We start from the raw sequence: 144,179 nt of genomic DNA on the forward strand, positions 1-144,179 counted from the left end.
TAGGCGATTTCAAGCGACAATAGAAAAAAGATCGCCGCGTGTGTTTTTACACTGGCGATTTTGCGCGATTCCCCATAGACGCCAGCGCCAAAGTTTCGCCAGCGATTGCGGATTAAAAGTCGCCGCGAAAAGTCGCCGCGAGTCAAATCGCCGCGCTATCGCTTAGTGTGGCCTTACCCTAAGTGTTCTTCACTTTAATGATAAGATTTGAGACTTAACTAACTCAATCTTAATTTCCTTTTCATCTCACTTGGGAGTAGTCAATACCCTGCTCTTCCTATGTCAGTTTTGACACTAACTATACACAGAACACAATAATTAAGCTCACAGCAAACCAGTAGAAAACCCTCTAATGTAAGAGGGACACAGAAGGAGCATGTGAGCCCTGAATTCAAACAAAAAGTGATGGGAGCTTATTACACAGCCAAGTGGAAATAAATCTCATCTAATGCACAGGTTCCTCTAAACTTGAGGTCATATTAATAGTGTGCACTCATTACAGATAAATAGTAGTGCTGCTTCACACAGTCACCAAGATACAATCATGAGCCATTGTAATGAAGATTCTGTGCACAAAATGGAAGAAGTGTAGTCGGCCTTTTAGAAATCTGTAACCATGAGAGCTGTGAGACTTTTTCCTCTATTCAGGCCATGATTTGTCCCCAAACAAGAGGAAAATATCACATTGCCTAATAATGAATGGAGAGTTTTTATCCAGGAAGGGAAGAAAGCAGTTTGCTTAAAAAACAACCAACGCCTGGTTTCACATGACATCCCTCTGGACTGGTTGTGACTGAGCCAATGATAATAGTGGGGGGGGGGGGGGGGTCAGCCAATATAATACAAAGGGGAAAAGAAATAGAAATACACCGCCAGTCAGGTATCACTCTATGGGACAAAAGCCGGTGCCATTTTTTTTAAACCCCCAAGTAATTTTTGAGAATTAGGGGTACGTTTCTAATTCTGCATTGAAAAAATTGAACCTGAAGAAGCACAAGGATTTCATAGGGGCACATTTACTAAGGGTCGAAGTGAATTCAAAGTGAATTTTTGGGTAATTCGACCATCGAATAGGCCAAATTCGACTTCGATTCAAAGTGAAAATGCTTCCACAATTCGACCATTCGAAAATCGAAGTACTGTCTCTTTAAAAAACTTCGACACTTCGCCACCTTAAACCTGCCGAATTGCTATGTTAGCCTATGGGGACCTACTAGAACCTATAGCCAGTATTTGGCTAAGTTTTGAGAAGTTGAAGGATTTTTTTGTAAAATCATACGATCGCACAATTAAATAGTTCGAATCAAAGTTCGATCGAAGTCCAATCTTAAAAATTCCACCCATCAAAAGGTGGCTTAAATGTACCTAATTTCAGGAAGTTTAACATAGACTCATTGCTACATTACGTTATGGAATGGATATATGGGGCGGTCTAGATATACTAATACAGAAATTAAACTTTGGCATCCTTCATTTGGTCATATTTTATCGATTCTTCATAAAAAGTGGTGCGATATTCCCAGTTATTTCAAAAGCAATCCAATTTTCAGGGATTCTATTTATGTTTGGAGATTTATTTTTAAGAGTCATGGCATGGACCATTGTATTACACCTTTTACTCCACTTCAAAATTGAAATAATTTTGTATAGCCATTGCCTTCTTCGTTACTTGGGTCTAAGAATAGTATTCTAACTTTTTTAAGAGATGTATTGGATCTGGATAAAGGGAAAGCTTTTTTTCTTGGGAAGAGTTATAAAATAAATGTAACCTTTCTGACAAGGAGAGGGTTTTACAGTATATTTTCAAATTAAAGAACATTTGAGGTGATATTTCAATGCTAGCTCATTAGTTCTTGCGGGTCATGATTTGATTAAATTGATTAATAAGCGTAGTAATCTTTCCTTTTGTAAAGTTTTCTTCTAAAATGGATGATCCTTTACAGCTTTCTGCTAGATGCTGGTCGATATTCGATTACATCAGTTCAGCTTCTTAAGTCTCTTAAAGGAGAAGGAAAGTCGTCTTGCACTTGGGGGCGCCAATTGTTAGGCACCCCCAAGTGATTGTATTGACTTACCTGAAACCCCGGGAAATTTTAAGAAAGAAGAAGACGGATGAGGATCTCTCTGTGGTGCTCACTGGAATAACTCCGGGCTGGTGCAGTTTTCTACTGATAGGAGCACCGGCCCGGGGGTTTCAGGTTAGTCAATACAATCACTTGCGGGTGCCTAACATTTGGCAGCCCCCAAGTGCAAAAATACTTTCCTTCTCCTTTACAATGAGTTACAGTATTAGGTTTGGAGCTGAGAATTGGAGACTACAACATTAAAAGTTAATCCATAAGAGCAGTGTCGGACTGGCCCGGTGGGACACTGGGAAAAAAACGGTGTGCCCTGACCCTCGTGGGCCCCCGCCAGGCCAGACCCCCTCTCCCAATATTAAAATTTTGGGAAAAAGAAAGGTTTTGTCAATGCGCATCGCTGCTCGCACATGCACACCGAGCAACGCCGCTCGCGCATGCACATGGCTTTCATGCATGCACACCAAGCGGCACAGTCACGTCGAGCTCGGTGCATCGCAGTAGGGGGGGCGGGGGCCCTGGACCAGCAGTCCTGGGGGACCCCAGGCCCCCCAGTCCGATCCTGCATAAGGGTTATGGTTCCTGTTATAAAAGAGTTGATAATCTTAATAAGAGCTCTTATTGCCCAAAATGTGAGGCTGAGAATGTGGACATGTTTCATTATTTTTGGTCCTGCCCTTTAATCTCTCAATTATGGGAGAAATAGGAAAGGTTCCTCTCTCTTAGGTTAGAGAGGGAAATCAAATTATATCCAACGTTTGCTTTATTAGATTTTATTGAGGGTGATAGTTTTTTTGACAACCCAACCTTGAAATTAGAGAAGGAGGTATTGAATTTAGTACACCTTTTCAGGAGTGCCATGAGGAAACATATATCTCTGTATTGGATACGGAAGGAAATTCCTACCTTAAAGGAGGTTCTTTTTTCTCTAAGCCAGTAATGCTTGCAAGAAGCTTTTAGATATAATTTTTAAGAAAGAAAAATCCTCTTATTCTTTTTATTGTCTATGGTCCAGATATCTGGATTTATTTGATAAACCAAAGAAAGAATTGCTGACTAAATTGGGATTGATAAAGTCATCTGAATAAGGGAATTGAATAGTCGAAATATTTCCTGGAAATGATCTAATTATTTCTCATTTAATGTTCAAAGTGCTTAATGTTTTTTATTTCGTTCAAGTAGTTTATATGTTTATTTAATATATCTTTGCTCTAATGTAGTTTTTATTTTGTTCAGATTTATTTTTATGATCTTTTGTTTTACTTTATTGCTCTCGGTTTGTCCATAAAAGCTCATCATTTGTTATTGTATCTTTGTGCTTCTACATTCACATTTTTTGGCATTTTGTTTATAGTTACATAGTTAAATTGGGTTGAAAAAAGACAAAGTCCATCAGGTTCAACCCCTCCAAATGAAAACCCAGCATCCATACACACACCCCTCCCTACTTTTTATTAAATTCTATATACCCAAACCTATACTAACTATAGAGCTTAGTACAGCTTCATTATTGAAAAATTGTATGAAAAATAATAAACACGTTGTAAAAAGAGACAGTATAAAATGAAATTTCTCTGAATTGCATTTTTTGTCCTCTATATTGTAGTTTAAAGCATCACAAGCCTATATATTTTCACAAATAAACTATTATGTATTAATAACAGATATGTGATCCGTTTTCCATTTTATCCAAATAATCCAAAGTTTTAAAAATGATTTCCTTTTTCTCTGTAATAATAAAACAGTAGCTTGTACTTGATCCAAACTAAGATATAATTAATCCTTATTGGAAGCAAAACCAGCCTATTGGGTTTATTTAATGTTTACATGATTTTCTAGTAGACTTAAAGGGATACTGTCATGGGAAAACATTTTTTTTTCCATTATGAACCAGTTAATAGTGCTACTCCAGCAGAATTCTGCACTGAATCCATTTCTCAAAAGAGCAAACGCTTTAGCAAAGTCTAAGGGGCATATTTATCAAAGGATGAACTCTAAGGGGCCAATTCATTAACTTCGAGTGAAGGAATAGAAGAAAAAAAACTTCGAATTTCGAAGTGTTTTTTTGGCTACTTCGACCATCGAATGGGCTACTTCGACCTTCGACTACGACTTCGAATTGAAGGATTCGAACTAAAAATCGCTTGACTATTCGACCATTCGATAGTCGAAGTACTGTCTCTTTAAAAAAAACTTTGACCCCCTAGTTCGCCACCTAAAAGCTACCAAACCCAATGTTAGCCTATGGGGAAGGTCCCCATAGGCTTGGCTACGTTTTTTGGTCGAAGGATACGATTGAACGATTATTCCTTCGATCGTTCGATCGAAGTATTTGCGTAAAATCCTTCGACTTCGATATTCGAAGGATTTTCATTGCCAGTCGAATATCGAGGGTTAATTAACCCTCGATATTCGACCCTTGATGAATTTGCCCCTAAGTAAATCACATCCACTGCCATCCCAGAATCAAGGTCCCTGCTTACCTTCTCTGGCAAGATCCTGTTCTGGGTTTCTGCCTAGTGTTTCTTTTTACGCAATTTATAGTTCTGATTTATCTCCAGGAGATGTGTATTTTTCTCTGAAGAAGAAGACTAGAAATATCACTAAGTCACACTTTTCTTGGTGCAGATTGTGCCCTTATGGTCTTGGTTATATAACATAACCTTTATATCCCCGGTTGTGTTTCTCTGAGCAGAGTTGAACGAAGGATACAGGCGTGTGCGGAGTATAAATTGTACTACAATCTAGATCATAGTGGGGGGTTCAGAAAGCTATTCCCAGCGCTGTATATCTTTAGACCATGCAACAGAGCAACCTGTTTTTAAATATTACTGATCTGTTGGGCCCCGCAGCATAAAATAGAGGCCACGAGCAAAGGGATTTCTGTAAAAGGCGAAGTGACTTCTTGTGCATCAAAAACAACTCTAGAGAGAGTCGCACCATGGAAATCACCTCCCTTAATAACCAAATTACTTGATGTTTTCAATCTCTTTTCCTGCATTGATGTTAGAACCGGACTGTGTAAAAAATTCATGCATTTTTCTATAAATAAATTCAGATTTAGCAGCTGTGCCTGGTTTCAGATATAAAAGTGAAAAGCTGCTTATTTTTAAATCATTTATAGCCAGTGTCAAACTGGGGGCCCAGGCCAATCAGGGCTGCCACATCAGAGCCCCCCTCCCCCCCTCAGTTGTTGAGACCTCCACTTGCATCTTTGCATGTACCTTGTTCTTTTACGTTTTGTGATTGGGGAAGTAGTAAGGGAGAACAGACAGACCCAAATTTGCTCAAGGGTAACTAAACCACAAATAGGTTTCAGATATATAAACCCATTGACCTCATAGTGGACATTAATTAGCATCAGAATTTAATAATCAGCATCAGCTTTAATGACAGACAAACCTAATTTTCTGCTTGATGATGTGTGACAACCACTAAGCTTAGCTTCTCACCAGCCGTCCCAGAGCCAACTGAGCATGTGCGTGTCACTGACACTCCTAACAAAATTCAAGATGAGAAACTCCTGTGACAACTTTGAAGGTCTGGATCATTATTACTATAGAGACACTGATACTTCAGACTTACTCAATATATAAAATATGGCATTTCTAGCCATATTAATTTTTAGGGTTTTGTTCTCCTTTAACACACCCCTTCCTTATAGTCACCCTCTTTTAGTTCAGCAAGAATCTAGTCAATGTCAAATCTTAACTTTATTTACTTATTGAGCAATAAGAGATTCCCCCCCCCCTCTTGTTGCACGCAGGTTTCAAAGCACCCAAAGTTACCTCTTGATCCAGAAACATGGAACTCAGAGACACGCGCGAAGATTCGGGTAGATGTAGTCGCCCAGCGACAAATTGCCTCTTCTTCGGACTACTAATCTTCTTGCAAAGCCTTCCCGACAGCTAGAATCTCAATCGATGGCACTCAGATTGCTTAGTTTTCCGAAGTCGCCCAAAGTTTCCTCGCTTTTCGGGGTGATTAGTCGCCAAAGAAGAGGCGATTTATCGATGGGCGACTAAATCTCCCTGAATCTCGTGTGTCTCTGTCCTTAAAGGAGAAGGAAAGCTACAGAGGCATTTTATTGCCAATAGATTAGCTGCAATAGTGAAAGCTAGAATTCTATATTTATTCTGTAGAATGATTTACCATACCTGAGTAAAAAGCTCTAGAAGCTCTCTGTTTGTTTAGGATAGCAGCTGCAGTATTAGTTTGGTGTGCCATCACTTCTGGCCCAGTTTCTCCCTGCTTGCTTATAGCTCTGAGCTCAGATTACAGCAGAGAAGGGCGGGGGAAGAGGAGCAAACTGAGCATGCTCAAGCCCCGGGGAAGGAGTTTTAAGATGAAGGCAGGAAGTCTGATACTGAAGCCCATGTTTACACAATAGAAGGAAAGAAATGCTGTGTTTCTTTTGAGAGAGGACTCAGAGCAGCAATACTTTGAGGGTTTACTGGTGTATTTAGGTGGACCTTTCTGATAAAGCTTACTTAGTTTTAACCTTTCCTTCTCCTTTAAACATTCTGACATAATTGTCCGCATATGGAGTGTTTTGCAAGTGCTGATCTCAATGCTTATTTTTGGTTGCTTTGTTGCTTGCAGAAGAGGAGATTTACGCTGGGCTACAAAACTCCATGTGTATCCTTGCCCTAAGGCTACATTCAAACGCCCACAGGGCACCAGTCACACATGCTCAATAAATGTACATTAAAGGGGTAATTTACTAAAACTCAAATTTTTCTGGTCAAGGTTTTAAAGGGAAAAACTCTAATTTTCAAAGGAAAAAAACCTAGAATTTATTATACCCTGAAGCTGCTAAAATGAATCCGAAAACACATCTCAAAACTGTTGACATCATGCAGAAGTCCCTTTTACAATTTAAATATGTAGTGATCTGAACTGGGTTTTGTACGATAATCCAAAAAAATTTTTGGAGTCTTTTCCCGCACTGAATTGTTCAAGTTATTTTATTGATAAATAAGTTAAAATCATGGATGGGAGTTGAGTGGAGGTTTTTTTCCCCCCATAAAATAGTGAGATAAATTTGAGTTTTAGTAAATAACCCCCCTTAATGTACAAAGAATGGACAAATCGCATTCAGTAAAATACAGGTAAGTGAAATAGGCTGTCATTTCCCCATACTATTCCAGTTAAGAGCCTTGTTTCATTGGAGTTGTATATACCTTAGCTGAGTAAGCAGCATGTCAGCTCCCACTTATATTAAAATATAAATTCACATTATGTTTCACCTCAGTGGCCGACGCCATATTGGATTTGATCTTTGCAGACAAAAGTTTCCAGGTGGTCTTAAAGAGATTGTTTGCCTACACTTTTTTCAGTTCAGTTGATTCACCAGATTAAGGGGCACATTTACTAAGGGTCGAAGTGAATTTTCGAATTTCAAAAACTTCGAATTTTGAAGTAATTTTTGGATACTTCGACCATCGAATAGGCCAAATTCGACTTCGATTCAAAGTGAAAAATTTTGACTTTGAAGTACGGTCTCTATAAAAAAGTTCGACTTCGACACTTCGCCATCTTAAACCTGCCGAATTGCTGTTTAGCCTATGGTGGACCTCCTAGAACCAGTCTTGAGCGTTTGGGCAAGTTTTGAGAAATCGAAGGATTTTTAGTCGTTCGATTCGAAGGATTTCATCGTAGGATTGCATGATTTTAAAAATCCTTCGACTTCGAATGTCGAACTACCCTATTCATTGGTCGAATTTCGAAGTTTTTTGCACTTCGAATTCGACCCTTAGTAAATGTGCCCCTAAGGGTAAGGGCACACCTGGCGATTCTCCCCAAACGCCTTCCCTCTCCCGGCTCCTGTCTGCTTGCAATAATTATGAGTGCCAAGACTGAAGGAAACATGATTCAAATTATTTATACAATGTAATTAAAGTTAATCTTGCTTGACTAACATGATAAAATAGAATTTGGAATATTTTAATCCTTGTGATTAATACAGTAAATTTTGTATCTCAAAGTAAAACAGACTCCTGTGCTTATATCCTTTCAGTACTTGAAGAAAAACACATTTCCCTGATTTTACATCATTTTTTCCCGGTTCCCTGAAATATATGTAAAATGGGAGTTCTACTGTAATTGAAAAATGTCTTTGTTTCTGGTAAACAATCTGAAAACATTTAAACCGAAAAAAAAAGTGTTTGGAGCGTGAACAACCCCTGTAGTGAAGAATTCAGTCTTGCTTGTTATCTCTAAAGCTTTTAATATGTTACTCCTTTCCTTTATGTTGCAGATATCAAAACAGAATTGTAATTTTTCAAGGGAAAGGTAAAGTAATTGGTTACAGTTTCTTTTTAGAAGAGGGTAAATTCGTTTCCAAGCCTTTTTACTATGATAAATCGGTTTTAACTGTTTGTTTAAAGGATCGTTTGGACTTTGCACTTATAATTAGATTTTTGAATGAACTTGGATTATTGGACTTTGTTCTTACCTGTGGATTTGGAACACATTTGGACTTTATTGGTGGACTGAAAAAATGATGGATTCTCTACTGCTTAGGAGTTCGTTTAAATTGTATAATTAACCATGATGTCATCACCTTGCGTATAAATTTGCATGTCTGACGAAGGGATGTGCCCCCAAAATGTTCCATTTCAATAAACATGCAGGGGTTATCCCCGCTTGCATTGAGTCCTGTTTGCTGGTTATTTTTTGTTCCGAGGGCATATCGGGCCATTTAAAACCTACAGCTGCAAAAAAAACTCCTTTACGTAAATGTATTACAGGGGATATATTGCAGTGTGGCCTGGGAATACAGAGACCATGTTGTACTGGGTCTTGTGATTTCTGGCAGGATTCTAAACTTTATTTTTAATCATGCTCATTGACATTGCTACAGGCTAACACAGATAAGAAATAAATGGAAATAGAATGAAATGCCACAGAGACCAGGCAGGTTTGCGACAGCAATTCCATTCACCAATAGAATCCGTATTCAGCACAAAGCAGGCACGTTATTGTTTGATATAAATAGCTGCTGCTCACTGATATTTAAAGGAGCAGAAATAATGGGCAGTGGAAACCATTAACTAATGGGCTGCAAATGTGTTCCCAGTATATTAACTCTCTACCCAACTGAATCACTGTAACCGGTTTAACATTCAAGAGATTAGGCTCAAGAGTTTTATAACAAGAGCTCTCTCTAATTAAATGATTACCATAAAGACATGCCATTTGCTGTATGAGAGTGCTGCCATCTAGGGCAAATAAGAGTTACCTTCATTGGCAAAATAATTATGCTTTCCAGTTTGGGAACCTGTATTTAACTTCAACTGGCTGTATGAGCTTTATACAGGTATGATATGCTGACTATGATTATATGCTGTCCTGTTGACATTATTAATACACGTGCAATTTTAACATTTCATTTCCCCCAAAGTCTTCCTGGGAGCCCCAGAAAAGTGTTCTCGGAGTAGCCCAAACATTGGGGAAAATGACCATTTTGCACAAATAGGTATTGTAATTGCACATGCATTAATGGACAAGTAAACCTATAAAATAAATGAATGTACAACGGAGAATTCAATTCCTTTGCAATGTACATATATTATTTTAATGTAAAGATATTAAGGCCTACATGTAAGGGGAGGTTCACCTTTAAAATAAGAATTTAGAATGTGATAGAATCTAAGCAACTTTTCATTTGGACTTCATTATTTCTTTTTTTATAGTTTTTCAATGATTTTACTTCATCTGACACTTTCCAGCTTTCAAATGGGGGTCACTGACCTCATCTAAAACAAATGCTCTGTAAAGCTAAACATGTATTGTTACTTCTACATTTTATTACTCATATTTCTATTCAGGTCCTCTCCTATTCATATTCCAGTCTCTTATTCATATCAATGCATGGTTGCTAGGGGAATTTGGGCCCAAACAACCAGATTTCTGAAATTACAAACTGGAGAGCTGCTGAATAAAAAGCTAAATAACTCAAAAACCACAGATAATAAAAAATGAAACCCGATTGCAAATTGTCTCAGAATATCACTCTCTACATCATACTACAAGTTAATCTAGAAGTGAACAACCCTCTTTCTTCTGACTATTATTTCACAGCCAGGAACTGACCCACAGGGCGCTCTGTTGTAAAATGAATTCATATTAAAGAACAGGAACACAAAAAAGTTTCTTTTACAGTAATTTAAATATAATGTACTATTGCTATGCACTGGTAAACAGATAGGGGGTTATTTACTAAACTCCGAATGCCCAAATCTGAAAATCCGGCATCTCAGATCTGCCAAGGTTGCATATAAGTCAATGGGAGAAGTCCCAAAGAATTTTTGATCTGCGCTGAGTTTCATGCAATAACCTGAAGATTTCAGCAAAAATCTGAAAAAAAAAGTTATTGAGAAAAAGAGTTTTGTTGTGGAAAATTAGAAAAATTTGTACGATTCCTATTTGTCATGTTTTTTTTCAGGGTTTTTCCCGAAAAACAAAATTTTTTGGAAAAGTGTATTAATAAATAAGGCAAAAAAAAACCCATGCGGATTTGGCCAGAGTTTTCTTATATTGAGATAAATTCAAACTTTGATATATAACCACCTATGTGTTTAATTTAGAAAGACTACTAAAGTCTATATAAATAGGTTACTGGGAACCATGGGGGCAGCCATTCAAGCTAAAAAAAGGAGAAAAGGCACAGGATACTTATGAGATAACCGATAAGCTCTGTAGTAAAATACAGTGGGATTCTACAGAGTGCATCTGTTATCTGCTATTTAACCTGTGCTTTGAATGGCTGCCCCATGGCAACACAGCAGCTTGTTTATATAAACTATAGTAGTCTTTCTAAAGCAACCCCACCAATTGTACTAGTGCAGTGAAACAGTACATTATATTTTAATTACTCTAAAACAATCACATTTTTTGGTGTTATTGTTCCTTTATCAATACATGTATCCCTTAGTATACTGGAATTAAAAATAAATTATCAATATAAATTGCAAAACTGCTTAGAAGTGCACTCTCATCAATTTTACATTCACTTATTTTAAAGATTTACTTATCCTTTAATAATGGCCACGCTGAAGTCCAGTTACACCCCTGCAATACTCAACTGTAAAGATCTGTTTCAAGGGTAGGAAAGAGATTTAGTTATTGTCCCATTTCTTTTGCCTGCTGAATGGACAACCAATATGACAGATATTGGGGAAAAGAAATCTTGTTACCAATCAAACAACAGATCACTGACAGTCGCAGAGTAGCATCTCCTTGTACATTGTCACCAGTGTTATTGACGTTTGTGAATAACTAAGCAGGGAACAGTGTAGATAGTTGTAAGGCAATTGGTATAATGGGATTGATAGTTCTTCTCTGTTGTTTTCCTGCACTTCCTAAAGCTGGCCATAGACGCAAAGATCTGATCGTACGAAAAAAAAAAACTAAATTTTTCTAGATTTATTATACCCCAAACCTGGAAATAGCTCAAATCTGAAAATACACCATCTAAAACCTATTGAGGTCATGTAGGAATCAATAGCAGAGGCCCCTTGAACCATTTGGAGATGTGAATAGCCTTCACGATGTTCGAGTTTTTTTTGGTGGGTTTCGCTCGAAAACGTATTCAACTCGAACTCGCTGATTCAAGTTTTTTACGTTCGAGTTATTAAAATAGAAACTATTCGAGTTGTGAGTTGATTCCAGGTTTAAAAAAGCTCACATAGCGCTAAAATTTCACCAAAAAAACCCCCTAAATAAACCCAATAGGATTGTTTTGCCACAAATATGGATTCATGCAGAATAGTTAGGATCAAGTACAAGGAACTGTTTTAATAATTAAATAATAGAAAAAGGGCAATCATTTTTTAAAAAAAGAATTAATTAGACTCTATGGGAGACGTCCTTCCCATAATTCTGAGCTTTCTGAAAAACGAGTTTCCAGTTAAGGAATCCCAAACATGTACTGCTTATAAGTACTTTATATACGTCACAAGTTATTCATGGGTTGCAGAAGATTATATATGTATGTATGTAGATAAAAAAAATCACAGAAGAACAAATTTAGCAAAATTTCTTGATAAAATTGTATTTTGACATTTGTACACTTTGTTACAAAACTGTAAAGTACTAAATTCCTTTTTAATCATAATTTGGTCAAAAAAATACATCCATGTGCATTTTCTAGACAGTTACAATTTTTTGTGTTAGAAATATTCATTGATTATCCCAGTAACACTCAACATAAGACTTGCTTTAAGATAAATATATTAGTAAATAAATATTCTGAGAACATTTCCATAAATGTAAAGAGCACACATAAAACACATGACGTACACAGAATTGTAGTTGTTTTTAGCTTTTTACAAACAGCTTTAGAAAAAAAAAACAATGCTGATAGCTGAAGAGATATTTTCATTGAAAAACATTACATTTTTTACAGCTCAAAAAAGTGTTTTCCCAAAATCCTTTAGCATAATCTTTAAGTGCTACACAATATCTGTTAAAGCTGCAGTACCAAACGTAAAAAATGTATTAAAAATGTTCAGATTGGATTTCAATAATTAGTTATTGTTCCCTCTGCATAACCCCCACCCCCATTTTTAAAATAAAATTTGAATTCCCCCCCCCCACAAGAACAGCCATGCAGAATAATGAAAACACAGTGGGAGTCATTTATCAACACTGGGCAAATTTGCCCATGGGCAGTAACCCATGGCAACCAATCAGATTCCTGCATTCATTGTTCTACTTGCAGCTGGTTTCAAAAAGCTAACCGCTGATTGGTTGCTATAGGTAACTGCCCATGGGAAAATTTACCCAGTGTTGATAAATGAGCCCCAGTGTGTTGCAATGTAATATTATCCTTACACCGAGTATATTCATATTATTTAAAGATGGGAAAGAACCTTGTTTTTATACCATTATAAAAAAAAATAGATGTAACACATGAACCATTTTAGCAGTTGAGGGTGATTTTGAATTAGGTCCTAATGCAACAAGATACAAAGTGTCCCTTTTTTGAAAACACAGAAGGCACTTGTAGGTGATTATGGTGCCAGAGATAATATCCTATTTAACTGGTTGGGAATCCTTATACGGGGGGGGGAAAGGACTAGTAAATAAATGTTAAAAATGAATGATAACCACCACAACTAAATTTAGAATTCAGAGGGGAACTCGCACTACCTATTGTAAAATATAAGGATATTACAAGTCACCGAGGAGTTCCATGACCATATAAAAGCACAGGTCTTTTAACTCCGAGGTTACTTCTAATTTTCTCATATTTTTCAACAAGGGGTACTTTATTTATTATAATACACATGTTTTTGTAAATCATGTGACAAACATGACATCATTACTCACCATTTATAACTGATGACATCACTAGTCATCAGTTATCCAATTATAAGGATATCATTTACAGGATATTCATGGCTTTTGTGTATTATATATATATATATATATATATATATATATATATATATATATATATATATATATATATATATATATATATATATATATATAAAATAAAGTACCCCCTCTTGTAAAATATAAGGATATTATAAATTGCCGAGGAGTTTCATGACCATATAAAAACACGAGGGCAAAGGTCGAGTGTTTTTATACAGGTCATGGAACTCCGAGATTACTTCTAATATCCTTATATTTTGCAACTGGGGGTACTTTATTTACTATAATACACAAGTTTCAGTGAGTCATGTGACAGAAATGACATCAGAACTCACCGTTCATAACTGATGACCTCAGAACTCACCGTTTATAAGGATATCATTTACAAGATATTCATGTCTTTTGTGTATTATATAAATATATTGGAGGGCACATTTACAGTTTGGTGATTCAAGGGAAAAAACGTGAACAAGCAGTATTAATACAAAGGAAACAATGACACTAAAAACAACCAGTTTTACCAAATGGTATGTAGGATTTACAGGGTGAAAAATAAAAGGTGGTTTTAAGATAGTTCCCCTCTAAAATCGAAATGTAAACTCTTGGTTGAATGGGCTATGGAACGTATAGTTACTAATAACTGGTTGGCCATTGGAGAGACTCGCTGTGTATCCAGCACTATAATGAAAAGAACTAAATGACGTTAGCAGCATTAACCCTTTCCGTGCTTAGAAGCCTGCCAGAAGAAGACTGAGTCGGTCTCTAGAGCCCAGGAGAAAGGAAGAAGTGGAATAAAAGACACATATTACATTGTGCTAATTCATGTGCAGAGTCTTTAAGGCAACACCAGACAGTGGAACCCAAAATCCCACTCTGTTCAGTACTGCAGTTTTAATATTCTCTATGAAACTCACGGCAGAGAGCAAATGAAGCACCCAAACCAACATTAGCTTGAAATACATTTCCCTAACTCACATATATTTACCTAGGGCAGGTGTTAACCTGAGCTTATTACAGGCCAAGCCTCCCTTAAAGACGGGAGCCTGGTCATTAGCCTCTCTTCCTGTCTCTACTTTTTTTATTTGTTTTGTTTTTAATACATAGAATTTCTGCAGTAGTATTTACCAAACATTAATTAAAATGTAATTTTCTGCCAGTTTAAAATGAACTCTTGCCCACCACAACATTGATAGCACCATACTGGCCCCACCTGATTAGTCCGAAAACTACAGTAACGCATATACACTCTAAATAGGTCGAAGCAGCATCTCCCAAAATTCTCCTCCAACTGGAGATCATGGGTGTCGTGCATTAAAGACAATGCCAGGCAAGTTACATTTGTCCACATACAAAACACTCAGGCGACAAAATACAACTTATGACCCGGTCTAACATCGCCAGTAGCCATACTACTAAATTCCAACGTTCTTGCTTTATTGTGCATGCTTACATGTTATCTAGAAGCATATTACTTTACTTGAATACATGTTGAATAGCAAATTAGGGTATGTACCAATATTATGCCCAGTATCCCCCCCCCAAAGAAAAAAAACAAAAAAAAACTAAGAACATAATTATTTTAGTTCTGTGCATCATGAAATACTGTAAATAATAAATCTCGTTATTATGCTTCAAAGTGACATAACCCCACCAATTCTAAGCACTTTCACAATTTACTTTTTTTTCTTTTTGGTTGGCATTTCCATATTTAGGGAGCTAAATAAGGCTTTTGGCACAGCAGCTGTCTTTGAGATCATTGCCCCTAAATTTCATGTTATGTTATTTGATGATGGTGTAAGGCTCTGGCTTATGTGCTACACTAGGGCACTGTGCATATTGCAGGCCTGGCTATATTCAACATATCCATAGAAGAGGTGGGCACAAAACCAGACAAATCTGTGGTTATAAAGCACCCTTATTCGCTATAGCATGCAAATTAGGGGGCAATATGTTTTATTTCCCTTTGATTCCATTAAATATCTTCTCACCTTTATACATATTATCTCATAGTTTCCTATATGTTGTGTGGTTTTTCAAAAAGGCAACAAAAAGGCAACTTTAGGCTAGGGCCACATAAATGAAGATCTTGGGCCATGGACAACCGCAGGCCGAAAATTTGCTCTCCTGCTAATCTTCTGCACTGCTCTACCTGCACCCAGAAGCATAGGCTCTGCTCGGGTGCAGGCAGACATGGTGGATTTCAGTAAAAAAATGCAAGAGTTTGCATTCCATATCAGTCTCGTCTGCCTGAACTCAAGCAGAGTCTATGCGCCCGGGTACAGGCAAACCCACCAGAACAGCAGCAGCCGAGAAGCGGATTCTCAGCCTGCGGAGATTCACTTAGTGTGACCATAGTGTTCGTGATTTTAGGCTCTTTAACATTAGCTCATTAAAGGTGGTCATACACGGGCTGATAAAAGCTGCCGACAGAATCGTCAGTATATTGGCCCCGTGTATGGGGCCCTACGACGGGCTTCATCTGATTGCGGACTGCATTGGTTCGTTGATGCAGTCCCGTGATGCGACGGCCCATATACCTTTCATTATGATCCGATCTTTGGGCCGTAGGGCACACGATCGGATAACCCCGATATCGCCTACCTCAAGGTGGGCATATCGGGGAGAGATCCATTCATTTGGTGACATCGCCAAATGAGCGGATCTCTCTGTATATGGCCACCTTTACTCATGAAGGCAAACGTCAGTAGTTCTTTATCTGAAAGAAGAAATTTTATCCAGTGTTGCCCTCTTGTGGCAGCAGTATGTTTATACTCCTACAACACAACTAGACATTCAAGCAAAAGAACAGGAAAGGGGGGGGGAGGATAATAATATTGGCACATAATAGTGATTTTAGCTTATGAATGCTAAACAAAAGAAAAATAAATTGTATCAAAACTCGTAACTACAAATTAGGAATCTATTTAGAAGGAGCTCTATTTGAATATAAAAATAATCTAATTTTAAAGTCCTTTTAAAATGGCAGAAAATGATCATTCCCAAACACTTCAAAATATTTTCTGTAATTTTTTTTTGTCTGGCCAATCAGCCATCACATAAAAATAATATTAATATTTTCTTCTTTATTTTACTGAAAAAATATATATATATCTCTTTTATCAGGAAAGACAGTTCTTGTGCATTACAAACTCTGAAAGAAAACAAGTTCTAAAACATCAACCGAAATATATATATATATATATATATATATATATATATATATATATATATATATATATATATATATATATATATATATATATATATATATATATATATATATATATATATATAATGATAAAAAAAACCTAAACAAGTAGCACATTTTCTCGAAGTGAGTCCAGGGAATAAGAAAGGTAAAAGTGGTTGTAAGGGCTGACGGATTCCAGATCATGTAGAGCTTGTATCCATTTAAAAATTAAAAAAGTGATATTTATTTCCTCTTTAAAGAAAGTTCATTTAAAAAAAGTTCACAAAGTGAATTACAGTCCAAGTATCCATAGTGCTCAGTCTCTGTCTGTTGGGAGGCAGTCCTGACCTAAAACACAAGGATGGAATTGATGATAACAGCAGTTAAGAGTAAGACATCACTATTCAATTATACATTATCAGAGACTATAATTATGCATGTTAGATTTTCTATTGCAGAAGGACATTTTTTTACTAACAGCTACAATGTACAAATGTAAAATTTAAAGTAAACTTGCCATTTTAAAGTAACAGTCACAAATGATTTAGTAGAAAAGTAGTAACTAATTAGTCTGCAAAACCAGAATTCTAATTAACCCCCAATAAATACTGTGGTACAAATGAACTTCTGCCATTTTCAATTATTTTCCTTTAACAATAAAATAACGTCACTGTGTGTTGACTGTGTGTATATCTTGTAGCATTTTGCCTCTGCTTATATCCGTGTCTTTAGCGGTGTTCGATGCCTAGCAAAGATATTGAGGTAGTTGGTCTGTTGCTGTAACTCACTAAAGGGAATGCCCCAGCAGAGACGAGACCCAAATAAAGATGTATTTCATGTCAGGATATGCAAGCTTTTAAGAAGTTAAAAAAAATATGATTATTTTGTATAGCTTTGTATTTAAATTACCTGTGGTACTTCCTGCTCCCTCTTTTCCTGTGCTTCGACATAGGGCACGAGTTTCTTCTGTTAACATGCAGCATGGCCCTTCTTGACTGTACAGTACCTCCTCCTCCTCTTCTTCCTCACCCTCCATTTCCCAAGATACATGTCCCACACATTCAAGCCCCCCATCATAGCCTGGATCCTCAGGAATGATAGGGATAGGCTGGCCAGCTTCACAACCAGCAACAGCTGCAGCTGCAGCCGCTGCAGCTGCCTCTGCCAAGGCATATTGGATGCTGACCGCATAGTCCTCATTGTAGCAGCTTCCATGGTTTTCCTCACAAAGGCAACAGGGCCTAGAAGGATGGCCCAGAACAGTTCCTGGGTCAGTCCGATGCAAAATGTTGGAGGTAACACTATACAAGCCTCCACTGGAGGAGGGGCCAGATGTTTGATGTTGCTCTGGACCCAAATATAAGGTAGTGCAGTCTGAGCTGGGATCTCCAGCTTGCCTCTGAAAGCAACAAGCGCAGCCCTTTTCAGGCCCTCGTCTGTCTTTCCCAACACCCTGAGAGCTGGAGACTGAGGCATCTGGAACTGTCCCAGAAGATATTACTGCCCCACGGCGCTCTAAGGAAGAATTGCTGCTATAATTCATTTCCATGCTGCAGCTGGAGAGACGGTCCCGTGAAGGTGAAAAGGGGAAAGTCTGGTGAGATCTGCATTCCACCCTCCCTCTCCCACTCCCTGTACCTCCCTCCCCTCCACTTGCAGGGGCATCTCCTCCAGCAGTCCTAGCAGGGCTATGACTCCTGTATACATAAGGATCAAAATCACTGCTTAGAGAACTGCGGAAGGTAGAACAGCTGCCATACACACCCTGGTTGCTGGCTTCAGTGCAGTCCAGCATGGAATCACTCGATGATGCATGTCCCTGGGCAGAACTGGCGCTGGAGCTTGAGCTAGAGTCACTGCAGGGAACATCAGCCAAGTAGCCACTGCATACTGAGCGATGCTGGTGTTGGCTGTGGAGGTAGCAGCTTCCAACAGAAGAGGGCGGTGCCATGTGCATCAAGGTAGGTGCAGGCTGGTATAGCATATTATTGCCTGAATGAAAGGAATGGTTATGGCCATTCTCAACAACTCTAGAGGCCTGACTTCCACCAACCTCCTGTTGGTGGGGGTAGCTTAGGCCTTGGAAGTAGTAGTGCTGGTACATGGTCTCATACTGGGAGTAACAAGTGCCATTGTTAAATCCTCGCCCATTGTACTTAGCACGGCGAAAGGCATGCCCAGCTGTTGGGGCTGGGTATGGAGGATGCTCTAAGTCACAATGATGTCCTGAAGATGCATGGTCCAGTGATACAGGTCTATAACCGGCCAAAAAGGTTGGGGTACGAGCTGGGTATAGGTCTGGCTCCACTGGCCTTTCCACAGTCAGTACTGTAATAGGGTTACCATGGGGACCCATGCTAGTTCGAGTAGGATATGCAGCAATAGGACCAGTGCGTTGTACTCTCCCTGGATAATGAACAGGAAGGATAACTCGCTGTTGCTGCTGCTGACGGCCATGACTCGAAGAGTTTTCTACACACACAGGACCATGGCCTCCTTTCTTTTGCTCTACAGGAAAAAGAAATAACTGAATCAAAATTCAATCTTTACATAATCATCTACAACCAACTGAACTGCTTTATTCTTGTTTCAGAAAATGACAACAAATGTGAACATCTGAAAAAATTTTGGGCAAAATGGCTGGAAAAGATTGGGTACCAATAACACCTGCCATACTTAACAGGAAAATGAATAAAGACTGTCAAGTCACTTATTATATAGATAAATGATGCAACAGACATAGATAGCATTTTTCAACAAATGCCAAACTTTAATGACAAGAGCTAAAAGCATTTAGGTAGGAACACTTACCAATAATATTATGCCGGCAGTGTGGGCATGTGTGATTCTGTAGAAGCCAGGGGTCCACACATCTCTTATGGAATCGATGTGTGCAGGGAATGACTCTCAGCTCCTGAAGAAAAGACATGGGGAAAAATAAGTTGTTTACCAGTGACCATGATAGATCCAAAAATATTGGCTGTCAATACTAGGATACAGTTTTAGACAATTTATTTTCTGGCACTTCATACAGCACAGCAAATAACAGACATTTTTTTCCCCAACAATAAACTTTGTAACATGTTCCGTAACATGTTTTGTTTCTGGACAGCAAATACTAACTATGAGTCCCCCCATATCTGGTGTTCAAGCTGGGCCTGTAATGCACTGCCTTGGGCCCTACTAGTGGGGAAGTTGTAGAATTTAGGAACCTGTACACAAACACTTAAAGGGATTCTGTCGTGATTTTTATGGTTTAGTTTTTATTTCTAAATTACACTGTTTACACTGCAAATAATTCACTCTACAATATGAAATGTAATTCCTGAACCAATAAGTGTATTTTTTTATTTGTAATACAAGTGTGTAGGCAGCCATCTCAGGTAATTTTGCCTGGTCATGTGCTTTCAGAAAAAGCCAGCACTTTAGGATGGAACTGCTTTCGGACAGGCTGTTTTTCTCCTATTCAATGGAACTGAATGTGTCTCAGTGGGACTATTGAGTGCTGTTCTTATATCTACCAAGCAGCTGTTATCTTGTGTTAGGGAGCTGTTATCTGGTTACCTTCCCATTGTTCTTTTGTTTGGCTGCTGGGGGGGGGGAGGGGAGGGGGTGATATCACTCCAACTTGCAGCACAGCAGTTAAGAGTGACTGAAGTTTATCAGAGCATAAGTCACATGACTGGGGGCAGCTGGGTAATTGACAATATGTCTAGCCCCATGTCAGATTTCAAAATTAAATAGAAAATCTGTTTGCTCTTTTGAGAAATGGATTTCAGTGCAGAATTCTGCTGGAGCAGCACTATTAACTGACGCGTTTTGAAAAAAACTTTTTCCCATGACAGTATCCCTTTAACTAACTTCCAGCAGATTACAATGACTGCGAACAGACAGCCGTCTTTAATGGTACATATTAAGTAATCCATTTGCTTATGAATAGAGCTGAAGGAATGTGCAGTACATGGAATAAGTGAATGCACGGGTGTTCTCTAGTGCCATGGAGGGACATTCCTTGTCTAAGAAGAGTGGAAAAGGGACGCCCATCTTCAATATACTATTTTGCTCCAGTTCCCACTTCTCTCCACTAGCATGGACTTCAGCCAGCATTAATTCCTTTGACCCCGGCGGCCAGTGCAATCTCCCCTCCTTCGAGTTCTGAAGTGTCAGGGAAGGAGTTTGTGGAGTTGTTTGTCACGGAGGTTAGCTTCAGTCAGGAACAAACAGATAAATGAACCTGTTATCCTGCTTTGCTGCCCTTTTGAACTGGAAGTAGCGCTTATCATTTTGAAGTAAAGCAGCTATTTGGCTGAAGTCCGTGTGAGTGGAGAGAAGGGGAGCTGAAGCGCAGAAAATCATGATTTTTATGAAAAGGGTATACGATTTTTTATTGAAGTATATTGAAGCTAGGCAGTGAACCCTTGAAAGGAATTCAATTTTTTAACTCCCCTTTGAGCCATTCTGTGGCAGTAAGTTACCTGATGAATGACTGTGACCAGTTTGACCCCACAAATCTTCAGATTTCCTAGCCTGCCCAACAGATGTATTTTTGGTCTCCCAGTAAAAATCGAAATCCTAATGGATATCTACTGAATAACTGATTTTTGGTCCAATACACAGAACTTCTGCAGTATTTGTACACACCCAACCTTCGCTCTAACAAGGTTACAGAAATCCTAAACATGGTGATAATATTCACTGAGCTGCAGTTCCATCTTCTTCTGATCCTATATCAGCATTTACCTCTCCATCAATGTATTTCTCAAGGCATATGGCACAGTCAGATGTGGAGCTACTGCTTAAGGTGTCCAGGCCACCACAGCTGCCTTCCCGAGGAACTTTCCCTTTAGCCTTGAACTTTCGAGTCTCCATTTTTTCCAGTGCCTGGACAGCCATCCTACTCATAGAATTCTATTAAAAAGAAAATAAAGGTTATAAGACCATCTATATTTCAAATTTGGCCACAGAAACAAGGGATCCTTCTTCCAAAATATCTAACAGGATCTACTAAGATTATAAAAATAAATACATTTCAAAAAGACACATGCAATAAAAATTACAGCCTTCATCACGGTTATTGGATTACGGTTATTGCAAGAGGTACACTTGCACCTAATGTAATCAAATGCATAACTGTAATGATAGGAATGAAAAAAGCATAAAACGAGTTTTAATTCATCATCAGTCAAAAGGAATCAATTAATAAATTCTCCCTCTTTCAAATGCTGGCCAGGACGCTGCTCCTGATTTCCTAATATAAGCTACCCCTAAGCTTTAGCAGACAGACACAGGTTCTCTGCATCACTCTTCAAAACACCAAAGTCTTGCCGGTAAAAACCAATACCTGGCTCCGTCGCTGCTTCAATTTGATCTTGATAAGTAGAATAAGACAAACCAGAGACACCACCACGAAAAAAGCCAGGAAGATTCCCATGTCAAAATACTCTGTTGGTTGCTAAAGCAAAAGTAAGAGAACAATTATTAGATTACATTTCAAAAAAGAGATGTTAGATTACAAACTTTTTATTTTACAAAAATTATTCTTTTCCTTTTCAGCTAAGTTTGTAAGATTTGGAATTGTTTTATTCAAGATCCTGGCCTTTCATTTTAAATGGAAAGAGAAGTCGACAGATCATGTATATCCTATTTTGTAAAGAATCTTATCAATATATGTCTGCTTTAGATCTTTTACTTGGAGCTGCCATTTTATGATGTTCTCTTTGTTCCTTCTCAGAGGACCAGAGCAACAGGCAAATTATAATTATGTTGGTTCTAGCCAACAAAAAGAAAAACAAAAAGTGAAAAGACCCGCCTCTGTCCATTCATTGGTTATTGTCACCTAGCATGTGTGTGAGCACCGTGGGATCAACTCTAGCACGTAAAAAAAAGTCACTTTTTTTTTTAGATTATCCAGTGTCACATACTACATGTATGGGACCTGCTATGCAGAATGTTAGGCACCTGGTTTTCTGGATAATGGATCTTTTTGTAATTTGGATCTTCATACCTTAAGTCTACTAGAAAATCATGTAAACATTAAATAAACCCAATAGGCTGGTTTTGCTTCCACTAAGGATTAATTAAATCTTAGTTTGGATCAAGTACAAGGCACTGCTGTATTATTATAGAGAAAAAGGAAATAATTTTCAAAAATTTTGGATCATTTGGATAAAATAGAGTCTATGGGGATGGTCATTCTGTAGGTTCACTAAGGGAGACATTCACGAAGCAGGAAAGGTAAAACTTCCTTACCCGAGGAGGGCGATGTTGGATTCTTGCACGGGCCCCCTTTTGTTTGTTAACAATGTTCATGAGCTTAATAGCATCCATGCCCTTCATATAAACCACAGGCCTCTTGAGGGGGTCTTCCAACCCCTGATTCAGCTGTAGGGTGAGCAAAAATACATTAGAAGTGATTAGAACAAAGAGCATAGAGGAAAAATGCAACAGCTTTAAGGGCACAATTTTATTTTAAAGCTAGAAATTGCAAGTTTTTTTTTAACTATAAATGTTATACACATATGAACTAGGAAATATCATTTACTTACACGTTCCCCATTCAGGAGAAATGGAGAAGAATCTCTTTTTCTCAGGGGCCCCACTACATCAAAAGGTATTGTAAAGTAATTCTATGGACCAACATGCTGGGTGCAGCTCACTCATTTGCCAAGGTCACCCCTCGGGCCAATGATTGGATCATAATTCATGCAATACCACCTGCTGATGGGGCAGGTTTGATTTTTCCGTTGGTTTGAGGATCGCATCTGAAAAATTAATGCGGTCTTTGATCCAACGACAAGATCAAAAGTTTTCGGCCAGATATTGGTCAGGTGGGCCTGTCAGAGTGCACAGGCAGATAAGTTGCCCAATTAGCCTGAATCTGCAGGTTAATTATAAGCGGTTTGCCAGTATGGAAGTACAGGCTGGCATTATAACATACATTAACAGCCATATGCATAACAGTTCTTTACATGTATCCTGGACTAGGCAGCTCTCTGCTAAACCACACTTGCAACCCAGCATTATGGAATTCTGGGAAAAGAGCAAGCATCGACTTGTTATTGGCTGTTTCCCTCCACTTAGTCTCTATTCTCAGTCTATAGCTCTTTGTTTGTCAAGTTCAATTTAGGAACATCTCTAAGCAGAAGACAGTTTTGTTTGATGAGGTTTTAAATGATCCACAATGCCAATGTTTTTCCAGCCTCATCTGTGTCTGAACTTGCAGATCATGGAGCCTGATCCCTGGGGTGCATTAATATATAGGCTATATAGCGTAGGGGAAAATCTACAGACAAGAAATTTCCCTACGGAAAGAAATTCTTTCAAATTAGTAAGTAAATTTCAGGGCAAGAGCTTAGGAGTTTACTGAGGTAAGAATGATGTGTACAGAAGCAGCTGAAAGGCAATGAGCGAATGCTGTTTGATGAGCCTAATCAAAGTCGAAAACTTTGTTTTTTTTTTAAATTTACAGTTTATAAATACAAATGTATTAACTGCGGAGACCATTTCATGTGCTTTTATGCAGGCAATGAATCGCAAAGGTGGTTGCAGTCATTTACACAGGGGGGTATTAATACAAGTGATTTCAAAAAGAAGCATTAGAAGCAAACTGTACTCATTTTACTTGGCAGCACAGAGATTAACCAGAAAAATAAGTATATTAACTATCGAGCAGATGACTGAGCTTCATGTAAGGACCACAACCTCCCCAGTATTTCATACCTGTTCAACTGCATCAGGGTTATCGGAGACATCAAATATCACAGCTGTGGCGCCTCTCTGCACTGCCCGTTTTGCCTGAATGGGAGAAAAAAAACATGATTATTATTCACTGGGCCACAAGATCTGAAAAGAAGTCACTGAAAATCCAATATGGTGAGATTGATATTTGGGGGTCACTTCTATAAAAAGTTATAAACTGGACAAAATGCTGGACATGTAGTCTGAAAAGCACTGACCTAGATGACAAAAGAATGTAGAAGCCAGCAGATACCAGGAGGAGATGCCTTCTACATGGTTGCAAGGGTCAGAACAGAAAGAGAAAAGGGACATGTACAAATAAGCACAGGCATCAGTTACTGTATATTGAAAATAATTATATTTTATTATGGAAAAATAGTTTTTGGGTTGGTTTCCCCTTTAAAGTAAAATTACAATACCTTAAATGAATAGAAAAAGGGAGTTTTAGCAACAGCAATACTAACTTAAAGGAAAAGTAACAGCGAAAAATCAAAGTGTTTTTAAGGAATGATAATATAGTGTACTGTTGCCTTGCACTGGTAAAACTGGTGTGTTTGCTTCAGTAACACAAATATAGTTTATGTAAACAAACTGCTGTGTAGTAAAGGGGGCAGCCATTCAAGCACAGGATACACAGTAGATAACAGATACGTTTCCATTGTATACTGCACAACTTTTCTGCTGTATATCCTGTACCTTTTCTCCTTTTTCAGCTTTGAATGCCCCCATGGCTACACAGCAGCTTGTTTATATAAACTATTGTATCGTTTCTGGAGCAAACGTGTCCGTTTTAACAATGAGCACAACAGTACATTATATTTTCCTTCATTTAATTTACTTTGATTTTTTTTTTGGTGTTAGTATTCCTTTAAAATGCTACTAAGTTACAGGTTGCGTCATATGAAAAACCATATTGTAGTACTCCCAGATACACATGGAATTGTTTTCTACGTTTTTAAATCATTAGTCCGAACCAGTAGCAAGAAAATATAAACAGAGAGATAATGTTTAAAAATAAATTACAAATAACTTTAAAACAACTGAAAAATGTTAAACTGGGGTGCAGAATCATATTTATTATGCAACAACATTTGAGTTGTCCTTTAATAATATTTCAGATCAGGCACAGAATCCTCTATCCCAAATTGTACAGTGACTACACAAATATGGACACAACTGTACAATACATGTGCTATTTATCTGTTGACCACTAGATGTCGCTCCAGTGAAACTAACTATGTGTATGTTTGGCAACTTCCAAACGAGAGAATGCAGTTAATGAAAGGGCAGATCAGCTATTTTACTCACAGCAGAACACACAGCATTTCTGAAACGTAATTAAACAAGCAATGGAACCATCATTAGTGCAGTCAATGCTAAAGCACACCAGTCATGAACAGCAGTCACACAGTGGGAGCGGCCATACACATTGCATGTTTTGGCACTTGGGCCAACTTGATGGCAACTCTTGGTCGCAGAAAAGTAGGACACTAATAATTATTTGCAAAGTTGTTGGGACGCGCATGATGCAAAGGAAGAATGCAAGGAATGCTAAACCTCTGCAACTATGATGTGTTGGAAAAGCAGCTATAAAGGTATGGGACCTGTTATCCAGAATGCTCGGGACCAGATCTTTTTGTAATTTGGATTTTCATACCTTAAGTCTACTAGAAAATCATGTAAACATTAAATAAACCCAATAGGCTGGTTTTGGCTCCAATAAGGATTAATTATATCTTACGGTAGTCTGTATCAAGTACAAGGTACTGTTTTATAATTACAGAGAAAAAGGAAATAATTTTTAAAAATTATTGGATTGTTTGGATAAAATGGGAGACTGCCTTTCAGTAACTCAAAGCTTTATGGACAACAGGTTTCCGGATAACAAATCCCATACCTGAATTATATTTTGATTATATTTTGGGCCTTGCCCAAAAGAGCTTGCATGCTGCATACACAAGCAAGGGAAAATGCAGCCATGTGAATGGAACAGCAAGGGAAAATGCAGCCATGTGAATGGAACAAAGTCATGTGACTGGAGAAACGGGGGGGGGGGGTTCATCCGGGATGGGCACCTCTATATGAGATACAAGCAATATATGCCACAATTCTCTTTCTATTGTGAAGTTCAAAATTGAAGTTCAAATAAATGGTGTCTTTCTATAGGTATTATGTATCTTTATTGTGGAGAAGTGAAAACCCCAAAAACAAATATTACGAGATGAAGCATCCAGCACAAAACACACAAGACATAACAAGTAAGCACAGAATTGTTTATATTCATCTGCACCTAATGCATCCAAAAAAAGGACTGGATAAAAACTGCTTTGCAGGGACCCTAGAAAGGTAACATGGCAGCCTCCGCCAGCTCTACTACTCATTAGGCTACAGCAGTGGTGCAAATACATGCTCCCAGCAAAGAAGGGATCCTGTTAAAGGAACAGTTCAGAGTAAAAATAAAAACTGGGTAAAAAGGCTGTGCAACATAAAAAATATTTCTAATATATTTAGTTAGCCAAAAATGTAAACTATAAAGGCTGGAGTGACTGGATATCGAACATAATAGACGGAACATTACTTCCTGCTTTGCAGCTCTCTTACTCTGAGTTAGTGACTTTAAGGGGACCCACGTGGGACATAACTGTTCAGTGAGTTTGCAATTGATCCTTAGCATGCAGCTCAGATTCAAAAGCAACAGTTATGACCCATGTGGCCCCGTTAAAGCGATATTGACATGTTTCTATAGAAATCATAGGAACGTTTCAGTACCAAGTAAATGCTGCACCCATAATCGTTCCCCTCAAAGCCCCCCGCAAAGCCGAACCCAGCCCCCGCAAACCTGCATTCACCCGACCGCCGACACTGCTAAAAGACCTTCTGAGCCGTTTCAGTGACGCAGGGCTGGGAAAACAGGAATTCAGCCTATGGAAGGATCGCTCCGCCCCCAGCCCAGCGACACTGAAGCAACCCGGAAGATCTGTTAGTAGAGTCAGCGGGTCGGCAGCACACAGGTTCGCGGGACGGCTTTGCAGGGGGCTTTTATGGGTGCAACATTTATTTTATACTGACACATTCCTATGATTTTTATAGGAACATGTCAGTATCGCTTTAAGCTACTGTTTCAGTGGAAACGAAGAGAGCTGCAAAGCAGGAAGTAGTGTTCAGGCTATTATGTTAGACATCCAGTCACTCCAGTCTTTATACATTGCATTTTGACTAACTATATTAGAAATCTTTTTTATTTTGCACAGCCTATTTACCTAGTCTTTATTTTTATAGTGATGCAAAGCAGCAATGCCACATCTACAGTGCCAAGTGCCCTCCAGCTTGTGGTTCATAAGCTCCAGATGCCTTTAATAATTACTAATGGCAAGGGGTTACTAATGGGGAAGGGGTTAATAAGTAACTAAGCGATAAAACGTACTAAAAGTGTTAAGCTGTGCCTGAGCCCTGATATAGAGTTAAAAAATGAAACCCTTGCATTTGTGAAAAAATATAGTTCTAAAATAGTCTGCTGTGTGTCTCTGCACCACTGGTGCACGGCTTTACACACAAACTGGAGCCATCCACTCCAGCATTCCACAAGCCTCCCATATCCGGATCTTTAGGGCTGCCGGCTGTGACCTTGCAGGTTTCCTTGGCAAGAGATCAAAGCAACAAATCCACAAACAGCAAGGAATGCAATCTTCTGCTCTCTTCTTCTCCCTCCGCTCTAGCATTCTCCCTCGTCTCTTTAGCTCCCTCCCGCCTGCATCTATTCCAACATGGCTTTTTCATCTTTAGCACTCTGTTTTTTCCCTGCAATCACATCTCAGCCTCACCACTAACTATTATTTCATTTCTGCATACAGAAACACAGAGGCATAGAGTATACCGCGTGACTAATGTGCCTAAAGGCCAACGTTATTTACTTATTTTTTCATTTCTGTGCCCCTGATGAAGACCGGTTTACGGTCGCAAAGCGTAGGGCAAATAATGATTTTGTAACATTTTCTTATTGTTAATAAACTTTTTCCTATTAAGAGTGTGCGATCCAAGCATTTTTTAAAGGCCAACTTAAGCAAAAAAAACAAAAACAAAATTCATGTGCAGAGCAGAACTGTTGTTATGGATAAAGGTACTACAGCCCGATGGCACTAAAGAGCCCCCCTAGTCGGAGTGCCTCCCCTTACGTCACAGTTTGTGAGAGTGCTCTGGGCTGGAGGAATGATTATCAAAGTGCTGATGATGATGTGGCAGTTAGCGTGACAAAGCTGGCTAACTGGCTGTCTAATTCCCATCATGCAAAGTAGACCTACATGTGCAGAGACTGCTAAATATAATGAGCAGGGCTCTTGTTAACTATTGCACGAATTGGTATTTGAATGGAATGAGAACATTTGATGCATACTCACTTGAATTATAATAATAGCCATTTACGTATACATTCTAAATAAAGAGTTTTCACACTGAACACTCTGCATGCTCCACAATCAAGAACACAACCTAGAGGGAACAAGTTCATTTCACTCTCTGCCATCTTATTTCTGAGACTACATGTCCCAGCATCCTTAGAAGCAGTGGAATGGTAGCTCCAGCCTAGTTATTTGCAAATACCTGTATTAGGTATTTTTTAGGTTAAAGTTATGGCTTTTGGAGCTAGAATTAAAATGAAAGCTTTGATATGTCACATAGAGTAGAAACGTTGCTGCCAGCGGTACTATAAGCCACCAAATTGCCCTTGACGGTACGGCTAAAATGCAGTGCCCTCTCGCGTTACCTCTTTCTGGCACACGAGTCGCTCATTTATCAACACTGGGCAAATTTGCCCATGGGCAGTTACCTATAGTAACCAATCAGTGATTAGCTTTTTAAAGTCAGCTGCAAGTAGAACAGCGAGTACAGCAATTTGATTGGTTGCCATGGGTTACTGCCCATGGGCAAATTTGCCCAGTGTTGATAAATGACCACCAGTGTGTGAAGCAGTTAATGTGAGAAAGTGAACTATAAAGGAGCCGCGGGGAAGAAAGGTGGAGTGGGGGAGAAAGAGAAACCTTTTGAATTTCTTTACCCCACAGGATGCTTAACACTTTAATTATGAAATAAGGTTACAAGCACAAACCAGAGCAGGGTTAGTTTGTGGTGGCCCAATATTTAAAGTGGACCTGTCACCCAGACACAAAAATCTGTATAATAAAAGTCATTTTCACATTAAACATGAAATCCAATTTCTATTTTTTTATTAAAGCATTCATAGCTGTTGTAAACTCTTTTAAAAATCTCAGCTGTCAATCAAATATTGTCTGCCACTCCTCTATGCCATGGGCATAGAGGCGGGGCAGACAATTACTTTCACTTTCCATTCAGCACTTCCTAGATGTCACTGCTCTCCCCACATTCCCCCGTTCTCTTAACCATTTAATTGTGTAGCCAGGGCATGGGGATGGCCATCAGGTCCCCCATTCTGGTGCACAAACAAGATTCTGAGATGATACAAGGCTTGTCTTAATAACAGTGTCCTCAAAATGGCTGCTGCCTGTTTGCTATCATTTTGAATTCCCAGACTGAAGGAAACAAGATTCAAATAATTTATATAGTGTAATTTAAGTTCATTTTGCTTGACTAATGTGATAAAATAGGATTTTTAATAATTTTTTTGGGTGACGGGTCCCCTTTAAATCTTAAGTGTCCAGTAACAATCATGTGGAGGGAGAAAGACCTCTTTAGCTGATAGAATGTGGGATTCACAGGATATATTAATAGGTATCTAGAGCCTGTAGCACCATCTATGAACTAGCTAAGATACAAACAGCAAATCAATTCTCTATTATCCTTAACCAGGGTGAAATTATGGAATTAAAATCCGAGTAAATTATATTAAGGGAAATACAGTCTATAATTACGGTTTACATTTTTATTTGGTCGTAAAATTTCACGGTTTTCCATATTTGCGCTTGTGCATAGGAGTGGTGACTGCCAAACTGCTTGCATCATAGGTTATTTGATTAAAATAAATGCTACTTGCAAGCAAGGCATGTTTCCCTTTAATTAGCAGAGGAAATTCTTCACTGAAATCAGAGCCCAAGTGAAAAGGGCTTATAGTGTGGACGTTTAGATAACCAGCCATTCATTTGTGCCTCGCTGCCACTCTATGCAACAAGCAAAACTGTTAATCTGAAAGCAAAGGAAAAATTGTATAATTGTGTTTATAAATTTAGCAAGGGCAACGAGGGTGTATTTTGTACTGGAACAAGGGGCCTCCACCCACTATCATTTTTTTGTTCACCTGGCAAAAGTTGCAGAGTATTTTACATTCATCATTCCAGCTCAAGCATTATTATTTCATGTATTTAATTTAAACTTTGCGAGTACTGGTTCAATATTTATACACGGCACACTGAACGTACTAATGGATTTATCTCGGCACCGGTGAAAGAGCTGGAAGTACCCAGAGACAAAGCACAGGAGGGCAAGCCAAAAAGCAACAATGAAATGCAGGGACAGTGTAAACTCGCCTCTGATAAGAACGCTCTGATAAGAACTCTCTGCTTAAGAGCAGTAAGCGGGTTTTTTGTTTGTACAGGTACACAGTTGAGAAGCAGGGAGAAGAAGTGCAGCCCCCATGGGGGCAATAATAAACACTTAGGATGTACCAGATAGCAAATGAGGTAGGGTAGGCTCTAACGCAGGAGTGATCATACTTTACTAATGTGAGGTCTACTTTTTGTGATGTCGTCACATTACGATCTACATCCATAAAATATTGTTTATGGAAAAATATTACTTAAATATTGATTTATGGGAAAATGTGTATTGCTATATTTAACAAACAACTAATTCTTATGTGACCTTAACATAATAAATATCTGGATGAAAAGCATGAAACAGGAGGGAGATTTAGATTTAGCTGTTAATTGACAGTCTCTTGAGATCTATTGATCACCAGCTAAATGTCTACTGCTAGATCCCGATCTACGTCTTTGGCACTCCTGGTCTAATGTATGAAGTCAAGCAATAGGATCATTTTACATGCTTTGACCCAATCAACAAGCCTGCAATAAGATAGATTTACCAAACCAAAGAATTGCATTTCTGCTTACTGCATAAACTAAATCTTTTTCCCTGCAAGTAAGAGTTTTGTCTTTGTTCCATATGCAAAACAGATGTTAGTTCCAAGCAAAATACACTAGAGACTCTCATAAACAGGCATATTAAGTAAAAAGGGGCAAAAGGGTCTACTGCAGTGCAGGCCACACACAAACCATCCTCAAGCACAATCAACTTTTGACCACAGTGCCTGATGATTTGGGCATGCGTGACCCTATGGCTCAACTACCTCTGTTTAATTCCCACAAAAACGGATTATCCCCAATGGAACTTTAGGCATCCTGATGAGGTGTATGTGTTGGGTCATCTGTTGCTACTCTTGCCTGTACTTTTGCAGAAAGAGCTGATGAAGTTATACCAAGACTCTCCTTTTTTACATGGTGTTGCAACAACTGCAGAATGCACCCACAATGAGAAACTATAAACTGCCACTTTGAGGGGCAAATTCACTAAAGCGCGAAGCGGCTAACACTAGCGCAAATTCGCCAGCGTGACGTCATTTTGTTACTCCACCGATTTACGAACGGGTGTTGGTGTAAGTTCGCTAGCGAAAAGGACATACTCTAGCGCTATTTTGCACCCTTACCTTGCCAGGCGAAGTTGCGCTATGGCGAAGGAACTTAACTACGCTAATTCACTAACTTGCTCATTTTACTGAACGTTACCTCTTGCGACAGACTTGCCTTCGCCACCTCAGACCAGGCGAACTGCAATACAGTAGATAGGGCTTGCTTCAAAAAAAGACTACATTTTTTTAAATGCTAAAACACGCTGGTGTCTTTTACTTTTTAGGGGTGATAGGCTGAAAAAGATCGTAAATTTTTTTGGGGGTACATATGGCACCTAAACTATACAGTGGGCACATTTTAGGGCAAAATAACAACTCTATTTTATTTTATGAAGCTTTCACAGGCTTGTGTAGTGTAATATATTTGCTGCTACATATACGTCCATTGTACTTTAACTTGGCGCCGTATGCAAATTAGGCATCGCTAGCGTAACTTCGCTTTGCTTGACGAAGTAACGCTAGTGCAACTTCTCTACCTTTCGCCTCCCTGAGCACAAGTTCGGATTTTAGTGAATTAGCAGCGCCCTAGCGAAACTTTGCCTGGCGAAGTGCGGCGAAGCCAACGCTGACGCAACTTCGAAGGTAAGTAAATTTGCCCCAGTTCGGGCAGTTGGCATGTGGAGCTCCTTATAAAGAGAATATTTTCCTGGACTGGATTTCATTAATCCCAGAGAAGGGTTTGTTACAAGCACTGCTCAGTGCCTTCAGAGAAGTACATTTCTAACACCACCATGTGTCACTGCTGTGGGGCTTGTGTTGTGCCTGCCAGAGTGCTGTTTATGGGAAAAAGTTTCTGAATGGGTCAGTCCTGGAAGAATTTCAAGGGAGTGTGCAAAGTGGCCATCCCAGACACAGCAGGGAAGTCATTTAGTTTGTCAACTGCATTTCAATACCACCCTTTGTTTTTATATCTGCATCACAGAGCGAAACACACAGGCATGTAACACCTTCACTTTAGGTTTGAGAAGCATGGTTGCAACCCAGATTTTCTATACAGTGTACTTCTAGTAACGTGGCTGCAAAAGCCAAATGCTGTCTGAGTGATATTTAAAATGTTACTCATTAAGAGAGTATTATTATAAGGAAATCTCTGTAACTGGGAGAGAGATGTACAATAGCTTTTTCATTTAGTTATGGCCTTTTGGGCATAATTTAAAAAAAAACATTTTTTTTTTAAAAAAAAAACATTAATAGCTAATAACCTGCTCATCACCATTGCATTTTATACCATCCATACTGTGAGACGAAAAATGGATAGTTGGATGAATGAATTAGATAGTTGGATGGATGAATTAGATTAAGGGTGGCACATGGGGAGATTTGGTTGCCTGCGATTAATGGTCGCTACTGCGGGTGACTAGTCTCCCAAAATGCCTTCCCACCGGCAAGAATGCAAAACGCTGGTTGGATGGCATACGTGTTGCTTTGGTTTTCTGAAGTTTCCTTGTGAAGTTTTCCGAAGTTGCCTCACAAGGCATATGGACATACCCCACCTTTTTTTGAAAGTGAACTTTTATTGTTTTCAAAACAAACAATAATAGCAAAAAACAATTTTTTTTTTTTAAATAAAACAAAGTTTCGATACAACTGAAGGAAGAGAATCTGAAGGTGCAGTTCCTGGGTCACATGTACAAGTGGACAGATTGCATAGAACTTTTTTTATCATTTTAATGCAAATTTATCACTACCCAGCCGCTGCACTTCCACTGAACACTTGCATACTGCATTCAGGAGAACCAGCGGTAATTGGTACTTTGTATTTTAGGGTGCCAGTCAATACCCATATTGTGGGCGGGCAACTAGCAGCTCAGCAGACCTGGCAAAGAATGGCGGTAAATCCTTTCCTGCAAGCAGACACAGCGGTGGGGGGAATACTATATGTCCCTTATCATGGTTCCACACCATAGCTTTGCCCATCCAATAAAAACATAGGCAGGTTACACTGTAGTTCATAATACAGTTCTACAGAGGACTGGCACAGCTCAGTGACACAAAGAGTCACTCCGTGACTTTCCCATAGGATTCAATGGCACCTGCCTGCAAGGTGAGTTTGAGCGGGTACTTTCCCAAGTTCCTCAGGTGACCCCAGCTTTGCAGGTGAAGTGGAAGGAGCGGTGACAACACAGAGCAAGAGACAAGAGAAGCCTGTTGGTTATGGCAGCATTAACGGACAAGATTAATGATTAACAGATCAGAGGCAGCGGGTGGTTAATGTACAATTCACAGGTCATTCTGGCGGCAGTGATAAAAGGGAAGGAAACAGGCAGCGTTCCCAACCTCTCCTGCTAAAAAATTAAATAAGAAGAAAGGGAGGGGGGGGGAATATGACAGCAGAGGGAAGGGAGGGAGGAGTGTGTGGGAAAGTGGAGTTGGGAGCCGAATGGAGGGAATCTTATATATAACTGAGTAGCTGCAATCACCACTAGTGCTTAGAGTCAGCTCTAATGGTCTGTGGTTGCCCGACACCCAACTTTTTGGGTGAACATGCTGCTCCACAGAGAAAGTGACTGAAGTGAATCACTAAAACATTCTCTCTGGCCACCGCAATATAAAAGGATTATAATAAAAATAATAACATGGTGCAATGGGCTCCACACACCCTGGACGACATTCCTTGTAATCAGCCAATTGCTCCTGTACTTATCGGCTGATGTCTCCGTCCAGTAGACGGGGTCTGCGAGTGGCTGAGGACCCAGAGGGATTCCTTTACAGCACATGGCAGGGACAGCTTCCCAGGGACCATGGTAACAGGCTCAGTGGCCACTTTGGGAAAGAAATCAGCAGCAGTGACGCGCACAGAGGGAGAGGAATGAAAGGATAAGTGATGAGAAATGGAGGATTACCCGCTGTTTTCCCACAGAGCCTTACTGCCTTTCATCCTAGCCATGGGACGTCTGTGAGAACCTCAATCCAGCTTCACAGACAGAATGAGGAGTCAAGTTTAAGGGATTCTCAATAGATATTATAAAAATCTCCAGTCAAAAAATAGGGATGCACCAATTCAGGATTCGGCAGTTTTCAGCAGGATTCGGATATGGCCAAATCCGTGTGCCTGGAGAAACCAAATCCGGATCCTAATTTGCATGTGTAAATTAGGGACAGGAAGAGAAATCACGTGACTTTTCGTCAAAAAACAATTAAAAAAAAGTTTTTCCACTTTTTCTTTTCCATCCCCATATTTGCATATGCAAATAAGGATTCAGATTCGGTTTGGTATTCGGCCGAATCTTTCATCTAGGATACAGGGATTCGGCCGAATCCCAAATAGTGGATTTGGTGCATCCCTATCAGAAAATAAACCACCCTTGTTAGATGTTTTTATGGAATAAGCCCCTCGTAACCTGTGCAAAAACACACAACATGACAGTCCATTTGAATTAAAGTAGGACAATCATCCCAAAATTTGGTCAAGCTGTTTGGCCGATTGCAACCTACTATCTGACCGCCTGGGCATATATTCATATTGGGAGTGACACCATCCTGTGAACTTTTTGGTTTCCAGACGATCTGTTGGATTTGAAAATGTGCATGGTACATCGCCATTGAATAGGTACCACAGTTCCTCTTGCCGCTGTATGGGTCCTAAGGCTTTTTGGTGCAAAGGATCGGAACAATGGAACACATTTGAAATCAGAACACATTGCAGTTTAACAAAATGCTTGAAAATACCTCTTCATTGAGAAACATTGAAATCATTGTCTCCACGTGCTTTATTACTCAAAAATACTTACTGTGCATTAGGTGGAACAAGCCAATTCCAATGCTCACCAAAAAAACAAGTATTTATGGATGTTGTACCACCCACCCAAGAGGTGATATTGTGCAGGTGCCATTATCCATACATTAGTTGTCGGTAAGCATTTTAAAGGAGAAATCAACCCTACCCCCCACCCCAGGTAGCCCTCCCTCCCTCCTCCCCCAGGGAGATGCCCCATACTCCACACTTACCCCTTGGCTCAGATTCTTCCAGTGAAGTTCCACGCGTCCATCTTCCGGCTCCTCTGTAAGCTGACTGAGAGATCAGCAATTTACATGTACATGCGCAGTTGTCTCAAACCGGCAAACTGCTCCAACTGTCCATGCGCAGAAATACGATCTCTCAGTCAGCTTACAGAGGAGCCGGAAGATGGACGCGTGGAACTTTGCTGGAAGAATCTGCACCGAGGGGTAAGTATGGAGTATGGGGCATCTCCCCGGAGTAGTTAGCCTGGGGGGAGGAGGGAGGGCTACATGGGGTGGGGTTTTTTCCCCACAGGTTGATTTCTCCTTTTAAGGCACATTGACCAGTAGCACCCATTGCTAGGCACCTAGTAGACATTGGAACAGAGAAACATACCATCTACAACATATGGCAGCTGGCTCCTTGAAAGTCACCACCATAGATTCTATGTTCTGTGACAAGTAAGAGGTTAAATATTTAAGTGCTATTTTCTGTATATTTTAGGCATGAAGTGAAATATCCCTCCTCTGGAAACCCCTATTTCTTTGCACTATTAATAGGCAACTTGTAGCCCTTCAAATTTTCCTGAACCAAAACTCCCAGCATTACAGATGATAGGAGATCTGTAATATAAAATGTTCCAGCCCCCGTTACCCAGCCAATGGCAGTAAGACACGTTTTTGCATTTTTCTTTCTGGGGGTAATACTCATTTAACTTGCGCTACGCAACATTTGTTCCACACATTGGAATTCTCATAGAAAAAAAGAGAGCACACAACGGTCTAAGAGAGATTTGAGCTCCCTTCTTACAGCCATTATCTCATTCAGCCAAAAACAACATTTTGTTTTGGGTTTAACTCTTCTTAGATGATTAAAACGTATTCACAGACCAAAGCATTCACACCCTACATCTATACAATGTAGCAGAACATCACATAAATGCCCTGTCTAATGCTATTATGTGCTGAACCATTCAAATCCTTTTTATCTGCATTTCTTACAAGAGGGTTGCCAGCACTTCTGGGGAAAGAATAACAACCTTCTTTCCTTATCTTTCTTCCTGATTAATATTCTTGGTATTAAGCATCAATTTTATCAACCAGGCCAGTAAATTCGCCTTCTATAGGAGATAGCCAGGGAGGAGAAATCAAGCGCCGCACGATGGATGGGCACCCTGTCGCCTTTTCTGAAGAGAAGCACAAGCGGAGTATCGGTAAGTTATTTATTAATAAAGTCTTTGCGATTTTAAAGTTAAATGTCTTGGTGTTTTTTTTTTTCGCTATATACAAACTTTTTTTTTTTTACAAAAAATTTATGTTATTGGTCCTTTAAGTTTGTTTTAGGATAAAGTCTCAGCCACCCTAAATCTCTAGGCAGCAGCATCAATCTTTCACCTATTATATATTATATTTTTATATGAATACATACACCACTATAAAATCTATAAAATCGGAGTTCCAAGGCAAGAATACCAATACAGCTCATAGAGCACTGAGGTGACTTCAAGCATTCCTATGTTGTAAAGTTAGTAGAGGTATAGTAATGTTATCCAGGATGCTGAGGACCTTTTCCAGATAAGGGTTTTTTTCTTAATTTGGATCACCTTACATTAAAAAAAAAATTATAATTAAAATTTAATAATTTAAACATTGCTTTGCCTCAAGCAGGGGTTAATTATATCTTAGTTGGGATCAAGTACAAGGCACTGTTTTATTACTGCAGAGAAAAAGAATACTATTTTTAAAAATCTGAATTATTTGATTATATCCTATGGGAGATGGCCTTCTTGTTATTCGGAAACTTAACTTCCTGGTTAAAGGAGAACTAAAACCTAACTAAAGAAGTCGATAGAAATGTTATACATTATGTTTTATGCTTCTATACCAGCCCAAGGCAACCACAGCCCTTTAGCAGTAAAGATCTGTGTCTCCAAAGATGCCCCAGTAGCTCCCCATCTTCTTTTGTGCTGATTCACTGCACATGCTCTGTGCTGCTGTAAACTGAGTTTAGGGACCAACTAACAATATACAGTACACATAGAATATAACTGTATACAATACAGGACTTAGTAATTAATACAGATAATTACTACATGGCAGCACAGAAACCAGTGCAATTAGCATCAGAATTGAATCAGCCCTGTAGCATCATCTTACCGTATATTACAGACCAACCTCATTTTCTGCTGGATAATTTGTGACAACCCCTAAGCTTAGCTTCTAAACAGCTGCTCAGAGCCCACTGAGCATGTGAGTGTCACAGACAATTTACAAGATGGTGACCCCCTGTGACAAGTTTGATGTCCCGAATCATTGCTGCTACTGACAAGCTGAAACTTTAGGCTGGTGCAATGAGTTCAGTATATAAAATATGGCATTTTTAACCACATTCATTTTTAGAGTTTAGTTCTCTTTTAAGGTGTTTCCGTATAATGGCTCCCATACCTGTGCAATACATCATTTCCCAGAATACTCATTTCAGCAAGTTGTCAGTGAGCACTGCTAATACCAAATTACATCACTACGAAAGGCAAATCCTGCAGAAATCACCCTGAGGGCGAGATCACATGTGCCATTTTTACGTTGCGTTTTTAAAAAAGCGCAGCCGAGCGCAAATACGCACAAAATGAATCCCTATTGAACATAATGTAATATGTACTATAGCAATTCCCATGAGGGCCAACATCTGCCACGCAACACATTTTTCAGCAGAAATGCCAATACACCAAGGAAAACACCATATTACTGAACTCTATGGGATCCGCAGGTTTGGAAATACAATTCACTGAAATACGCTGTGTATTTTCAATATGGAGGCCACACTCTCGAGAGATGAATTGTGCAAATATATATTTGTGCCATTGTATGCTGGTGATGTAATTATGTTGCGTATTAACGATCAGCCCAACTAGATTTGGCATGTAAATTGCTTTTCTACTTTTTTCACAAAAGTTTACTAAAATTCTTCCAAGTGGAAATGTGTGTTGGGAAAAGAATGCTACATGTTAAAAAAACGCACATTATCATGTGTGTGGTTTCACTGGCGTATTTATGGTCGCCCGCATGTTTTTAATAATGCAACGTAGAAACACCCCGTGCGACCTCGCCCTTAAGTTTACTAGCATTTAAATGAACGATATAAACGCCCAGAACCGTAGCACCCTGAATGAACCTACAGTGTGGTTATTTCCAGGCTGTCAGTCACACACATTCAATGGCCATACATATTGGAACTATACTCTCAGATATGTCTATTTACAGTGTAAGGATAAAAGTACTGATTTTCTGTGTAACTAAGATTAAAAAAAATAAGGTATATAAAAAAAATTCATTGCATTGTAGCAACACAAGAACACGCCACAATGTTCTGTGCTTTGTGTACGCAGGTGTTTTACTCGAAAAGCTCAGAATGCAAGAAAGTGTTCACGCACTAGCAAATCTCTAGAGTTACTGTTTGCAAAGGTAGGTAACACAAGGCCCCCTTCCACTTCTTCCACAGCTGCGCTCCTTTGCAAGAATATTTACCCAGTGTTAAATTATTCTGTCACACCTGGGCCTGCTACTTAAAAGGAAGATCTACTGTATTTAGAATAGGGTTTGGATTCTATTAAGGTTTTTCTTGACAGTAAAGCTTCTACCCTCTAGCTCAGGGGTCCCCAGCCTCTTTCACCCGTGAGCAACATTCAGATGTAAAAAGAGTTGGGGAACAACACAAGCATACGTTCCTGGGGGTCCACTGCCAAATAAAGACTGTGATTGGCTATTGATAGCCCCTATGTGGATTGGCAGCCTACAGGAGTCTCTGGTTGGCAGTAGTTATTATGCAACCAAAACGTGGCTCCAAGCCAGGAATTCAAAAATAAGCACCTGCTTTGAGACCACTAGAAGCAACATCCAAGGGGTTGGGGAGCAACACGTTGCTCGCGAGCTACTGGTTGGGTATCACTGCCTAGCTTCACCAACCCCAAATCAAGGCTTGATATCAGTGGCGGAAATACCGGGGGAGCAGGGGGTGCGAGTTGGCCAGGGCCTGCACCACCTCAGGGCCCCCTGTAGACCACGCGCCGCTGACAAATGCGGCCAAATGCGCCCGTTTGGAGGGGGCGGGGCCCGGCTGTGCGTCACGCACCAGGGCCCGCCCCCCTCTAGTGACGCTTCTGCTTGATATTGACAAAGCAAAAGCTGCCTCATCATGTAGCTCATACTGAATGTTGAATAGTAGATCGTAAACTCAGCCAATTGTTAGTGACCTGGGTTTACAAATCCCAGTGTCTAATGCCATTGCCATTTCATATTTGCATAGAATTTGTCCAGTTAGCTGCAAATACAGCTAAATAAATATTAAATTAATATCAACAGCAAAATGACACAGATAACTAATGTTCGCAGAATAGAGCACTAAAGGTGAATGTCCCGTTTTAGAAACAGAAGTACATGCTAACAGGAACACTTGCGTTAATAATTTATTTTTTTTATCTTGTATCCAAACGGCATTGACAGTTATTCGTGCAAACTTTCGGCTGAGCTGTACAAAATGTTGTATAAATCGTTCAGGTTACCCATTAAGGATTGGCCGGCAGTCGACACTTAAGAGTATCAGTGGCACATCTACAATTCTTTTGCAACAAACTGCATTGGGAGCTGTTAGCACCCCAAAATGTGCGTTAAGTAAGGTCTACTTTTTCCCTTTAATCTGAACGGCCCAGATCATAAATATGACCTCTCATTAACGATTTTCAAAATATCTTTTTTTTTGTTGCTCACCCTAACAGTTAAAACCACCATATGCAGGAGATCTTACAGAGATTGTCTAAACTGAAACGTTGCAAATCATCCAGGAATATCTATATATACATACATATAGTCATCAGTGAATATTATAGCACGCGGCACATTAATAGTGTGGCTCTCAGGGCTGCCTTACACGTGATATAAGATGAAAGAGTAAAGTCAATGAGCATGAAAGCACAAGCATCAGAAATATTCGGCACAGGCTTCATGCACCACTTGATCAACAAAGAAATCAAGTTGGTGGAATCCCAAATGGTAACGAATACATCGGAAAGTTCTACTGGAAAGGTCTGGTACCAGACAATTTAAACAATGTGGGAGGAAGCCCCTCTTGAATCTGTGTAACCAGCTCCGAGGTTATTTAAGGTTTAAGGCATATAAAGTGACACAAAGCTCTTGGGCATAAAACTCTCACATTGTTTAACTACTTGGAGCATCATCAGACGATGAATAAAGATCAGGTTCAGAGCCTATGTATTATTGATTCACTATTATGTGTTAGCAACAAATATACCTAATCACAGCTAATTTTGTCTCATCATTGAAGTTCTTTGTTTGCATCAACCAAATTACATCTTCAAGATACAGCAATCGAACGCAAAGTAATGTCAGTTTTTATCAGTAGACCTAGCACATGGGCCAACACGCTTGCCCTCTATTGGACACTGGAATATTTACTCAAAGCAGTAGCACTACAGAAATCTACTGACATTAAATATGGCCATACAGGTATAAAATTGGACAAAAGCAAGTTTTGTAAAAATTTTTGGTACATGTAGGCACTGTGGGTATTCAGCACCGGAGAAGGAAGTTAATATAAGTCACTACTATTCCATTCACAGCCTGAACGAACAGAGTTATAGAAAGATAACTGCATGGGTTTGGCCACTCAAACACTATCCCTGTAATCGGTTGGTCGCCGTTATATTTTAGCCAAAGAGCGGAACTAAGAATTACATGATATATCTTTGTAGGAAGCAAGACATCCTCTTTGTAGGGTTTTATACTTAAAGAAGAAATACATGCATTATAATGCAGGTCACTTTTGCTAACAAACATGCCACACCAAGGCTTCTCCCCTGTAGATATAGAGTAAATGCTTGACTAATTGTTGGATCTGTTTCATTCACAGATCCAACATGATGCACCATATAAAACAGCACAGTCTCTTCTGGCACAAAATGAATGAATGGGAAAGCAAAGCACTCTTTACATCTTTTGAAACATATCTGAAGTCTATCACTACATCACATGAGGGTGGTGCTTGAGATTTGTGTACTTTACAGAGACACTTGGAGGCCACCCACCAATCTCAAAGCTGCTTACCGATACATCCCATATCTTAAACACATATTGTAATAGCGAATTCTACCATTTCCACAAATAGATCCATGATGGGGAACAGCATTAAATGTTTCTTAGCCACTGTTGGGTGTCTTTTTTTTTCTCCTAAAATGTGGACACATACACACCTACCTATACAGTATGTATGTATATTTTTATTTGTATAGCACTCCTTGAGGGCAAAGCACTGTACAGCAAAACAATAAACTAGTACAGGTATGGGATACGTTATCCGGAAACCCGTTATCCAAGTTCTGAATTACCGAAAGGCTGTCTCCCATAGACTCCATTATAATAGATGAATCCAAATTTTTGTTAATTATTTCCTTTTCTCTGTGAAATAAAATAGTACCAAAACTGTACTTTTGGTAATCCTTATTGGAAACAAAACCAGCCTATTTGGTGTATTTAATGATTTTCTAGTAGAAGAGAACAGGAACAACAAAAAATTAAATTGTGAAAATATCATATAGTGTTGCCCTGCACTGGTAAATCTGGTCAGTACTAAAGTTCATATATGAGTAGCAATGGCTGAAATGGAAAAAAAAGGCTATATGGCACAGGTTAAATTGTGGATAATAGATAACATAATAATGCATTGTCTTTTTATTACTTTAAAACAATTCCATTTTTTGATGTTACTGGTCCTTTAAGGTATGAAGATCCAAATTATAATAAGTAATAAGTGCATTATCAGAAATACAATTCACATAAATATTAAATATAATTACAATTACAGATTTAGTGCTCAGTGTCAAGGAGACAAAGGGATGGAGGGCCCTGCCCAGTAGGGCTTACAGTCTAAATTGGAGAGTAACATACAGACAAATTGCTACGCGTTCTACATCTCCAAAATGTTCTCTGTCTGGCAAACATTAGTACTTTTAGTAGTTTTAGAAGAAAACCTAGAACTATATGTCTTTGCAGGCTAACTTGTTCCTGATAAAAATATCCACAGAGTGTGTGTGTACAGTAGATTATAAGCTTCTCTGGGGCAGGGACCTATGCGAATGATGTATATTGTATAATGTCTGTAGAGCACTAAGGAATATGGCAGCGCAATCTAAAGTATACAAATTTGACCCCATGCAGAAATTTAAAGATCTCTTTAATACCATTCTTGTCACCACTCCACCAATCCGATTTTCATGTTGCTATGGGATATTGATAATATATTGGCTTTCCGTGGGATTCTACCAAGTCTTGTAAAAGTCTACCGTTCCAAAAGATGATATATTACAGACACCTTAAAGAAAACCAGTAAGAATATAGTGTATGTCCAAACATGAAGACATGAAGGCTAATTAAAATTGAATAAGAAGAATTGAAGCACCACTAGAGGTGGCAATACAACCTAAATCAAGCCCTGTGTGTTTAATTCTAAGAATGTCTCAGACACACACACCTGAAGAATGCCTGGGGATGCTGCGGTTACATAGATAAACACTTGATTCCTATTTGACAAGTCTGGACATTGCTTGTCTTTAAGTCTAGGCAGAATGATCATGGAGAGCCCCACAGCCCCCATCCCTACACACTCCCACCCACTGTTGCCTGCTCACATCAAAGGCAGGAAAATAATTCTGCAAAGGCAGGTGTCCACCCTGCAGGGTGAAGGGGGGAGAAGGGAACTGTGCCATACAGAAGATCTGGAGGAATATTTCCTTAGCACACTTCCATAAATCAGAGTGCAAGGCTAAAGAAATACTATATTTGGTGATCGTGACTGTGAATGTCTCAGTCTGGGAAAGCTTAATGTTAAACCCTGCTACCTGCATTTGGAAGAATGCTGAATGCTGAATAAATGAAATAGCCTTTAACATGATCGTCATGATTCAGTAAAGCTTAGTAACACACAAATTGTTGTGGAAAAGAAAAAAAAAATAAAGAGCTGTTAAGCTTTAAATTAATGTTTAGTATGATGCAGAGAGTGATATTCTGAGACAATTTGCAATTGGTTGTCATTTTTTGTTATTTGCGGTTTTTGAGTTATTTAGCATTTTATTCAGCAGCTCTCCAGTTTGCAAGTTCAGTTCATCAGGTTGCTAGGTTAAAAATTGCTCTAGCAACCATGCATTCATTTGAACCAGAGACTGGAATATGAACAGGAGAGGGCCTGAATAGAAATAAAAGTAATAAAAGTAACAATAGAAATAAAAGTGTAGCCTTACAGAGCATTTGTTTTTTAGATGGGGTCAGTGACCCCCATTTGAAAGCTGAAAAGCATCTGAAGAAGACAAACAATACAAAAACTACAAAAAAATGCCAATTAAAAAGTTGCTTAGAATTAGCCATTTTATAACATACTAACAGTAAACTTAAAGGTGAACCAACCCTATACATAGGGCATCATTAGGGTTGCCACCTCACCCCTTTAATCCTGCATTGCTATTTAGGAATTAATTTAGAAGCATGCATAAACATAAATCACTGTGAATGAAAAAACCAAGAAATAGACTGCTCCAGCTCACCGATCTTTCCTTCAACCAGGTGCTCAATCAACAGTGTCCCCACTGTAAGTACATAAAAAACTCCACAGGCTGACGACACTTCTGGATAAGTTTATTGGAAAAAACTGCTGTGATTAAGGAATACAATCCCGAAACGTGTTAGGCGGTTTACAGCAGTTCTTTCCAATAAACTTATCCAGAAGTGCAGTCAGCCTGTGGAGTTTTTGATAAACATAAATCAGTTTCGTCTGCAGCATGCATCTAAATGAATTGCTAAATAGCCATGCAGTATGCGGCCCTAGGTATCATTCATTCATTACATATTGACATAGCAATTGAGCATATGCCCTTTCAAATTGCAGTACAGGTATGGGATCCGTTATCTGGAACCTCATTATTCAGACATCCATCTCCCATTGACATCATTTTATCCAAATAATCCAAATTTTTAAAAATGATTTCATTTTTCTCTGTAATAATAAAACAGTACCTTGTACTTGATCCAAGATATAATTAATCCTTGATTGGAAGCAACACCAGCATGTTGGGTTTATTTAATGTTTATGTGATTTTCTAGTAGACGTAAAGGACCAGTAACATCAAAAAAAAAATTAAAAAATAAACACCAAGACAAATTAAACCTTAAAATTGCAAAGCTTTTATTAAGAAATAACTTACAGAATCTTTGCGTCCATCTTGCAGCACTTGATTTCTCCTCACTGGCTATTCTACTGACAGCATGTGAAGGAGTGTGGGCTGGGAAGAGGAACAAGGGACAGGAAGTAGCAGCAGAAGGGTAGAAGAAGAAAAAGGAGGAGGAGGTAGCGGCCTTGCCTTCAAATACTGTGCATTGCCCCCTCCCTCCTTTGTGTTGCCTGCTGCTTGACTAGGGGACGCACAGACTCTCCCAGAACTGTCCCAGCGCGGCTGGGATGTTGCTCCGGAAGGGTTGAGAGGACCGGGCTGAGCCGGAGCTACCACAAGCCATTTCTCCCGGTAAAGAAGTTCATGTCTTGGCCAGTGGGAGTGCTATCCCGGGGGCTTCCCAGCCGCATCATCCCATGGAGATTCACAGGTGCTGTAACAGATACTGAGGAATTAAAGGACCAATAACATCCCCAGGGGAACTCTTCCTCTTCTGTTCCTCTTCTCAGCCCACGCTCCTTCACATGCTGTCGGTAGAATAGCAGGGAGGAGAAATCAAGCGCCGCAGGATGGATAGTTGCCCTGTTGCCTTTTCTGAAGAGGAGGGGAAGCGTAGTTTCTGTAAGTTATTTCTTTTTAAAGGCTTTGCGATTTTTAATGTTTAATTTGCCTTGGCGTTTTTTTTTTCATGGTACACTAACAAATTTTTTTTTTAATTTTTTTTATGTTACTGGTCCTTTAAAGTATGAACATTCAAATTATGTATAAGGATTTTACAGGGATATCACTTGCTAAGGTAAAAAAATATGTAGTCAGAGTTATTTTGTTTGGTTTTACAGATGGTCCTCGGAACAACTCACAATCGGCACATGATTCCAGCACCACCAGCAGTTTCCTCTGTACCAAATGCACCTCAGTCTAGGTAACACATCCTCAGGAAACTGCAGTAAGTATGGGACATCGCATTTCCATCAGTGATGCCCAAACTTCCATCCACTACACTATTACCAGCGATGCTTCCCCTTTCAGTCACAGTAGTTCAACCAGTGGCTCCTCCCCTTTATCCAAAATAGGGTGTTAAGTCACTTGGTAAATCCTGCATTCCTTTTCATTCCATCTCTCAGACTGTTAAAGCCGGGGTTTGAAGGCTGCCTGAGGTCGATGGAATGGAATGCAGCATTCACCTTGTGGCTTAAAGTTGCCCATGTGTATGCTACTATGTTCCCTTCGCTTTTCCATCCAGCGCACGTGCGTTCCCTTCGAAATATGGTTTTATACACAGGAGTACCCTTAAGCCACACAACAGACCCTGCATTCCTTTTCACTCCACCCCTCAGACTGCAGGAGCCGGGATCTGCAGGCTGCCTGGAACGCAGTATTTACCTTGTGGCTTAAAGGTGCCCATGTGTATGTATCCATATGTCCTTCTGTTTCCCTCCCTTCCAACAGCGGTGCCTCCTCTTCATCCAAAAAATAGTTTTATACACTGGAGCACCCATAAATCACTCTTGGTAGACCCTGCATTCCTTTTCACTCCATTCCTCAGACTTCAAATGCAGGCGTCTGCAGGCTGCCTGGGTTCCAATGGAATGGAATGCAGCAATCACCATGTGGCTTAAATGTGCCCATGTTTATGTTGCCATATTTCATTCTCTTTCCCATCCTTTCATCGCAGTGCCTTCCCTTAATCCCAAATATGGTTTTATACACTGGAGCACCCTTAAACCATTCTTGGTAGGCCCAGCATTCCTTTGCACTCCAAACTTCAGACTGCAAAAGCCGAGATCTGCAGGCTGCCTGGGGTCCATTTAAATGGAAAAGAATGCAGCGTTCATCTAGCAGCTCAAAGGAAGCAAAACCGATTGCTGTTAAGGGGTCAGGAAGGAATTTTCCCCTTTAGTAAAGCAAATTGTCCCAAGTTTTTCAGAGGTTTTTTGCCTTCCTTTACAATCAAAAAGTGTTTTTCGAATTATTAATAAAGCTATGACTTACATAGAAAAGTCATTGTGTGTATCTTTATTGTGGGTATTGGGCTAGGGATTTGGCAGGGATAACATATTGAGGGGGAGGAAGAGGAGTTAGAATAAGGCTCTTAAAGAGCAGGAAATTGTGATATTGGTTATGTTTCTCCTTGGTTCCTAGCAATGAAACTGAAACATCACTGCTGTGTTAGTCCTACTTCCAAGAATAGAAAGGACAATATACTGATAATCAGCTTCCAAGCTTGCCTTCAGACAACTCCCCCCCCTTTGGGCCTTCCAAGAAGGGCTGGCTCCACAGTTTAGAAGGGCCATGATGGTCTGTGTTGGTTTCAGGAATCCATGGAAATTAAATATTTAAAAAGAAAACCAGTTACATGCAGATCTGCAACCAAATTCTGTTTAGAATCATCATCTCATGCTCTTTTACCTTAGTTGCCTAAAATTCCCTGGCATCTACAGTTTATGCATTAGTGATGAATCTACTAATTTAGCCTCTTCAATAGATGATAACAAAGGCAAGTTAAACTGGGTTGCAGCTGTATTAGGTGGGGTATTCATATAGACCTGACACTGTCCAGCCTTTATCACATCCATTTATTAGTATAAGAATGTATAATCTATAGAGGTTTTATGAATCAGACTCCTGGAATGAACACATGGTTGAACATTGAGAGCTGTACTGTATGAAGGAAAGTAATACAAGTGCATTACACAATTCCCTCTGTAAAACAGCTGATAAAGCAACAGGGTAATACGGAGACTGTGGATGGTTAAATGGCAGCAAGACCAGCAGTTTAGACATATGAATGAGGGTATTATAGATAAAGGGTAACCAAATCATGGAGCACCAGGCAGCACTTGGGGTCATATAAAAAGTCCAAATTTATTGATAATATATCATAAAATCATATTAAGCAACCAAGTGAAACAGCCCCACACTTAACGCGTTTCGTGGCCTCATGTCACTTCTTCAGGTACTTCTGAAGAAGTGGCGTGAGGCCACGAAACGCGTTAAGGGGACCCACCAAGGGATTTGTATATGTTCAGCAGCATATAATATGGATTGTTTGCAATACCTTGCCATTTAAGACAAATCAAATTGGGGCAAAAAAATGCAAATGGACTCAAGTGGCAATTATGTTTTATGACAATTCATACTGTCCACAAGAAAAGCAGCATGACAAAATGATTCCACTTTTAGAAGAACAACAACAAATGTAGAGTGTGTCTGCAGATGTGTTTGGTGTCATGCTGCCCCTACAATCACACCTCAGTGGCCTCCCACAAATCCAGCTCACGGGGTTACTGTTACGTTTGTTTGATTTTCACAGACATTTGTACAACATATTAACAACAAGAAGGAAATTACAACTAAAACACCAATCAAGATTTTAACATGAAAAGGGCTGAAAAAAGGGGACTGAAGTATAACTTTGTTAGCATGGTGGCTAAACAAGGAAAAAAATGTAGCCCAATATCTTTTTCTTGGCAAAGCTCCCATGAAAGCCACAAGGAAATAGGAGGAAAAGGTCTGAAAATCAGATCTAATTGATTAAAGGAGTGTGGAAACCAAAAATAAATATGCTGCTTGCTGCTGCCAAAAATGTACCACAGACATGAAAGAAAAGAAAAAAAAAGTGTACTTTCACTCTACAACCACCTATAATGGTTAGTATACATATAGACTATTTGCATTTAGACAAGCAGGCTGACAGGTAAAAGACATCTTTACATGTTGCAACTAATTGGTTATGTTTACCAATTAGACTGCAATTTTAGAGGTTAGCTCTTAATAATTTCAGAACGAAGGGGTGACTGCAATATCCTTTACATGGCTAGAGCAATGCAGATGGATTTTTCTTGTCTACTTGGTGGAGGGCAACAAAAATGGTGGTAGGACACCAAAAAACCAAATGGTTGATACTCATTGCAGGGATATAACTCATATATAAAAAATGTAAGTCATATTAAAACATAGCCTTAAATCCATATGTTTAAAGCCATATGCCTCATCCTCCCCTGTGGATAACAGAGCACCCCAATAGTAAAGAATCTTAGGGCTCCTAATAACAATTTCCAAATGCTAATAAACAAACCATACCAAGCGCACTTCCCACAGGAAGAGTAGGGCAGGCAGAGTAGGGCACAAACAGGGAGCATAGGGCAAACACAGGGACAATAAGAGAGGCAGCGTATGGCACACAGGAGCATAGGCAGGCAGAGTATTGGGAGCAAGAAACAAACAGAAAAAAAGTATATCAAATAAAAGGTCACTCACCTTTCCCAATACAGTCAAGCAAGGCTTTGGGTCCATCTCCGGCTGTTCCAGCTTTACTACTCCAACCCATCCATACTCATACAAATCTTCTTCATCATTGTTATTACAGAGTCCGAGCGGGTGCATCTGTTAAAAGTGAAAATTATAATTATTGTGCTGAAATTCAGAAATCATCTTTTTCTTTTGCTAGTAGATGTGGGGTTCCATTACATATACATTATAGCACACATTTGGTAGTAGACAATATGGTATGACAGTGGGAGCAACATATAAGGAACACTGGCTCTAGGAGTCACTCAGGAATAATTGCTTCCAAATTTCCAAGTGATTCCAGACTGGTAACTTTGTCCACATGGAGGACCATCCAAAAAAGGCATGCTGTCCAGATATTATGTTAATATTCGTTTATCAAATGTTACAATCCACATCAGTCTCCATATCAATATGTTATAATATTTTCCTGCATATGTTTAAATATTATGCCCAAATCCACTATTTAGGATTCGGACGAACCCCAGAATCCTTTGCGAAAGATTCTGAATCCAAATTTGCATATGCAAATTAGGGGTGGGAAGGGGAAAACATTTTTTACTTCCGTGTTTGTGACAAAAAGTCACGCAATTTCCCTCCCCACAGTGTCTGACTGGCCCACAGGGATACCAGGAAAAGTCCCGGTGGGCCCAGGTGTCAGTGGGTCTTCATGCAGCTAGACTTTTGGCCTATTTCATGGCCATTCCCTATTTCATTGAGAACTAAGTGGATTAATAGATGGAATAATAGATTATAGTATGTAAAGAAAAGAGACTAGGAGAATAGAGGTTGAGTGGGGAGAGGAAGAATAATAGTAGTAAGTGTGGGCCCTTGGTCTACGATTAATTGGTGGGCCTCTGGTCAAAGGTATTTTGGTGGGCCCCTGGTGTCCCAGTCCGACACTGCCTCCCCACCCCTAATTTGTATATGGGATTCGGATTCGGTTCGGCCGAGCAGCAGGATTCCGCTGAATCCGAATCCTGCTGAAAAAGGCTGAATCCTGGCCGAATACTGAGCTGAATCCTGGATTCGGTGCATCCCTGTTAAATACATCAAGTAGGACTTTTGTAATGACTGCTTTATGCAGATGGTTCAAGTGGCGATTTCTATCTGTGCATTTGTTTTCTTATTGCTTGCCATTATAATTATTAACAATTGCTGGCCTACATACTGCCTTCATTTAAAGTGATATTTAAAGGAAGTGATATCAAAATATTAAGCTAAATGAAAAGTTACCTATAGTTCATGTTGATTATTTTTCACTGATAGTTCTGCTTTTGTAAGTAATTGTTACTTGAAGTTCCTAAACCGGACTGTTTTGCCAACCGGACTGTCCCTTCCTAACCTGTCCGTTAGAATTTCTAATGCCAACAGATTACTGCTGCACAAATATGGCAGCCCCCTCATAGAGGAATAGGGTAGTAAGAAAGGAAAGAAATGTAAAAGCATCAGGCAAATACTTTTATGGCAAAATTATAAATAGCATTCAAAGACAACTTTATGATAGACAATAAAAAAAGGTTTTTATCTCATGTCAGTGTCTCTTTAAGATCACTTATCGTGGACCATGTATTTGGCAAGACAAAACGATTGCCATGTGAAGTACTGTTTTTTTTTTCTTTGATGAATTTTTAATACATAACTCAAAGGGATTCTGTGATATCGCTATCAGGTCTTGAAGGCATAGAGGCTTTGATTTTACTTTGAGTGACTGTGAATGATATTTCTAAGGGGATGTGCAAGATTTAAATACAGGAAAGAGAGCCTTTTAAAAAAAAAAAAAAGGGGGAGACAAACTTTCTTTGAAATTTGTGAGCCTTTAATCCGATTAGCCTAATAAAGACAAAACAAAGGGGGAGAGCGTTTTAAGTAGAAGAGGAGTGGGTAGGGAAAATACACACTGTGAGGAGCAGGAACAGAGACAAATTATTGTCCTCAAACCTTTCTCATGGGTCACCAATTCTTATGACGAGCTTTGCTTTCAGTGAAAAACGCTAATTTACCATTACAAATTCTCTGATATTGATCCAAGTTTGTGAAAAGTAGGGACATATGAATTAGAAAGGGATGGGGTTCACTACCCTTATAACAGAAACAGGACAATAGGTATTTACTTCTCCAAGGCGTTTGATGAAGCAGGACATTTAGTTCTAAATCCCTATCTGCACCCATTTACACATAATGCATACTATCCAATAATCGCCAGGACATCTGGGCAGTATCCACCAATGAGACAATAGGATTTTCCCAAGCTTCTTAAAGGACATAGTTCACTCTTAAATGGCAATGCCACCCACTACATTTTGCTATTGTTTATTCTTGAGCAAGAAAACAAAACACAAGGAATTGTGTGAAACCTCTTCCCCATATGTTTGATGGGACTTGTGAATCCCATGGTTCTCAAGCAGAAAAGCTGGCCTCAGTATCTTCCCTGCTTGTTGGTGAGGTCCATAAGTACTACTTTTGCCTGTGCTTCTTCATAAAATCTCCCCAAAGTGCCAGTCTCAGCTTCCACTTGTTTTGTATTTATAGCAAGAATGATTGTTTTACAGTTATTTTGGACGGTTTCTGTGGGAAAGTGTATAAGAGTAATATCTGCAAACATCTCTCTGTAAATCTGGGAGCAGATACTGAAGTACATATTTGAGGGCGACTTTAAAGGGATGTTCCCATGTAAAAAAAAAGCTGTTCCCCTTCAAAGTGATGCAGAGAACATGATTGGCACAGGGCTACACATGTACTGCCACTCGTACAGTAACCATCAGTTTGGCTTTATATAGTGTAGGATTGGCCAGCGTATGGCCACCTTAACCCTGAAATTACCTAATTTTTATGGTATAACAAATGCCTTATACAATATATAGGCTTTTAATAAATAGGTCAATTTTACTGCTCCCATGTAAAGCAGTTTGGAGCATCCTACAAAACAAAGTTTTTTTTCTTCCGTAAGGGATGACAGTTTCACTTTAAATGCTTCCATGAAAATGCCATCAAGTAGTGTGACAGAAAAGAACAATGATTTCTGTTCCCACTTGGGTTTAAATGTCTAGGGGGGAGGAAATAGAACTACACATCAGAGGTTATGCATCCCCCCATTTAGAACACTTCTTTTAAAAATGTCTGCCTCGTTATTTCTTAAAATAGAAAACTATGTAGGTCAGCTATCTTGGGGGCAAAGCACCGTTTTTTATACAATGATACAATTTAGTAAATTAACAGCCCTTCTAAGAGAAAATGTCTCAGCAACTCAAAAATGATAACCACTAAATTTCTTTAAACATCAAAGCTTCCATAAAGAAAATCTTATAAAAAAAAAAACTTATATAAATGTATAGCAAAGCACAAATCTGTTTCTGATCTTAGTGCAGGCAGATCAGACAGAGGAAGTATTTAATTTGCCATACCAATATGATTTGCCATTGTACAGTCTTACAGTTGGCCGTGTGTGCCTTTAGAACCCCTTCCCTATACCAAAATAAAGCTTTTCATCAATATTTGACAAGAATATGAACATTTTAGCAAGTAAGGGATCTTTCATTCAAAAGTAGGGAGGCATCGAATCCATGATTCGGTTTGGGATTCAGCCTTTTTAAGCAGGATGACCGAATCCTTGTTCCTGGGCGAACCAAACCCGAATTTGCATATGTAAATTAGGGGCGGGAAGGGAAATCACTTGACTTTTCATCACAAAACATGTAAAAAGTAAAAAAAAATCCACTTTTTCCTTGCATGTGCAAATCTGGATTCGGTTCAGTATTTGGCCAAATCTTTCAAGAAGGATTCGGGGATTCAGCTGAATCCCAAATAGTGGATTCGGTGCACCCCTATTTAAAAGACAAACTACTGTAGCCTAGATTGGCTTTATACAGTGAAGTAGAATTTTTGAAGAGAGTGAGACAGATCTTGCAGCGTATGGCCAGGGAGCAAAGAAACCAAAACTATGGAACTCTTCAGACATGATCGGCCCTCAGGGCAATAAAGCTGTGGCCCATGATCCATAATACATTTTACCATGGCAGTTTAGAAGAGGTATTCTTCAGAATGTGGGTAGCAGATGGGAGCGGTAAGGGATGCCCCAGAATATTCCTAATAAAAAACAAGCTGGTTGGTTGTAAACACATGTTGTGTTCAGCCAGTCAGACACACAGTGGTTAAGTGACTAAATGGAATATTAACCCTACAAAGGATATTGAGTGCCCTTAACATTACTTTTCCTCTCACATCTGTTGGATATGTGTTTTTATAACAGACAGAAGCAGATACCACAAACTCTTTTTTTATTTCAATGTTTTAATCATATACAATGTCTATGGACAATTGTTTCTGAAATAGGATACAGACAAGCACACATTGATTTTCTAGAAAAAGAGAAAAAAGGGTCAATAGCGAGTTATTCGTTATAAGAGCGACCTGCTTCCCATTAAAAATAGTGGAAATTGCGGAGCCCATGGCACCCATAAGCATCATATTATCAGTATTAGGTAATAGTTCATCACAGGTGCCATAAACCGTGGATTTCCCCAATAACAGAAGGGAGAATGATACTTGTACTGCTGTTTTCCACCATCAACCCAAAACTTAGAAATATGAATATTCCACCTAGGAAGTGCAATTGACTCTACTCAACAAAAGCTTAGGCAAACTAACAATGGTACAATATTTCTAATTATGCAATTGAAAACATGTTTTCTGAAATACCTGGTATCACTTAATTAATTTAGGAGACCAAGTTCAACCACTGTGGGCAGCATCTAAGCCGGCAGGAAAGTCCAAAGCTCATCTATGGTAGACTACACTTGGACACCAGTTAAAGGGGCAGTCAGCCTTTCAGATACTTTTAGTATGGAGTAGAGAGTGACATTCTGAGATTATTATTTAAGGTTTTTGAGTTATTTGGCTTTTTATTCAGCAGCTCTTCAATTTCCATTTTAAGCAATCTGGTAGCTAGGGTCCCAATTACCCTTGCAACCATGCAGTGATTTGAATAAGAGACTGGAAAATGTATAGGAGAAGCCTGAATAGAAAGGCGAGTAATAAAAAGTAGCAATAACAGTTAATGTGTAGCCTTAAAGAACAATTGCGGTTTTTTCATCGACGCCCATTTGAAAGCTGCAAAGTCGTCAGAAGTAAAAGGCAAATAACTATGAAACTATAAAAAAAAATAATGAAAACCAATTGAAAAGTTGCTTAGAATTGGCCATTCTCTAACATACTAAAAGTTACCTTAAAGATGAACCACCCCTTTAACAGTATTAACAGCGTGAAGCATATGGGTCAAAAGTACCAGAATAGTCCAATAAAAACATATTAAGGATTCAGCAGTCTTCTATTGGACATTTTAAGAGAGGGTTCCCTACTCAAATTGATTCGTTCAACAATGAAACACTTGGATCTGCACATTAAAAGGCCAGTTTTGCCACACCGGTTATAGATACAGTATATCCAGTGTATATGGTTGCAGAGACAAAATCAAACTGAAAGGCAATCTGATCTGTGGGTCCATAGCCTGCAAGACATATATTGTGGTTAAGCCATCCCTGCAAGCAACATGCATCTCTAGGAAGCTAACTACATGTCTCATGTCTGCTGTAAAACTACTGATGGGGCTGGAAAAAGCCGCACAGTTGAAGTTCTGCAATATGAAGGTACAGCTCTGGTCTCCAAGTGACCAGTTACAATGCTGCATCTACCACATAAAACTGTAAGATAGAAACTGTAAGAGGCCCTATCTGTAGAACAGATAACGGACTAAACTATTTATAGGCCTAGACACTAAAGATGAATTAATTGACATTTCTTAATACCCACTGCCAAGTTATTTTCAGATTTAAGCTCAGCAATGGTATCACAGAAACCCGAATACCTTACCAAAAGCCCAAGAGGACCTAGAAATCCCTAATTATTTTGTTGTCTAGGACAGACCACGTCCTGCACACCATTGGCAATCAGTTTACCATCCTTCACACAAGGTACTCAAAAAAGCCACCACAGAAGTTTGTTTTGTGCTTTTATTCAGACAAAAGGACCACAAGTTAAACAGTCCCAGATTTCAGAGGTTGTCAGCTGTGTTTCTGTTTTTGGATGGCACAAAACCAAAACAAAAGAAATGAATGGAATGAGGTGCTGCCAACTGCACAGCGCAAGTGTCACCCAGGGCATTTCAGGCAAGATAGTGAAGGCCAGTCAGGAGGGATGGAGCTGAGTGAGATTACAGATAAAAGAAAGGGACAAAGGGCAATGGGGGAAAAACAGAGAGAGAAATGGGGGGGGGGGCAATAGAAAAGGGCACAAATAAGAAAAGAAAGCAGTCATGGGCTAGAAAAAGAGGAAACAAGAAGAATAAGAGAAGACAAGGAAGGAAAATAAGGACCATTGGGGAAAAGGACTAAAGAAAGTAATGGAAGAGCTGGGAAGGAAAAGTGTAATGAATACATGAAAAATGCACTAATGTGGTGCAGCGAAACCAGTATGTCTTGCCAAGATGCACTAGTCAGTGACAATAATCTAGAGACACGCATAAACGCGAAGCAGCCCTTGCCGATAAATAATCCTCCAATTTTTTGCCCAAATAAACAAAAGCAAAAAAAAGGATGCAGATAATTCCCCATATTTCTGCAACGTTTCCCACTTTAATGGGCAGATTTATTAAGGATCGTTGTTGTGTTTTCAATGAAATTTGAATTTTTAAGGTTATTTTTTTTTGTCAAAAATAAATTTTTTGAGTTAAAAAAAACAAATTTTTTCTAGATTAATTATACTGTGACCCTGGAAATAGCTTGAACCTGAAAATACACCATCTAAAACCTGTCGAGGTCATGCAGGAGTCAATGGCAGAGGTCCCTTGAACCTTTTGAAGATGTTAATAGCCTTTGTGTGTCCCCCCCCCCCCCCCGGGGGAAAACCAAACCCCAAACTCGCTGATTCCAGTTTAATCCAGAGACACACACATACACGTGAAGCAATACTTGTCCATAAATAATGCTCCCATTTTTTGACCTAATAAACAAAAGAAAAAAAAACGATGCAGATAATCCCCCTATTTCTGCAACATTTACCATTTTAAGGGTCAAGGCACACAGGCAGATTCAGGGAGATTAGTCGCCTGGCGAGAAATCTCCTCTTCTTCGGGGCGACTTATCTCCCTGAACTGCTTTCTCTGCCTACCTGCAGGTTAAAATGTAAATTGTCGGCGGGATGGCACTCTGCACAATTAATTTTCCGAAGTCGCCCGAAGTTTCCTCGTGAGGCAAATGCAAATTGCCAGCGGGATGACACTTGGCACGATCCGTTTTCTGAAGTTGCCCCGAAGCTGCCTCAAGAGGAAACTTCGGGCGACTTTGGAAAACGAATCACGCCGAGCGGGGCGGCAGGGAAGGCAGTTCGGAGAGATTAGTCGCCCCGAAGAAAAGGAGATTTGTCGCCGGGGTGACTAATCTCCCTGAAACTGCCTGTGTGCCCTGACCCTAAAGTCACTTTTTTACAAGATTGCCCAAGGAAAAATATTGGCTGGAAAAGATGAAACAGCTCTATTGCTTCTTCTCCTACAGGGTAGTTTTGTGGTGATCAAAATTGCCCGAATAAGACTAGTCTAATAACTATACAGGTATAAGGTCTATTGTCTGTAATGCTCAGGGCCTGAGGTTCTCTGGATAAGGGATCTTTATGTGCCATGCCTAATTCTGCTAAAAATAATTTAAGATTAAATAAACTCTTTAGGATTATTTTGCATCCAACGTGGATTGATGCAGTTTACATGGGATCAAGTACAAGGCACTGTTTTATGATTACAGAAAAAAAGGAAATCATTTTCAAAAATTATAATTATTTGCTTAAAGTGGACTCTATGGAAGATTTCAGAGTTTTCTAGATAAGGGATCCCATACCTGTAGTAAATGTGGACTTGTGTAACAGTAACTTTGTAGTGAGCAGACTTTTTGTCCCTTTCGTCCTAGACATTAGAATTGAGTTGGGCAAATGATTGAAATTGATAGAAATGCGACTTTTTCTAACCCCGGCTACTATGTAACTGTGTCATTTACTGGTCAGATTTGCCCATTCACAATCTGCGCCATTCCTACCAAATTCTGCTTGTACCAAAACAGAGGGCAGATGTCAGATGACGTGTGTTTGAAGATTTAAACACACAATTTTGCCCCAGCTTTAGGCTGTCCCCTACCCTACCCTTAACAAGTGCTGACCCCACCTGTCATCCAGATATATGCGAAGAAAAATAATACAGTAGTATAAAGTATACCTAGAAATCAATATTTCCTTTTTAGCAAAAATCAAGTGGTTACTGCTACACCCTGGAACCTTTCCAGAAGTGAATAAAAAATGTACCAGAGGTATTTCTTACATATCCTAAACGGCACTTTGAATAGGCAGTGTTTTATTAATCCTCTCTTAAGGAGATCCTATGTCAGTCAAGGAAATGAGAGGGGGGACTTGCATAAAGCAGAAAAAATGTGTTTTTAAAAAAACACATCAAAAGCCGCACAGGGGATATAAAAGCAGGTTACAGTTACAGTCATGGCTTGCGGCACCTCCTTGTCAGATAGTGAACTCTCTCCTGCCATTGCTGAACTAAAAATTTGTGATTGTGGGAGCTCTGGAAGCCGCTATAAAATGACAGGCCTACTAGCGACTACTATAGAGGGAAACAATGTGTCTGGCGAGGGACATTTGAGAATAGAAAATTACTTCCTCTCTTTTGTCCGAATTAGAATTCAAGTACATGGAATAAATCCAATACACGGACAAAAATGTCCCAAAGGGGTTTAAATTATTCGCTGTGGTTCCTGTATGTATATAACTTGGGTGCAATATATATAGGCATTAGGCAGAAAGGCCAAGCAATAAATAAACAAAGTTTTTCTTAGGACACTTTTGTCATCTTGAAAAATTTGCTTTTCAAAATCGATGAGGTGACAGTATCCCACAAAATGCACCATATCAGCAAATACGTATAAGGGGCATTTTATAGATCTTACAGTTTTGTCTTTACATTAAAACATAAGCAATTGAACAACTCCCCATATCGATGCATTAGCCAGTTATACCAGAAGTGAAAAATCACAAATGATTGGCAGCTGAACACTCTGATCAAAAATTCTATTTATTCAGAATTGAGAATTGCTAGCCTGTATTTTTGGGTAAAAGATGCTTATATCTGAGGTTAATATTAACCTAATTATTAAGAGATAAGGTAAAACGTGTGTTGCCTAACTGGAAGCACAGATAGATCTGCACAGTGAGCCTCCAATACATATTAAATAAACACTACACAATATTTTTTTTTAATGAGCAATTTCATATGAACTTTCCATATACCCGACCTTCAACTATTACTGAACTAAAACTGCTACCAGTATCTTTGGTAGGTTTCTCATAAGATCATGGCCACATTGTTATACTGTTCGGTTGGCTGTCAACAATAAAATTAACAGTTTTTGCATCATAGCGGCATAGAGGTTGGAACAAAGCCAGTTACCAGCTAGGCTCAGAAATCAGACCTTCCCTGTACAAAACAATATACAGTATGGTTGAGAAATCCATTCCAAGATTGCATTTGCTAAATAACCCATCAACAGGCATGTGCCCCTGTTATAATTCTAGCTTTTTATTAACCCCTGTGCGGGACGTTAAAGAGAAAACTACCGCCAATCTGACAAAGTCTTTGAAGTGTCCCTCCTCCCCCATAAGGAAGATCTCCAGAGGAATGCACTCCGAGGAATGACCTCCGCTCTGGAATGCACTAGGGAAAAGAGGAAGGAATGCAAGGCCCCTTTCAGGGTGCCCAAAGGTACAGTACACTGGGCCATTCTTGTACCCTTCACAGTAAACATGCCATGGCAGAACCTTGCTTAGAGTTTCGATGCACATGTACAAGTAACAAAAAAAAGGTGTGTTCAATTAAAAACAGTGAAATAGAATGAAAGAAGACCAATGCAATGAAATTCTGGGTATTTCTATGCAGACATGACCGCTGATTAAGTTATTGTCATCCTTTATTTATAGAACACCAACACATTCTACACTTGACACCGATTTTCACATCAATCTCCAGTGGCATTTATAATCTAAAGATGGCCGTACACTTGAAGATCTTCTCTTTGGCAAGGTTGTCAAATGAGCGGATCTTTCCCTGACCTTTTCTAATATGTCCACCTTGAGTTGGGCGATCAGATCCGATCAATAATCATTGGATAACAAAGCCGCATAAATTAATTGGTCCAGTCCTCGCTTTGATGGGATTTTAAAACATGTCCAATCGATATCTGGCCGATTTTCAGCAGCTTTGATCAGCCCTTGTATGGCCACCTTTAAGCCCTTATCACACACACATTACTTTATTAAGAGCCATGGGGACAACATAAAAAGTTTGTGGCAGAGCAAGTGGCTGGGAGTATGGGGATATGGAACCACAAATCCTCTTAGAAGTCAGCATTTTGGTAACATTGCACAGGCCATGACTTGCTGTGTGGGGTTAATGCAGGGACTATGGATAACACAGAGTATGGATTGTGGTCACGGTATAAATGTGAGAGAGCAATGATTAGTCATGAAATAAATAAATAAATAAATAAATATATATATATATATATATATATATATATATATATATATATATATATATATATATATATATATATATATATATATATATATATATAAATAATTTAGCTTTTATGTTAAATCCTATAATTTATATTCAACAATGCCAACTGTATTTCTCAGTGAACATAAAAGGTCAGTATTAACTAAATGCAAATTCGGGTGCTCCTGATCGTTCCCAATTGTGCAGATTTGTTTTTGGCAATGCCATATAAGATTTTAAGATAGAATTATATTGTGAGATATAATAGAGGAAGAAGGTAGATACTATATTAGCCTGACTCATTCCTGCACCATTTTAGAATGCCTCAAAATAACATACCGATACCCTGTATTTATGAAAATTGCCACAATGTCACAGGATACAGCTCTGGTTAGGGCATCACTTATAGCCCTTTGCAACCAATACTCGGCAGGACACTTATTGAACAAGCAATACTACCCAAAAGTCTTAAGGAAAGAATGGCCAATATAGTGTCTCCTCCTAGAGACTGTCATGAGACCATTCCAGACATTTTTTTATGCGACCATTTATCTTCAACAAATCTCATGTTCCCAAAATATCTTTTTCTCTTTATTTCATACCTCCCATCTGTCCCATTTTTCAATGGATAGTCTCCTGCACTGAACAGCCAGAAAAAGATACAAAGTTTCTAAAAACTTAATTGGCTTTTGGCAGAGAGCCCAGAATATGTGGCAGGTGCACATAGATACATTTGTTACAATTTGAGATAAGCAAAGAAACAATGGTAACTATTTAAAATAAGCATGTCTCTTAGGGAAACTGTAACTTGCAGCATAAAGGGAAATTTACCTTCATTAGCAAAATTGTAATAATACATAAAACCTGACCCTAAAACTCTCAGAAATGTGTTCAAACTTTCCATAACCTGCCAAATTTAGTAAAATGAACATGGTAATTAGAGGGCGTGGCCATAAAATGGGCATGGTCAAAAAAATTTTGAAGCAATGTGCGCAGCAAACCATTTTGTCCCTCTTTTTCAAAATGTTTTCAAAATGTTGGGCGGTATGCTATGCCCAGTACTATCTGTGGTCTTATAGTTTACCCTCAGTCTTAGAGACCTAACAAGTTTTAACAAATACGAATACATAGTGAAAATGCCAAGCCATGAACAAACTGCCCATTAATGTCCAGACAGATAACCAACAGAAATCACAGAGATGTGACATGATGTACGATTCAGAACATAGTTAACCAATCAATGCCCGGGATGCTACTTCTGCAACAATAGGTCTCTCCTGCTCCTCAGTCCTTACAAAACAGATACTGAAGGAATTGCAATATATCTGTACAATATGTACATGACTAGAGGACATAACCACTTTTATGGTTCCATATACACATATATTGCCTATGTGGGAATGGGTAAAATAAGTATCGGGAATGGGACTGAACAATACAGAATACAGATTGGGTGCCAGTTTATTTAATTCTTAGATAATAATTGGTTAAAAAAAAAAACACACAGAAAGAATAATATAGCATAAGGCCTGACGAGTGGTGGTCTCATGTTCCAATATACCTTGCAGTGAGGTAACATCAATAAGGATAATTCAGATTCTGGATTTCAAGGTCCCTAGCAAAGATCCTACACTACTACTTCTGACTTACTCGCCAATTGTTGCTTGTTTGGGTTCAATGCTGTTATTTCTACGACAATGCAACTCACAATGGGATCCCCCCGTACTTACACAAGAGAGCATTATTTAGAGGGCCCATCCCCAACTGTATATTGAAGACAGAAGAAACGAATGGAGTCCTAGGTTTGAGGAGGTATTCAGAAAAAAAGTAGATGGCTTCACCTTTACGGAAGAGAGCAGAGAAAAGGGGAAACAAAGTAAACTCTTAGGGCAGAGACAGACGCGAAGATAAGGGGAGATTTAGTCGCCCAGCGACTAATCGCCTCTTCTTCGGGTGACTAATCTCCCCGAAAAGCCTTCCTGTCGGCTAGAATCTAAATCGCTGGCGGGATGGCACTCGGATCACCAGCTGGAAGGCTTTTCGGGGAGATAAGTCGCCCGAAGAAGAGGCAACTTTTCGCCGGGCAACTAAATCTCCCCGAATCTTAGTGTGTGCTCTTACCCTTAAAGCATTAATGAAGGCTGTATAAGCAGGGGTACATTTCCATAGAGGGAACAGTTCAAGTTTAGGTGTAGATAGCCCAGCCCTAGCAGGCCAACAATCTCTGCAGTTTAGGAAACAGAGTGAATAGAATCTGAAAGGAAGTAATTAGCCTTCTTGGTTTCCATAGTGTGGAGATGATATCTGCAACAAAAAGCGCTCAATAAAGTTTTATTGCTTCACTACACAAAGAAGTATTCTATTCTTCCTAACATCAAAGGCAGAGCTCTAAATCGATTGATGATTTCTTTACAGATTACTTATCTATTACAGCTAAAGATCCCGCACCCCGCATTCCACTGTGGGGAAAAAGGTAAATAAAAATGGCACATCCTTACTACACAGAATAGCTAATGAATAGAGGGAACCAGGGCTGCAATAATAGCTAGGAAGAACTGGAGGCTGATAAATAACACAACCTTGGAACTGGATGTTACCCTGTGGAAATTAAACACTGGGCCGGGAACGTGACCAAGAGTAACAGGAAGTTAGTGCTGAGCTCCAAGCAACACTCTGGGTCAGATGCACTAAGCTCTGCGACATAATAAATAGAAACCTCTTCAACAAGCTGACATGAGTGGCATCTTAGCTCTGGCATGCACTTCTTAGCACATATAGGGAAGCAATGGGTTTCGACTTAGAATATGTGAATTCAATGCATATGGAAAAATCGAAGATTCTTTTTTTTCCCCCAGTACCAATACCTGATGCATAAAGGCAGTACTGTATTTCTGTGAATATTTATATATTTAGAAAAGCTTTTTTTTTTTATAATTATAGCTTCATTTCATTCCCCACCCTAGCTTCAGGGGCTGGTATCTGCTGGTCTGGGGGAGACATAATGCCTCATAAACAAATAATCAGGGATGCACCAAATACCTTATTTTGCATTCTGCAGTACCCCTGAATCCTTTGAGAAAGATTCAGACAAATATCGAACCCCAACCCTAATTTGCATATGAAAATCAGGGGGATGGGGGGGGGAAGAGCACAGTGCGCGGCTAAATTTTTTTTAACTTTCTTCTTTTGTGACAAAAAGTCAAGATTTAAAGGATTCTGATTCAGTTCAGCCAGCCACAAGGATTTCGGCCGAATCCTGCTAAAAAAGGCAGAATACCGAACCGAATCCTGGATTCAGTGCATCCCTACAGAGAATCCATTTTGGCACTTTGTTACTGGAAAAACTTGCAGCAATGTACTTTAGATATTCAAATATCACATGGATTAGAGAGGAATTTTTTTAAAAAAAAAAATGCATATAAAAGTTAAAATGTATAACCAAAAACGCATTTTTATGATTTGTCTAATGAAACCATGATACTTATAAATATAGCAGCCTTCAACCTCTTGGTTTCGTCAATGGGGAATATTTAAACAATGTTTCTCATCAGGAGTGAATTGAGGAAGTCGCTGGTAGAAATGTTATGGTTTCGGTGGTTCATTTGACGCTCCAAGGTCTCTTTCGGGCAGGGAGGATAGGCCAGTGGTTCATGGCTATGTTTCCTGATAAGATGAGAGCAATGGGGCCACAATAGGTCCTTTACACTTGTCTGTAAACCGTCAGGTCTCCCACTTGGATTTCAGCCAAGGGAAACAAATCACAGGATGAGAAACAGGGAGGACAGAAAAAAAATCGGAAATGTTGCTTCAACCACAGTAAACTGACACAAATGGTCATACAAAGCAAAATACCCTAGATCTTACCTTAATTATTATAAACAACATTTAAAGGTCATTGCACAACAGTCCTTAACCTGAAGGAGCAGCACAATAAATTTAAATAATAAAGCCAGCATAGGCACAATTTAGTAGCTTCCACTAGCATTCACAAATAAAGGTATGAAGAGGTGAGATATGGGTTATATGGTTACGGGTCATGGCTCACAGAAAGGACAATCTACATCTTGTTAAATATAAGCCAGGTAAAAGATTTTTTTTGTGGATGTCTTGGCAGGGTGAAATGAGAAGCTAATGGCTGATATAGACATGTTTAGTCAAATTATGGGAAGCAGCACAAATGACTGATCTAAATGACTCCTGACACAAGCAGCAGGAGCCAAAGAAAAGGGGGAAGACTGCAGAATGCCCTTACATTTTACTGAAATATACAGTACATACATGTGGGGACAACAGATATGGGGAGAAGACACACTTATCTGTCTGGAAAAATCATAAATATGATTTTAACATGTGAAGTTATTTACTACTATAGCATGGCACAGCTCAAACCCCATTTAAACTTCTTGTTCAGAGATAAAATGATCAAAGATAAATAAAAAAACCTCTTCCTCCTTATTGAAGATTAGGAATGTATTATGTAGACCAGGGGTCCCCAACCTTTTTTTACCCATGAGCCCCAATCAAATGTAAAAAGAGTTGGGGAGCAACACAAGCATGAAAAAATTCCTTGGGATGACAAATAAGGGCTATAATTGGTTTTTCGGTAGCTCCTATGTGGACTGGCAGCTTACAGGAGGCTCTACTTGGCACTGCACATAGTTTTTATGCCATTAAAACTTGCTTTCAAGCCTGGAATTCAAAAATAAGCACCTGCTTTGAGGACACTGAGAGCAACATTCAAGGGGTTGGAGAGCAACATGTTGCTCAATAGCTACTGGTTGGGGATCACTGATGTAGACGCTCTAAGGATAAAGAGAACACTTTGCAGTTAAAATGGACATTGACCCCAGCAACAAATTCGGTACTCCAAAAAGCAGGAAGGCCAGCAGTCTCCCAAAACCCAAACATTGCGTGCTGGGTCACAGTAGGAAGTCGTTTTATGTACAACCGTGGTTTCCTGAAATATCAAGTTAAATCAAGGCCAGGCCACAATCCCATCAGGGAGGGGACCCACAGCTGCTCAGGAAGCTGTTGGAAGTACTTCAGACTTAAGCTGTGATGAAGACCTTCCCCAGAATAAGTATTATTGCTATATTTCAGCAGGCACCAGGATCCCATGCATTCAAGGCAGAAATGCATGTCAATATCTTAATGGGATGACCCATCTGTTGAGATACCAACGCCAGAAAATATCCTTTTTTATATCCATCATAACATTATCTTTGAATGCTATTCATAATTTTGCCATAAAAGTAGTTACCTGATGCTTTTACATTACCTTCCAGCAAAAAACAATCAACGTGACCTATAGGTAACTTTTGATGCAGATTGATATTTTTAAGTGAGAACAAGGATTGATAATTATATAGTTACATAGTTACATTGGGTTGAAAAAAGACAAAGTCCATCAAGTTCAACCCCTCCAAATGAAAACCCAGCATCCATACACATACCCCTCCCTACTTTTAATTAAAATTCTATATACCCATACCTATACTAACTATAGAGTTTAGTATCACAATAGCCTTTGATATTATGTCTGTCCAAAAAATCATCCAAGCCATTCTTAAAGGCATTAACTGAATCAGCCATCACAACATCACCCGGCAGTGCATTCCACAACCTCACTGTCCTGACTGTGAACAACCCTCTAATTATGACAGGCTTTTGTAGCTTAAAGATATCTTATCATAAAATAGAGAGTCAAAATCTAGGTCTCTAGTGCAAGTGCGCTATTTCAGCTCTAGGGAGGCAAAGCCCTGGCAGAAGCTTCTGTATGGTTCATTGTGGCATTCCTAATTAAACAGCAGATGCAGAGAGCATGAAAGGGAGTAAAGAAGAGTCATATTTACATTTTCGTAGCACAGAGCAATCAGTCAAGCTAATACTCTCAGAAAGATTGGCTCTTGGAGAGCAGTGTCCAGAAAAGAACAGGTTAAAGGAACAAAACGCACACACACAATTTACAGTTTTCTTTTGTTGGGACTCAAATTCCTTACTGCTACAGGGCATGAAGCAACAGAAACCAAGATATGTTCCCAAACTCTCAGAGCTTGGCAGGAGCTGCTGCACATCACTCCGTGCATTCCACTAGACTTTTGAAATGAAATCAATGACTATGTACTGAGGTTTGCTAGAGGCTGGGTGTGTAGGGGGTTTTCTAGAACATTGCTGAGGTGGGTTTTAGAAGGACATTGTGGCACAATGTTTTATCAATGCAAGGCAGTGGCCAAATGGAGCAATATAGGTCTGCCACTGATAAAAGACATTCCCTTTGATTCTAATGGTTTCAAATGCTTTACTTCTGGGATATCAGAAATCAGAAATGTATGGTATTTAGATGAGGGCTTCCTTTTACCATGGTGCAATGAAAAATCCAATCACATAGCAATCATTTGGTCAATTATACTGCATAAAGAAAAAACAATGATAGCAAACTGTAACAAACTAGCCACTACAACAGCAGCAAGGTCTACAGTTACAGTAAAACTACTACTTTCTGCATCCATTGACAGTCTTCTGTATTTGGTGGATCTTGAAAGCTTAAGAGGCCCATTCAGACATCTTTACTGCATAATGAGACGTTCCATAGAATGGTGGCATATGGAGAACCAAGGGCAATAAAACAACTGAATACAAAGGATGGAAGTTTCAATAAAATGAAAAGCCTTTATGATAACACTGATGAGTTCAAAGTCCCACCATCATTATTATGGGTTATAAACTGCCTTGAGCATTGATCTGAACTGCTAGGATGCTAATTGCCACCAAAGATGCTTTTTTTATTATGCGGTGTAAAAAAGCATTCGTCAAAAAAATTGTGTAAAAGCTGTGTAAAATAAATGGCGAATTTATCAAAGTGTGTGTAATTTTAAGTCATGTGAACGCCAGATTTGCAGCTGTTATTGTACATTGTTTACGGTGGAAGTCACTCTAAGAAAAAACGCTTAAAAATTTTACGACGTTTTTTTACAAGGCAAAGTCTAGTGATCTCTGGTGTATTATCCTGCTGTTTTTTACATAGCATAATAAATAAGTCCCTTAGAACAGAATTCATTTTCTTCCTTACAGGTGACAGCCCCAAACTTTCATACTGTATCTCAAACCCCGCTTAAAAAAAAAAAAAAAAAACCTAGACAAGCTGAGGGACCCCTGTTCTTCCACTAATAAGGATACTTGTGCTGGCAGGGATGTGAATGTGTTAAAATAGTATCTGTGCCCAACAAGACACAAAAACACCATTATTATTTTAGATGTGCTAGTTGAGCAAGCTGCGTTTTCAGAAAATCCATATCTGGCTCAAGCACAGGACATGCCGCACAAGCTATCCTTGTGTGTTCTGCTATTTATTGTTCCAGCATAAGTGGGTAATAAAACAATTCTCTCATTCAGGACACACAAGCATACAAAAGATATATTTCATAACAGCAATTAAAGGGGATAGGTCAGCTTCACAAAACATTCCATCTTCAGATAGCATGCCACAAATTAAAACTTGCATTTACTGCTTGCTAATTTTTGCCATTTTCTTTAAAATTGTATGTTTTAAAATAAAACAGCAAGCTCAGTTTTAAGCCTTGGTCAATGACTCTCTAAAACGGTTACAAATCAATGGTATATAATGGTCACAAATTGACAGCCAAGCTTACAGAGTTTCTGCGTGGAGCCACAAGCAGGGGGATAAGGTATAGCATGCAGTCTCTAGAGGAAGTACATCTTCCATTGGGACGGTGGTTTATCTAGTGAGTTTGGCTACTGGTTCATCTGCCTTGGGTATTTGGCGACAGGGAAATTTGTCACCCGCAATTATTTATATGTCTGCGGGTAACAAATCTCCTGAATAGTGTCTCCATTGGAAATAACTGAAATAGCTGGTGGTAAAACCTTTTCTTTCATTTCTTAGCTGGTGGTAGAACCAACATATCCCGAATTCGCTCAACATTTTCTCCAGAGGCAACTTTGGGGGACATTGAGATATGTTGGTTTTACTGCCAGCAATTTCAGTTATTTCCAATGGAGATGCATTTTCAGGAGATTTGTCGCTCCCAGTCGTGCAGTCGCAGGTGACAAATCTCCATGGCAGCCACTGCCCTTAGGAGGTTATTGGAAGGGGAATAAAGTGTCTAGTTTTAGCTCTATAGAGCCTTTTGTCAGAAGATTTCCAATTCCTTTTTGATACTTGAAAGGAGGTTTGATTAATTTTCTTGGCGTATCCAAAAAGTTATTGGACACTTCAAGGTTTTTGATCTCCTCCTAGATCCCTAAATCCCTTATCTGAATTAAAGTTTCTACTGCAACTGCTTGGATCTTTTAGTGCAGAGACACACAGTCAGATTCAGGGAGACAAAATTCCTATTCTTCGGGGCGACCAATCTCCCCAATCTGCCTTCCCGCTGGCTTGGATTGCTTCTTTTTCCGAAGCTGCACGAAGTTGCCTCACGAGGAAACTTCAGGCAACTTCGGGAAAACGAAACGCTCCAATTGCCATCCCACCGGCAATTTTCATTCTAGCCGGCGGGAAGTTTGGGGAGATTAGTCGCCCCGAAGTAGAGGAAATTTGACACCGGGCGACAAATCTCCCTGTCGGTCTCTGCCCTTAGGAGTTTTTCTCACTATGGAAATTTGCCTGACATTGTCTGTACGGTCTACTTCATAAGAATAGCCTTCCTCCGATGGTTCAGTGTAGATCTCTCCATCAGGCAGAGGGATGTACACAGAGGTTGTGATAACCTTCTGAATAGCAGCAGTACTTAATGCACTTCAATGGAAGCAGTCAGACCCAGGAAGGATGTCTTTCAGCCACTGGTTGTGCATGAGTAGCTGAGGACGCCCCCTTTGATTGGTCTCTTTTATTTGTGTCAAGATTCAGAGGCTTTAGACCTCTTCTGAACAGCTTTGTTGGTACCTATGTTACCCAAGGGATGACCTAAGAAATGTTAATTTTAGGTGGGAAAACGTAGAATGCAACTGAAAATATTAATTATTCCTGGTTTTGTGAAGTTTTGTCAAGGCAAGGAGCATAAAAATCTGCAAAATAATAGCAGATGTGGACCATAGCAACCATTGAGCAATAGCTTCTGTTAGCAGCCATAAGACTACTGCAACCAACATTCTGATTAGTTGCTATGGGTTAATACTCGTAGTAAATATTACACCTGGTCTATGAATTCTCATAGGCTTTTTCACTTTCAGAATTACAATTGTACTATTGTATAATCCCTAGTTATGTATCATTCTAAACATCTATTCAGTTTACATCTCTTTATACACGTTAATGCACATTTATTGTCCCAATCAACTGTGATGCAATGATTTCTTCATCCCTCCAAAACCAACATATCAGGGTGACATAGTGATCAACCAGTGGTCAGTTTATAAAATGTATGTACACACGGTTCTATTAAAATGTTTAGGGTCATCACCCTCTCTCTTTTGCAGTTAAATAGCCCTGTCCTTATTGGGTTCTTCTATGTCCAAGTGCAGGAAGGCCAGGTAAAGGCACAGAGGGCAGATCTTGCCCTTTCCCACCCCACTTTAGGGCATCACATTTTCTGCCAGGCAAATTCTCTTACAATAAAATACAAACTAAAAAAAATGGCCATATTAATACAGTTAGAATTAACCCATGTTGCAATTTCACCCGAAGCTGTACCTTGAAAGGTCACATCTGGGCACCTGTGTCTTTTTCTTTTCAAATTCTTTTTATTGAATTTTAAAATAAAACAAGTAAACTGTTTGACAGCATGTAGATATATATGGAGTTCCATATAGATGGCACCTGTGTCTTTAGTTGACTATATATGCCATGAAAAACAGAGGCATCTCTAGCACTCAGTGGATCATATAAGCTTTGCAAGTGGTAAAAGTTTTATGGACCTGTTTTTAAGGAGCACATCAAGTATACACATGGTATAAAGGCACAAATCCATATGTATTTCAAAGAAGGTACCATTTTTCATATTACTGTATATCTTATTTGAGCAAAGTCATCTCTTAGAACACTGATCAAAATGCTGGCTGAACATTATCATCCCTTATTTTTGAAGTGCCTACTCATTCCATAGCACTTTAAAAAAAAGTTGATACAGTTCTCAACAGTCTCTGCCCAAGTGGAGCCTTCAATATATTGATTTAGCATAAGTTCCCAATTATGATAATTGCATGGGGAGCAAAATAATCGCAGTCTCTGAGGTACTGCCAGAATTGCCAAGTAGATATAGATGAGTCCATAAATAGACGGGCTAGAGATACACAAATCTGAAAAACATGCAAAACTCCAATCCTAACCAAACAGTTATTTACACTCAGCTCTTATTCTTTCTAAGTTTACAGAAAAGCCTGGATACACATCTGTGAATCTGCTTTGGACCAACACATAAGAATTTAAAGAGAGTTTATTGCTGGGAAAACTCACAAGAAACTAGATTGAAGTACAAGCCTCCCTTCCCCCAAACTCCAATCAATAATTCTACACAAGAGAGACAACAAGCAGACCGCAAGGGGTCATCATCAAAGAGCTGGTTGCCAGGGGAGCAGTTGCATGGGTAGAAAGCATGCTCGCCCTCCCAGTTCTGCAGCTGCCATAGTCAGCTCTGGGGTGCGGCTGAGCCAGGATACACAGGAGGGGGGGCAGAACAGAAGCAGACGATCATTCAAAGGGAGGGGGTGATCAAATATGCAGCAAGTCAGAACAGAAAAACAGAAGGTCCCCCTTTCCTTTTTATTTCTGACAATTTACCATTCTCTGTGTAATCTGCATTCTTTTGGTGCAGCTTCAATTGGGGAGGGTAAATAGGCAACAAGCAACATCACACAGTTGCCGTGCAAAGCACTAAGGCTACAAACATCCTGCTCGTGGGAAAATATAAAATTTGCGACAGTTAAAAGTGTAATACATTTCTTAAAAACTGCATTCCCAGATTCAAGCAGCTGGACATAAGTTCCAACTCCAGAACTAAAAAGGCATAGGAATTCTTCCACCCTATTACATCATAATAATGCAATTTCAGGTTCTACAGAATTTCTATGATGTTGTCTAGCGGGCAAGTATTTTGTGCCCATATTTTTAGAATGGACCTTCATAATTTCCCTACGCCCTGCTACATGATTACAATTATTCCTTCTTTGCTAGGGGCACCGTGTTCCCCCAAAACCAATGGGGTGTTCATTGCTGAAATTCAGTGTTGTATTTACACCAGCCATTGCCCTTCCCAGCTTTGGCTCGGCTAGCGCATGTGTAGCGCCAATCATAGAAGAGAGAAGAATTATTTAAAAATCGACATAGGCACCCAGAGGCCACCTTAGGCACATGTCCTTAGGTGCCTATATAGAAAACACACCACCCCCCTGAAAAGCTAAAACTAGGACAGGTTTCCAAAACCCTGTACAGTGATAAATGTAAATATATTTAAATATAATGTTGCTTAAAGTGGATCTGTCACCAAGACATAAAAACTGTATTGCTTAAAGTGTACCTGTCACCCAGACATAAAAAACTGTATAATAAAAGTCCTTTTCAAATTAAACATGAAATCCAAATTCTTTTTTCATTAAAGCGTTCATAGCCGTTGTAAACTCAATTAAAACTCTCCGGTGTCAATCATATATTGCCTGCCCCTCCTCTATGCCTTAGGCATAGAGGTGGGGCAAGCAATTACTTTCACTTACAATTTAGCACTTCATAGATGTCACTGCGCTCCGCCTTTTACCCCTATACTCCTAACTAATTAATTGTGTAACCAGCACATGGGGATGGACATCAGGTCCCCAATTCTGGTGCACAAACAAGATTCTGAGATGATGCAAGGTTTGCCTTAATAACAGTGTCCATAAAATGGCTCCTGCCTGCTTGCTATATTACAAAAAAAAGAGAGTTCCCAGACTGATGGAAACAAAATTTAAATAATTTATACAGTGTAATTAAAGTTCATTTTGCTTGACTAACATGATAAAATAGGATTTGGAATATTTTTTGGGGCGACAGGTCCCCTTTAAGCCAACTGGGGTACACATCAAACTGAAAATAATGCTAATTGGCTGATACAGACCAGTACAAATAGTAGGCAAAGAAACATGAAAGGGAAAAAGCAATATCATTATTATAACCCACAGAAACAAGAGGTCATCCATACTTTTAAATATTTTCTCTAGGCTCAGCTGCCACTATACTTTAACATCATGCCAACCCATATTACTTCTGAGAATGTCCTCAATGCCACCTTATATTGGGGGTGACTTATTAACAGAGGTGCTGTATAGATATTTGCTTTTATTTTCTTACTAACTAAACTAAAGGCTGATTGGTTGCTGCTAGTGCAACTTACAACCCATACTAGTAAATCAGTCAGTGTGGGAATAGTGTTTTTAGATCTTTCTTTTGTTTTTTTGTCTATTGCTGACCATTCTGTTGGTGCTTTTTGTTTTCTGCAAATTTTTTCCACCTCAGATGGTTTCCTTTTCACTAGTGGCTTTACAAGGAACACATTTGTCAAAATTGGCCCCACTGCATGGAAATGTGTTATACAGTGGTATGTCTGTTCATCAGAAGGTTTGTGTATAGCGAGTTCACTTTTATTGTGCTGAGCCTACATAAGAATCTAAGAATCTGGGCACTTCAGCCAGCTCATATATTATAGCTAGAGCTTTAAAGACGATGGGATGGAATGTTAGGCCGGTAGCTCTGATGTGGGTGTGTGTGTGTATATGTTTGAGGGCTGGAATGGCATGCATGGGATGAAATGCCAGTTGCTCTTAATGAACACACGACCTTGGGGAAGTTCTGACAAGGTCTCTAGCAGCGGAGGTCTTTGCCAAATACTTAGTGACTAACTCTTGTAAATATACCAGAGTTTTAAAGAGCCATCCTTTCGACAACTCGAATTCCTGGTACTGGTATGAAAAAAAAATACGTAGAATTCTGTAGGATTTAACCTATTTTGTGCCAAGCACAGCAAATGTTCTCAGATTAGTAAACCATAAACAGATGTAGGGGAAAGTTTAGGTATGTTTTTAACAATGAAGATGTTTGGAGCTAAGAGTGTATACAATGCTGGCCCTTTCCAAAAACTATTAAATGAACCTGCAAGTGCAGCTATATCTGGGAAAGAAGCTTCCCACTTACCCTTCTCTGGAAGGTAATGTCGGGCAATATGGCCTGCAGTGTTTGGGCTAATAAAAAATGCCCTAAAATGAATCCTCCTTTATTGTTATCTCAGGGAAGGCCCTGAAATAGTGTTGTGTGGGTAGAGAAAACCTTCGGCCCGCACTCACCCACCTTCCCCCCTCCATTTATAGACCTGTCCCGCTGATGACGTTACAAAAGGGGCAGGTGCGAGTATATAAAACAGGAAGCAGGAAGCTGGCATCTAAGGCCGCAAGAGGAGCATCGTGGTCGGCCCAATCCCGCCCGACCAGCAGGTCCTGCAGTTATCAGGCCAGCCCACACATCACTACCCTGAAACCCACATGTTTACTGTATTATACTCATATATTTGAATCTAGTGCCTCTTTTCCATTTCCAACCTGGACAGTTTATCTTTGCCAATATACACTTTATTCCCTTCAATAGCTTATGTTATTCTCTGAAATCATGCCTGTATGACATTTTGCATACTGTACAACATCCCTTCCTCTAGCTGTGTGTTTTTGTGGCATTTTATATATTGTACAACAGCCCTTCCTCTAGCTGTGTGTTTATGTGGCAGTTTGTATATTATACAACAGCCCTTCCTCTAGCTGTGTGTTTATGTGGCATTTTGTACAACAGCCCTTCCTATAGCTGTGTGTTTATGTGGCAGTTGGTATATTATAAATCAGCCATTCCTCTAGCTGTGTGTTTATGTGGCATTTTGAACAACAGCCCTTCCTCTAGCTGTGTGTTTTTATGGCATTTTGTATACTGTACATCAGCACTTCCTCTAGCTGTGTGTTTGTGTGGCATTTTGTATATTGTACAACAGCCCTTCCTCTAGCTGTGTGTTTATGTGGCATTTTGTATAACAGCCCTTCCTCTAGGTGTGTGTTTATGTGGCATTTTGTATAACAGCCCTTCCTCTAGGTGTGTATCTATGTGGCATTTTGTATATTGTACAACAGCCCTTCCTCTAGCTGTGTGTTTATGTGGCATTTTGTATAACAGCCCTTCCTCTAGGTGTGTATCTATGTGGCATTTTGTATATTGTACAACAGCCCTTCCTCTAGCTGTGTGTTTATGTGGCATTTTGTATAACAGCCCTTCCTCTAGGTGTGTATCTATGTGGCATTTTGTATATTGTACAACAGCCCTTCCTCCAGCTGTGTGTTTATTGGCATTTTGTATATTGTACAACAGCCCTTCCTCTAGCTGTGTATTTATGTGGCATTTTGTATATTGTACAACAGCCCTTACTCTAGCTGTGTGTTTATTTGGCATTTTGTATATTGTACAACAGCCCTTCCTCTAGATGTGCGTTTGTATGGCATTTTGTATATTGTACAACAGCCATTCCTCCAGCTGTGCGTTTATTGGCATTTTGTATATTGTACAACAGCCCTTCCTCTAGCTGTGTGTTTATGTGGCATTTTGTATATTGTACAACAGCCCTTACTCTAGCTGTGTGTTTATTTGGCATTTTGTATATTGTACAACAGCCCTTCCTCTAGATGTGCGTTTGTATGGCATTTTGTATATTGTACAACAGCCATTCCTCCAGCTGTGCGTTTATTGGCATTTTGTATATTGTACAACAGCCCTTCCTCTAGCTGTGTGTTTATGTGGCATTTTGTATATTGTACAACAGCCCTTCCTCTAGCTGTGTGTTTATGTGGCATTTTGTATATTGTACAACAGCCCTTCCTCTAGATGTGTGTTTGTATGGCATTTTGTATATTGTACAACAGCCCTTCCTCCAGCTGTGTGTTTATTGGCATTTTGTATACTATACAACAGCCCTTCCTCTAGCTGGGTGTTTATGTGGCCTTATCCAAAAAAAAAACAGTTCTGCAGAATTCTGGATAACAGGACCCATACCTTTAATTATCTTTATCACATCTGTAAAGTGCTCATTTCTGGAAGTTTCTCAATTTTATAATGAGTCACAATGCAGATACCTGGTTAATATAATAGTTCTTTCTTTCACAGCAGAGTTGCGCACAAGTGATTTATCCTTCTCTATGCATAAGAAGCTTGTATAAGTAATTGCCCTACAGCTCTGTGATAGGCATGTTTTAGGCAATATATCTGGGCTAATGCACCCTGTTCATATAATTTTTAATAAACACTATATAGATCAATTGAAGAAAACAAATAAAAAATGTACAAGAGAAATGTTCTATTATGGAGTAACTGCAGAGTATGCTCAGAGATGTTGCTTTTGAAAGTAATCAATAAGTAAATCTAAGCATGGATTCTTTCACTTTCCCATGGCAAATTGAGTCAGTGGTTGAAATAGAACGGATTGCTTGGACAAAAACACACATACAAATCATTATCAGTGTGCAAATATAATGGGTGTTCCAGTGTACTGAGAGAAATGCGCTATAAATCAGAAAGCAAGGGAATTGCAAATAGATATAAGTAAGGGAAGAGTAAGAAAGGACTTCTGCTGGACAAGATCACATGCTACAAAGGGGCCTTCTGGAAGGGGAGAAATCACTGTGTCCCCAGATCGAGGCGCCGCTTTGAAGAAGGTATAATAAATGAGGTATAGAATGCAGAGCATGTTAGCAGGAAGTAAGACACAATCTTTCCATTGCACATCATTCCTCACTCACTAAGTATTTGGCTGCACTTTAAAGATCTCAGCTTTCAAAGGACAGCAGAGCTGTAGCCGTCAGGTCTCCTCTCTCTCAGGGCTGGAGCCATTAAACTCAGACTTGTTAGCAAACTCTGCTCTCAACAGACAGGGAGCCCATTTCCCTGGATATATGACTCTCTCCACCTGTGGGGCATTTTCTGGGTAGGAACCGCAGCGGACAGCAACCCTGCTTATTCTCTCAACTCCATAGGTGCTCTTTTAATGGAATAAAACCATGTAGTAGAACAGAGGAAATTACATGAGCAATATTTACTCTACAGCCAGTTATTTGGCATGAAAATGGGCATAGCTAGTTACGCAATGTAGTGGATGATTAAATAAATCCCCCCCCCCCCCAAAAATGCTATACTTTCGTGCAATTGCCGAGATATTAAAACGTTTATTCCCGTGCCTTATCACATTTTTCCTAGTCAACTCATTCATAATGTCTGGCAGTCAGACTTTCCAAATTGTTGACTCACATTGAAATCCATTACCCAGCAGTCACTGACAAATGCTCCTCAACCTAACTTAACCTTTAATTGCTCCCGCTGTCAGTCTGAGACATACAGCGGGAGTTGGCAGGAGGTATAAAATGATGATTATTTTTATCCCTTACATTGGACTAACACATCCTGCAGGGCTTTCCAGCTATTGTCGGGTCTTGCACATCAGTCTTTTCCCAGCGCCATTTTTGAATTGTATTTCCTGACCACTGACCATAGTGGTTGTGCGACAGTTTAACCAGGAACAAAATCTTGACTTACAAGGTTTGGAAGGAAACCAAAGTCAACAGAGGGACAATATACTCCTGCGCTAGTCCATTTTTTTGGAACCTGTACCCGACCCGTAAACGCAATCCGCAACCTGCATTCTTACACGCTTGAACCCGCTACCCGACCCGCAAGTACCTTATCCGCAACCCGGACCCGCTGACCATCAAGAACCAGGAAGTGCTGTCATTGTATACCGGAAGTGACATCATCGGAAGTGGGCGTGATCGGGGGAAGGAGTAAACCATGAAGTGCTGTCATTGTACACCGGAAGTGACATCATCGGAAGTAGGCATGATCGGGGGGAAAAGGAGTAAAACATGAAGTGCTGTCATTGTAAACCTGAAGTGACATCGTCGGAAGTAGGCGTGATCAGAAAAAAAGGAGTAAAAATCACTATTGAGAAGGCTCGTGGCCCTACCCGCAAAAGCACCAACCCGCGTCTTTAGCCGCACCGGGAACTTCTACCCGCAACCTACATGGTACAGCTTTTTGCGAGTAACTGCGGAAACCCGACACGCTGCAGGACTCTACAATATACAACCTCTATACAGATGCTTCACTGGCCACAGTCAACCAAGGAACCCAGCAATGAGTGTTCATTTACAAGCAATTAAAACAATAATTGCCTGACCAATGGCACTAGCTGGGACCAAGAAATTCAGGGCAATGAAAGAGTCATTTCAAGCGTTTGGCTTGTTTGCAACAAAATGCCCACCATTCTTTCCATTTGCCGCTAGTGGCAATTTCTGCAATGAAACACTTAAATCGCTAAATAATGTAAAAATGTTACATGCTTATCTAGTGATTCCGGTGTTTTACCTGCACTCATCACTACCCACAGTGGAAAGAAAGATTCAGGCTCTGTCCCCTCTGTCTGTGCCCTTTTAGTGACATTCAATTACATACTTCTTGATAAATGACGTTTCTTTTAATATTTAGTAAAGAAGAAAAACTGGGTGTAGCTTGAAAAAACAAAACCAAAATCTGTCATTTGAAGGCTAAACTGTTATTAAATGGGAATTCATGCCTCCATCTAAGCAACACTGTCGCCACCACTTGAGATGCCGTCATTTGTAGCACCAACATTTTCCTACCCTACTGTTTAATTTATAAAAGCCACATACATACTATCACTGACAGTCTATACATAATTACTAGCATCTAAACGAGAAAAGGAACCTACAGAATAAAATATTATATTTAATGTATTAGTCATTAAGCAGTTTAACCCATTTAGGTGTTTGAGAACGCCAGTCTTTTGCAGGGTCATTGAGCAAACGGCCAGACAGGAACGAGAAGTCTTTGTTTTACTGTTAGCCAGACACACAAAACCCAAGCTTTGAAATGGCAAAATGCAATAATCCATCAAAGAGGCAGTGAGACGACTCAGGAAGTGGGAAGCAACATCAAAAGGGAGCATCAATACCCCTGTAATTCAAGGTGACGCTGTGCCCTAAACACGCAGTCCCACTTAGAGCCAGTCACTTTTACAGTTTGTGAATTAAGCACCTGCAGAAAGAAGTGTGTCAGCTTGAGCAGTTCCCTTGAGCAACTTGAGTGAACCAAGAGAACATCGATACACAGGAACTCTGTAACTAAAATCCAGCTTGCTTCTACTCAACATTTACAAAACACAAAATTGAAAAGTATTGAAAGAAAAATATCTGGCTGATTTTTTGGCTAGACAGGGAGTCTTACTTTTGAGGGACAGAGTCACCAGCTTTTATGTATGGCCACCTTAGTATTCGTTATACCAAGTGGCATCACATATCTGAATTCAGTGTATTTCTCCCTCCAGGTATGTACCAACAGGATCAAGGACAAATGGAGTGAATGGAACCAGTGACCATGTTCAATGTCATGCAGTGGGATTCAATGAAACACCCTCAGAGCAACCACTCATGGGTAAATACTCTTTATAGGATACATTTTAACATTTACAAATTGTTGTTATAGTATTTGGCTTAAAGGGGTTGTTCACATTTACATTTACTTTTAGTATGAGGTAGAGGGAAATATTCTGAGGCAGTCTGCAACTGGCCTCTAATTTATGTCCTTTTTTATGATCACGCCTACTTCCGATGATGTTATTCAGCTTTTTACTCAGCAGCTTGGGTCCAAATTTCCCTAGCAACCATGCATTGTTTTGAATAAGAGACTGGAAAATGAAATGGATGGCCTGAAGAGAAAGGAGTAATAAAAAAAAGTAGTAATAGCAATACATATGTAGCTTTACAGAGCACTGGTTTTTGGTTGGGGTCAGTGACCCCCATTGGAAAGCCAGGGCTGCTGCTAGAGGTAACAATAACAACGACATGAATACTATACCTATAATGTAGGGGTGATCTGGCCAAAACAAATGATCTATACCCAGAAAAAAGATGGAGTGCTGTGCCATCTGTGATTTACAACTGAAAGAAGGAGGTCACAGCCTACGCCCAATAAGCTGCATATTAGGGAGAACACATTAATGAACGTATTACACTGGATTTTTACTATTCATCTTCAGTTAGCTGCTTAGTTTTTGAATATCTAGTTTTATTTAACAATGACTGTATAATCTTACACCCCCCCCCCCCCGAAGACTTTTGCAGATTACATGCTTCAATGATGTTGAAGGCAGAAAATCGCCTGTTGTCTCCTCTAGTCTGTCAAGCTAAATATCAATTTAGAGTGCTCCACGTCAGTCCTGTCGCCTCTCACTGACTTGAATTGGCCATGCTTGACAGAGCTAATGCTGGGATTGTTGAAGTTTATTACGTTTATAAGTAAGGCTATCATACAAAGATGTCTATGGAGTTCTTCTGAGGCTTGCGGTCCCCAAGGAACCCCAAAGACTGCCTGTGGGGCAGCATTGCTCCAGTTAAGCTTACCACCAAACTCTCAATTCTAGAAATTACTCTTTCAGCTGAACCAAGCATTTTCCATATCTGTTTTCAAACATTGTTTGCACCCATCTTTGTTAAATTACTGTAAAGCTCCAGTTTTGTTATAAATTTGTGTAAAGTGTGGTGTATCCTGTTTTACAAAAAAACAAGTATGATAATCATCAACTGCTCCAAAAGCCCATCCAGATAAACTAGCAGGATTTTAGAATACAATTATGCTTTCAAAACACAGTGAGGACTATTTAGAAAGTGCAAAAAGTATTTGAAAAAGGTTGTAGGACCTTTTTAATTTTCACTTTAGTGAATTTGTCCCTAAAAAAAGTATCTCAAAGGTGAACAACCCCTTTAAGTAAAACCAAAAAAGGGGCTGAAGACATCATTATCAGATTCATCAATAGAGTATATTTTGTAAATAAACTGTTGGACCCCCCTGACCCCTACATCCTGCAATAACTAGAGCAGGGTCATGCTTGTCTGCCCTCTACCAGCAACCAACAGGTTAATTAATACCAATAATATTACCTAAACAGACAAACAGCAGCAGGGGCAAACAGAGAATCAACCTGGGTGGTAGCTGCACTCTGATATCTGGCAGCGTTCCCCGAAATAAGGCTGCAGTTTTAAATACCTGGGTATCTTTGCTCCCTTCCCTCCCCAGCTCTCAGCACACTTTGCTTCTCTAAATAAACAAGGGCGGCCTTTGTTTAAACCTAGAGAGGGAGAGAGAAGGGGAGGGTGCCGGGAGGGGGTGAAATAAAAAGCTATATTACATCACCAACAGCTTTTCCGTTTTCAGTATGAATCGAGCAGGGCTTTGAAGGATGTGTGCGAGTGTGTGAGTGTGTGCAAGTGTGAGCTCTTTGATCTATGCATTTCTGCCAGCCTGGAGGAAAGGTGTGGGATTCTTTTTTTTTTTTTTTTTTAAGGATCATTATGGCTTTGGCTGCGCAGTTTTCAGGTTTCTCCACCGCCACCCGCTTGCATTAGCCTTTCATGCTTTTTAACCCTTAAAGACATCACATCCACATTACCTTCTAAATCAAGTTGTTTTTATTTTCTTTTGTCATAAGCATACGTTTAACATTGACAAACTAGTCCAACGGATTTCCCAAAAGTGTTTGACTATATGCAAAATCGTATGGCTTTCCCCAAATAATGCAATTAGTATGGCAGCGCCCCAACAAATGCAAAGAACAAGTCTGCAGTCCTTCCAGTAAGAAGCCCCTTGGAAATGTCAATTAGAAATTTTGGGGAGTCACACAAGTCATGTAAGCTTATAGGCTTATTATTATTGCTAAATCAATGTTCTCATTGGCTGTTGGCTAATGTGGTGTGATCAAAGTGCCTGTAGCTGCCTCTGATTGGCTCTTCAATGCCCGTGCTGAAACCCTCAATGGGCCAGAACAGAAATACCTCCAGCTTCCAAAACTGCCATTTTGTTGAATTAGAGGGAGCAGGAGAGAGAGCAAGGGAATGAATTATACCCTCTATTATGACTGATGACAGCACTAAGTACCATTTATAAAGGATATATTTTCCAGGATATTCATGGCTCTTGTGTATTATAAGTGTGTCATTGTAAAATAGCAGTGACACAAACACACACTCCTGTAAGGAAACCGCTAAATGCAGAAACAGAGAAGGTGTTGAAATTTTTAAGGAGGAATATGCAGCTTTTGATGCGGTGTTTGGCTACTGTAAGCAGGATAATTAGTTATGAAAGACAGTGCAGAATACACACTAATCATAGTTATTAGGCCCTAAGAATGTATAATTAAGGCTCTTTACAGAAAATAAGTGTATCATTCAAGGAAAATGAAGAATAGAAAAGAAAAAACACATGAATATGAATTAACGATTTACCCAATGCCCTTCATTGAAGCTTTAAAAGCTATGCATGGGAATAACAGGGATCTTAAACCCCTGACCGCTGACCAGCTATTCGGAAGTAGTCCAGATAAAAAAAGGGGGGGGGGGGAATTATAATCAAAAGACCTTAACCCCAAGCAAGGAAATGAAACTGTACATACAGCCATTAAGTTGGTCCACAAAAATATTGTCTTAAAAATGGTTCCATGGATGGCCAGCTACCTGCAAATTTAGTGGGATAGTAGCTCTGCAGTAGCCTGAGTTACAAATTGATGGGATCCATTGTTGTGATTAAAAAGGGAACCATTTGTTTGTCATTTTCCACCCAAATCCAGTTTTGCAATTCTAAGGAAATATCCAATATCTTTTAAAATTACTGTGAAAACAACATTTGTTTACAGTATGCCTTTTTCGATCTCTGGTTCTGACTGTTAAATGACAATGTAGCGGAAATCAGTTGTCCTCAAAGTTGCAAAATCAGAAAGGTCTGGTGGAGCCACTGATGTTCTACACTGGCAACCTACGGTAAAAGTTGGCATGTCATCAGGAAAAGATTTATAGACTGGCAGCCCCTTCTGGTGTTCAGAGGGAAAATCTGGGATCTATTAGGGGTCCACTATAAGCCTCAGAACTTACACCGTTTCCAGGTCCACCGGTTCACAATTTGACAAGCTGAAGGCACTTTAAAGCCCAAGCATTGGCATGCCATTACATACTGTATGCAAAATGCTTCATGCTTCTTATGCCATTGCCATGGCAGGAACCTCTCCACCTTCAATCAAGCACAAGTATAAAATGAGCTGTGTGGGAAGCTAAGGTTTCTATTAAGTCATTTTTGCTGTTGATCCACAGATCTTGGGAATCCAGCCAGCTCTGTATATATATGGTTTTTTTTAACCGCGTGGTGTCTGTTTCTAACTGGAGTCAATTTACTCGGCTCCGCTTTCAAGAGGGGGTAACCCAAACCTACTAGAAAGGATGCTTTGGCTTCCCAGGGTGGTGCAACTCAATCTAGATTGTGGGGCTTTGCTTAGGGTGTTGCCTTTCTCACAGTATGCAGTGTGCAGCCAGCAACCCCAGCACTCATTTATGACGGCGCACAAGTGCTTTGAACGCCATAGAAAGCAGGACACGTCAGTGCAATTTGTTGGGTAAAGCATTAGTGAAGGCATTAAAATAACTCTTTGGTCTATGTCGCTAACACACATGCCAAATCAATCTGCCCCTTTCCTTCATCATATGAAGCATATGCATTATGTTTGGAGATGATAGTGAGCCCCCACAACCAAATCAATGGTGCTTATATAATGTATTTCCCTGGTGCAAGAAGTTGCACTCATAAATGTATAAACAAAGCCGTGGAAAACTTTAGCAGCTGGTCAGCCTTTTCATTGGCAGAATCTGTACTCTAAATAATGTATGTCTGGTAAAAATATGGTTATCACTTGTATGGCTGAAAAATAGCTGCTGGAATCATACCAGATTGCTACAGGGCTCTGCAGCTGGCAGGCACTGCTTGTATTAGTTTTTCCATGTCAAATGCATCACAATTCCAGATTTTATTTTACTTTAATCCATTGAATGACTAGGTGGGAAGTAAATGAAAGAGGGATACAGTACAGACATGGCTCACTCTATATTTCTACGAGAGAGCTCTGCCAGTATAAGGCCTATGCCAATTGTCCTCTGTCCCAGTATGGGCCTCCCACTAGCACTCATTGAAGAAACAATCTGCACTGTTAGATTAAACCAAAATCTTACTTTTTTGCCATTTTGATATTAACTGCAATCATTTTGAACTCCCAAGATGTTTTCCAATGCCAATGTGGGACAGAGTAACTTCACATCCTTATAAAAAGAGGTCTGTTCGGTATGTGGGTCGACCGGTCAGATACCTATAAAGTCGACCAGTGTACAGCCACCTGAAAAAGGAGAATCTAAGTGACCAACTTTAAAAAGGCTAATATCACTTTTAATTTCCCTCTCTATTTCTCTAGTGAAAATAAAACTTTGTGTGGAGCCATCCAGTTCTAGACAACGGCAGTAAAGTGGGGCTAAGACTGCAAACTGAATCAGTTACGGTTAAAAAAAAAAAAAAAAAAAAAAAGAGGATAATGGACATATAAAAGCCAAAGCGATTATAAAAATTACTACAATATTTCAATAATTACGTCTTTCATCAAACTTTCGGTTTTATTGGGATCTTTACACAGGTTTGAAGATCCCATCAAATGATGAAAGAGAAAACCCCTGAAAACACTTGTAACTGCTCCCCATAACCAAGCCTCAGTCAGCAAAGAAAAAGATCCTCTACTCAAAAGCACTCTCCTTTCACCAGCAGCTGATATTATCGATAGAACATTTCCCATATTTTGTAAAGGCCTACACATGCAATTATTTATTATACACTGTCCTGCCCACTCTAGATAGTCTAATGGCTTGTGTAGGTGTCAAAGTAAAGTCTCCCTGACTTGAGGTTCATTCATATCAATTAAACAGGTCTCTGCGAAACATCATGGATGCAATATAGTGAATAAAGTACCCCCTCTTGCAAAATATAAGGATATTATAAGTTACAGAGGAGTTCTATGACCATATATAAACACAAAGCCAATGGCAGAGTGATGTATACAGGTCAAGAAACTCCGAGGTGACTTCTAATATCCTCATATTTTGCAACAGGGGGTACTTTATTTATTATAATACACAAGTTTCAGTGAGTCATGTGACAGAAATGACAACACTAACCTTGATTATAACATCACTAAGCACCGTTTATAAGGATATTTACAGGATATTCATGGCTCTTCTGTATTATATAGTGATAAAGGATCACTGGCCCATAGCAACACAATATTGTTACAAAAAATATTTACATCAGTATTCAAAACAGTACCAAATCCCACTTGGAAAATGTAAAAAAATTAAAACATATTTGCAGTAAGAATGCTAGCTAATCTCACATAGAACAGAACGGATATGGCATAATTTTGAAGATTACAGACATATGCTGCTATAATTCCTATAACAAGACAGCAAATTCTTATTGATTCCTCATATCAGCCTTATAGGTGATTGGACCAAGCTTCCAGGAGTATTTCAGATACCCAAATAAGCATTCACCCCAAACCTCAAAATGATTAACTTTGAAATGGGTCCATGCCCTAGCAATAAGGGGGTCAGAAATATTTCAACCCAAACCCAATCTTAACCCCCTACTTCACAACCTCCACCCAACCAAGCCCTCAATGAACCATGCCTGAGCTGATTTCACTATGATATTAATGGGATCATTCTGCATAGAGGAGAGGTCCCTGCACCTTTTTGGCCAAACCTGCAGGTCCTGCGGGTTTCAGGTCAATCCACTCATCACTACCATTTAAACAATATAGAAAGGGTCAACTAACTAGAATTTTAAACTACAACAAAAGGTATTCAATAGTCACCTGAAAGTCACTTAAATGTTCTGCCATAGAAGGGACAGTCAAATCCTTAATTATCCTGAGGCGCTGAAAGTAAAAAAGGATCATTACAATTCCTTTGCCGCTTGTGCTGCAGATATAAGACAGTAAAACCACAAGAACCTTGAAAGATAAATCCTTCTTAAAAGTAAGGTATCTTTTCCCTCCTGGCTTCTAATTTTCTGGCAAATTTAAGATGTATATAAAAGCTTCTCGCCTTTGGCTCTAGAGTGGCTGCTAACCAGTTCATAGTCAATCACCCCAGCTTATCTTTCATCCCTCGCAGCTTTTAATTTAATCATAACGATGTAGATAGTGTAACAGAAGAGAGCCCCCCCTTTATGTGACTCCCCTAGAAATTATGTGACTCTTCTAGAAATGTTCAACTCTGAACTGAAGAAAGTACACAGACCGTGCCTTTCCTTTATACCTCTAATGTCCAGTGCGGACACGGTTTCTTCAATTTTATCTACAAAGGCAGAGGAATGTACAGTAGCGTTTTGACCAGTCCTACCGAGAAAGAGTTAACACACTTACAAAGAAATCATAAATAATAAAAATAAATAAAATCCCCCGCTGGAATTATCTTAACCTGCCTATAAATATTTGAAGAACATCAAAGGCGGTGCTGTTAAATTAAAAAGGCTGTCACACAGATAGAAACTGGCCCCTGGCGCTGCCAGATCCAACTTGCAAGAACCTCTGATCCTTGAGAAGACAGAACAAGTGAAGGAAGTAGTGCAACCTGAGACTCAGTGAGGGGTGTGGGGGCTGTAAACTTGGGGAGGGGGGGAAAGACAGTGGGAGCAAGGAAGATTTCCTATAAATAAGAAGTTAATAGTCCATTACATTGCAATCATGTTCTTATCAACATTGTGTGGAAGTCACCAATTCCGAAGACATACCATGGTGAGCAGATCCCCACTCTTAATGCACACAAAGGAACAACTGCACACACACACACACACACAATATACATGGAGCCTGCTGCACACTGTATAAATATATATTGTAACTACTCTGGAAAATGTATAATCTGGGGAAGGAAAGCCTTATACAGCATTCAAGATACCAGCAGTTCACAGCAGAACTAAATAACACAGCACTCCTCAGAGAGTAAGAGATAACTGTGTTTATGGTTGCACAAGAGCAATAATAAAGGCAAAGTGTTGGGTCAAATCTGTGCCGTTTGTGTAGTGTGTTGTATGACTTGCACTCAAGTTTAAAAGTTAAATGTCTGAGTGTTGCTCCCCATGCTCATAAGATATGGCACACTCCATGGACTTATACGAAGCAATTATTAAATACATGATCAATGTTTCTGGGTTCTGGCACCTTGTCATTACCTGGACTGCTCCAAATTTGTGAAGTCCAATTTAGGCTACTTGGTATGTAAACTGAACACACAGGTAGAATTTTCTACATATTGGATTGTTTGACAAATAAATACATGTGCAGATTTACCTGATTTTACCACCCTGGTGGTGGGCCATATTGGGCTTGATTCAATCATTAGTTCCCATGGTCCAGTAATAAGATCAAACAAGGGGCTGTCAAGAGAATCTCACTGATCCAGTACTCGCCCATCAGGATTTTCCAGACAGACGGATATCTGGTTCACCTATGCCTAGATATCAGGCAGGATGTGAGTTTGTCAGCATTACAAGAGGTTCCCCTGCCAAAAGATAAGGAGGAGCTCCACAGAGTCAGATCCAACGAAATGACAGGATCTGCTGGCAATAGGGCCAAAACTCATGCCACGCGGGGCTGAAATCGGGCTGCTGAGATACGCAGGCCAAAAATCAGCTCCTATGTGTGCAAAGAAATGCAAAAGTTTGTATTCTTACTGCAAAATCAGTTGCGTGTGCCTACACCCGAGCCAATACAACGATACTGGGTGCAGGCAGGAGAGGAGGCTAATGCTCACGTAAGGGCTGATTTTTGGCCTGCGTACTTAAGCAGGCCGATTTCAGCCTCTGTCTGATGATGACCTAAACACCCAGATCTAGTTTTAAAGTTAATGATCATACAATAAGATCATGGTGAGGCTGTTTTCAAAATGTTCTAGTTAAGTATAAACTAATTACAAGGTTTGTAATACATTAATTGTAATGAAATGTTCATGAACGTATGCAGGCATTTTGTATTGGAAAAAAAAATGTACTGCTTTGAGTAAGTATTGTGACTTAGCTGAGGTATTATCCATAAACTATGCCCTTAAAATTATTTAATTAGTATTTTCTATGTCTCTCTACCAGAAGTGGTGACAAGGACATAGGGACAATTGAGTGGGCAAAACACCTAATTTTCCATTAGCCTACTCATTTTCTTAAGATAGTGACCATAGGCAAGGCAGCAGGTCTCCAAAATGATATGGGATTGTGTACCCAACAGGCTATTAATTTGTCTAGCTTGAAGCGCTATCATGTTGGAACTGCAGAGTGGCAATTCCAGAACTCACTAATGTGCCTTTCTCCATACAGCAAGATGGGAGAGATTTCATGGTGAAAGTTGTCCTACTAGTTCTATTTTCTCTTTAAAATACTGAGAGCAGGACTATGCAGATGGAAATGTTTTAAGCGCTGCAACCTTATTTTTACAAAGACAAGTGCCCAGCACCTGATCCATCTACTCGGCAGTTCAAAAGAGCTGGGATGAGAGTGCAGAGTCTGGAATGGAATCAGAGGCATGCATTCTCATCCATTACACCCATTAATCTTTCCTCCAATGGTGAGTAATAAGTGACAGGAGCACGACTTCAATTGAATCTAGACTCAGGTCACAATGATTCCACAGTTTATATTATCCTATTAATTTCAAGTTGGACTCAATGACAGAGTTGTAAGATAAATCTTGTAAACAGAAAATATTACAGAGCCCCAAATAAAAGCTGCTAATCCTTTGCCAGATAGTTTACGATTTTCCGACCAGCTGTGCTGTCCTCTGTTGAAGTCAATGAACTGCAGTCTATTTTGTCTGACAATCATTTTATTATTTTATTTATTATTATTTATTAATGGCACATAAGGTTAATTTGAGTATTTTGCTACCTTCACGATTTCAAACTCAGAGAGTTTGAAAACACTCGTAATTCTTGCCCCATAAACATTTGTGGGAACCATCAGGAACCGGTCAGTAAACGACAAGCCAGGCTATTATTGCTTGAAAACACATAATAGAGAACTACAGTGCATGAGTTGGTTCTGAAGAATAGTTTTCTTGGGGGAAAAACGAATGCTAAACCTGACCTGGGCCAAGCAGCTAGATTCATATCATAACAGGGTATTCAAATATTTCAGTCATGGCTGACCCAAATGTATGAAATCTAAGAATAAGGGCAGCATAAGTTTCAGAGTGTGTTATGTGCTGTAGACTTCTAAAGGTGATGGCTTATAACATTATGGATAGGAGGCTGCAGATATGGCAACTCATATGCCTTACGCGGAGCTGCTGGGACGATAGCTTGATATGGAATAAGGATCTTGCTATGACAGCAAAAGTGCACATGACAAACCTCATTGGCAGTTGAAGGAATGGAAGCCCAAATCAATGTCCAGACCATCATACAGCATTTGTCTGACTTTCAGCTCAAGCTCTAATTGGAGGTCCAACCTTTGGTCAGGGCCCCTCTTAACTCATTGTAAAATATCAGTTGTAGAAAAATAGGTGTGCCACCTAGTCACAGTTCCAAAATATCTAGGAGAACAAACGAGTTCTCACTCTATCTGACCGTAAAGCTTGCTTTTCAAGTGTATCAAGGAGAGCATAGACATTTGCCCGAGATCTTACCCTAACTGGTATTACCCACTGCTCCAAGACCCGCATAGGGGCCAGCTCCCCAATGAAGGGGTGGTTCACCTTTGAGTTAAATTTTAGTATGTTATAGAGTGGCCAATTCTAAGCAACTTTTCAATTGGTTTTCATTATTTATTTTTTTATCGTTTTATAATTATGTGCCTTTTTCTTCTGACTCTTTCAAGCTTTCAAATGGGCGTCTTACTAAAAAGCAAATGCTCTGCAAGGCTACAAAAGTAAGGTAATTTGCCCCTAGCTACCTAGCTTGAAATGCAAATTGAAAAGCTGCTGAATAAAAAGCTTAAATCACAAAAAACAAATAATAAAAAAATTACAACCAATTGCAAATTGTCTCAGGATATCTATAACATACTAAAAGTTAACTTAAAGGTGAACAACCCCTTTAAATGGTAATTTCATTTCTTGACATTAGGTTACTATAAATTAAAAACCAAAAGTCCAGGACATTTCTGCCAAAGACTATGGTAAATCTGAAGTGCAGGATACGCATGTATATCGGATTGGCATTGGCTTTAGTGGAAGATAATCCCGAACATTTAGTAACAATAACAAAAAGCAGGGACATCATGTGAGCCACATCCCTGGCAACTCTTATTCTCTGCTTTTTCCAAAAAGAACAACCAGCTTGGTGGGTTAATTGATAGCGATCTGCCAAAGAATTAGCTCTTTCTTTGGTGTAATTTAGGAGCTAGCTTTCTTTTTTAGACACTCCAATACAGTTGGAGTGCGCCCAAAACATCAAAGGAAATGTTGCAATCCCTTTTTTAAGTCGTACTAACGTTTTTATATTGACAATCAAGTCTGAAAGCATTTTCCAAGGGAGTTTGTCAATAGAATCAAAGTCCAATAAAACATTATCACACAAAAGGATCTATTTATCAAGCTCTAATACTGGAAAATGGAGCAACATGCCCATAAAAACAAAATGCAATATTTAACCAAGCGGGATGCCGTTTTCTGTTTCAATAACACCCTTGTTTCCTTTGCGAGCATTGTCTTGCTTCACTTACACCTGGCCGCATAGGCAAATCTTTTTCTTCTGTTTCCTAACAGAGGCATGATTATGTGTGGCACATTCCTGCTGCTGGAAAAAAAAATTACAAAGAAAAAGAAACTTATAATTAAACTGAACCTGCCTTGCCCAAAACTATGCACTGGATTTTACTGAACTTGTATAGGTAACATGGTCAAGGTGAATTGTGTTTTAAATGCAAAGGGAAGGGCGGTCCATAAATCCTCCCCTTTCCTTCCTCTCCGTGTGGATGATACCCTAAGTCAAAAGACTGGGGCAGATTTATCATGCCCTGATATATTTCAACAGGTGGGAAAAAAATCTAGCATTTATGATTTAACAATCTACTTTCCATTTGCCATTTCATTTCACCCAAGAATGGACAAAAAAAACATATCCCAGTCAACTGCTGTTGAGCTCTAACACCCAATAGAGAAGAAGGATGTTGGACTGCCTAAAGAAGAAGACCACAGACACATTGATAACATTCAGTGAATTAAAGGACAAGTATACCCATTTATATAATGCAGGCACCATCCAGAAGACTTATGGAAGGGGCCCTTATCTTTTCCGTACAGTCCCGTTAAAATTTATTGGCCTACATGATAAACTTGCATCTCTGGACTAGCTTTTGGCAAACTATGGTGCTGACTGCCAGTATGCCGTAACATATGTGGCACTTTTCAGCCAGTTTATAATGCACTTCCTGTCGTTTCTATCGATTTGGGTGAAGCAACCTGAAAATGTTCCCTTTTGGGCTGAGAATGCATACATACAGGCGCTTTCAGGCATTTCCTATTCAAGTCAATGGGCGCTGCACAAAGTGATTTAATGTGTTATTTAGCTGGCTGAAAAGTGCCATGCATACCATCAGCCAAAATTAAATGGAACAAGTCGACTTTTATATCTGAAAACGGTCTGTAAAATGTATTATCACTGCAGTTATGGCAACTAAAAGGGTAATTTACTAACATAACTGCTAACTTACTACACCATATTTACCAATAGCAACTAATTAGAAGGCAGGTGATTTTAAAGATAACAATTAGGGACTCTTCCAGTTTTCTTTTCCCAAACCCTAAAATTAACATTGCATCTTTTTCCCATTAACGCAATCATTTTCTATGCTTTAGCACTGTTGATTATAAATAAAAAAAAATTTGCTTTGCTCAAGGACTTGAAAAGGAGTTTAGATAAGTGTTATAAAAGCCCCGGAGAGAATGAAATACTGCTTAATTTTGCCAACTCCTGACATTATCTCTCGGCTCGGCAGGATAAAACAGTTTAAAAGGCTTGTTTAAGTTACTAATTTTGTATTAAAAGGGCTCAGTCAAGATTAGAGGGAAGAAAGCAAACAGTTGCCACAAAGACCATAATACAAGCATACAAGTATAGCAAAAAGGTATTTGAAGTGACGAAGAACCTAAAGTTTGGAAACACATAGTACATAGCTGCTGTGTAGTCATGGGGCAGCCATTCAAGCACATGATACACAGTCAATAACAGATAAGTTCTGAAGAATCCCATTGTATACTACAGAGCGTATCTGTTACCTGCTATGTATCTTGTGGCTTTTATCATTTTTCAGCTTTGAATGGCTGCCCCCATGGCTACACAGCAGCTTGTTTATATAAACTATAGTTGTTTTACCAGTGTAGCCAAACAGTACATATATTTTCATTACGTTAAAAGACCTTGTTACTGTTCCTTTAACAAAATTCATCCCAGAGTGTGCATGGGAGGGGGGATAGAGCCCTTAGATTGCAGATTTGAAAGACAGAACATTATATAAAAAGGTGGAACTGCATAACTAAAAGAAAATTGGCACTACTGTCCTTGTGTAGACAAAAAGGAACACCAAGAGCCCCAATAGTGTAATATGTTTTTACAAGGAGTAATGGTAGAGTAAACAAGTTAATACTCACAAACCAGGGTTACCGATAGGCAACCACTGTATAGGCAGGTGGGCAGATTATCCTGACCCCACTCAGGAATAGGACGTCGCTCTCTGTAGAAGAAGAAAATGGGGATGATACCCCTCCACTCGGGGTGGACTCGGTATGGTAGTAAGACAAAACAGAGGCGCCAAAAGGATAAAAATAGCTAAAAGCACTTAAAAACCCAATGGGTAATTCAGAGGAGGTAGTAATGAACTTACCTCCTCCAAGCAGACACCAACGAAAGTGGTAATTTTCAATAATAGTTTATTCACAAAACAGTATTGCAACGCGTTTCACAGGACAGATGAAGCAGGAAATGCCTGCGAAACGCGTTGCAATACTGTTTTGTGAATAAACTATTATTGAAAATTACCACTTTCATTGGTGTCTGCTTGGAGGAGGTAAGTTCACTACTACCTCCTCTGAATTACCCATTGGGTTTTTAAGTGCTTTTAGCTATTTTTATCCTTTTGGCGCTTCTGTTTTGTCTTACTACTGTCCTTGTGTGTTTTTTTGTTTTAAAGAACTGTTTTTTTTGCCCATATCTACGTAATTCCATCCCAGAATTAGAGCAGGGGTAAAAAAAATAACTAGATAAAGGATGCACCAAATTCAGACACTTTTTGCAAGAGTCGTATTTCTAAGTGCCAAACCAAATCTTAAAACGTTATAGCCATAGGAATTTGTTGCTCGGGTAAAAAGTGTCATGACGATATTTGTTCACAATTGATGCATTATTTCCACTGGCTTATCCTGAATATCCAAATATGCAAGCTGAATATCCAATGTGCGTTTTAAGTACAGTGCAGATTTGTACACAGTGATTGCAAATCCTTTCAACAGGAATCCTACGAGTGATCCTCAGAGATTAAATAAACATGCAAAGAGGAAGACTGAACATGGCAAAAAGAATCTTAGGAGGTTCGGAAAGCTTGGCATATTTTTTTTTTTTATCTGAGAGGAGTTTGTCCTCTGATCTGCCAAAATTATATCACCCTTCCAGCTAATAATCATTTATTCATCAATAAAAAGTGCTTTAACACCCAAAGAAAGTATGGAATGTACTGCATTCTCCACTGCACCAAGGGCACAAATAAAATCAAATTTCTCCTCACCAAAGGGTGGGATATTTCTCACTGAACAGCTGTTCTTGTGAAGGGCCTTTGCCTGGACAGTCCACACATTTGTGGATAAGCAATTGCATATTAAGGAAACCTGACAACACAGTTATAGAAAGCCCATAAATGCATTACAGATAGATATAATAATGTATTTTGAGCTATGCAAGAACCTTTGAGAATCAGAACTTTGCCCTAAATCGTTTTAGCAGTACCTATAAGGATATAACTGTTCTCATGATTACACTTCAGCTAATGGTGCAGTTGTGAAATGTAACACAAATTTACTGCTAAATACAACAAGTGCACATGCACTCAAATATAGGTTTGTGAATATCCCTTTAAACAACCTCAGGCTTTGGTTCCAAAGAGCCATTGTGGGCAACAGATTCATTACTGGCTTCTTTTTTCTTGTAGAAGGAACCTATTCATTGCAAAATGCTTCAGGGTGCCAGGACAATAGATAAAATACTCAGACTGTGAATTATGTATTTAGTTCAAAAGCTTGTAATGAAAAAGTTCTACTCAACCAAGCCACATTCCTTTACGGTTATAGAAACAAAAGCGACAAAAAGTGACAAATAACTTTGTATCTTTTGGCTTGGGTTCTCCCTGCACACCTTTTTTATGTTATCATCTACACACACAAAAAAAAAAAAACTATCTTCTTTCACTGTATCTTCTTTCCGTGGCTATTGATTAGCCTAGGAAGGATGTTTAGTATCAGTTACAGGAAGTATCTTCCCCACAAAGGAGATCAAACTACTGTGTATTCAAAACAATAGATATTTGCACTTCCAGGAGTTTAGGAAAAAAAATCAACCAGATTAAGTTGTCCAGCTATTTGCATATCAAAGTCTGAGATGTTCCATCCCTGTCAGGACAAAATAATGAACACCAGGCTAGTAGCCATAAGCAAATGTGTGCTTTTAGAAATGAGGATTACCTGCCTTTACCCTGCTGAACTTTGCTTGAAGATAAACTAGATCAACACAGTCCAACTATTCCCATGTAGGGACATACTACAGCTTCATGGAGCAGATTATGGGAATATGATGATGCCATATACTGAATTTATAAAATTCACAGACAGGGGTCCCAAAAATAAAAAAAAACCTTTGAGGGTGATATCCTGCCTCAGGCCCTCCAGTTGGAGATCCCTGGACTACACCAAAAAAAGTTGACTTCCACTCAATTTAACTGAAAGTTCTCTATATACACTGCCAGTAAGCGGCTAGCATTGTAGCTTAAGCAACAACCTCCACCACCAGATATCACAGTGTAGAGATCAGAACTCCGTCAGCACCTAACACATGCAAGGGTACTTTATGCAACAATTCTCTGATACATTGCATGTCAATGGAAGTCTATCTCAGGATGGACCGATGTTACCCAATGCAGAAAGCAGACCATGGAGACAAACTGTTGAGAAATGGTTTTGATATCCTGGGAAGTACGTCTGCTATTGCATATAGATGTCAGCAACCACGTAAAAAAACAGAATTACATTTTATTGTGTTGAAGTGTTTGGCTTGTATGTTCAACTGATTTTGCACTGTGTGGGACTGTGGAGGTTTGGGACACTTACATTTACCGATGGCAATTGGTGAGTGTAGAAATTATTTTATTGTAGTTAGCAGACTAACATCCCAAACATTGTGGTTGCACTCTACTGCAAACACCAATGCTAGGTCCAACTGGCTTAACAAGTTACTACACAGTTGTGTAGTAATGTGGTGACCTATAGTGATGCTGGTGTTCATGCACCCACTAGCCTGACCATATTTTGGCCACAAATGGGAAGCCAACATCTTGTAGCTGCTTGCATATCCATATCCATATGAGTCAAGATATGCAGTCCTGTGCTTTATAAGTTTAAAAAGATCAATTTGCTTTAGCTGTCCAACACTAAGCACTCAAACGAAAATAAGCTCTGCAGGCGATTCCCCAATTATACAGGTGTTGTGCATGTGGACAAAGGATTATCAGAAATATACAACACCAAAAAAAAGGTACATAGACAGTTAAAAACAATAGCTGTCCAACACTATGAAAACTTTTAAGCATATCGCCCATCTAATTTCCTCCAAGCTCAACATGTTAAATTGTGAAACTAGTTTGCCCTTTAAAATAAACTCTTAAAGGAACAGTAACACCAAAAAATATAAGTATTTAAAAGTAATGAAAATATCATTTAGTGTTGCCCTGCACTAGTAAAACTGATCTGTTTGATTCAGAAACACTACTATAGTTTATATAAACAAGCTGCTGAGTAGCAATGGCGGAAATCGAAAAAAAGGCTACATGGCACAGGTTAAATAGTGGATAACAGATAACACCATTATGTTCTACAGCGCTAATCAGCTATCTGATGTGTAATTGAGCCTTTTCTCCTTTGAATGGAGACAAAAAGGAACACCAAGAGCCCCAATAGTGTAATATGTTTTTACAAGGAGTAATGGTAGAGTAAACAAGTTAATACTCACAAACCAGGGTTACCGGTGGGGAAATTATCCTGACCCCACTCAGGAATAAGACGTCGCTCTCTGTAGAAGAAGAAAGGGTTTTTAAGTGCTTTTAGCTATTTTTATCCTTTTGGCGCCTCTGTTTTGTCTTACTACCATACTTTCTCCTTTGAATGGCTGCCCCCATTGCTACACAGCAGCTTATTTATATAAACATTAGTAGTGTTTCTGAAGCAAACACTGCAGTTTTACCAGTGCAGGGCAACACTGCATTATATTTTTATTACTTTAAAACAATTTTTTGTTACTGTTCCTTTAATCCACATCTGAAGAAACTTTCAATTAGGCAGGGGCTGCTGAATTGGTCTCAGGGATTCCCAAACAAGTGACTACAGAGGTTTCTCCACAGGCGCCTCTGAAAAGCATGACGACGCAGGAAACTAAGCTGCGCTGTGCAGGCTCTCAATTTTGGCTGCATGTGCCCCTGTGCCCATATTACTGAGATTTATGGGGGCAGTGGTGCAGTCAGAGATTGTGGATTATTCAGCCTTGTATCCCCTCATACTGTCAGTTGAACAATCACAGCTGCAAGCACAGCTGCAAAAGGTCCATTTCGGACCCCTCGATCAGCTGCTTGGGAATAAGCCACAGATTAATCACAAAGCCTGCTTTTATCAGCAGGCCTCTGTTTACAAAATTACAGGAGATGAAGGACCAATTTTACACCAAATATCAGTTTAGTAGCCCTTCTTTAAATTGTGTTTGTCAATATCAACAAGACGTTGATGTGAACTTGCTCCAGCTAGAACAAAAATGGTATCCTGATAAGAATAAGGGGTACAAATGCTGCCATACAGCAAACAGTAATGAAGGGGTAAGTATTTGTCCTTAGGCTTTCACACTTCGCGTTTTCTCTACCAGTGGAAATATGCTGGCAAGGAAAGGCCAATTCTGGCATTGACCTGTCACAGAGCACATTGGGTAGATCTTGGCCTGAAATAAAGTGTGACATTAGCCTTATGGAACACTTTTAAATCTTTGACAGCATTTTTAAAAAATTTAAAAAAAAAAAACACTAGTGCCCGACCTATACTGACTTTGCTTTCTGCCATTCACTTTACTTGCATCCATCTGTCACTGCTCACATGAAGCAGATTTTGGGCTGAAGATGCTGGAGTGTGCAATTTGGGCTGAAATCCTCCCTAATGACAAGTGGATGGCAGTAAAGTGGACAGCAGGAGGCAAAGACATTATCAGGCGGGCTTAAGTCATCCTTTAAAGACTTCAGCATATACAGGTAAGGAATATGTAAAGCCAATTGGCAATTGGTCCTCTTTACTATTGTTTCTGGGTTTTTTTGTCTTTCAAGTCTGACCTTTTCCAACCTGAAATTTTAAACACCAAGTGGTTGCCAGAGTAACAACCCCAACAAGCAAAAAGTAGCTTCATTCAGACAATAAATGTGCATTATTATTTGCATTACACCGCTTTGTATTAGAGATTTATACCATGTAATGTCCAGCCTGAGGTTCAAACACCTGCCTTATTGCTTGGGCAGGACATCACCTAAGGGTGAAACCAATAATAAATGCCTCCGCTGCGAAAACTCCAAAGTACCAACTGCAATTATACACAGTACAAACATTCAAGTGCACCATTATTTGACTTAGTACACTATTTAAAGAGAAAGAAACCATACTTATAAAAAGGGGTATATGTTTTATAAAACTGAAGTATTTCCCATCATCATAATCCTGCTTGTCCTCTATATTCCTTTCATGTTTTTGGCTAGGCTCTTTTAATATGCATACAAGGTTCTAAAACATCTATTCCTTACAGATAATACATTCTATGCATTTGCCTCTATTTAAAGTCACTCAACTGCATTCTAAGAGATTCATTAGCAAAACTGTAAATTAATCTAGTGCAGCTCTGTCTAACTGAAGGTCTGTGGTCCAAATGCAGCCATTTAAGGAATTTTTCTTTTTTTTTGGCCCCCAGCATCCTCTTCAGACATTTGGTATATTGGATTCTTGGCCCACTGATCTAGCACCTACCAATGCAATAAGCTCCTACGGGCACTGCATGGTTAAACAGTAATATATCAAGCATGATGAATCCCATTAGTTAGCCATTATATATATCAACATTGATAAGATTCCCTAGAACAGATCCATTATTCCCATACTTGGAAAATAAACTTTGCCAAACAATTACTTCCACACATAAACATAGCAGTAGCAAAGGGAGCAGTCATTTTTCCATGTCATGGTTACAGGATTTACAATAAACTAAAATGGTCATGGAAAATATATTGCACATGGGAAAACACCTGTTCCAAACAACACATATGCCAAAAACAATTGTGTCCTGCAGAGCTGACATTCTAATTAAATCAACAAGCACAGCAGACAGGAGGGGGGGCATGTGGCATGAAGATACACAGGAGACTGTATGGGGGATACAGGCTTTTGATTCTATAGCAGATAATTGGTTCCACAACATTCTAGATATTATAATATTGATACTGCATTTGCCCTCAGCATGGTGACCACAGCACTCATGTAGTTAATCATACCACTCTGCACCACAAACTCTTAGCAGTTCTGCCTTTATCCTGAGGACAACGCTTCAATATTCTTTTTCTGCAGTATTTGTATAAAATGTACTTTTTTTTACTGGAAAGGGATATGAGTAGGGTTCATGCAACAGAAAAAAATAAGAATACATATGAAAAGTGCCGTGCAGAGAATGGGCTATCATCCAATGTTATCATAAAGCAGTGGGTCTACACTTGAACCTCTATGAAATTGGCATTCCCCCTGTCCGAGGCCACAGGAAGAACCCAGTGACAACTTTCACACATGGATTTTCTGAGCTGTAAACAATAATAAACTCGCACAGGCCTCGTCTTGTGTGATTAATCATTCCAGAACGATCGTAAGTAACTAAGGCAAATCACATGGATATATTTATGCAGTGCTGGCTGCATGTGCACGTGTACTGTATATATATATCAGAGTAACCCAGTGACTGGCTGCTTGTGTGTACATACAGAGGAGGAAGAAGTAGGAACAACAATATGTTAGTATAATGCTATTTCAGCTGCAAAATCACTCAGACACAGCAATGCCTCTTCTGTCGCAACGACTTAGTCGCCCAGACCGAATTCCCTATTCAACAGGGGCAAGGCATACGTTCTGACCTGAAAGCGCATGGCACATGGCAGGCACTACAACTGTTATTTTGTACCAGGTCACATCTAATAAGATGCACGAATTACATTTATTCATGATGCTGATGTGGCTACTAGAACACTGCATTACCACAGCTGTCAGGAACTACATCTCCCACAATTCCCACACAGCCAACTGGCTGTCAGGGGATGTTGGGAGCTGACGTGCAACACAAACTGGAGAGCCAGTTGCATAAAACACAGGCCAGAAAGTAATTGTAGTAAAGCAGCATGGAGTTCTGTGACAGACACGGGCCGTGTTTATAAACGAGGAGCCATTGCATATTTGTATGTCATGTAACAATGTAAGCAGGCTGAGTTCCTGTGTGACTCAATTGCAGCAGGGTGTCCCCTTGTTATTGTGAATGAAGTGCACACATAGTAGAGAAGCCATCTTGTGACCAGAGTACTACACAAACTGCCCCTTCCCTAAATCACTCCCCCTCCTAAGAGAGGGAGAAAAGTTTCCCTGTGTGCAGCAGCAGGAGAGAGCGCACTAGTGGTTCCCAGCAGGGCGGAATGTGCACAAGATAATACATGATCACAATCCCCCCCCCCCCACGCAGCTCTGTACATGGTATCGCCCCACTTACCTGCACGATCTCCCCCTCCGCGCTGATGGTAGCCCCAGCCCTGGAGAACCTCCCCTGTAACTCAGTAGTGTGGGTTTTATAATCCCCATTGGGACTGGATTCGAACAAGACCACCTCCACAAATGCAGTCTCCTTAGCCAGCGATTCCCCGGGAGCCACAGCCAGCAGGAGCCACAGCCAGACCAGGGGCAGACCCCTCCGGCTCCTCGGCTCCTTCATCTCGCAGGATGGTGGATCAACGCCGCCGAGAAGAACATCATTTCCCAGTTCTCAGTGAGGGGGGTCCAACGGGGGTCGCAGATCGCCTCGATCGTGCAAACGCACCACTGCGTCCGATAGCGACAAGAAATCCGCAGGAAAAGCAGCGCAATCCAAAGCAAAGGCTCCAGCCTAACGCGAGGAACACAGCGGCAAATCGCGGGGCTGCAGGAGAGATCACATGGGAAGCGTTAGAGCGCTTTTGTCACTTCCATGTCTCTCAGATCCTGTCTCTCTCCCTTCTCTGCCAGGCGGCATCCCTTTCATCTCATCCACGTGATTGTCTTGCTTTTTTTTTCTTCTCTCTTTTTTTTTTTTAACCCAAAAGGGGTTGTCCCGCCTCCCAAATCTCTCTGACCCCTCACAATCCACTCCCAGGCAGAGAGGCGGGGGGAGTAGTGAGGAGAACAGAGAGGAGTGAGCGAGAGTCGGGAGGAGAAAGGAAGATCAAGAAGTAGTGGCGGGATTGTTCCCTCCTCCTCCTGCTGCTGCTGTCGCTGCCGCCAGTGCGACTCTACTTTTGTGTGTGTGTGTGTGTGTGTGTGTGTGTGTGTGTAGCTACTAATGTGTGTGTGCAGCAGCAGCAGCTAGTGAGGGATGTGCAGGAGGGGGAGGGATGGGAGTGACACAGGCAATGTGGGAGGACAAAGATCAAAGCAAGAATTCTCCAGGGACAGTGCAGTAAAAGCACCTGGAAATAAAAGGATTGTACAAGAGAAAATGCTGGGGGGAGATGTGAGGGTGCCAGGCCCTGTAAAGCTAAATAGAAAGCTGTTTAACCAAATGCATGCAGGAAAGCATTAGAAAGTGCCTCAGGGACCAACACTGTGCCTGCTGCTGCTATGGACACTCACCTGTTGCTGCAGCTGCACCTTCCCTACAACTGGCTGCCTGGGGCTGCTGGGAGTTCTAATGCAGACATCCTTGCTCTACAGCTGGAGGCTCATGGCTCACATCATTTCTACAGCCTCTGCCTGTCTTGGGCATCCACAGATATTATCATCGTGATATAACGATGCCCATGAGCATTTAGTAGTTCCGCTGCCTGGGAAAGTTACACAGCGCTGTTCTGTCCTATGTCACTGGTCTGTTTGTGACATTGAGGTACAGCAGTTCCACACACATCCAGTGCTACATTAGCTATTTGCAAGATTCTGTGTACTTCTGAGAGCATTTTTTGCCAGTCATTTGCTCTTACTATGACTACAATCCCCACTGTATTGCTTATTAAACAATCTGCTTCACAGACTGGCATCGACTTCAGTTTTATGGCAATTACAATGGCTGCACATAGGGTTGCTACCTGGCAGTATTTTACCAGCCTGAATGGTGAAAATGATGCTTGACCCCAATGTTATTCATAGGGAAAAAATTCAAAATATACAGGAAGGCCGGTATTTTCTTCCAAAAAAGGTGGCAACCCTAGCTGCACATAAAATAGTAGTGAAGCAAAAGGGACACCAACAGTTGCCATTAGCGTTTAAAGTTCAGTTCAAATAAAAAAATATGATGTATTCATTGGCAATAGTACGTTGGCATTTAGTTCATCAGTTGTAACAACACTCAAAGCACCCACAACTCCCACGTGTGTTTAGCTTATAGCTTCTGTAGGAAATGAGTGTGGTCCACCCTGTCAGTTATAACCTGAAAATACTCAGGTGCATGTGTTTTTTGTGCAATAAATTCCTCTTAGGGCCACTAATGTTGCTTCCATTAATATCAAGGAAGTGATATATATAAGCTTGCCAGAGGCAGAAGTAACAGATGAGGCTAAAGACAAACATTCATGTCAGTTGCTCTACGCATAAAGCAAGATTGGTGTTCTCTGTGCCAGCATTTTTCTGCACAAAGGTTAGCATTTGCATATCATTCTGATGCTGGGAATTTGCTAACATAAATTTTGCACTAATATTGTAATCTTTTTAGGCCAGGGGCGTAACTAGAGAAGAAGCAGACCCTGTGGCTGCAAGGGGGGGGGTAGGAGGTATAGGGAGCCCCATGAGGTTGAGTCCTGCAGCAGGTCGGGTACCCATGGGTTACCCACAAAAACCTGCGAAATTCTAGGTGCGGGTATAGACGTGGGTCTGCGGGTCAGGCCACGGGTCTTCGCTATAGCGATTTTTACTCCTTTTTTTCATTCTGCCTACTTCCGATGATGTCACTTCCGGTTTACAATGACAACACTTCCTGATTCTTGATGGTCAATGGGTCGCGGGTCCGGGTTGCGGATAAGGTACTTGCGGTTCCAAGCGGGTAAGAATGCAGGTCCGGGTTGTGGATTGCAGGGTAAGGGTTACAAAAAATGGACCTGCACAGGACTCTACCATGAGGCCCTAAGTCATATACAGTTTCAATAAATATTAGTACAACAGGTAAACCACTAGATATTCTGGGGGCCTGAAAAATAATTTGCTGTGGGGCCCTGTAATATATAGTTATGCCACAGTTTTACGCAGTCTATTCATATGCCATTTGGACATACCAAGGGCATTTTCTGTCCAGGCTGGTTTCCCTGGACAAAAGTCCTGTCACAGGAAAATGCCAGCTGTGGCCAGCAGTCTGGTCTGTCCCATGTATCAACCCGAAACAATCAAATCCATTGTTAAGAAATGACTAGGGAGCATTCAGAGATACGTTGGGCAATGGAGCAAATTGAGCTGGCACAGACCTTGACTTGCCTATGGTCCAAGGACAAAATCACTTGGTGGCAAAACCAAACAGATCCACTAATTTTGCTAAGTTTGCTCCTTTTATTTATCCTGTAGGGTTGATACCTCTTTTGAAAAAAAATACCAGCCTTTCTATACTTTTATTTAGGACGCCTGTGGCATACTGTGTGTTTTGCAAAAAAGATTTCCTAATTTCCCCTGGGTCTCTCCTGATAATAGTTGCCTAGTGCTGGCTGGAGGGGATGGCACCTCTCCCAACAATATCTGCACAAAAATTTTGCCAAACACCGCAGGCTAGTGTAGCGGGGATCTCCCCTGCACGTTTATTTCGTCAAGTGACGAAACTTGACGTCACTTGACGAAATAAACGTGCAGGGGAGATCCCCGCTACACTAGCCTGCGGTGTTTGGCAAAATTTTTGTGCAGATACTGTGTGTTTTGCCATACATCAATTCCTTGGCATTAATGGGAGTTTGGCAACAGAGATAATTGATTTTACAGAGGACCTCATTGGCCTATGGTCCAAAGACTGAACCACCTGGTGGCAAAATCACACAGAGACACTAATTTTGCAATGGGCCCACTTGCTCCTTTCATACTTCCTGTAGGGTTGCTACATTTAAAAAAAAACTTCCTATATTTTTTCCTATTAAAACTTATTGCTCTCTGTAGATCCATTTAATGCACTGTAACTCAGCTGCTCGGGCTCATTTATCTAGGTTGTCTGTCATTATTTAATCTCTCTCTCTCTATAACATTTGTTAAATTGGAGCTGAAGGCAGATTTCCACAGTGTGTCATTTCTGGATGGGCAGGTTTCTATTGACTCCAGGGTTTGTTAAACAACAACCACCCAGTTAACTCTGTCTATTCAGTGCCTCATAGTTAAATATGTGCATAGGGGCCAGTTTCTGATCTGAGATAATCTGATGCACACCTTGATAATCAGAGTATAGGGGTTATCCCTATGATTTTTGGATTAAAGAAAAAACTTTTGTTTGACAACTAGTAGGTAAAAAGGATAGGGAGACCAAAATACACGCTTCTCAATATAACCCCTACAGTGAGGAAATCATAAAAGTCATCAGAAATTGCTGCCTGTGCTTCATACCCTGGCATCATAGCATAGACCTTCTCAATGATAAGTTGGTTAGGAAAATGTACTAGTAAGAAATCTTCATTCATACCCTTACTAGTAAATGCCCTAGCCAGTGTATCTTTGTGATTAGTAGTAATGGGTAAAATCAGGTATTTACCTTTGTCTGTTCTGTAGTTATTGTTTACCTAATCAAATGTGGCAGGGGGTTGGTTAAGATTGGCGAGACAGTTCAGTGCATTTAAGGAGAAGGCACCCACACAACAGCACTGGTGCATTATATATATATAGCATAGCCACCGTCTTGGATTTTTGGTTTCCCTTGCGGTCTGAAGTCTTCTGTACATGCTCCATGTTATGCTCTGCTTCTGTTCTTTGAGGAAAAGTGTGGAAGGAAAAACTGATTCAATTGTGTGGTAACTTTATACCATATAGGAGGATACCTTTGGCTAGTTCTGTTTGTAATGTGATTTTCTGTTTGTCTTTTTTTGTTAATTCCAGGAAAGTTTCCATATGCTCATTAAAATTTCTGTAAACATTTCATCAATATTTTATCTCTTTTGGACCTTTTTCAAGGTTTAGCTAAAACCTATCAGTGCTGTGAGTTATTCTTCAGTAATAGAGGGGTACCAAGTTGGACAGCCCTGATATATAGGGGCCCATTTATTAAGGGTCGAAGTGAATTTTCGAATTCAAATACTTCGGATTTCGACGTAATTTTTGGGTACTTCGACCATCAAACATCGAATAGTCCAAAATTCTATTCGAATTGAAAATACTTCACAAATTCGACCATTCGAAAATCGAAGTACTGTCTCTTTAAAAAACTTCGACACTTCGCCACCTTAAACCTGCTGAATTGCTGTATAGCCTATGGGGGACCTCCTATAACCTTTCTGAGTGTTTGGCTAAGTTTTGAGTAGTCAAAGTATTTTTTTGTAAAATTGTTGGAATCGTTCGATTCAAACGATTTAATCGATCGAGCGATTTTTACTTAGATCGAAAAAATACTTCGACTATCGAAGTATCAAATTCAATGGTCGAATTTCGAAGTTCTTTAACTTCGAAATTCGACCCTTAGTAAATGTGCCCCTTAATGTTACTGCAGATATTTCACCCTCAAAAACAATAGAAGTAATACAAACAGTGGGCAGGATCATTAATGAATGTTTATTTGGTGCACAAATCAATTATAAATTTATACAAAATTTCAAAAAATTCAACCATACCAAAAGGGCAGACATATGTCAGTGCAAATAGAAAAGAACGCAAATACCTGGTTGGTGATTGCAGCTAATGGGGTGATCCCAAATATATTCAATGGTGCTATACAACACTTTTCAAATGATCAACGTTTCGGGACCACATTGGCCCTTCCTCAGTGCTCCATGGTCCCTGAGCTCCTCCCTCATACCACGTTTTGCGTCATTGATCAAACATTCAGTGACGTGGAATTTATTCAGAGGGAGGAGCTCAGGGACCACTGAGGCATTTCATCTTACCATAGCTGCTAGTGATGTGCGGGCCAGGCCACTTTTAAGATATGTAGCATCTGCAAATCATCGGGTTGAAGCTGCAGCACAAAGTATAGATAGAAAAATAAATAATACATCCTTCTGTGTGGGGATTGTGGAAGCCTCAGCATGAGGAGAGTAAGGAGAAAGGAGAAGGGGAATATTGCATGGATTTGGCGAAACATGTAGCCACAGGTCCATTTGATCTTTGCCTTGGTGCAAAGCCAGCTTCTCCGGTAAGCTGAACATTCTGATACCTAATTTATTGGACTTAGCATCTATGATTGGAAGAAGGAAATATTTTTTATAAGGGAGTATTTCATTTTATCAATGTTGTGAATGTCTACTATGCCAATTCAATTATGTTTTTTTTCTAGTTTCCCAACAAAGAATTATAAAGAGACTACAATTACATATGAAGGAAATAATGATCCAGGCCTTCAAAGTTGTAACAGGAGCCTACCATTTTGGATTTTGTTAAGAGTGTAAAACGCACATGCTCAGTGTGATTTGAGCAGCTGTTGAGAAGCAAAGCTTTGGGGGTCGTCACAAATTATCAAGCAGAAAATGAGATTTGCCTCTCATATAAACTGATGGTTAAATTCTGATGCCAATTGCACTGGCTCCAGAGGTGCCATTTAATAAGAATCTGAATTATTTACCAAACAGCCTTGTATTATGACATTTATATTCTATATCTCAATATGTAGCATTAAAGTAAAGCATTCAAGACTTCCATGGACATGAGGTAAATAGGGTTCTATTTTATGACATCATTTTTATGTTCTGCAAATGCAATCCATATTTCCTCTATCCCTCTTACAATGTGCATTTCCCACACAATTTTCATACACTTAAAAATACACGTTTTCTGGCCAAAATCCACCTCATGTGTGCCGTGAAAGATCGACTGCTTTCAACACCGTTACAGTATGTATCAGTAGCCTTATTATGGAATTGATATGATTATTTTCTTCATGTTAGTTTTACATTAAATGCCCTTTTTTCATAGAAAATTACCCAATGCGCTGTACCTCGGCACTAGGTATAAAGGGAATTGATATGTTTTCTGTATATATGTGTGTGTAGGATCCTTTATCAAGAAACCCTTTATCCAGAAAGCTCTTAATTATGGGAAGGCCATCTCCCATAGACTCCATTTTAAACAAATAGCTCACATTTTTAAAAATGATTTCCATTTTCTCTGTAATAATAAAACAGGACCCTATACTTGATCCTAACTAAGATATAAGTATATCCTTTTCCCTTGTAGTTATGAAACAGTACCTTGTACTCAACACTATTGGGTTTAAATCATTTTCAGTAGACTTAAGGTATGGAGATTCAAATTTAAGAAAGACCCCTTATCTGAAAAACCAGAGACTCCGAGTATTCTGGATAACAGGTCACATAACTATATATTATGACTGAAACACTGCAGCCATCTCTCTGCAAGTTACAGAAGGGACCTTACATTGTACATGGGGCTATGCTGAAACAGGAAATGGCCAACCCCATAGTCTTATCACAAAGTAGGAAGCAGGGATATGTCAAGAATTTACTGTTGGCAATGATGCGTATGTCTTTAATAGGCAATTCAGATCATTCAAGGGCAAGATATTTTTGGCCATATGGTGTATCTGGGACCTAGAATTCTACCACTAAAGATCATATTTTAATCCAAAATTTATTGGGTCCAATTTTTTTATTTGGACTATAAACTGCGTACATGTTGATGTTGCCATAGATACATTCAAAAATGATAATCTGTCTTCATTCAGAAGAGAAGAAAGGATCAGAACTGCCTTTTGCACAAATTCTGCATGTAGAGAGACAGGACAGATGATTTTATAGAGTGAGCTCTAATACATCTTCAAGGTTAAAGGAGCCCCCTATGAAACAGATGCTGAGAGAAGGACAGTGAAGATAAACTTGATTATTTTAGAAACAGTACAGATTTTTTATTGTATTTAGAAAATTTCTTATTTCAGTATGATGAAGCTTATATTCAATTTTTATTTTAGCCATTGTTTCCCTTTAAATAATATTGTTGTTGTGCTAGTATAGAAGATTGCCACAGGTGAATTCTTTAGGGAGTATTGTGATGACGTAATGGAATGTTGGTCTGTGCTGAATTTTGTTTGTGCAGCCATTAATAAATTCCCTCTGCCCTTCCCATTTCCCCAGAGCTCCCATCACTATGTATTGCCCCCTGAGACCTGTAATCTATGTAGTAAATAACGCATAACCCAGGACATGGATGGAAGGCAAAATATTTTCTCACTTGTAGTGATTTGTATTGTTGTTCCCGTTATACTTTAACCTCCGCTTAAAATTCTGTGGCACGAGTCGTGCAAGATTGCTACAAAAGCTCATCCATTACAAAATCTCCTTATCCACAAGAAAAATCTGAAGATTGTAAAATTGTGAAGATTGTCTCTATTTAAAGAAGATGCTGTCGACTTATTGCTCCATGGGCTTTTTCCTCATAGCTGCCTCTACAAAATCTTTTAATCCCTAAGCGTTAGTCCACACAAGGAGATTCGGGGAGATTTTGTCGCCTGGCGACTAATCTCCTCGTTTTCTGAGTGACAATCTCCCCGAACTGCCTCAGCGTGTTTTCCTATAGGGTACAATGAAAAGTCGCCTGCGGTAAAGCACACGCGGCGATGCGTTTTCAATAGTCACCCAAAGTTTCCTCTGTGAGGCAACTTTGGGCGACTAATGAAAACGCATCGCCGCGTGTGCTTTATCGTGCCTGTTATCCAGAATGCTCATGACATGGGGTTTTCCAGATAGATGATCTTTGTAATTTGGATCTTCATACCATAAGTCTACTAGAAAATCATGTAAACATTATATAAGCCCAATAGGCTGGTTTTGCTTTCAATAAGGATTAATTATATCTTAGTTTGGATCAAGTACAAACTACTGTTTTATTATTACAGAGAAAAAGGACATTGTTTTAGTAAAATATAATTATTTGGTTAAAATGGAGTCTATGGGAAATGGCCTTCCCATAATTCAGAGGTTTCTGGATAATGAGTTTCTGGAGAATAGATCCCAAAGCTGTATGTGCCTACTGCGCATGCGCTGGAATTCGGTAAATAGCCAAAGGGAAGCACAGAATCCGAAGATGGTGCCGATGAGTTCCACTGCGCTATTCTGCATGGAGAGATCTGTGCGACTTTCAGCAACACTTTTCTAAATAGTGGACTATGAAGGGAGGAAGCTGGGGCCGAATGTGGGCTATTGGGACTCTTCACGAGGGGGGTTTAGTTCTCCTTTAAAATTGCTATGCACAAGAACAGACATATGCAAAACATAATGCAAAACATCTTAAAACAAATGTCACACATGCTAGAATAATGTTGGTGGAGACAATGCCAATGTGCTCCTATTTGTACCCTGTTCGGGGTTGGCTTTGAATTTGCCATGTGTGACATTAGTCTAAGGAGTCAGATTGTCCGGCAAGTGAGAATTGCTCAGGAACACTCATGTGAATGACAGTCAAAGTGCAGATCAAAGGGCCATGTTTAAATTAATTCTTAGTATGACATACAAAGTCATACAAAGACATACAAAGAGACAATTTCCAACTGGTCTTCAAATTTTATTTTTTTGTGGGTTTTGAATTATTTATGTTTGTGTTCAGCAGCTCTCCAGTTTGGAATTTCAGCAGCTATTTGGTTGCTTAGGTTCAATTTACCCTAGCAACCAGACTGGAAGGCAAATAGCAGAGGTCCCCAACCGAAATATAAGTAATTTAAACTAACAATAATAATAAAATTGTAGCCTAACAGAGCGATGGCATTTTTGTTGCTGATGGGGCTATATGTCCAAGCCCCCCACTCCTTTAACAATCTGTGTATGCACAGTAGAGTTTGCGTATTGGCCATGTGCTGAAAATCCAGAATGCTTGGGACCTGGAGTTTTTCAGATAACGGATCTTTCTGTCATTTTGATTGTCATACCTTAAGTCTCTGGAAAATCGTGTAAACGGATCCCATACCTGTACCCCTCCCCCAGCGTTGCCTCCATATTGGATTGCTATATTGGCAATCTATATATAGGCACCCAAAGGCCAAATTGTACACATGTGCGTCTGAAGACAATGAAGACCAATGGAAAAGTTGCTAAGAATAGGATATTCTGAAACAAAGTAAAAATGTTAACTTAGGGTTGAACTACCCCTTTAATATTTTCATGGTAGACTTGTCTACTGTAATCTTTTATATCCAGGTCTCCCAAAGGTCTGAGTGTATGCTGAAGTGCATAAGTCAATGGACGAGTTGACAGTCTAGAGAGGAGAGAGGGGACCGGAGTAGGGGTAGGCAGGCGTCAGAGAAGGTATGTGCCTGGCACCCCCCCCAGCTTTGCGCCCTAGGCACGTGCCTACTCTGCCTACCCCTAGTTCTGGCCCTGAGCATTAATATGTAAAAAGAGTTGGGGAGCAACACAAACATTTAAAATGTCCCTGGGGCTGTGATTGGCTATTTCGTAGCCCCTATGTGGATTGGCAGCCTACAGGAGGCTCTGTTTGGCAGTACAACTGGTTTTTATGCAACTAAAAATTGCCCCAAGTCAGGAATTCAAAAATAAGCACCTGCTTTGAAGCCACTGAGAGCAACAGCCAAGAGGTTGGAGAGCAACATGTTGCTCACAAGAGATTGGTTGGGGATCCCTGCTGTAGTGTAATCAGATGTGACAGAATGGATTGATACAGTGCACTGTGAGATTGGACCTATTAAGAGGCTCAATTGCATTGGTTGGCGGTGCCCAATTTGAAGACAGGGTAGTAAGATTTGGAGCTAAGAGGGCACATTTACAATACCCCACGCAGTGTGCAAAGTGTCAAAAAGGTCACGATCTGCCTTGAAACTCACTAAGGGTGAGATTTGTGGTGATCATTTAAAATTGCTCTAATAGATATTCTTAAAACTATGACTGATGATGCATCGGTGTTTTCATGTATCTGTAACCTTGCTGTAAAATATGGGGACACATTAGCAACCAGATTAATTCTGCAAAGACTTTTTTGATTTATTAAGGACTGAGTTGTGTTTTCCACAAAAATTCAAGTTATTAAGAAAAGAAAAATCAATTTTTTTCAGGGTTTTATTATACCCCCACCCTGGATATAGCTTGAATCCAAAAAATCATATAAAGATGTTCATAGCCTGCATGATGTTCAAGTTTTTTTTGGAGGGCTTTGCCCAAAAACTCGATCAATTCAAGTTTTTATTTTTTTTGCTAAAAACTTGATTAATTCGAGTTTTTGGGTTGTTAACCCCAAACTCGCTGAATCGAATTTTTTCAAGTTTTTGCTTAAATTAGAAACCATTTGAGTTGTGAGTTAATTTGAGGTATTAAAAAACTCTAAAATTCGACCTTTGATAAATAACCCCCTAACAGTATAGTGTAACAGTTGTGCCCTAAAAACACTCTAACCTAGTTAGAAGCTGAGAGGCCTGGACCAAATGCTGGGCCTCAAAGTAGGGAACCCAAACCACTAGTATTCTGGCACTCACAACAACTGGCATGGTAAGAGCCAATGGTCACAATCCCTTTATTTGGTCTTTGTATTCTGTGCCTGCACAAGAGAAATGCAGAGGTAAGAAATAAAGAAAAGCATATTAGTTACCTTTTTTTGTATCTCAAACCTGTAAAGCAATTATTAGTAATTTATATAAGACACCCTGGCCTTGCCTATAGAGACTGCTATAATCCTATGACTGGAAGGAGCTAGAACCCCCTATCTGCGTTAACAAAACAGTATACCTTGTTTTTCAAGAGTATTAGTTTGATTTGTTGATGATACTATCCCTTTGAGCAGAAGTATGGAGAAAAGTCATTCAATCAAAAAATGGCAGTAGGAAGCTGACCCCTTAGGAAATTCCATACTTCTATGCATATGTTATTTTCCATTTCCTCCTTAATTCTCTTTATGCAAATATGGGTGCTAACATATTTTGCATGCATCAGTTGAGGCAGCTTCCATAGACAACCAAAGGAAAACACCATCTACTTGTAACCAAATAAGGTGCAGTAAGTCAACTCTCATTCACAGTGTCGGACTGGCCCACAAGGATACCAGGAAAACTCCCGGTGGGCCCAGATGTCAGTGGGCCCTCCTGCTTCTAAACATTTGGCATTTTAATTGGCCTTCCCCTCCAGAGACTGTCACCTCTCCAGTCCATAATGAACACTGCTGCGAGGCTCATACACCTCAGCAACCGCTCCTCCTCTGCCTCTCCATTCTGTCAATCCCTGCACTGGCTTCCGTTACCTTTCAGAATCAAATTCAAATTAATGACACTGACTTTCAAAGCACTTCATAACTCTGCCCCACCCTACATCTCTGAACTCATCTCTATATACTCACCCAATCGCTTACTACGCTCCTCTACTGACCTGCTACTCAACTCTTCTCTCATTACCTCCTCACATGCAAGACTTTGCAAGGGCTGCACCCCTCCTAGCACAGGCGCATGAACAGTATATGATTACATTACACACTACTGCAGCACAGTGGAACACTATACATTATCCCAGCTACAGGTGTTCATTATTGGTTAAGATAGGTTCAGGCTTATCTCCAGGCTTATCTCCAGGTATGTGAGGGTTTGCTGGGGAATTCCGTCCTAATCAGTTTTTTTATACTAAATCTTTTATCATTCATATATATTTTGTGCCAGTTAAACAAAGATCGTTGCAGTAGAAAAGATTTGCAGTCGCTTACTCTGTGCCTGTTAAGCAGAGCTCATAATCTAATCTCTTTGTCTTTGTCAAGGAAAATAACATGACTGCCCAGTGTAAGGGTCAGTTCACAGAGGTATACCTCTGTTATCATTTAAGTATTTCTGTGTAGTCCTCCTGTTAACCATAGGTGCATCCAACCATGCTGTTCAGCTAACTTTCAGAAGCCTGTATAATGCACTGGCCTTAGTGATGCACCAAAATTCACCAGATTTAATTCTTTTTTTCAGGAGCAGGATTCACCCATTTCCTGGACAAACAATGCAAACCCTACATATCACATGACACTGGATAACTGATGGGGAATTTTTGTTTTGTATGCTGCAATTTTTGGGGGGGATTTGTTCATTTTCATATGCTAATTAGGGTTTGGATTTGCCAAATATTTTGTGGTGGATTTGTGTATTATAAAATGGTGTATTTTGTGCATCCCTAATATCCATACAGTTGTTTTGTCAGCTCCTTGTGTTCGTGCCCTCTGCCTGTGAATAGAGCCACTGGCTAATAATCTCTGGGAAAATGCTGCAAAACATAGATACTGTAGAAAACTAGAGTTGTTATAAGGCTCCCTCTGCTGGTAAACAGCCCAAAATGCACTTTGATTTTTCTTAACATGCATTCATTAGTTATAGTATGTATGTATTTATATTTTTATAGGGCTACTTGAGAATGAATCACTGTGCAGCAGAACAAAAAATTTGTAATACAAACAATAATAAATACAAATAAGTACAAAATACAATACAAATAAATATAATGTACAGTTGCAGTAAAGATTAAGAGTTTAGTGTCAAGGAGACAAGAGGATTGAAGTCCTTGTTCTGTAGAGCTTACAGTCTAAATGGGAGGGTAACTTACAGACACAAATAGGGGGATATTAAGTGCTGTAGGTTACAGCATGGTGAAATGCTAAGCACATATGATAATGGGGACAGTTTTTGAAAATCTTTTTCTTTTTGAAAAATCAAACTTATAGACAGTGTGATTTACACCCATGCAAGTGGGGTTAACTGATTCTATGCTGCTACTGTACAATAAAAAGAAATGTTTGGTTCATTGAAAAGTATGTTTTTTTCTGAACAGAGTAAAGGCCGGGATATTTATTATAAGTAGGTGTCCAGCTATATCTAGTCTAATTAAACTGACCTCTGATGAGAGTGAAGTTTACATAAGAAGTGGATGTGAGAAGTGGGAATTGTGCCTCTGCTCAAGAGAAGTGCATTGATGAGCTGAAGCTAATTGCAACTCTATGGGAATACACTGTGGTTCCTTGAAACTAGGAAAGTCTCCTGCATCAAAGTCTCCTCCTTCTTCCCATATGCCTGAAGAGTTTTGGGATCCTTGAAGTTTTAGAGTGATTCATAGAGGATGGGATTGTGCCATAAGTTCCAGAAGATGAACAAGCAGTACGAGCAGAGACCTCATGCAGATTTTAACCAGACACAATGTGCAAAGATTCATTTTCAGACAAAGATCGCCATGTTTTTTACCCACAATGCAGGGTTATTCAACGATTTTCAGCATAATTGCAGCCATGTTGGAAGTTGCACCCACTGCAATTGTGTCAAAACATGCATGTTGTCACCAAGGCCCGAACTAGGGGTAGGCAGAAGAGGCAACAATGAGGGGACGCTGGGCAGGTGCCTGTTGACTGTAAACTGACTTATAATGGACATGTCTCCTCAGCTTCACTGATTATACAAGTTCTAAATTGGAGTAAAATAATTTCAGAAATGGTGATGGACGGTGTTAATTCATAAATTAGGAAAATAACACATCTTAATAAACAGGGTTGGACAGGGGGCTAGGGGCCCACCAAGGCTGCTGTCACAGGGCCCCCTGCCGCCCGGTTCCCCCACCGAGCCACCCCCGCCGCAGATGCGCGTGTGCGCACCTTGTATTCGCAGCAACTTGCGGCAAGAAGATTAGCGCAGGGAACAGGACTGGGCCGGCCCAGTCTGACCCCGTTAATAAATACATCTAAGTCAGTGATCCCCAACCAGTGGCTCGTGAGCAACACGTTGCTCACCAACCCCTTGGATGTTGCTTCCAGTAGCCTCAAAGCAGGTGCTTATTTTTCGATTCCTGGCTTGGAGGCAAGTTTTCATTGCATAAAAAACAGATTTACTGCCAAATAGAACCTCCTGTATGCTGCCAACCCACATAGTCAATACCAATAGTCAGTCACAGACCATACTTGGCACCCCCAGGAACTTTTCTAATGCATGTGTTGCTCTCCAACTTTTTAGTTACATTTGAATGTGGCTCACGGGGGATATCTGCTCTAAGTGAATGTCATTTTGAACAATGGGTTACACCACTCTATGGACACTAATGGTGGAACAATATGCCCATCAGCATCCCATACGCTTGGAACTTCTGCTCTGTGCAGGTGCAAAGCAGTCTGTGTTCTGTTGCAGTTACTGCCTTTAATGGAGTATCTAGTGCAGAGTGCAACACAAGTGAATGCAATACTTAACACCTACCCTAAGTAGGAGTTAAATACACAGCGCCAATATCAGCCAGTGCTGCATACACAGATGCAACTCTTTGTACCACATTCATGGAGCAAGACAGAGATGGCACATTATGGTTAAAAAAAAATTGTGTTTATATAACACAAATTCCTTCCTTCCTTATTCTAAATCGGATGCCGCCAGATCTTAATTGAGAGAGGAGCTAAGCTAATGGTTCTGGACGAGCTAAGGATACTGGAAGGAAGAACAACACCAGCGTCCATGCCAGAGCCGCTGCGTGCATCCCTGCTAACCACTAGAGCACCAGGGAAGGCCACTGGACCACCAGGGTATGCATCGATATTCTTTACAGCTACTTCCAAGATGGTTTTAGCATAAAAAAATGAATGACAAAGATTTATGGCCTTTTAAGAGAACCAAAGGAAATACAGAAAATTCCACACATGATTAAAAGGGAACAAAGATTTAAGAAAAACTATACAATGAAGGAATGGCAAAAAGCTATCTCCAGAACACAACAGTTCACTAGATGTGTCACGCATCAAGAGTGCTATTACAAAATCTCTTTGATCACAGAGATAACACAACAAAATATCGCACAGTCTCCGGAAGCTATGCTGCTGAATTTACACGGAAAACTTCCAAACAAAAATTTTGAATTTCTGACTTTCCAAAATCTAAACGCTTGTAGACTTTTGATCACTAGAAATTGGAAACAAGATGTCCCTAGTATTACCCAAGTACAAAGAGAGGTGACCAACAATTTAGAATATAAAGAAGCAGTACCGAGAAGTTCAAGGGGGGAAAAAACTGTTTTGGAAGCTCACAAACTTTGGAAATCTAAGGTTAATATCCAGTTTATATACAGTTTATATGTATTGTATGAATTGTAACTATCCTGTGTGTCATACAGATATAATACAGGTTACACAACCCTTTTTTTTCCATTTAATTGTGTGTATATTATTTTGGTTAACGCAATGAGTATACCTGCAATGTTTCAAACCATTATATACCAATATAATGATTGTATTGTTGAAAACTAATAAAAATTGTCAGTATATAAAAAAATTTGTGTGACTCCCCGTAATATAAATTTTGTGTAATTCTTGCACCCCCCACCCACAAATGAATGTTTCCAAGCACCCTTTAACCAAACCAGTGCCTAAGAGTTGCAACTACATTTTTCATTTTTCTGAAGAAGGAGGAGTAGTGATGAGCGAATCTATCCCATTTCGATTTACCTGAATATTTTCAAAACTGTGAAAAAATGTGCGAAATATCACAAAATGCATTGAAGTCAACGGAGCGACAATTTTTACGCGCGCAACAATTTTTCTTGCTCCAAATGCATGAAAGTCGTTGCCTGTTGCCTGTTTTTTTATGGTGACTTTTTTGTCCTAATGCATTAAAGTCAATGGGTGTTTTTTCTTATAGAGACTTTTTTGTCCTAATACATTAAAGTCAATTGGCGTGTTTTCTTATCACTACTTTTTTGTCCTAATGCATTAAAGTCAATGGGTATTTTTTCTTATAACGACTTTTTGTCCTAATGCATTAAAGTCAGTGGGCGTTTTTTCTTCCAGCGACTTTTTTGTCCTAATACCTTAAGTCAATGGAAGTTTTTTTTTCTAGTGTTTTTTTGTCCTAATGAATTAAAGTCAATGGGTGTTTTTTCTTATAGCGACTTTTTTATCCTAATAGGACAGGCAGAGTATGACACACACAGGGAGCATAGGACAGGCAGAGTATGGCACACACAGGGAGCATAGGACAGGCAGAGTATGGCACACACAGGGAGCATAGGGCCAGTGCTGATTCTGACGATTCTGCAATGCCGCCCCCCCGCTTACCTGTTGGGAGGGGAGGCAGGAACACTAGTTCGGAGAGCACAATTGCGCTCTCTCTCAATAGTACAGCCGAATTTTTGGTTTAAAAACTGGAAATTCGGCTCTTAAAGGCGCAGGAGCGGCTTTTTGCCGCCCCTGCAAACCTCTCTGGGTGAGTATCTCAGCACCCCTGCATAGGGCAGTCAGAGTACGGCACACCCAAGGAGCATAGCACAGGCAGAGTATGGCACACGCATGGAGAATAGGGCAGGCATAGTACGGCAGACAGAGTATGGCACACACAGGCAGAGGAGGGCAGGCAAAGTATGGCACACACAGGAAGCATAGGGCAGACAGAGTATGGCATAACAGGGAGCATAGGGCAGGCAGAGTATGGTACACACACAGGGAGCATGGGGCAGCTAGAGTATGGCACATACAGGGAGCATAGGGCAGGGAGAGTATGGCACACACAGACAGAATAGGGCAGGCAAAGAATGGCACACACAGGGAGCATAGGGCAGGCAGAGTATGGCACACACAGGGAGGATACGGCAGGCAGAGTATGGCACACGCAGGGAGCATGGGGCAGGCAGAGTATGGCATACACAGGGAGCATAGGGCAGGCAGAGCAGGGCACACACAGGGAGCACAGGGCAGGGAGAGTATGGCACACACAGGGAGCATACGGCAGGCAGAGTATGGTACACACAGGCAGAGTAGGGCAGGCAAAGTATGGCACACACAGGGAGCATAGGGTAGGCATAGTATGGCACACACAGGGAGCATATGGCAGGCAGAGTATGGCACACACAGGCAGAGTAGGGCAGGCAAAGTATGCACACACAGGGAGCATAGGGCAGGCATAGTATGGCACACACAGGGAGCATTACACAGGCAGCGTATGGCACACACAGGGAGCATACGGCAGACAGAGTATGGCACACACAGGCAGAGTAGGGCAGGCAAAGTATGGCACACACAGGGAGCATAGGGCAGGCAAAGTATGGCACAGGGAGCATAGGGCAGGCAGAGTATGACACACACAGGGAGCATAGGGCAGGCAAAGTATGGCACACACAGGGAGCATAGGGCAGAACAGAGCAAGAGACATGGGAAACTCATCAGGACCACTCTAAGATGTGACACAGTGCCCCATTAGCCCCATTTTGTATAAAGTGCGAACAGGTGAACAATGTGGGCAGTTTCAGTCTGGGTCTCAGGTGTGAACAGTACAGGGCTTCATGGTGTGAACAATAGAGGTGTTACAAGTGTGAACAATGCAGGGCGGATTACATGTGTGAACAATACAGGGGAGTACAGTCTGAATTTGAGGTATAAACAATGCAGGGGCCAGTTATCTCAGTTTTGATACCTTTTAAAGCTTACACATGGTAAGCAGACACAGCAGGCAGACTTTCATGTAGGGGGCCACACAAGGGGGGTCACAGGCCGCCAGTTGGACAGCCCTGTCCTAATGCATTAAAGTCAATGGGTGTTTTTTCTTGTGGTGACTTTTTTCTCCAAATGCATTAAAGTCAATGGCCTCGCAGCAAATTTTCGCTAAAAATTCGCACATGTCGAAATTCTGAATTTTGCCGCAAATCCATGGCTGGCGAATAAATTCGCTCATCACAAAGGAGTGGTGTTCTGGAGCAGTCAGTTTTGCAGTTACGGGGCCCTGTAAGGATAATGGCACACAGCAAGGAAGAAAGTAACTCTACATAAACTCTAATACTAATTGAGCTCACGTGCCATTGCCCGGGCCCCAAGAGCAATAGGGTTGCTAGTAGACAAGGATATGAATACTATGATTTTGTCCCCTCTCAGCATTAAAGCAAGAGGGACGGTGTGAAAGTGTGACTGTCTGGCTAATTACATGACACATGACAGGACTGGTTAACACACCTTCCAAACCTACTAATTGTGCATGTTGCTTTGTATGCTGTAGCAGCTCATTAAGTGCTATGCTGGGAGGGGTGATCACTGGCTTTTAATCTATCAACAAACCCTAAATGACACACCTCTGGGACATGCACTGTAGGAAAGAAGAGGCATGCAGCCATACATTCCACTCTACTTGATTCATTTCTACTATTATATATTTACTTTTGCATTCAGGGGACTGCACATTGTTCATAGTGATCCCCTGTGTCCCTAATTTCCCAAAACTATGTCCTGCTGTCAGTGGTGTAGCTAGATGTTACTGGGTCCCACAGCAAATTCTCCAAAAAATTGGTAAGTTGACCTATTCTACCAAGATAAAAATTGCTAATATTGAAATGATTCATTAATTAGGGCCTTACTAGGCCCCCTACAGTCCTTCCCTGCAAGGGTCTGCTTCCTCTATAGTTACACCCCTGCCTGCTGTTAATCTGTATGTTCAGTGTATACACCAATTTCTTGTACAGCAGTGGAGTGTGTTGCTGTTAATAAATACATAATAATAATATTAATAATAATAATGTCTGATGAACTACATGCTTTGAGTGGAAACATAAGTGGAAACACTAGCAGGATATAGTTCATATCTGCACACATTGACTGGGATTGTAAATTGTATTACTTTCCATGAAAACGACGCCTTGATGGGCTCCATCTTTAGAATACCTGGAAAAAACATGGGTAGAAGCATATGGATATGATATGCATATGTCGTTGGAAAGCCATCCTTCTCCTTGGAAAGAGCCATTCTTATCTAAAAGAACATCAGCAGATGATTCACTTATGCACAGTACAGATAAAATAGGAGACACGCTTATCTAATCTTTATGGGTTTACACAATATTGCTTGCATATACTGAAACCTTGAAATAAAGAATCTATCAATTCTGAGGGAAAGTTTCACCCAGTAACACTATTATTTTACTTAAAATAGTCCCTTCTCATATATGACTAAGAACCTACAGCTTGAGAGCATTACACTGCCACCATCTTGATCCACTTTTGGTAAAAGGTCTATAGGGGCAAATTCACTAAGCGCTGAAGCGCCGAACGCTAGCGTTAATTCGCTAGCGTTTGGCATTTTCGTTACTGTGCAAATTCACTAACGAACGCTGGCGTAGTTTCGCTGTGTTATTTCGCACCCTTACGCCTGGCGAATTTTCACTAGCGACGTAACTACGCAAATTCACTAACTTGCGCAGTGTATTGAACGCTACCTTTTACGCTAGACTTTTCTAAGTCCCAAAAAACGCTGGCGTGTTTTCTACATTATGGGTGATAGGCTGAAAAAGATCGAAAAAATTTTTGGGGCTCCCCTCCTTCCCCCCTACATTTCCTGACTCATGGCAACTTACCTAGACAGTGGGCACATGTGTAGGGCAAAATAAAATTTTTATTTGATGATTTGAAGGTTTTCTAGGCATTTGTAGTGCTGATACGTATTCCTCCATTGAAATTTGAATTTCGCGGCGTATGCAAATTAGCCTCCGCTAGCGTAACTTCGCTTTACATAGCGAATCAACGCTAGCGCAACTTCGCAACCTTACGCTACCCCTGAGCGCAACTTCGGATTTTAGTGAATTTGCGGAGCGCTGGCGAAACTACGCCTGGCGAAGTGCGGCGAAGCGCGGCGAAGTTGCGCCTGGCGAAACTACGAATGTTAGTGAATTTGCCCCTATATGTCCGTATAAAAACTTCTGCTTTTCCTGTTTAAAATATTTTATTTGATTTTCACGTTAAACAATAGGAATCAATATGACAGCAAATAATATGCAGACTAAGAAGATGAAAACTTCTGCTTTTGATTCATCAGTCCACAGAAATTTCTTCCAGCCATCCAGGTACTATTTGGCCCACGCTAAATGAGTTTTCATGTGATTCTGCACTAGAAGTGGTTTCTATCTTGCCACTCACCCATGAACGCCATTATTTGCACTTTATTTTGTTATTGCGGAGTCTTGACAACTGATTTGAGCTAATGTAAGAGAGACTTGCAACTTCCTGGATTATGTTTGGGGTTCTTTTTGCGCTCATTAAAATATAGTCCAAGTATACCTAAATGTAAAATTGTTGAGCGTGTTCTTATGAGCACTTTTGCAATTTTCATAGATGTTTTGTTTCGATTTCAATATGGTAACAGTACTAATATTGTGAAGGGCCAGGCAGAATGGTAAAAAATCATTTCACCAAAGCAGGATGGTTGATGGTTATCTGATCACTTCTATCCTCCTCATGATTCAGTGAAAAGGGAGAATTGTTTCATACTTACCGTAATTCTCCTTTCCTGGTCACTCTCCATATCAGCAATACACCCGGGAGGCCCCTCCCATTCCTGCCCCTAGCTCAGATAGTCCCTCCCTCTCTAGACTTTAAAGGCACCCCAGACACTCACCTCTTTGTCAAATACCAAGTTTACAATTTAAGGGTGGGAAATGCTGATATGGAGAGTGACCAGGAAAGGAGAATTACGGTAAGTATGAAACAATTCTCCCTTTTCCTGGTTACTCCATATCAGCAATACACCTGGATTTACCAAGCCATAATAAGAAGGGTGGGAAGAACAACTCCAAACTCCAATACTGCAAAAAGATCTTTTATTTTAAGAGACAAATGCAAGCTGAGTTCCTGCTGCAAAGGCATGATTGCTAGATATCGAGACATCAAGTGAGTAATGCCTAATGAAGGTCTTTGCTGACGACCAAGAGGCCACCTCGCAGATTTGAGAAGTTGGAACTTCCGCCAATGCTGCCCAGGATGCAGCAATCGCCCTAGACGAATGAGCCTTTAAACCTTCCGGAGCTAGCTTGCCTTGAGACTCATATGCTTTTGATATACAGAGACATATCCATCTGCTGATTGTTGTCGTAGAAGCAGCCTGTCCTCTGTGACAACCTGCCGGAATAATGAACAACCTCTCGGAAATCCTAAATGTTCTCGTTATTTCCAAATAACGAACCAGACATCGAACTGGATCAATCTTAAGCATGTCTTCAGACTCTGCATCCTCTGACCTGAATTTGGGGAGAATGACTTCTTTCTTTAAATGAAAAGATGACACCACCTTTGGTAGAAAGGCTTTATCTGGTTTTAGAATAACTTTGTCATGTAAGAAGATAATATGTCCTGGACTACAGGAGAGCGCCTGTAATTCCCCCACTCTGGATGCGGAAGCTATCGCCACCAGAAAAAGAGTCTTGAGCGTCAGATACCATGGTGATAAAGAATCCAGTGGCTCAAAAGATTCCGAGGCTAAGGCCTTAAGGACTAAAGGAAGACTCCAAACTACTGAAGCTGACCTCCGTGGTGGTCGTAACTTGAGGGCAGCCGTAAAAAATCTTTTAACCATAGGCTCCTCTGCCCATGCTCTATTAGATAGAGCTGATATAGCTGAAACATGGACCTTTAAGGTTCTATATTGAAGACCCTTCTCTAATCCTGCTTGTAAAAAACCAAGGATATGAGATATTGAAATCTCTACTGATTCCTCCTGTAACAGTTTCCATTCCATGAATCTCTCCCAAATTCTATAGTAAGTTGTAGAAGTCGAAGGCTTTCTTGATTTTAAGAGCGTCGAGATCACACTGTCTGAAAAACCCAAGGATTCCAATCTTTTGCGCTCAGTCTCCAAGCCTGGAGAGATAAGGCTCCTGGGTTTGGATGCAAGATAGGTCCCTGACTTAACAGGTCCTTCCTCCTGGGAAGGGGCCATGGTGGAGCCCTTGCTAATTTTAACAAAAGAGGGTACCACGGCCATCTTGGAGCTATCAAGATTACTTCCGCTCTCTCCTGAATAATCTTCTGAAGAGTCTGAAGGATTAGTGGAAACGGAGGGAACACATACCCTAGCTGAAAGTTCCAGCTCTGCAGAAGAGCATCCGTTGCCTTCGCCTTGGGACAGACTCTCCTGGAGAAAAAAGTCGGACACTGTGTGTTGTTGCTTGTTGCCATCAAATCTACTTCTGGGAGACCCCACTTTTCTCCCAGCCTCTGAAATACTTCCTGATGTAATGCCCACTCGTGAACCGACAGAATGTTCCGACTCAGGAAGTCCGCTCTTTGATTCTGCACTCCTGGGAGATAAGCTGCTGTTAAATGAGTCAAATTCCTCTCTGCCCATTCCACAATTGGTTGTACCTCGCATAGCAGAGATCGGCTCTTTGTTCCCCCCTGCCTTCTGACATAGGACACTGCTGAGGTGTTGTCTATCAGCATCTTGACTGCCGAACCCTCTAGCTCCTGGGCAAACGAAAACAGAGCATTCTTTGCTGCCCTGATTTCCAGAATGTTGGATGGTACTCCTATCTGCTGTGAAGACCACAGACCCTGGATCCAATTGTCTTCCAGATGTGCTCCCCAACCCAACGTGGAGGCATCTGAGACTAGTATCCTCCATTGGGGTTGTGTTAAGGGAAGGCCTGTACAGAGATTCTTTATTGACATCCACCATCTGAGAGACTGTTTGAATGTTTGAGACATCCGAATCTGCTGGTTCCAATCTCCCCTTGCTTTGTCCCAATGATCCAGAAAGAACCACTGAGCTGGTCTCATGTGCCACCTGGCCCATTTTGTGACAGGGATGGTCGCCGCCATGGAGCCTATCAGAGACATTAACTCCTTGGCTGAGGCATGCTTCCGTTCCTTTAAGGCTGCTGCTGAACGAGCTAAGTCTTGTGCTCTCTGAAGTGGAAGCGACACTATTCCCTCTCTGGTGTTGAATATTGCTCCTAGGTACTGCAATGTCTGTGAAGAAACAAGCTGGCTCTTTTTCCCAGTTTATTAACCAGCCATGGGCCTGTAGACACTCCAAAACTCTTTCCCGATGGAGAATAAGAGTCTCCTTGTTCCTTGCTGACATCAGAATATCGTCTAAATAATGCCATATGGAAATCCCTTCCAGTCTTAAGGCCGCTATCAGCGTTACCAAAACCTTGGAAAAAACTCTTGGAGCAGTTGAAAGACCGAAGGGAAGACACCGGAACTGGAAGTGCTGTCCTGCCAGAGCAAAGCGCAGAAACCGCTGATGGGCTTGTCTGACTGGAATATGAAGATAGGCATCCTGAAGATCTATAGACAGAAGCCAATCTTCCGGTAAAACCGTCTGAATGATGGAGAAGATGGACTCCATTTTGAATTTCTGATACTTCAGATGTTTGTTGACTTCCTGAAGATTCAGAATCGGTCTCCAACCCCCTGCACTCTTCTTTGCCAGGAACAAGATTGAATAAATGCCTTTTCTTAATTCCCCTTCTGGAACTGGCATTACTGCTCTGACTTCTAACAACCACTGCACATATTGATCCAAGACCACTCTTTTGGCCTTTGAAGCCGGGTAAGGTGATATTATGAATCTGTCCCTTCCTGGAACCGAAGAAAATTCCAGGCGATATCCCCTTCTCAAGATATCCAGAACCCACTGGTCTGAGATGGTATTTTGCCAGACATGATCGAACTCCCCCAGCCTTGCTCCCACCCTTACTTCCTCCAACGGATAGTCAGGAAGGTTTCTTAGGATGTTGAGTCGGCCTGGACTTATATCCTCTAGGAAAGGAATATTGGCCCCGCTTCCAAGCAAAGGGCTTGAATGTCTCCCTATTCCCTCTAAAGGAATGGTGAGAGGAACTTGCCCCCGACGCCCCGCGAGGGCCACCGAATCGGAAAGGATGAAAATTAGATTTCTTTTTCTCCTGTGGCAAGAATTGGCTCTTTCCTCCTGAAGCCTTTGTTATGACCTCGTCCAGTTTCACTCCAAATAGACGAGAACCCTCAAAAGGAAGAGTACACAAACTCATCTTAGATGAGGTATCCGCGGACCATGACCTGAGCCATAGTGCTCGTCTTGCTGCCACAGAAATAGCCATCTAGCGGGCAGACAGTCTTGTCAAATCTACAGCACCCTCTGAAATGAAACCTGCTGCGATTTTCAGCTCTGCTAGACTTGCCGAAATCTCTTTAATGTCTGCCTTCTCATTCACCGCTTTGTCAATGGATTCAATCCAACAAGACATGGCTTTTGCTACAGACACTAAGGCAACCGCTGGCTTACAAGCTGCTCCCGCCACTATAAAGGCTTTTCTGAGATCCGATTCCACTCTTCTGTCCATCGGATCCTTTAAGGCAGAACAGTCGTCAATCGGTAGAGTAGTTTTCTTAGCCAAGTGAATAACTGCAGGGTCTACTGAAGGAGGTATGGACCAATCCCTCACTTCTGATTCCTTGAACGGATACAGTTTGGCGAATCTGGTACCTGGCGAAACAAAAGAGACCTTCTTAGCAGCCTTCTGCCATTCTGCCTTAATTAAATCTGACACTTCCCCAAACAATGGAAATGTCTGTCGATTCTTGGAAGGAGTAGGCAACACCTTGGGGGTCTTAGCTGATTCCGCTTCCTCTTCTACTCCTAAGGTAAGCTTCAAGGCTTTAATAAGGGGAGAGACTAATGCAAAATCAAAAGATTCATGGGCCATCTCAGATTCTTCCTCTGAATCTGTAAAGGTCATTACATTAGTATGCGACAATTCTTCCTCTTCTGATGAGTCATCATTATCTCTCCAAGCTTCTTGAGCAGACTCCTGACCTTCCACTGAGGTCTCTTGAACCCCTCCTGTGGGCTCAGAGGCTGACCTGCAGAGATCCCTCCAACAGGTGTCGCAAAATTTTTTGCCCAATAGGGGTGGTTTGAAGCATCCCACACATTCCTGAATAGGAGCTCCCTTAAAGGGATACTGTCATGGGAAAAAAATTTTTTTTCAAAATGAATCAGTTAATAGTGCTGCTCCAGCAGAATTCTGCACTGAAATCCATTTCTCAAAAGAGCAAACAGATTTTTTTATATTCAATTTTGAAATCTGACATGGGGCTAGACATTTTGTCAATTTCCCAGCTGCCCCATGTCATGTGACTTGTGCTCTGATAAACTTCAATCACTCTTTACTGCAGTACTGCAAGTTGGAGTGATTATCACCCCCTCCCTTTTCCCCCCAGCAGCCAAACAAAAGAACAATGGGAAGGTAACCAGATAACAGCTCCCTAACACAAGATAACAGCTGCCTGGTAGATCTAAGAACAACACTCAATCGTAAAAACCCATGTCCCACTGAGACTCCTTCAGTTACATTGAGAAGGAGAAACAGCAGCCTGCCAAAAAGCATTACTCTCCTGAAGTGCAGGCACAAGTCACATGACATGGGGCAGCTGGGAAATTGACAAAATGTCTAGCCCCGTGTCAGATTTCAAAATTGAATATAAAAAAATCTGTTTGCTCTTTTGAGAAATGGATTTCAGTGCAGAATTCTGCTGGAGCAGCACTATTAACTGATTCATTTTGAAAAAATTTTTTTTTCCCATGACAGTATCCCTTTAAGGTGGCCATACACGGATAGATCCGCTCGTTTGGCGATGTCGCCAAATGAGCGGATCTCCCTCCGATATGGGCCCTAGGGCCCAACGATCGGATCCTAGCGTTCACCAAACGGGCGGTCGGATCGCGGGACCGCATCAACGAACAGATGCGGCCGCGATCCGACGGGATTTTTAATCCCATCCGATCGAGATCTGGCCGACTTTCGGCCAGATCTCGATCGGGGAAGCCAGTCGGGGGCCCCCATACACGGGCCAATAAGCTGCCGACACGGTCTGTCGGCAGCTTTTATCGGCCCGTGTATGGCCACCTTAAGTCTTGCGTTTCCTACTACGAGAATCTTCAGGCAAGCTAAGAACAAGGAAGAGAGAGAGAGAGAGATAAGATAAAAGATAAGATGAAAGGCTACCGAAACAAAACACTAAAGGAGGGACTTACCTAGCTTGAAAGGCAGAGGCACTTGAGGCTGAATGATCCATCACAATAATTCCAACTAACACCTCTAAAGAAAACATAAGAAAATCTAACTGACAACCCTTAACAAGCCAAGAACACAACAGTCCTGAACAACTAATGGCTTACCTGAAACACAGGCACTCGATTCCTAGCAGCAGTAGTGGAAAAATAGCCAGTGAAGCAACCAGCCGATTCCTTAAAACCACTGGGGGAAGCTAACTCCTCCCCCAAGATGGTCGCTACTGCTGCAAACAGCCTGGACGCGCCGCCATCTTGGAGGAGGCAGAGAAACAAGCTGCCAAGATGCCCCCCATACTGGCGTTACTCCTTTTCTGGCTACCGCCCGTGTTGGCGGATAGCACAGAGACGACTCCGCCGAGGACAACCCTCACCTTTACCCCCTGGTACCTGGCGCGCCCCGCAGCCCTACCTCCGTGCAATTGAAGCCGACTGACGTCATAGCTGTGTGCGCCTGCCGGCAGACGCGCTCCCCTGGGTCTGGCGCTCGCTTCTTTCTAAGCTGCCCAAGATGCTGCAGACGAGAAGGAACGGCAGGGGGAGATCGCAAGAGCTCTTACAGAGCTCTCACTAGACGGTAAGAGGCGAGGAAGGAAAGGCATTTCTCTGGAGGAGACGAAGCCCCCCCCCAGAACCCGAATTTGCCAAGGACAGCTCAGGACACCAACCTACTTAAGGGCAATAACAGTTCCGGCCGCATACCAAGCGAACCTCACACAGCCCTAGGATCACTTGTGACAGGGGCAACTTTTCTAGCCACCCACCTGGCACGCCTCAGGGGATAATAGAAGGAGACTGCATAGTTCTCTATTAGTCTGACCTTCTTCAACTTTCTCTCTCCAGACCCTCACCAGGAACGGAGGAAGAGACCCCCCTCTAGCCTTAGTGTTCCTCTGAAAGGTTTAACACCGATAGAAGGAACTCAAACCAGCCCTCCTGCTACGGACAGAAACAGAAAAGAAAAAGACAAAGAGGTGAGTGTCTGGGGTGCCTTTAAAGTCTAGAGAGGGAGGGACTATCTGAGCTAGGGGCAGGAATGGGAGGGGCCTCCCGGGTGTATTGCTGATATGGAGTGACCAGGAAATTAAGTTTTGCCTGGTCCTTGCTTGGCCAAACAGCAGGGGGCGATCAGGTTCCACTTCATGATATTAGCATGGTTATTCAACTTTACTCCTTTCATATACTACTACAACTGATAAAAAAAATTATTTGATATGGGTTATTGATTAAAGGTCGAGTTGTGTTTTTTCCCTGAGAAATTTGAGTTTTTTTTTTCTTTTTCAACATGTTTATTAGTTTCATAAACAAGTATGATACAATACAAGTGTAAAAATCCAATTGACATCCATTACATCTTTTAGAGTAAACAGCAAATTTGTTTCAAAGTTCAAACATAAATGATAAATTCTGAAATTGAAAATAACTTAAAATAACATAAAATAACACTCAGAGCACACAAAAAATAGAAATAAAAATAAGATATAATCCTGGAATTAGATCATTAGACCATACATGTTTAGATGTTAAAGGGATACTGTCATGGGAAAATTTTTTTTTTCAAAATGAATCAGTTAATAGTGCTGCTCCAGCAGAATTCTGCACTGAAATCCATTTCTCAAAAGAGCAAACAGATTTTTTTATATTCAATTTTGAAATCTGACATGGGGCTAGACATATTGTCAATTTCCCAGCTGCCCCAAGTCATGTGACTTGTGCTCTGATAAACTTCAATCACTCTTTACTGCTGTACTGCAAGTTAGAGTGATATTACCCCCCTCCTTTTCCCCCCGCAGCCAAACAAAAGAACAATGGGAAGGTAACCAGATAACAGCTCCCTAACACAAGATAACAGCTGCCTGGTAGATCTAAGAACAGCACTCAATAGTAAAATCCCATGTCCCACTGAGACACATTCAGTTACATTGAGAAGGAAAAACAGCAGCCTGCCAGAAAGCATTTCTCTCCTAAAGTGCGTAGAACATTTGAGTTGTGAGTTTATTTGAGGTGGAAAAAACCTCACAAATTTGACCTTTGATAAATAACCCTCTTAATGTCAATACCTTTACTAAGGCTAAAAAGAAATAGAGGTATGGGATCTGTTTTCCAGAATACTAGGGACCTAGAGTTTTCTGGATAAGGGATCTTTCCTCATTTGGATATTCATACTTTTAGGGGCAGATTTATCAAGGGTCGAATTGAAATACTTCGAATTCGAATATCGAATTCAAACTTTTTGAATCTGCGGTCGAAGTAAAATCGTTCAACGTTTCGAACGATTTTATCATACGGTCGTACGATTTTACTTCGACTTCAAAAAATTTAGAAAAATGCTGTAGAAGGTCCCCATAGGCTAACATAGCACTTCGGCAGGTTTAATTTGGCGAAGTATTGAAGTCAACGTTTTTTTAAAGAGACAGTACTTTGATTATCAAATATTCTAACTATTTTACTTCGAATCAAATTTGAAGTCTTAGTATCCTATTCGATGGTCGAAGTATCCAAAAAGTTACTTCGGATTTTGAATTTTTTTACTTCGAAAATTCCCTCGAATTCACTTCGACCCTTGATAAATCTGCCCCTAGTATACTGAAAAATAATTAAACAATTAAATAAATCCAGTAGGCTGGTTTTGCCTCCAATAATGATTAAATATATCTTATTTTGGATCAAGTACAAGGCATTATATTATTATTAAAGATAAAAAGAAAATATTTTAGAAAAATATGAATTATTTGGATAAAATGGAGTCAATGGGACAGCCTTCCTGTAATGTGGAGTTTTCTAGAAAATGGGTTTCCAGATAACAGTTCCCATACCTGTTCTGATGTTGATCTTAGATATGGAGCCCCCCATCATAAAACTCAACATAGCTGTGACAACCCCCATACCCACTTACATAGTTACATAGTTAAGTTGGACCGAAAAAAGACCAAAGTCCATTAAATTCAACCCCTCCAAACACAGCTAATTGCACATATACACACAGACTTGTACAGTCCTATCTATACACTCACATATTGAAACTATATATTCCAATACCTGTACTAACTGTAGATATTAAGATCCCAGTAGCCTTGGATATTATGCTTGTTCAAGACATCATACAAGCCAATTCATTTCTTTCATGTTATCCTTACTTTGTTACTGGTACCCTGTAACTTATACTGCAATTTGAGCCATGATTTTATTTTGCCATTAAATTGTACCTGTACTGTGTTTATCCTCCTGTAGAAATGTTTTGACCTTTCACTAATGGACAGTTAAAGGGGTGGTTCACCTTTGAGTTAACTTTAAGCTACTTTACAATTGGTCTTCATTATTTATTTTTTATCGATTTCTAATTATTTTCCTTTTTCTTTTGACTCTTTCCAGCTTTGAATGGGGGTCAGTGACAAATGCTCTGTAATGCTACACATTTTTTGTTATTGCTACTTTTTATTTCTCATCTTTCTATTCAGGCCTCTCCTATTCATATACCAGTCTCTTATTCAATTCATTGCATGGTTGCTAGGGAAATTTGGACCCTAGCAAACATCAATTACAAACTGGAGAGCTGCTGAATTAAAAGCTAAATAACTCAAAAACTACAAATAATAAAAAATGAAATAAAATGTCAAATGGTCTCAGAATATCACTCTCTATGTCATACTAAAATGTAATTTAAAGGTGAACAACCCCTTCAGGGCAGAGACACACGTGAAGATTTGGGGAGATTTAGTCGTCCGGCGACAAATCGCCTCTTCTTCGGGTGGCGATTAAATTCCCCCCCCCCCGAAAAGCCTTCCCGGTGGCTAGAGGCTAAATCGCCAGCGGGATGGCATTCTTCGGTCTGGCAACTGCAGGCGACTTCGGAAAATGTAGTGCTCCGAATGCCATCCTGCCAGCGATTTAGATTTTAGCCGCAGGAAGGCAGGGAGATTAGTCGCCCGAAGAAGAGGCGATTTGTTGCCAGGCGACTAAATCTTCCTGAATCTTCGCATGTATCTCTGCCCTTAAAGTCGTCAGTAAACATTGGTGTTGTGAGTGCACCTCTGTCATAGGGCTGTTGTGTAAGGCTACAGGTACAGGATCTCATTGATCACAGAAACACAGGGCAAGTGTAAGCAGGGTAAACATGTTCCACATTAAAGTGCAAAGTTTTTCCCTGCTTGCACTTGCTCCTCTGCTACCTATCAGGGCTGGACTGAGAATTAAAATAGGTCCTGGCATTTCAGGTACACAGAGGCCCAATCAGCCCACACAGAGGCCAAAACAGCCCCCACCAGCCTACTAAATAGTGACTTTCTATGGCACCTTATAGCAGCCCCTCTGGCATTTGCCAGAACCCACAGATTGCCAGTCCGGGCCTGCTACCTATGACTGTATCTGACATGATCCTCAGTGACTACAATACTACCTCGTGTAGTCATTATAACCCTGTAGATTGTCTTAAACAATAAAGCTGCTCTGTTCTGTTTGCAAGAACCTCAGGCGTCCTCTATCTTTTTTTAAAGTGTCCTTATTTTGCATTTCAAAGGGGTAGTTACATCTGCAGGGGTTTCCCAGGGTGCGTAGCAATTAAACAGGTAGCAATTAAAAAAAAAACAGGAAGATACATAACATTAAAACATTAGAAAATAACTCACAGAAAAAAAAACAAAATAAATAAAAGATGCTGTACATGGGTGTAGTTATTTTGATCTTGTGTTCGTAACTACAAGTTATTTTGACTGAGGGGGTAAATAGGTTGTTGGGTGAGCAAGCCTTCGGAGATGTTCTGATAGGTTAGCCATGGGCTCCATATCTTATTATAGAATTTGGTTTGGCTGGTTTCTATGCTAGAGAGTCCATGATTAACAGACAGGGCCGCCATCAGGGGGGGACAGGGGGGACAAGCGTACCGGGCCCGGGCATGAAGGGGGGCCCGGCAGCGCTGCATTTTTTTGAAGATCCGGGCCCCCCTTACGAGCGCCCGAGCCGTACGTCTTGCCTCTTCAGTGCCGAATGCGGAAGTGCCGAAAAGCCGAAGCCGATGCGACGAAAAGACCCGAAGTCACGGAAAAAGCCGAAGTCCCGAAGTCACGAAGAGCCGAAAAGACCCGAAGTCACGAAAACAGCCGAAGCCGAAGTCCTGAAGCGGTGAAAAGACCCGAAGTCACGAAAGGAGGCGAAGTTGAAGTACTGAAGCCATGAGTTCAATTCTACTGAACACCAGTTTGTGTTTTTTTTTTTTTTAATCCCCTGGCCACCAATGTATTATTTTAATATTCTATAGGCCCCTGCCACCAATCTTTTTTTTAAAACTTTTGTTTTTGGGGCCCCAATTTTTTTTTTAACTCGTAAGGGGCCCCTTGCCACCATTGTTTTTTTTGGGGTTTTTTTTAAAAAAAAAAAATTAATTTTCTTTTTGGTGGCCCCAAATTTTTTTAACTTGTAAGGGGGCCCCTGCCACCAGTTTTTTTTTTTTTTCAAAAAAAAATTATTTTTTTTAAAAAATTTTTTTGGGGCCCCAATTTGTTTTTAACTTGTAAGGGGGCCCCTGCCACCATTTTTTTTTTTTCAAAAAAATTTTTTTTTCAAAAAAATTTTTTTTTTGGGGCCCCAATTTGTTTTTAACTTATAAGGGGGCCCCTGCCGCCAATGTTTTTTTTTTTTTTCAAAAAAAAATTAATTTTTTTTCAAATTTTTTTTGGGGCCCCAATTTGTTTTTAACTTATAAGGGGGCCCCTGCCGCCAATGTTTTTTTTTTTTTTCAAAAAAAAATAATTTTTTTTTCAAATTTTTTTTTGGGGCCCCAATTTGTTTTTAACTTAGAAGGGGGCCCCTGCCACCAATGTTTGTTTATTTTTTAGTTTTTTTTACATTTTTTTTTGTTGGGGCCCCAAGTTTTTTTTAACAGGGGGCCCCTGCCACCAATGTTTTTAAAAAAAAAAAAATTTTAATTTTTTTTTTTTTGGGGCCCCAATTTTTTTTATAAGGGGGCCCTGACCATCAATAGCTTTTTACAACTTGTGTGGGGGGGGGGTTACTTTTTTAGCGCTGATGTCTGTGTGGTCTTTTAACTGCAATGTGGGCGGGATATGGGGCGGAGCTTGGTCGTCAGTGTGGGCGGGGCCCAGGGGGCCCCAAAAATTTTGTTGTACGGGGCCCCGTGATTTCTAATGGCGGCCCTGTTAACAGATTGTCTTGTCTGGTGTATACCAATTGTATGTCCAATGTGGGTGTTTTCCAAGTTTTTGCTATTGTCTGTTTAGCTGACAATATAAGTGATCAAACGTATGAGGTATTACAGTATTGTTACTGTAATTTAGACTGTAAGCCCTACGGGGTAGGGTCCTCTAGCCTTTTGTTTTCTTGACACTGAGCACTTAATCTGTATTGTAATTATATTTTTTATATTTATGTGAATTGTATTTCTAATAATGCACTTATTGCTACTTTTTATTCCAATGACCCCTTGTTTGTTACTACTAATTTATTGTTTTGCTGTACAGTGCTCTGCCCTCGAAGAGCACTTTACAAATAAAAATATACATACATACATACATACATTTGTGCTTCAGCCGGGTTCTTCTGGAGCAAGAGACCTGTGATGTTAGTTATTAAAGAGTAACCTCTGATCCAGAAGCATACCGCCACTGGACTGTCCCACCAGATGTGAAGAAATGAGCCTTTTTGGTTACATGTTGTGAAGCATGGCATTGAGGAAGATGGATACCATCGTGACAGTCTCCCAGAAACCAGGTCTGAACTGGAAGTTAAAATAGGCCCTGGCATTCCAAGTACACAGAGGCCCAAATAAATAGTGACTGTCTATGGGACCTTACATCAGCCCCTCTGGCATTTGCCAGAACTCGCAGATTGCCAGTCTGGGCCTGCCAGGAACCAAATACCACTTTTGGGAAATCTCTTGTATTAGCACGTTGACAGAACCTTTCCCTGAGTCTCTAAAAATGTCTTTATTTTTACACAACAGCAAGAGAGGTGTAGTACCACAACCCCCTCACCTTCTTCTTCCACTTAGCAAAAGCCCATCTGGGTAAGAGAGTCCAGTGTGACCCATGTATTATCTTAACTAGATGGACAAAGCATTTTTAGCAAACATAGGGTTACAGAATATTTGTACCTCCAGTAATTTCTTGCTGAGGTTTCTACTCCATTACATAATAATCGGTTTCTTTTCCATTCCATACTCAAGATTTCTTATTTCAAACAACCGGGGGAAGCTTTTCTTTTTTGCTCCTGATGTCTTTCTCGGGATAAGATAAATACTGGGAGGTATGTGGTCAGTAAGAAGCACAGTATTATATAAATAAAGCTTTACAGACAGCATTTAAAGGAGTTTTATACCCAACCATAATGCTGTCCCACAGAGCCCCTAGTTTTCTATAGAAGTTGCTGAAAACCGTAATTATAATTGGAAAATGAATCCAAAATAATTCTACTGATGTAAAACTTCATTAAATGCAAAAGATTTGACCAATGGGAATGCTGATTCCCAGCACTATATCAGGCATCTTGCTGTTATCTTACATATAGAGATAATGATGTCATTTCTGGAAACTCTCCTTAAAGCTTCCAGCTTCAAATTTAACCATTTATAGTCTTTAATAATCTGCATATTTGCAACTTTCTGAAGGGGAGGGTTTTAAGTAGGGGGTGGGATCTGGATTGGCATATTACAGTACAGGAATGGGACCTGGGGTTTTCTGGATAACGGATTTTTCTGTAATTTGGACCTTCATACCTTAAGTCTACTACAAAGTCATGTAAAATTTAAATAAACACCATAGGCTGGTTTTGCTTCCAATAAGGATTAATTATATCTTAGTTTGCACTAGGTCTAGATACATGTTACAGCCTATCAGATGTTTGCTTCCCAACAGGGGAACATAACTTGCTGAAAATATGAAATGCTCCAAATCTATAGTCTGCATTTATCATTGCCTCTCAAATGAACCAGGATGAAAGGCAGATACCCCCATGGAAATGGGATAACACTGGTAACCTGTATGTCAAACCATATTATTCTTGAAGTCCCTTAATGTCAGGTTGTCTACCTCATACAAAGATTTAAAACCCAATAGTAGAACTAGTAGAAAAGTAAAATCAACAGCTGAGGGTTTTAAGGGGACACAGTTATGGAAGTTTTTCTAAAAACAACAACATTAAAATTATAAAGTGTGTCTTATGCTAATGATAACAGCAACTGCCATTCTCTTTTGGCTTCCATTATCAGAGTGCAACACCAGATGGCGCCAACAAGACATCAAAATCCTGCATTTGTAAAGGGAGAGGCTGGTGTCTTCAACCTCAATGTCCATGGCAGCATTCTATTATCTGCAACTAACATGTATAGCATAGTTAAGGATAACCTGGAATTGTACTATACAGTTAATAGTCAAGAAAAGAAAAGCTACTGCCACACCAGGCTGATTCCAGTCCTGTAGATAAACACAGGTCAAGAGTCAACCCCTACGCTCTGATCAGCCTACCCCTCTTCCTACACCCAGAGCCACTTTATCAGCCTAGTTGCAGGCACACAGAGTGGATTTTAGTTTCAAATCACCAAAATCAGCTCTGTGGGGTATATTTATCAAATCGTAAAGTTAGAGACCGCCACAGTCCTCTAGAGTGAAATTCTGCCACTCTCCATTCATTTCTATGGGATTTTGAAAGGCATATTTATCACTTTCACTTTCACCCATTGATAAATACTCTTTTTCTATAAATTTCAATGGGATGTAAGCAACCGATGAGTGGGTGATGGGGCTTAAATCAGGGAGACATCATCAAAAATACAAGTTTACATGCCTGGTTATTACCAAGCAAATGTGCAAGAACATACCCCTTTGTGCTCAGAACATCTGCCTGGAGGAATGGCTGCAGAGCTTGTGCTGGGTAATAAATATGACACAAGGTGCATTTCCTGTAAATGTAAAAATATTGAATGTGTTAATTGACTGCTCCAAACACCATCTACATTTTAATCTGACACATGTGAGTCAATATTTATCTCTAGCATCTGCTGTGCATCCACCCACTGACAAAATTCTAGTTAAATGTCTCTTCTCAGAAATCTCTTGGCAAAGGCCACAGGAAACAACATACATGTACTGACAGTGGAAATGAGACAAAATAAGCTGCTAATAGTTATACCCAACCTGACGCACGCAAACTCTTAATATTAATGCACTACGTCAACTAGTGAATCAGTATTGTCGCCAGACTTGAGCTCAGCCACAGCACAGCTGTCAGCAAACACACACTGGCAATTGGTAAAATGCCAAAATGCCAAAAGGGCTTCAGTAAGCTGGTATAGACAGACTGGTGCTTTATATTGGCCCAAGTGGGGCTGTTTGGGCACTTAAATTGCAAGTGTCTGTTTTGAATCTCAGTCCATATATGGTTATCAGATCCGGAGGCTTGGAGCTATTGTTAAATAGCAGCTGAGAGAATCCTATAACTGAACTGGTGCAGCTGGAGTAATGCTGGGACAGAAAGTGATCCTTGTTCTACTAATGCACAACAGAAATAATACTGGAAAAAGATACATTATTGTTTTAAAAGATTTTTGGTGCATAGCCATATGAGTAGAAAATCTCACCAGTTCATACGTGGGGTCTAGGTGCACATACCCCAGACCTACAGCACAAGGTGGTGGTATCAGACCGAAGAAAGAAACAGCAGCCACTCACAGATCCCACGGATAGGCAAAGTAAAAGAACTGCAGACTTTATTAGGCAAATAATAAACAAAGCCTTATGCTTTTCAGGCACTAAAGACCCCAAAACATGGGCAGATATTAGTTGCCAACAGATTAAGTCAACAGCTTATTGCCCAGTGTATGGGGCCCTCTGGTTATGCCAGGTGTGATGTGTAGTTATGAAGGGGACAATAAGTGATACTGTTCCATCCAGCTGCATGCTTGTTAGGGATACACCAAATCCACTATTTTGGATTCGGCTGAACTACCAAATCCTTCGTGAAAGATTGCGCCAAATACCGAACCGAATCCTAATTTGCATATGGAAATTAGAGGTGGGAAGGGGAAAACATTTTTTACTTTCTTGTTTTGTGACAAAAAGTCACACAATTTCTCTCCCCGCCCCTAATTTGCTTATGTAAATTAGGATTTGGTTCGGCCGGGCAGAAGGATTCAGTCGAATCCAGCTGAAAAAGGCAGAATCCTGGCCGAATCCCGAACCGAAATCGGTGCATCCCTAATGCTTGTGCACAGAAATTATAACACCAGCCTTTTTAAACTATATATATAAAGAAAAGTGATTGGAGGATTGCTGCCACATCCTTGTGTATAGGGTTTACACTTTTTTTTAAAAAAAAATCATAGGGCATATAGGGGCAAGAATAAGTTACAAATTGTTTATAAGCTGCCCATTTATTTAAAATACACAGGGCAGTCATAAGTATTTGCTGATGATACCAGTAAGCACCTAATCACAATGAAGGCACAAGGTCATGAAACTTTGTTAGTACAAATGCATATAGAAGGGTTACTAAAACTTAAAATCATCCCTGAAGTCTGTTTACTTAGTGCGAAGTTGTCCTTATGTTTGCTCTGAGCAGCCCTGACACTGGGCAAAGAGTTAAGGTCACCCTAAAATTATTCAGCCAACAGAGCAGAGTACATCAAATTTAAATTGTACCTTGAGTTTTTTTTCTTTTTGTCCAGATAAGCCTCTGCAAATAATGGTTCCGGTAACTGCACCAACTCTGTTTGTCATGTTGGGAGCAACTGCTTACATATTTAGGACTGGAGGAATGGAACTTTGTATCTTGTTATTTTGGGACAAATTAAGATATGGAGACAATGGAGACAGAGACATATATGACATTAGAGAAAGCAGTAGCTTTAAATATTTATACACAATCCTGAAAATATACACTTTTGCAAAACCAGCAGCGGTTTAATCTCCTTAGGAAATGTATTACTTATAATGATATTGTATTGTGTGTGTGTATATATATATTTGTATTTTGTTTTAGGTCAGACTTGTCCATGTGTATTGTCATTTTACAGAATAAGATCCCTGTTTGGACACACATGGAAACAATTTATTGATGTGCACACACTGTTGTTGCTGGAGAATAACAAGGGTGTGTGTGTATGTGGGGGGGGGTGCTGGGGCCCTAAATACATTTTACAATGTATTTAAAGGAGAGTGAACTGTTATTTTTGTATCACTTTCCTTACTTTCATTGCTGTTTCCTGTGAACCTATAACATTTAGAACATGTGTTTATAATTTACCAGGAGGCCAATGAACCCTAATCATATACATGATATATGTGCATGTATTGTCTTCCCTTTTTCTCTTTCACCCTCCTCTGTATCTTTCATACCCACAGCTTTTCCACACCTCTTAAGGGTTTCCCTATCCCTTTGCTTTCTCTCCCTTTAACAACCCCTGTTTCTCCATCATCCCTTTCATTTCTTCTCTTCCCTTCTCCTTTGTTTTCTGTTCTTGTCTGTAGCTTCTCCTCTGCTAATGCATACTGCCTCTTTGCCTTGTTACTTCACCATGAGGATTACAGTTGACTTTTCAATATCAGCATATTAGATGTAATGCAACAAAATAGATACTGTTTGATGCTGTTTACATTCTGTTAATGTCTTCGTTCAACACACCTGAAGGAGACCTGACTCCCTTTTCATTATCTTGCTTCAGCTCTGACCGCTTCCAGGCCACAATAGATCCTATAGTATACTTATAAACAGAATAGACGTCTTTCATTTTTTACAAATCATTATTGTTTTTGTTTGCCTTTAAGCAAAGGATAACTTACAAAATCTATTTGTTAACGTTCAAAGCCTTTTATTCTTCCATCGCTAATGCCTTTTCTCACCACCCACATCCACTGACATCTCCTCTTGTTGCTCATTTCCTCTGAAATCCATCCCTGACTGTAATGAACGCTACCTCTTCCTTTTATACCTCCTATTGCATTCAAAGATTGCAATGTTTGTCTTGCCTGTCTGTACTTTTACTGTATTTAAAAATGAACAGCTTTGCTTACACTAATAGTGCTCTATAGATAAAGTTATGCATGCATAAATGCCTTCCTGCAGATGTTCCTCCTCAAGCTGTGCTGGACAAACAATGAATGGTGCAAGATAAAGGAAGAATTTGGGAAGAAGCTAGCTAATGCCCTGCTACCCAAATGCAGGCATTTTAGGAAAAGGAAGGATAGTACCAAATGACAAGGTTCCTTACACATGACTAATGTTAAATAGAAGAGGGCATTGGTGACTCTGATGAATCTGGAAGTTGTGTCTGAAGTCCTAGGGGTTTATTTATCACAGAGTGAAGTTAAAGATCGCCACAGTCCTCTAGAGTGAAATTCCACCACTCTCCATTCATTTCTATGGGATTTGAAAAGGCATATTTATCAAAGGATGAACTTTCACTTTCACCCATTGATAAATACTCTTTTAAAATCCCATAGAAATGAATGGAGAGTGGCGGAATTTCACTCTAGAGGACTGTGGCGATCTTTAACTTCACTCTGTGATAAATGTACCTTCTAGATTCACGTACAATGAGGGGCCTTGACGTGGCAAGTGAGCTTACATATTTTGCTCAAAGTGTGGCCTAATTTTTTGTAATAATTATTTGCGCTGGCAATTTTTCTCTTTTCTCTTTGTTAAACCTTTTTGCATGCTTTGTCTGCACTGAAACTGCCAGCCCATCCTTACAGTTGTATTGTATTGTATTATATTGTAAATGTCTCTTCTTAAAGGGGAAGGAAACCTAGTCGGCGCAAACCCCCAACCCCCCTCCTGTTTGTTGCCCCCCCTCCCTCCTCCCCCCTGGCCTACCCGTCCCGCTGGGCAAATGCCCCAAACTTGTTACTTACCCTTCTGCGCAGGTCCAGTCCAGGGAGTTCAGAGACGACATCTTCTTCCACGCGATCTTCTTCCTGCTCAGAAATTCTGCTGAGTGGCAGAATTTCACTCTAGTGGACTGTGATGATTTCTAACTTCACTCTTTGATAAATATACCCCTTGGTGTGGATGGCATGGTCTCTTCTAGATCTCATTGGCTGTTGGTCTAGACTAGAGTTACCATCTCATCTCACCCCTTTAAAAGAGGACACTTTTGAATACACATGCTGCAAGTTGGATACATGGCTGCACCCCTCTATACTTATGCGACTGCTACACAAAAATCTGAATTTAATCGCCGGCGGCGAATCACGGGAATTCGCTGCAAATTCACGCCTGACAAATCAATTCGCCCATCACTAGCCCTAATTTATTCTCTAGCCCAAAGGTGTGGCCTGTCCTGTAAATTATATAATGGATTAATTTCTGACCTACTTCCTACAAACCAACTTTTGTATTACACTGGAAGTCAATTACGATTATGAAACTATTTCTCAAAGTGTTAGAGATCTTTTTCCAGTCAACACTCCTCTAACTGGCTTTACAGGTTTGAAGATGATTCCGTCAACTGCAAAGTACATATTTCCTTTTACTTACGTAACTATACTCCCTTCACTTTTCGACACTATTTTTAAACCTATTTTTTTTCAGGTCGAGTTTTTAAAGGAAAAAACTCACATTTTTAAAGTGGAAAAAAACTCGACTTTTTTAGACATTTATTATACCCCTTAGGTGCTAAAAATCCGAATCCGAAAATACTCCAGCTAAAATCTGTCGAGGTAATGTAGAAGTCAATGGCAGATTTCCCTTTTACAATTTGAAAATGTCATGATTTGCGCTGGGTTTCATACGATAATCCGAAGAGGCTGGGGTTTTCGGGCATCAATGCAAATGCAAGTCAAACTTGAAAAATTTGAATGATTTGAATAGACTTTTCCCACACCAACTTTTTTGTGAGCTGATTATTTGATAAATGAATTCAATTTGTAGATGGGGGTTAGTTTGAACTTTTTAATAAAGAAAATAAGATAAATTCAAGTTTTCATAAATACCCCCTTTTAAGTATGGAGAGCCATGTTACAGAAAGATCCCTTATCCAGAAAAGCCCAGGTTCTGAGCATTCTGGATAACAGGTTCCATACCTGTACCTTAATTAAATGTGTTTGACAACATTCAGTTACATACATAAGAGTGACGGACCCTGACTGATAATCTTTTAAGGTCTTTTTCTAATATTGGGGAAGATTAGCTGTTTTATACACATTATGCAGAAACCTGTTATCTGGAAAGCTCCGAATTACAAGAAGGCCATCCGCCATAGACTCCTTTTCAATCGGATAATTCAGATGTTTAAAATTGATTTCCTTTTTCTCTGTAATAATAAAACAGTACCTTGTACTTGATCCAAACTAAGTTATAATTAATCCTTATTAGAGGCAAAACAATATTATTCGGTTTAATTTAATTTTAAGTAGATTTAATGTATGGAGATTCAAATTATGAAAAGATCCGATAGATAGAGATAGAGTTCAGCAAGCAATAGATCTGTTGCACTTAGTTAGATCCTTGATAACATTTATCACATTAATATTTAAAGGGACGTTGACCCAAAGCTAACATTTTGCATCCTAAGCAACTTTCCAGTGTAGATTAATTATACATTTCAGTGGTTTTGAAGTTATTTGGTTATTTGTAAGTGTATTTGCCATTGAGAAAAGTATTTGCTTTGACCTTCCTGGCTCCTGACTAAACAAATGTGGCACAGGTCAGATCTCCTAAGGCAACTATAGGTCTTTCAGTTGCTGTCTGTTACATTGTTTCAAAAGTCGGGGCAGAGAACAGAAAGGGACAGACAAACACTGCTTTCAGTAGCAATTACTTTTACAAATAACTTTAAAACTGAAAATGTAGAATTATGTATATATGCCCCCCCCAATGTTATTGTTGGGGACGGGGGTGACATCCCTTTTAACTGTAAAAGAGGTATAACTGATCATCTGTTTCTAATATAAACATGATATTTCAAACATATTGTGATAATAAAAAATACACAAAACTAAGCCTTGCCTTAATATAGAAAACATTAGCGCTGCCTCTACCTCTACCGGTGCCTCAGACATCATTGTCTAAAGTACATCAAATACAAAAAAATACAAAGCACAGTTGCATTAAGTGCTAAAGACAAGAGAAATAATTCCCTGTAAAGTTTACAATCTAAGTTGATGGGTAATTTACAGAGACAGATAGGAGGATATCAAGTGTTTCAGGTTATAGTGGTTGTAACTGCTTTATAAAAGCCCAAACTGGGTCACATGTTATATGAGTTTTCCAAGTCTTTGAATTTATTTTGAAAGAGACTGATGAAATATTCTTTCCAGAGGAATTTAGGGATGGCATTCCAAATGTAAGGAGCTGCAAAAGAGAAAGGTTTAAGTCAGTGGGTGGTGTGACCAAGCGATTGCTCTGAGAGGAACAGAGGAGTTGGCCAGTAATGTATGAAGACCCAAGAGAAGAAATGGGGTGCAGATAAATCAAGGGCTTTGAAGGTTAAAATCATGAGTTTTTAACTTATTTGTTTATGGGAAGCCACAATAAGGACTTCAACATGGGAAGGGCCTGTAGCAGGGATCCCCAACCTTTTTTTTACTCGTGAGCTACATTCAAATGTAAAAAAGAGTTGGAGAGCAACACAAGCATGAAAATAATTCATAGAGGATACAAATTATGCATTGTAATGGACTATTGGTATCCCTATGTGGACTGGCAGCCTACAGGAGCCTCTGTTTGGCAGTACATCTGGTTTTTATGCAATCACAACTTGCCCCCAAACCAGGAATCCCAAAATAAGCACCTGCTTTGAGGCTGGGAGCAACATCTAAGGGGCTGGGGAGCAACATGTTGCTCACTGGTTGAGGAACACTGGCCTGTACCCTCTTGGATGATAGGAGAAGTCTTGTAGCAGCAGTATTTAATAGTACAGACCGTAGTGAGGAGAGATGAGATAGGGAGGCCAGTTAGTAGCAGGTTGCAGTGGTCTAGTCAGGAAAAAAAAAAAGAAAAGTTGACAAGTTTTGACAGTGTTGTTAATATGGTCAAAGAAGGAGAGACAGGAGTCAACAATTACTCCCAGACAATGTGCCGAGTTAATAGAATTAATGAGCAAACCATCAATAGAATTAGTAAAGGTGGAAAGTAGGACCAGGTTTAGGTGGAAAATGTATTAGTTCACTTTTTACTAGATAACGTGGGTTAGTACCTTGCTAATAATTACAGAAAATGCAACAACTTAAAGCAAACAAATCAACTGAAAAGGATAAGTATTTATTAACTGCTATTTTATATTAAGGTTTATATTTAACTACTGTGGTTTTATTTTTTAAAGGTTTTTTTTTCTGTCTTGGGTGCTAAACAACAAAGTTTGGTGTGCTAGTGTGCTTACAGCAAGTTTGTCACAACCTGCTTTACTTTGCAGTTAGTTTTCCCTCTGTTTGAGGGGGTGGGGTTTGATTAGTTGCACCTGAACAGACTGTATAAATAGAACCCCTGGACTCCAGTGGAGCTTGCTCTAGTGTTAGCTTCTCTTAAGTGGGTGATCTGTAAGTGGGTGATCTGTAAGTGGGTGATCTGTAAGTGGGTGATCTGTAAGTGGAGTTATAAACACCGGAGTGGGTGATCTGTAAGTGGAGTTATAAACACCGGAGTGGGTGATCTGTAAGTGGAGTTATAAACACCGGAGTTGAAAACTAAAGGAGGTTCAAACTAGGTCAAAAGTTTGTTCTAAACCCTAATTTTTATTTTATTTATCCATTTTTATTTTTTCCTGTTTTGATCTGTGACTGGGATAATGAGTGCTAGCAAGATTGAAGGTCTGACTCAGTGCACAGTCTGTCATATGTATGCAGATTTGGAACAAGAGATCCAAAATGCTTACCTCTGTGGTGGTTGTGAGCAAATTGCCACTTTGGAGGCTCAAGTTAGAGCACTAGAGCAACAAATTGCAACACTGCGGTCGATTGACAATCTTGAAAGGAGTCTTTTGCTCACTGAGCAGGACCTAGCAGGGTCAGATAGTTTGGGATAGCAGCAGGATGTTGAGGCAGCTAGCTGGGTGACAGTTAGAAAATCTAAGGTGGGCAAAAGGAAAATGGAGGCTGATCCGGAGATTATACATCGCAACAAATTTGCCAGATTGTGTGAAGATGATGGGAGTATGAACTTTGGATTGGCAATTCTAGATGGGGCTGATCTCTCTAACAGCCGGGAGACCAGTTTCTCTAGTAGTGGTGGGGAGGAGAGTAGAGTCAGGCCTAAGCAGATTGTGGTTATAGGGGATTCAATTATTAGGAAAGTGGATAGGGTAATTTGCCGTCCGAATAGCTACAACCGAAAAGTTTGCTGTCTACCTGGTGCCAGGGTTCGGCATGTGGTTGATCGGATAGACAAATTATTGGGTGGGGCTGGGCATGACCCAGCTGTCTTAGTGCATATCGGTACTAATGACAAAATAAATGGTAGATGGAAGACCTTAAAGAGTGATTTCAGGGATCTAGGCTCTAAGATCAAGGAAAGGTCTTCCAATGTCATCTTTTCTGAAATTCTGCCCGTGCCACGTGCAAGTTTAGGAAAACAGCGGGAGCTTAGGGAGCTAAATGCATGGCTCAAGTCTTGGTGCAGGAAGGAAGGGTTTGGGTTCCTAGAGCACTGGGCTGATTTTTCCTTGGGTACAACCTATACAGTCGTGACGGTTTGCACCTCAATGGAAGGGGGTCCACGGTGCTGGGGGAAAGAATGGCTAAGAGGTTGGAGGAGTGTTTAAACTAGGCAAGGGGGGGGGGTGGGTGAGATAACGAATTATGGGGAAGCTAGGGTAGACGGGGCAGTGGGGTTAGTAAGGGGTCATGGGGGAGGAGTGAGGGGGGCATACAGTTTACCAGCTAAGGAGGTCCCTCTGTTACAAGGAAAACAGAATAATGCTAACTTAACATATAATTCTCCACTAAGTAATGCAAATTTCAAAAGTAAAAGTAGTAACCTCCGCTGTATGCTGGCAAATGCACGGAGTTTGTCAGTTAAAATGGGAGACCTAGAATTAATTGCATGCTCTAAAAATTATGATATAATTGGTATCACTGAGACATGGTGGGATGAAACATGTGACTGGATTGTGAATTTAAATGGTTACACCCTTTTTAGGAGGGACAGAGGGATTAAAAAGGGTGGAGGAGTGTGTTTGTATGTAAAGCCTGAATTAAAGCCATGCGCTAAAGAAATAACAATAGCTGGCACTGGTGAGGGTGTAGAATCACTCTGGCTAGAGATTTTGACTGGGCAAAAGGTAACAAAAAGAATTATCATTGGTGTATGCCAGGGGTAGGGAACCTGCGGCTCTAGAGCCGCATGCGGCTCTTCATCCTGCTTGCTGCGGCTCAGTCTTACGGCTCTGCCTTTCAGGTCGCATTTACAGCCCCCGCACCTGCTGGTGGTTACTTGAGTGTGCGATCGCGGTAAGCACACTCAAGAAGCCGCCAGCAGGTGTGAGGGCTGTATAGACATCCCAGGAGTGCCAAGTCTGAGCCACAGCAAGATGATTCATCATGGTCCTTACCGTGGTCGCACACTCAAGACTAGAGAGAGACGATCAGCATAGAGCTTCAGAAACAGAAGTCACATTTAACAGATGAGAACACTAGCATTTAATAGGGCTATTCAGTGTTTAATTTATTTCAAAGTAGCCCTGCATATACACAATGCACTTCTGTTTGTTGTATTCTGTTGTTGTAACAGTTAAAATTAAAAAAAGGTTAAAAAAGTTTATAAGCTGTGTTATGTTTTGCGGCTCCAGACTATTTTTCTTTAGTGGGAGAGGGGC

The 144,179-nt window shown here is 40.1% G+C and overlaps 1 protein-coding gene across 2 annotated transcripts; it reads right to left on the reverse strand.

Annotated features, from left to right (window-relative positions):
• Positions 1–14,743: 14,743 nt before the first annotated feature.
• znrf3.L (zinc and ring finger 3 L homeolog) lies at positions 14,744–100,049 on the reverse strand. 2 transcript variants are annotated; one of them, XM_018263868.2, is made up of 9 exons: positions 99,050–100,049; positions 49,477–49,602; positions 24,376–24,450; positions 22,906–23,037; positions 21,998–22,108; positions 21,397–21,564; positions 19,468–19,570; positions 17,566–19,164; positions 14,744–17,004 (listed from the first exon to the last, which is right to left on the reverse strand). In XM_018263868.2, exons 1-9 carry the CDS (start codon positions 99,266–99,268, stop codon positions 16,973–16,975), a joined length of 2,565 nt encoding a protein of 854 aa, XP_018119357.1. In that variant the 5' UTR covers positions 99,269–100,049; the 3' UTR covers positions 14,744–16,972. The 2 variants fall into 2 exon arrangements, with proteins under 2 accessions (XP_018119357.1, XP_018119385.1); XM_018263896.2 differs by lacking the exon at positions 99,050–100,049 and adding an exon at positions 24,612–24,662 and having other exon boundaries at positions 49,477–49,605.
• Between the last annotated feature and the right edge of the window lie 44,130 nt (positions 100,050–144,179).

Source organism: Xenopus laevis, chromosome 1L (assembly GCF_017654675.1).
Source record: "Xenopus laevis strain J_2021 chromosome 1L, Xenopus_laevis_v10.1, whole genome shotgun sequence".
Taxonomy (NCBI): Eukaryota; Metazoa; Chordata; class Amphibia; order Anura; family Pipidae; genus Xenopus; species Xenopus laevis.

Coding starts and splice junctions, on each gene's coding strand:
- znrf3.L (XM_018263868.2), bottom strand. CDS start 99,268: ATGAAGGAGCCGAGGAGCCGGAGGGGTCTGCCCCTGGTCTGGCTGTGG. Junction 49,603..99,049: donor CGGAGGGGGAGATCGTGCAG/GTAAGTGGGGCG, acceptor CACTTTTAACAG/ATGCACCCGCTCGGACTCTG. Junction 19,165..19,467: donor CTGCCGGCATAATATTATTG/GTAAGTGTTCCT, acceptor TTTTTCCTGTAG/AGCAAAAGAAAGGAGGCCAT.